The following is a 121,896-nucleotide window of genomic DNA, read 5'->3' on the forward strand; positions in this document are numbered from 1 at the left end:
TGCGAATGTTGGCACGCTTGAAGTTGTCCCAGAGGCTCCTTACACTATCCTCATTTTTTTGATTATTTTTTTGTTTTACTGTTCTGCTTGGGCGTTTTTTTTTTTTTTTTTGCTTCCTTATATTCCAAATTGATGGTTTGCTTCTTGGATTTACGTACTCTACTAATGAATCCGTGTAAATTATTCTTTCTTTCAGTTAATGCCTCCTTCATTTCTGGCTGTGCATCCATAATTTCTGAGTGGTCCTTTTTTATCTTCTTGAGGCCTTTACTAAGTTCACTGAGGTTCTAAGTTCATTGAGCATCCTTAGAAGCAGTATTTTGAACTCAGCATCTGTTAGGTTGCTTATCTCCATTTCCCTTAGTTCTTTTCTTGGGGTTTTGTTCTGTTCTTTCATTTGGGACCTGTTTCTTTGTCTCCTCATTTTGGCTGCCCCCCTGTGTTTGTTTCTGTGTATTACTTAACGAGCGGTATGGGGCTAGCTGAGACCAGATGCTGCTCGTTTGAAAAAATTTAGGAAAACCTGAAGCAGGATCCAAGACAGGCCAATCCTATGGTTAAGCAACTGGCAAAAGCTTGGGTGGGCCTGAAAGTTGGGTGGGGTGGGACCTCAGGGAATCACCAGGGTGGGACAAACAGTGTGAGCCAGGTTGCTGGAGTCCCAGATATGGTGGCTGTCTGCCACCCCAGGGAAGGGCTTACCAAAGAAACAAAGGCCTGTGACAGCACGTTTGTCCTGGAGAAAGCCCCTTCTCCAGCCCTCGCTCCAGTGCCAAACAGCCCAGTTTTTCCCTGTATGTCTCTGGTGTCCCTCGAGCTGCCTCCCCTCTGAGCTTAGAGGGAGAGCGTCCAATAAGTCCATGCATGGGCCCTTTAAGAAGCTGCCGGGGACTCCAGCCGCGTCAGCTTCCCTGAGCCTCAGTTCCTGCTGGTTTTTCCAGCCAAAAGTTATGGGGACTTCTCTTCCTGGCACTGGTACCCTGAGCGGGGCACCTGGTGTGGGACGGGACCCCTCTATCCTCAGGGAGGACCTTCCCTGCTGAGGTGTCCTCCTGATTTATATCTGCCACATGTGGATGTGGGATCAGCCTGTCACTCCTCCACCCCTCGCACCTCCGCCCCTTCGCCCCTCTTACCAGTCTGGATGTGGCTGCTGCTTTAATTTTGTAGTTGTGGGACTTCCATTCAGCTTGATTTCAGGTGGTTTTGAATGATGGTTGTTCTGTAGTTTAGTTGTAACTTTGATTTGGTTGTGGGAGGATGAATACCGCGTTTACCTAAGCCGCCATCTTGACCGGAAGTCTCTCTGATATACTTTTATTTATAATTGATTGTTACTCTGTAATGTGTCTTGCAGAAAGAACAGCGTTTGGTGTCAATTTGTGTGTGTGTGAGAGAGAGAGAGAAAGAGAGAGAGAGAGAGAGATTTAGAGATAGTATTCTAATACATTCCTATAGATCCATGGAAAGGACTCTGATTTACTTTAAATTACCTATCTCTGAGAATAAAATTTCAGATCATCGCCTTGAACTGGATGAAGATTACTAGAACTCTGGAAAACATGTAAATTTATGGAAGTACTGGCAAGAAAGATCAGAAGAAACAAAGATTGATTATAGGACTTAATGAACTCAAGATGACTGTCATTTTTGAAACTTTTTGTTGAAAGTATTGCTGATTTTTAGAAAAATCTGTTTTCCAGATATAAGGAAACAAATTTTAAAGTTTAGTGAATTATACCTTAATAATCAATATTAAAACATTTATATTTTCTTCCCTACCTGTTTCCTCTAGAATTTGAAAAGTTTTTTCCCCCCTTTCTTTTATTGATTCCTTAGAGAGAAAAAGAGAGGGAGAGAGATAGAAACATCGAGAACATTGATTGGCTGCCTCCTGCATGCCCCCCACTGGAGATCTGGCCCACAACCTGGGCATGTGTCCTGACTGGGAATTGAACCGGCGACCTTTTGGTGAATAGTCAACGCTCAACCACTGAGCCAAACCAGCCAGGCTAGAATTTGAAAACTCTTAATAAGTATTATTTCATTTTCATGACAGTATGGTTATTTGCATAAATTCAATGAGAATCTGTTTTCTTAATAATAGGACAACATGCCTGGCTGATGTGGCTCAATGGCTTAGGTTGCCAGTTCAAGTCCTAGTCAGGAAACATGCCCAGGTTGCAGGCTGATCCCCATTGGGGGTCTGCAAGAGGCAGCTGACCGATGTTCTCTCTCATCGATGTTTCTATCTGTCTCCCCCTAAAAAATCAATAAAAGCATTAAAAAAAAACAAAAACCTAAAATCAATAAAGGGAAAAAAAAAAAAAAACACAAAACAGGACAGTAGTGGGATTGGCAGGAAAAGCAGGTTTATGAGACAACAGCAGTCAAACTTAGTATCTATGACCCAGCCCTACCTGGGGAATTGGATGTACATGCAACCCAGGGGAGGATGTCCTGGGAGTCACTGGCAGCAACAAGGGAGACTTCACATCCCCAAATGGGTTTGGTCCCAGGTATGGAAAGGAGCTGAAGATACAGCCTATTGGATCACCTACTACACCCTGCAAGAAACAGAGCCTATAACTTGAAGCTCTGCTGTAACAGTGTGGACCACCTATCTCACTATAGGGTGGCTGCATGACATGTCTTACACCCCAAAATCTGGTGTAATACAAACACAAACTATAATGAGATAGTGTTTGCCTGCAGCAGAGGAATGTCCATTCAACAGCCCCTCTTAGCCAGGAATTGCAGACGCTGTTAGGTCCAGTAACCTTTGTATCAGAAGGAGATGCTGAAAAGGCACTCAAGGAAGAGCCTATTGGCCCTCCACCAGTGAAAGCAGGTACAGTTCCAGCGCCATCTGAAGCATGATATACTGATGGCCCATGCAAAAGACAGCCCCCTAAACATGTTCAGGACTGGACTATCAACAACCCCTGTGGAGACAAACCCTGTGGGCTGACATATGGATAGTTGTACAAGGGAGGTGACCCTATAGCATGTCACAGAACATCAACTGTTACAATGTCCAGGGACTGATGCAGTGAATGTGCTTGCTTGCATTCAATGGCTAGAAGAGACCCCAGCAGACCTAGCTGCACAGGACCTGGCTACATACAGAATAGAAAGCCCTGTAAGAAACAGCTAAGGCCTGGTGCCTCCCACTGAAAATGACTGACATTACTACATCTTGTCAACCATGTTCTGTATGTATAGAGCGGCATCCACATCTTTTCCTGGTGATGATAGGACATTACATGCAAGACTGGTCTGAGAGCCACAACACTAAACTGCAATTGCACCTCCCCTATAATCTAACAGGAGCTTGGCTGATAGAATGTTATAACCCACTGTTGAAAAATGCCCTGAAAACTGAGGAATGGTCATTACAAGGATGGACCACATGACTTTCTGACACACTACTATGAATGTAAAGCCCTGACCAGATCAACCTGCAGTGTTCCACCTGCAGCAGCAGACATAGGCATCCCCACTGAGAGTGCAGATTCAAAGACCTTGTTGGGAGGCAAAGAATAAGCTGTTGTTGCCAGCACCCCAGGACATAAACCCTGGAGCTAATGTATTAACCTGGCCCTCTGAAACTCAAACTGGTACCCACTGGTGCACTCTCCTAGCCCCTGGGGGGCATGGTCTTTCCCTGGGCTTGTTTATACAACCTACAATTGGTAAGTGGCCAGATACTATTCCATCTGGAAGATTTATATTCCTCCTCTCACAGCTAGTATTCTAGCCTGGAGGGGACATCACCAGTCAAAAGGTATGGTATAGAGCCCAGCAAGTTTGGCTCAGGGGTTGAACATCAACCCATGCACTAAGAGGTTGCCGGTTTGATTACCGGCCAGGGCACATGCCCAGGTTGTGGGCCTGATCCCCAGTGGGGGGAGGGGTATACAGCAGGTGACCAGTGTTCTCTCTCATCAATGTTTCTGTCTCTCTCTCCCTCTCGCTAAAAATCAATTATAAAAAATAATTTTTTTAAAAAAAGGTATGGTATAGAAGGCCAGGGAAACCACCAGAACAAGCCACTATTCTTACACAGAATAGAGCAATGGTCTGTATATCATCCACTGGTGCTGATTTGCCTCTGTTGGTACCTACTAAACATTTATCTTATTCTTAGTTCAGTGCAGGCTAACAGTTTTGTGAGACAGGCTGATGAAATGGCTCTCCATTTGTTTCAGACTGTTGGATATGTTTGAAGGTGCCACTCTCTGCCACTGCTGGGCTGCCTTGGAAAATAGATCCAGTCAACCTGACAGAATGGTCCAATCTCAACATGAACTGGAAATTTTCTTGGGCCTGGCAATCTGCTTTATATACTGATACGAATATGTATAAGCTTGTTATTCTTTTACTGTATATTATTGCTGTAAAATACAAATACAACGTCTCATACATTCTCCTCTCTCCCCAGGATATATGCAGAAGACATAATGGGCAGATTGTATGGGAGTGGAAAGAAAAGGTACCCAAGTTAGAATGGAATATAAGGTAAATAGGAATATAAACCCCATCCCATGTTCCAACTCTCACTCCAACCCTGTGGGAAATATAGTGAAGACCATCTATAAGCAGAATGTGATACCTTGGGATAGTCAGAACTCAGCCCCCATCATCAGCAAAATGGTTTCCATATTAAACTAATCTCATAGATATGAAACAGGAGAAAATGATAGGGGAGGGGCATGTAATAGAAATAGAATCAGTTGTTTAACAGCTACTCACTATAAAGAACACCTTTTTTTACAAACCCTGGCAAACTGAAGGACACATCACAAGAACAAGCCTTGGAAAATAAGGCAGCCCAGAGCCCAGATCAAGGACAGAATCAATCTGATGGAAGGCAGTGTTCCAGGGATAATTTTTACAAGGACAATGAAAGAAGGCAGAGCCTGGGAACTCACTAACTTTAGATTTTTCCCACCACTAAACCTATATGAGAGTTTGTTTAAAATAAAATGTCAGAGCTGTTTTTCAAGATGCTATACCTTCTGCTCTTTCCTGTTGCCAGCAACTTTTCTTTCTTTCTATCCTCACCTGAGGACATTTTTGCATTTATCTTCAGATACAGGGAGGGGGGGGGCACATTGATGTGAGAGAGATACATCAACTAGTTGCCACCCACACAACCCCAAGCAGGCCAGGGACAAACTGCAACCAAGGTACGTGCCCTTGGCAGGAACCAAATCTGGGTCTCTCTGGTCCATGGCCCTATGCTCTAACCACTGAGCCAAACCAGCCAGCGCTCTTATTATTATTATTATTTTTTTTTTGAGAGAGGGAGATAGAAACATTGATGAGAGAGAACATCGATTGGCTGCCTCCTGCATGCCCCCCACTGGGGATTTGGCCCACAACCCAGGCATGTGCCCTGACCGGGAATCAAACCAGTGACCTCTTGGTGTGTGGCTGGAGGCTCAACCACTGAGCCACACCAACCCGGACTGTTGCCAGCAATTCTAATAAAATGCTTTTAAAAGATTGAACTTTGCCCTGGCCGGTTTGGCTCAGCGGTTAGAGCATCAGCCTGTGGTCCAGAGAGACCTGGATTGAGTTCCCGCCAAGGGCGCGTGCCTTGGTTGCGGTTTGTCCCTGGCCCTGGATGGGTTGTGCTGGTGGCAAATACTCGATGTGTTCCTTTCACGTCGATGTTTCTCTCTCCCTCTCTCTCTCCCTCCCACTCTATCTGAACAAAAAATGGAAAAGTATCCTCCGGTGAGGATTAAAAAAAAAAAAAAGATTGAACTTTGTCTCTGCTTATTGGCTTAGTGGCAACAGGTAGTAATGGACTCGTTGTGTACACTATCATGGACACCAGTTAGAGGACATTTAACAGCTAACTTCTATTCAAATCCTCTAACTTCTATTGTTACCCTGTTCATTTTTTAGTTAATTATCTTGTACCCACCTCCATACAAAACATGTCTATCATTTTACTTTTTATCTAATCCCAGAGGTTTCCCCACTTCGCTTTTTCCTAGCTCCCTAATCTATCACCAATGGATTTCATGCAACCCACTTGCACCTCCTCTTTTTATTGTAATGTATACAATAAGATGAAAACTGCCATTCTTTGAAGCATTTTTTCCCATCTGTTGAGATTTTGCTTCCAGGCAGTTGTCATCAGTTTGGCTCTAAAAAACTCAGAAACATTCTCCATAGGTTTGACTGTTTCTTATGTTGACACAGAGAAAAGAGGTGAGCGCCCCCACTAAATAGTCAGGCATTGAATATTTTGAACATTCTTGCTGCACACCATTGTTATCTTTGCAGGAAACCAGTTGAAAATCACTACCTTCGCCACGTCGCTTTCCTTTGGAAGCTTGGGTGGGCGTCTGCAAACCAGGCTGTTGCATTTCAGGAGGTTGCCTCCAGCCAGCAATTATCACAGTATTTATGGAGCCAGGATTCAGTTAGCCATTTCCTACATCGTCACCGCGGAACGGATGCTGCCGACCCTGGTTTTCAGATGGGGTTCCTGACTGAGCAGCTAGCTCACCCCCCTGGTCAGCGCGCAGATCTGCGGCGCGTGGGCCTCCTGAGGTCCCGCACGCCCCACAGCCGGTAACCCCGCCCTCACTCTCTCTAGGTCTGAAAATTACCGCGGTCGTCCAGCACGAACACTTCGCCAGGCCGCGCGCGGCGGGCGGCTCTCTTCCCCACTCAGACGGTGCCCACCTCCCGCTCCCTCCGCGAACGGCCCACCCAGGCCGCGGGCCGTCACTACCAAACCCTGCACGGACCGGATCGCCACGCTCGGCTCTGCCTCGGGAAAGTGAAAGTAGGGCGGCCCTGAGAGATGACGCACTTCCGGCGCCGAGCAGCCGAGGGGCGGGGCCAGAGGTGGGCGCAGCGCGAACCTGGACCTCGAGCGGGAGCGGCGCGGGAGGCGACCCCTGACCTCGGGGGCGGGCCCTGAGGCTCCGCAGCCGCTCTGCCTTGCTCCCGCCTCCCGCCTCCCGCCTCCCGCCTCTTGCCTCCCGCCTCCCGCCTCGGCCGCCACACCCGGGCTTCCCGGCGGAGCCCATGAGGACGCGGGATTCAGCGCCGTCGCGGCGTCGCAGTCGTCCCCGAGCGCGGGCTGGCATGGCGTGAACTTGGCGCGGAGCGGGCGGCGTCGGAGCCCGGCGGGAGCCATGTCGGAGGCGCGCGCCGGCGCACAGGCCGCAGGCAGCAGCTGGGTGAGCGTGGGGCGGCGCGCGGCTCCGTGCGAGGCCGGTCCGGCTCCGGAGAGCCCGGCGGTTCGGCAAGCCCGGACTCAGCACGGCGTTCCCGGCCCTGCTCCGCGCTGCACAGAGCGGTGTTCTGGTCACCGCGCCACAGGCCAGACGGGGCCGGGAACGGAAGTGCTTCTGTTCTTTCTGAACTTTCCGTTCGTGAGATCGTGGGTCCGGTTTTGCGGCACAGTTCTGCCCGGCCCACGTAGACGGGTGGGAAGCCGTCAGAACCGGCCTTCCGCCCCGCGGGGAGTCGGCGCGGAGGCTGCCCCCCGGGTGCCGCTGGGGAACCGGGTCTGGGGGAGGCGGGGGTCCAAGGGCCCGCTGGGAAGCCGGGTCTGGAGGAGGCAGGGGTGCCAGGGCCGCTCCGCGTGTGCCCGAGGTGCCCCCTGGATGCGGCAGGACACTTTGGTCCGTGGTACTGTGGTTTCTCGTGGTGGAATACTAAGCCTAGAGTTTCATTTTTTCAAGACCTTCTTTTCATGTTTTATTTTTGTCTCTTTAGGACAGGAAATACAGAAACGTTACAATGAATAGAAACTCCTAACACAAAGGAAACGTTTTGCCAGAGAAAAATAGAAATGTTAGGAAAAGTAAATATAGGTATCCGGCTGCAGATTCTTAACTTACATATCCAAATTGTGCTTAAAGAATTTACACAACTATATTTGGTGATATGAGGCCCCACTAGTAGAACTGGGAGGACAGGTGAAGTAGGAGGAGTCCTCAGTATAATGGAGCCAGCTGAGCTGGTTTCTAGTCCCGGTTCCGCCAGAACCAGTGTGTACCCGGCAGGGTACTGACACAGCCTTGCCACCCAATGCCTAATCTGTAAAAACAAGCCTAGATAATGCAAAATCCCCTCCCTGCCAAAGTGACTTCTTATTTTTGAAAAGGCATGGGGGCGGGCAGGGGAGAAATCCTCATTCAAATATTTCTGGAATGAGGGAAATTTTATATGATGGGTTTTTCTCATTTTGTTTCTGATCGTGTAAAAAGCAAACTGGTTATCTTCCTGCTCCCTGAACAGAACCAAACTGCCAGCTCCCCCTGTCCTTTTTGAATTGCTAGCCAGTAATTACGGACTAGTGGCCAACTAATAACCTAAGTAACCTTTATTCCTTCACATACCTACAAACATTCAGTACATTACTAAGTCTAAGTTTACCAGGTCAAGATTTTAGGTTTTATCCTCCTCTGTATTCCTGTGGTTCAGTTCCTCAGCATTTTTGAGCTGGATTTGGATGGTCTCTTGAGACTCTTCTTACCTCACCACCAGTCTGCCTTCCCCAATGTGTATTAGTGTAATCTAACATGTAAATATGGTCACTACTGCTCCTTAATTTTTTTTCATTGGCTCCCCTTGGCTTAAAGGATGGCAAAATAACCTGGCATGTTGAAGCATTTAGCATGGTGATTATATGAGTATGCTTGGAATCCCAGTTCCCACCTTAATTAACTATAACTTTGGCCAAGTTACATAACCTCTATGAATTAATAGTAATGTTTACCTCAAAGGATTGATTGTAAGGGTTACCACAACCTGGCACCTAGTAAGTCCTCAATAAATACTAGGTGTTATTTTTCTTATTTCTCAACATTTTTGGCATGAATGATTGGTCAGAATGTATAGGGGTTCCCTGACTAATAAAGGTATTCCGTTCTCTCTCATTTACCAACCTGTACAGGAGTTAGAACCTACTAAAAATTAAAATGAATAATTATGTGTTTAGAGCAGGAACTTTTCTTTTTAATCCTCACCCAAGGACATTTTTTTTCCATTTTTTGTTCAGCTAGAGTGGGAGGGAGAGAGGGAGAGAGAGAAACATCGATGTGAAAGGGACACATCGAGTGGCTGCCACCTGCACGACCAACCACGACCAAACTGCAACTGAGGTACGTGCCCTTAGCGGGAACTGAACCCGGGTCTCTCTGGACCGCAGGCCAGTGCTCTAACCACTGAGCAAACCGGCCAGGGCTAGAGCAGGGACTTTTGAGGAATGTTTACTTAAAGAAACTTAGACAATTTATTCTCACATTCCTTCTGTGAGTCCTGGTGGTAACTTGGGCACAAGTAGATTTTCTGTCCAGTCTTTCCTTATGTCTGAAGGTGCATAAAGTCAGTACGTATTAATAAATTTCAATGAAATCTGAAAATGGGTTTCTTGGTGCTTGATGTACTCGGTTAGATAACTAGCATGCATGGGCATGTGACAGAATTCAGACACTGGTGCTCTTTGGAATGTGTGGTGGCTGTGAAAGCAGTGAATGCCTTTAATCACGTATGTTCATGTCATATGCCAGTACCTCCAAATTATGCTTCTTTCCTGCTTGCAGTTTCTGTTTAGTATCACTTTCAGGTGCTATTTCTACAGCTCCCGGGACTTGATTTTATTTTAATATAGTAGAATTTCCTTCTAGCTTGATTTCATGGTTTCAGGTTCTTAGGTGTTACTAATAATTTACGGAAAGACTGCTTATGTACAAGGAATTGGCTAACAACATTTTTCTACCTTGTTTAGCAAAGAGATGTATTGACCTTAATAGTAGAAGGGAATCAGTGTTTACTCCAAGGGATTGTTGCCTTCTATAAAAGAGTGTGAATTAATTTTTTATATGGTGCAGCATGTGGATGGATGGAAGTTTTTCTTGCATGTGGATAACCAATTATATCATTTGTTGAAAAGACTTTTATTCACTGAATTGTCCTTCTAGCTTTGTTAAAATTTAGTTGTCCATATATGTGTCAGTCTATTCTGGATTCTCTGTTTCATTGATTTTATCTTTACATCAATACCATTTAATATCTGTTACTGGAAGTTCATAATAAGATAAAAAATAGAGTTCTACAAACTTGTTTTCTTTTCAAATTGTTTTGGTTATTATGGCTTCTTTGCATTTTAGAATTTTTCAATCACCTTATGAATTTCTACCAAAAAAATAAAAAAATCCTGCTGGTGTTTTCATTGGGATCGTGTTGACCCTGAAGATAAGGTTGGGGAGAATTGAAAACAATATTGAGTGTTCTGATCCGTGAATGCGCTATCTCTCGATTTATTTAGATTTTCTTTAATTTCTCTCAGCTGTATTTTGTAGTTTTCAGTGTATAATTCTTCCACAACAGTTGTCAGATTATTCCCTATTTCATATTTTTGATGCTATTGTACATGGAATGTAAATGTAATATAAATGTAAATTCTTAAATTTAAATTCACAATTGTTGCCAACTTATGGAAATAGAGTTGATTTAAGAAATATTTTTAATTGCTATATAATACATGTAACAGAACGTACCATTTTAAGTAGTTCATTAGTGTTAATTATGTTCACATTGTTATACAACCAATCTCCAGAACTTTTTCATCTTGTAAAACTGAAACTTTATATCCATCAAACAGTAACTTTTATTTACTCCATCACAGATCCTCTAGTAACCACCATTCTGCTTTGTTTCTGAGTTTGACTACGCTAGATACCTCATATAAGTGAAATCATATACTGTTTGTCCTTTTGTGATTAGCTTATTTTACTTACACATGATGTCCTCAAGGTTGTTGTTGGCACATGTTGTCGTCAACACTGTTGAAGGGATGTGTGGCAAGTGTTATAACTTTCTTCCCCTAAGACTGAATAATATTTCATTTTATTTATATGCCACTTTTGATTTCTCTTTTTTTTTGTTGTTAATCCTCACCTGAGGATATTTTTCTATTGGTTTTATTCGATAGAGTGGAAGGGGCGGGGTGAGAGAGAGAGGGAGAGAGAGAAACATTGATGTAAGATGGACACATCGATTGGTTGCTTCCTGCATGACCCCGACCAGGGCCTGGGATCAAACGTGCTACCTAGGTACATGCCCTTGACCGGGAATCGAACCTGAGACCCTTCAGTCCACGGGCTGATGCTCTAACTGCTGAGCCAAACCAGCCAGGGCTCATTTCTCCTTTTATCTGTTGATTCTGTCTTTTTGCTATTGTGAATAATAATGCTAGAACATGAGTGTACAAATATCTTTTGGAGATTCTGCTTTCAGTTCTTCTGGATATCTACCCAGAAATGGAATTGTGGGATAACTGGGTAATTTCTGTTTTTAATTATTTGAGGAGTTGCCATACTGTTTCCCATATGGCTACACCATTTTGCTTTCCCAGCAACAGAGCACCAAGTTTCTAATTTCCTCACATCCTCACCACCTTGTTATTTTCTGTTGCTTTGTTTTTGTTTTTGATAGTAGCCATCCTGATGGCTGTGAGGTGATATTTCATGTTTTTAATTTTTGCATTCATGTAATAATGATGTGGGGCATCTTTTCAAATGCTTATTGGCCATTTGTATATCTTCTTTGGAGAAATATCTATTCAAGTCCTTTGCCCATTTTTACTTATTTATTTTAATATATTTTTTTTAAATATGTTTTTATTTTTAGAGCGAGAGGGGGAGAGAGATAGAAACATCAACTGGCTGCCTCCTGCATGCCCCCTACTGGGGATCGAGCCCACAACCCAGGCATGTGCCCTGACGGGGAATAGAACCAGGACCTCAGTCCCTTGTACAATGCTCAATCCACTGAGCCACATCGGCCAGGTGTTTGCCCATTTTTAAATTGTTGTTTGTTTTTTTGTTGAGTTGTAGAAGTCTCTTACATATTCTGGATATCAGCTCCCCAGATATATGCTTTACAGATATTTTCTCCACAGGTTGCCTTTTCACTCTGTTGATTATGCCCTTTGATTTACAGAAATTTTAAATTTTGGTAAAGTCTAATTGAAAGCTTGTAATGTTGATGAAGCCCATATAGGCTTTTTCTTTTGTAGCTTATAGTTTGGAGTCATAAGAATCCATTACTAAATCCAAGATTTACCTCTGTGTTTCCTTCTAGGAGTTTTATGGTTATAGCTGAGGTCATTCATTCATTTTGAGTTACTTTTTTTTTTTTAATCCTCACCCAAGGATATTTTGCCATTGATTTTTTTTTTTTTTTTAGATAGAGTGGAAAGGAGGAAGAGAGATACATCAATTGTAGTGCTCTTGACTAGGAATGGAATCCACGAACCTTCGGTTCATGGGCTGATGCTCTAACTGCTGAGCTAAACTGGCCAGGGCTTGAGTTACTTCTTATATATGGTGTGAGGTAGGGTCTAGCTTTACTCTTTTTTCCTTTTTTTAAAAATGTTTTTATTGATTTTTTGTTTAGATAGAGAAAGGGAGAGAGAGATAGAAACATCAATATGAGAGAGGATACATTGATTATTAGATGCCTTCTCTATGACCCCTACTGGGGATTGAGCCCACAACCCCAGCATGTTCCCTGACCTGAATGGAACTGGGGCCTTTCAGTCCATGGGACAATGCTCAGTCCACCGAGCCACACTGACTGGGCAGGTTTTTTTGTTTTTCTTTAAATCCTCCATGAGGACATTTTTAAATTTTTTGTTCAGATAGACTGGGGAGGGAGAGAGAGAGAGAGAGAAACATCAACGTGAAAGGGACACATCGAGTGGCTGCCACCCGCATGACCAACCAGGGCCAGGGACAAACTGCAACCGAGGTACGCGCCCTTATACGTGCCCTTAGCGGGAACCGAACCCGGGTCTCTCTGGACCGCAGGTCGACGCTCTAACTGCTGAGCCAAACCAGCCAGGGCTGACTGGGCAGTTTTATTTTTTATAAGTGGGAATTCAGTGGTCTCAGCACTCTTTGTTGAAGCAACTGTTCTTTCCCCAAAGAATGGATTTGGTACTGTTGCCAGAAATCAGCTAGACATACATATATGGGTTTTCCGTGGACTCTCAATTTTATTCAGTTGTATATGACAGCCTCTCTGTCTTTTGCTTCCATGTTGGCATGTCACTAATGTTTACTGAGATCATGTGTGAAACAAGTGGGAGTAACTTTCAACCTTATCTCTTTCCAATTGAGAACAGATGACCTGACTGACAAAAGCCACACGACCTAGTTTATCTGAACTGTTGAGGTCCTGTTGAGAAAGCAGGTGAGGGGAATAATAGAGATTGTCCTTTTGTTCAGTTACACACTAGCCAGGCCAGACTCCTTAGTGTGGGAAAGGAGTAGGTGGGTAAGTAAAGGTCTGCACTGGGCTTTGCTTAAGGAGCTATCTACATTTGACTCCTGTTACCTCTTACTCAGGTTGTTGCAGTCCAGGCTACCTGCCATATATCTGTGCTAATTCCGTTTGTGGAGAAATTTGGGCTAAGAAAAAGGCAGTGTAAGTAATACAGTGACTAGTAGCACACATTCTGGAGGTGTGTGGCTCTCTGGATAGAATACAAGCTTAGGCAATGACGAACCATTTGAGTTTGGCAAATTACTTAAATTCACCTCAACTGAATTGTGTCATCTATGAAATGGGGATAATAATAATTCCTATCTCAAAAGACTGTAGTACGGATAAAATGATAATGTGTGTGATTTGTTTGATCAGTGCTTGACACAGTGTCTGTTGCTGCTGTTATAGGATCTTTTTTTGCCTGGGTATAGTTCAAGGTTCTTTGTAGTAGACTGTCCTTGTCCTTCAGAGTGTTTATTCCCATTTTTATTTTATATCTATGAATTGGGAGCAGGGATAGTTTCTTTTGTTTCTCCCATTGTCCTCAGCATCTAGCTGACATATAGTAGAGTTCAGCAAATACATGTTGAATGAATTAATCAGTTGGAGTTAGTACTTTTATTCTTAAAGAATGTTGATAGAGCCCTGGCCGGTTTGGCTTAGCGGTTGGAGTGTCCGCCTGCGGTCTGGAGAGACCCGGGTTCGGTTCCCGCTAAGGGCATGTACCTCGGTTGCAGTTTGTCCCCGGCCCTGGCTGGTCGTGCGGGTGGCAGCCACTCGATGTGTCCCTTTCACATCGATGTTTCTCTCTCTCTTCCTCTCTCTCCCTCCCACTCTACTTGAACAAAAAATCGAAAAATGTCCTCAGGTGAGGATAAAAAATAAATAAATAAAGAATGTTGATAGAGCCCTGGCTGGTTTGGCTTAGCGGTTGGCTCTTCAGCCTGCGGACCAGAGAGTCCCGCTAGGTTCGGTTCCCGCTAGGGACACGTACCAAAAAAAAAAAAGAATGTTGATAGAGCCCTGGACAGTTTGTTCAGTGGTAAGAGCATCGGCCCTCAGACCAAAGGGCTTTGGGTTCAATTTCTGGTCAAGGGCACGTACCTGGGTTGCAGGTTTGATCCCTGGCCCCGGTTGGGGTCATGTGGGAGGCAACCAGTTGATGTGTCTCTCTCATATCTATGTTTCTCTCTCTCTTTCCCCCCTCCCTCCCTTCCACTCTATCTAAAAATCAATGGACAAATATCAATGGATAAGGATTTTTAAAAAAACAATGTTGATAGAGATAAGGTATTTAAAACACAGTTCCTACCGTCTTGGTTTGCTTGCAGTTGGGTGGTGGTTGGTAAATTAAGAATTTGAAAAGTTGAGTGAAAGCAGTTATTTTACAAATATTTAAAGAGTGCTTTGTGTGTGCACCGTGATAGCCATCTCCTTTATCCAACTATTTAATGTTACACTGAGAAAATGTTTATAATTTTTGTGGACAAGTTATTTATCTGAAGAAATAAGCAATAAAATTGTTTTCCTATTTTTATTTCAATATTATTACAAGGAAGAAAAGCAAAGCCTTCAAGTATAGTCATTTACTGGTTTTTAAAACCATTTATGTTCTTCATTCTTGTGTGTATATTTAAAAAGCTTTCTGAAAGCTTTATTTATTTTAAATTTTTTTCCTTTATTGATTCTAGAGAGAGAGGAAGTGAGAGGGAGAGTGAGATAGAAACATCGATGAGAGAGAACATTGATTGGCCGCCTTCTGCACGTCCCCCACTGGGGATCAGGCCCAGGACCTGGGCATGTGTCCTGACCGGGAATCGAACTGGCGACCTCTTGGTGCATGGGTCAATGCTCAACCACTGAGCCACACTGGTAGGACTGAAAGTTTTATATTTGATGGCGCATTTTACTAATTGAATAGATATGATGTAGGTTAAAAGTAGCAAATGTATGAATTACTAAAATAGTTTATAGCAAAACATACTTTTCATATACGTCTTTGTAGTAATATAGAGATGACTGAATCTTGTGACAGCACTTTTCTGCTGTGGAGTACTTGTTTTCAGTCAGAATATATTTTAAAATAATTTGTTTTCTTCTTAGAAGTACAATAGAGCCATCAGCTTATACAATTATTGTCTTGGTTCCTTAGCTTACCCATATAATTCAGACTAAGGTATTTCATTTTCAGTAGGTTAACATTGTGCATGATGTCATGATGTACTTGATAATAAGGGGTTTATTATTGCACATAATAGAAAGACCAGGAATAGTTTAGCAGCTTAGTTTAGCAGCTTAATATCACTAAGGACCTGGTAGACGCACTACATTCATTTTCTCTGCTCTTCCCAGTATACTACTGGCTTTTGGTCTTTAGGATTGACCCCCTCTGGTCTTAAGATGGTTGACAACACTCAGATCTTATCCTTACACAACAATGCCCCTAAACTGGAAATAATAGTGTTGTTTTATATGTCCCTAGAAGAATGAAGAAAGGTCCATAAGCATTCCCACTTATTTTTACTCATATTACATTGGCCATATTTGGGTCCTGTGGCTTATTCCTAACTTAGATCATCAAATTATCCTCATCAGTTTGGCTAGTCAAGATTCAACTCCCGGGCCTGAAGAGCTCTCTAGCCAGCAGTCTTAAGGACTTGTCTACTCCTAGCTCAAGCTGAAACATGACACAAGTGGGAATTTGTTAGCAAACATCTCTCGGGCAATATAGGAAGTCAGCCTTTTCTGCCACAAAACCTATTATCTGCTGAATTCAGGATATATTTAGAGAAATACTGTGTGATACCTGCTTTTGAGAGGTGTTGTGTAGTGTAAGAGGAAGACATGTTAGATGGAAACGGAGGCTGCCAGGGATGTGGAAGGGGAGCCCCTCTGCTCAGGGAAGACAAGAAATGTCAGCAGCTTCTCAGATGTTATTGTATCGAGTTATTGGTATTTATGAACACTTTGTGTACCACTTTTATTGGGGTCACCAGACTGTTTTCTGTAAGGAGCCTGATAATAAATACAGGCTTTGCAGGCATATAGTCTCTGTTGCAGTTACTCAACTCTGCTCGTGCCACACAGAAGCAGCTCTAGACACACATGAATGAGTAAGTGTTACGTTTCAGTGAAACAGTTTGTTGCCTAGCCGGTGTGGCTCAGTGATTAAGCGTCGACCCATGCACCAAGAGGTCGCCAGTTCAATTCCTGGTCAGGGCACATGCCCATGTTTTGGACCAAATCCCCAGTGGTGGGCATGCAGGAGGTGGCCAGTCGATGTTCTCTCTCATCAATGTTTCTATCTCTCTCCTTCTGCCTTCCTCTCTCTCTAAAATCAATAAAGAAAGGGGGAAAAAAAAAACGGTTTGCAAAATTCACTGGCTGTGAATTTGGGCTGTGGGCTGTGGTTTGCCAGCCCTGTGTGATAACTTGCCTTTGAGATTGCTTAACATGTCTTCCTCTACACTACACAACACCTCTGAAAGGCAGGGGAGGTCCCAGGGGAGGATCTCTAGCTTATTCCTCAGCTTTCCAGGTGTGTCCTTTCAGGGTCCAGGTCTCCATTGGTTGGTCAGTGACAGAACAGGTGGTCATTAGTCTGTGCAGCTGGACCTCATGTCAGCCATGGCATCACTTGTCTGGTTTTGCTGTTTTTCTGGGCCTGGAGCTGAAACACAACTGAGGCCAAGATGTTATCCCTAGGAGTTAATGCTTAAGGGATGGTCCTGCAAGGGCCCGCAAGGGAGTGACATGCGGCCACTCTTTGGCACCTGCTCCTCCTCCAAGGTCTACCATGTGGCTAGTGGTATGCCAGGGGAGGGTCTGAGCTGCATGACCAGCGATATGAAAGATCAGGGAGTTTAAACCTCATGACCAGCAATATGCTAGGGGAGGAAAGGTTACCCTGGGGGTGGGGTCCTTGTTTTCCCAGTTTGCCTGTTGCTAGGCACCCTCGGCTTTCCACCTCTGTAACCTTCCGTACCTGGTCCATCATCCTTGCTCTATTCATGCCTAACTGCCTACCACACTTTTATTAAAAAAAAAAAAAAATAGTTTGTTGATTTTTGAGAGGGAGAGAGAGAAACATCAATGTGAGAATGCAACGTCAATTGGCTGCCCTCCCGCAGCCTACCAAGGATTGAGCCCAAAACCTGAGCATGTGCCTTGACTGGGAATAGAACTGGCAACCCCTCAGTGCCTGGGACAACGCCCAACCAACTGAGCCACACCAGCCAGGGCTACCACACTTTTTATACTGTAGTCTTTGGAAGGAAGTTACTGTGTGAGCTCAATTTAAGAAATGGGAGGCTATGCTCCAGCTCCTTGAGGGCAGAGTATTTATATAAATTATAATTTCTCTGTCCAGATCTGTCTGTTTTCCCACAGTTGTTTATTAAACCATTTTATTAGCATAGATTCATAGATATTTACTTTACTATTACTATTGGTGTGATAATCCAATGCTACTTTATTTATTTCATTGCTCAAATTTTTCCAGCCTTGGCATTGGGAGCTCTTTATATAATACTCTCCCCTCCCCGCTTTTTTTGAGCACTGACTATTCTGTCATTTCAAAATGTTTGGGCTCCTCTTGTATGTTCCCTATTCCCAGTTCTAGAGTTGGCCATTTCTCCATGGAGCCCTGGTTCCTTTTATTGGAGAATGGTATTTGAAACCAAGGTCTAGACACTAGATGCTTACTGCTTTTTGGGCTACTGGGGTGTCATTCTTTTATTTATTTATTTATTTTAAATATAGTCTTTATTGATTTTTAGAGAGCAAAGAAGGGAGAGAGAGAGAAAAAGAGAAACATCAGTTGGCTACCTCCCATATGTACCCTGACACCCTGACCAGGGACTAACTCACAACCTGGGCATGTGTCCTAACTGGGAATCAAACTGGCGACATTTCCGTGCACAGGACTGTTACTGGAAAGGGGACCTGGCCTTTGCCAGGTCTGCCTCGGGCCCGCCAGTAGTGTGTGGGTTCTTGACTTTGTGTAGGAAAAATTTCACAGCATAAGTCCAGGTGAATTTTAAAGGGTATTTTATTACATTGGGGACAGTGAAACAAGAATGGACTGGGGGAATGAACCTAAGCTGGTCTGCTTTGGCTCACTAAGAGGTCAGAGAAAAGAGGGCCTTGGGGCCAGGTTTGTGGATTTGCAGGGGATGAACTGCCACTGCTCATTGCTGCCCTGGTTGCAAGTCTCATGGGGTTCCTTAGAGTCTAGAGGTGCGTGCCTGTGGGGGAAGTTAAGAGGGAGCGGGAAAGAAAAGGCATGTTGTGCTTTGAGGGGGTTTAAAGGTTAGTTGTTTAGTGGAGGATTTCAATAGAATATTTTTTTTTTATCCTCACCCGAGGACATTTTTCCATCCTTTGTACAGACAGAGTGGGAGGGAGAGAAAGAGAGAGAGAGGGAAACATCCATGTGAAAGGGACACATCGAGTGGCTGCCACCCACACAACCAACCAGGGCCGGGGACAAACTGCAACCAAGGTACATGCCCTTAGCGGGAACTGAACCCCGGTCTCTCCGGACCGCAGGCGGACGCTCTAACCGCTGAGCCAAACTGGTTAGAATAGAATAACTGGCTCAATAGAATATTTATCAGCTTTATGCTGATGTCCTGAAATGAGATTTATTCTCTTAACTTCATCTGTCCTTGGGTGTGGTTGGCAAATGGCACTAATTGAATTTCTGCTGTCTCCCTGAGTAGTGTGGTTTAAGCTATTTACCCCCTACTTGGGGAGGAGAAGTGCAAACCCTTTACTCTTTTAAGTGTCCTTGGTTTAGGGAAGACAGGCTTGACTAGATGGCTGCACACTGCTGTTTAACTGTCTCTATTTCCCTATTCCGCTTGTCCTGGGTCACTAGCCTGTCTCGGAACCACGCTCTGAGCCACACTGACCAGGGTTGGGGTGTCATTTTTTTAGGCTTTCTTAGCTGACAGAGCAAGGAAATATATGTATGTATTAAGCCCATGTATATAAATATATCTATAAATAGTTCTATATATGACCATCTATATTTGTGTGAAGCTATATTTGTGTGGAGTTTATAAGGACATCTCCAACTCTAACCAGTTGTGATGTGGTTTCCTTCCCATTGTTTATTTGTAACCTTCCACTCCAGCAGTGAAAAAACAACTCTCCCACCATTTACTACCATTTACTTAATTGTTCAATTCCAGTATATATGTATAGTGGTTTCAGAATTGTTATTTGTACCCCTGTGGGGAAGAACCTTATCAATTAGAGGACAGTGCTTACAGATTCCACTAATTTCTTGTGTTACTTAGAATGCCAACTTTTTTCTGCTCTTGTCAGTGAAGTTGATTCATTCATTTGTAATATAGGTAGCTTCTCTGTTATATTCTGTATTCCATGCTAAGATTCCCTGACCTCCTAAATATATATATTTTTAAATAAGCATGTACTAAGGTTTGTTCACTCTGTCTCTGAAGGTCTGTGGGGTTGGCAGATGCATTTATCTATTGTTATAGTTTCACTGCCTGAAAAAGTCCCTTATGCTTTACCTGTTTAACCATACCCCCTCAACTTCTAGCAATCACTGATCTATTTACCATCTCTCTAGATTTGCCTTTTCAAGAATGTATATAAATGGAATTATATACTAGATAGCCTTCCAGACTTGCTTCTTTCACTTAGCAATATGCATTTAAGATCCATCATCCAACAATCTCTTTGTTTTAATTTGCATTTTAAAATATTTTCATTGATTTTTAGAGAGAGGAAGGGAGAGAAATATGGAAACATCTAGTTGGCTGCCTTCAGTATTTTTAATGACATGTCGAGCATCTTTTCATATGCTTATTTGCAGTCTGTATATCATCTTTGCTTAGGAGTCTGTTCAGATCCCCCCACCCATTGTTTTACAGTGAGGGAGTTTATTTAACAAGAAATTGGGAGGAAAGACAGTTCTAAGATTGGTTCCTTTAGCAGTTAAACAGTGTCATCAAGAACCAAGGTGCAGGACCTAAATAGACACCTCTCCAAAAAGGACATACGAATGGCCAAGAGACATATGAAGAAAATGCTCAACATCACTCATCATCAGAGAGATGCAAATTAAAACAACTATGAGGTATCACCTCACACCTGTCAGAATGGCTGCCATCAACAAATCATCAAACAACAAGTGTTGGCAAGGGTGTGGAGAAAAGAGGACTCTAGTACACTGCTGATGGGAATGCAGACTGGTGCAGCCACTATGGAAAACACTATGGTGTTACCTCAAAAAATTAAAAATGAACTGCCGTTTGACCCAGTGATCCCACTTCTAGGAATATACCCTAAGAAACCTGAAACACCAATCAGAATATATGTACCCCTATCTTCATAGCAGTACTATTTACAATAGCTAAGATCTGGAAACAGCCCAAGTGTCCATTAGTAGATGAGTGGATAAAAAAGCTGTCGTACATGTACACAATGGAATACTATGCAGCTGTAAGAAAGAAAGATCTCTTATCCTTTGAGATGGCATGGAAGGACCTGGAGAGTATTATGCTAAGTGAAACAAGCCAAGCAGAGAAAGACAAGTATCACATTATCTCACTTATTTGTGGAATATAATGAATTAAACAAACTGCTGAACAAAATTAACCCAGAGATATGGAGGTGGGGTACAAGCTGACAAGCTTCAGAGGAGGGGAGCTTGTGGGGGAAGAGATAAAACCACAGAACTTACATGCATATATGCATGACCAATGAACGTAGACAACAAAGCTGGGGATGGGGCGGGGGCGGGGGAGGAGGGTGTCAGTGGGGGAAGAATGAGAAACATCTGTAACAAAACCAAATTAATAAAAAGTAATAAAAAACTCAAGGTGCTTTCTTAATTAATTTTTTATTTTAATCCTCACTCGAGGATATTTTTTCACTTATCTTCAGATAGAGTGGGAGGGAGGGGGAGAGAGAGAGAGAAACATCCATGTGAGAGACACGTGGATTGGTTGCCTCCCGCACAATCCTGACTGGGGCTGGGGACCTAACTGCAACTGAGATACGTTTCCTTGACCTGAATCAAACTCTGAGGTCTGTGGGCTGACGCTCTAACCGCTAAGCCAAACCAGCCAGGGCCCAAGGTGCTTTTTTAAAAAGTTAAATTTATTGGGGTGACTTTGGTTAATAGCATTATATGTTTCAAGTATACAATTGTACAATGCATCATCTGTATGTCACACTGTGTGCTTACCACCCACAGTTGGGTCTTTCTTTACCATCTGTCTGTTAGAGACTGCTGTACCCTCTTCATTCTCTTCCTGCTCCCTGTCCTCTGGCAACCACCATGCTGTCTGTGTCTATAAGCGCATTTGTCGTGTTTGTTCATTTGTTGTTTTCTGTTTTATAATCCACATATGAGTGAAATCATGTGGTTCTTTCCTTTTCTGTCTGACTTACTTCCCTTAGGATGATAGTCTCAGGATCCATCTATGTTGTCACAAATGGCAATATTTCATCTTACGGGGAGGGTGTGTGTGTGTGTGTGTGTGTGTGTGTGTGTGTGTGTAAATCCTTTAGGGTTTTTTTTAATATATATAGTCAGTTTGGATGCATTTTATTTATTTTTCTTTCTTAATTACTCTGGCTAAAACTTTCAATACTGTGTTGTATAGAAGTGGTGAAAGCAAGTATTTTCTTGTTCCAAATCTTAGAGAAAAATTTTTTCAGCCTTTTACTTTTAAGTGTAATGCTAGGTGCGGATTTTTCATATGTGGCCTTTATTATATTGAGATATATGGTTTCCTTATATTCTAGTTTTTGCATTTTTTAAATCATGAAAGGGTGTTAATTTTGTCAAATGCTTTTTCTGCATAAATTGAGTTGATCATATGTTTTCCCCCCTTCATTTGAACATGGTGTTCCATTGATTGATTTTAATATGTGAACTATGCTTATATTCCAGGAATAAATCTCACTTGATCATAGTGTATAACCCTTTTAATATGCTGCTGAATTTGGTTTGCTAGTATTTTGTTAAGGATTTTTGCATCAGTTGCATAAAGGAAAATTAGTTTGTAGTTCTTTTAGTGCCTTTGTGTGGCTGTGGTGCAGGTAATGATTCCTTCATAGAATGTCTTAGAAATAATTTCCTCCACTTTGTTTTTGAAAAGAGTTTGAGAGAGATTGGTGTTAGTTCTTTAAATATTTGGTGGGATTGATCAGTGAAGCCATCAGGTTCAGGGCTTTTTTTCTTGCTGGGAGGTTTTTTGGTCATTGATTCAATCTCCTTACTACTACTGGGACTGTTCAGATGTTCTGTTTCTTTATGATTCAGTCTTAGTAGATTGTTTCTAGGAATTTGTCCATTTAATTTAGTTTATCTAATCTGTTGGTTACAGTTGCCCACAGTTGCTCTTATAACCACTCTTTCATTTCCAGTTTTAGTAATTTAAGTCTTCTCTACTTTTCTTGGTCAGTTTCACTAAACACTTGTCAATTTTTTTGGCAACTTTTAATTTTGTTGTTTTTCTGTGTTGCATTTATTTCTGCCCTAGTTTTTATCATTTCTCCCTGCATCGCTTTGTGTTCAGTTTGCCCTTTTCTAGTTTCTTATGATGAAAAGTTAGGTTATTGATTTCAGATCTTTTATAATCAGACATTCAGAGATACAATTTTACCTCTAAGCACTATTCTAGCTGTATTCAACAGCTAAATTGTGTGTTTTCATTTTTGTTCATCTGAGAGTTTTGTGACTTTCCTTGTGATTTCTTCTTTGGCCCCTGGTTATTTAGGAGTGTGTTGTTTGTTAATTTTCTAACTATATTGTGGTTAAGAACATAGTTTATGTGATTTCAGTTCTTTTAAATTAATTCAGACTTGTCTTATGGTCTTTCCATGTGCACATAAGAATATGTGTTCTGCTGTAGTTGTGTAGAGTGTTCAATAAATGTCTGTTAAGTCTAGTTAGTTTACAGTGTTACTGAAATCTTCTGTTTCCTATTGATCATTTGTGTAATTGTTCTATCCATTATTATAAATGGCTATTGAAGTCTCCAGCTATTGCTGAGTTGTCTTTTTGCTCCTCTTTTTTTTTTTAATCCTCACCCGAGGACATTTTTCCATTTTTTGTTCAGATAGAGTGGGAGGGAGGGGGGGAGAGAGAGAAAGAAACATCTACGGGAAAGGGACACAAGTGGCTGCCACCTGGCTGCCACCTACATCAAGTGGCTGCCACCTGGCTGCCACCTGCATGACCAACCAGGGCCGGGGACAAACTGCAACCGAGGCACGCGCCCTTAGCGGGAACCAAACCTGGGTTTCCCTGGACCACAGGCTGATTGATGCTCCAACCGCTGAGCCAAACCAGCCAGGGCTGCTCCTCTATTTTTAAAGGGTATGGGTGCCAGTGGGTGAGGGAAAATATGCTGCATAATATAAATATCTTTGATATTGACTCTAAGGAGGCCCTGTAATCACTGTGCAAGATTATACTTTCCAATAAAAAATGTGCAAAAGATGAGCAAACAGATCATATAAATATATAACAGATCATAAAAACATAAATTCCTGATAACCTTGGGAAAGAAGCTGAGCTTCTCTTGTAATTGGGGAAATGCAAAGTAAAATGAGATAACTGTTAAAAAAATCTATTTAGCGAGGGGTATTTTCAAACACTGTTAATAAGACTACAAGTTGCTCTTTTTAATATTTTTGACAACCCTTTTATTATTTTTTTAATCCTCACCTGAGGATATGTTCATTGATTTTTAGAGAGAGAGAGAGAAACACCGATGTGAGAGAAACCTCTATCGATTGCCCCCAGAATGCACCCTGACTGGGGATCGAACCCACAACCTTTTATTTGTGGTGTATAGGACGACATTCCAACCAACTCATCCACCTGGCCAGGGTTTGACAACCTTTTTAAAGCTTCTTATTTGTTTGTTTGTTTGTTTGTTTGTTTGTTTTTTTACTTACATTGTGTTAGGAGTATACCTCCATATTTATCACCCTACTTCAACAATTAGGAACACACAAGGCCAATTTTATTTCACCTACATATTTTGTAAGGTGGTCATAAGAATCGGCTGAATTGAATCCAAGCTTTTTGTTTGTTTGGGGCAAGAATACTTTATGAGGTGCTATTTCTTGTGTCACGTTTTGCAGCAAAGACTCTGACTTTCTTTGTGATGTTCTGATTGATGAGGGTTCAGGTTTTGTCAGTTCGATTATTCCCTTATAAAATGCCTCATCAGTTTTTATGTAATGGTTTTTATAGCCATTAGTGGTTATAGTGTAGATTTACTGTTTCAGTGAGGTTGCAAAGTGGCAGGCGTATAACTTAATCATTCCTTCTTTATTCGTTATTGAAATTCTTATTTTTGGTTGTCAAATAATCTTTAACTGAAATATTTTCTTTTGTAGTTCTTAACTAGTCAAGCAGTTCACTTGCACCACTGTTGATGTCATCTATGATACCATGAGGGTGGCAGCAGTCGGCATTGCAGACCACAGACTGGTCAGTCCTCAGGATCTCAAATGATTCCAGCAAGTTCTCTAGCTAAAGATTGGTGGTGCTGTATCTGTCGGGCAGTGTTGACAATCTCATCAAAAGTGATATTTCCACTGTATTTAATTTTTTTGCTTCTTCCTGTCTCTGGCAGTTCTTTGAGGGCTTGATGATCAGGGCAGAGGCAGAAAAGGCTCTTCCTCAGTCTGGGCCTGTTTGTTCTGAATGGACAGTTTCTCTGGAATCCTCAAACCCTTCCAGTCACCTGTTGCTTTGGCAGTGCCATCACCAAACTGTTTTGGAGACAGACCCAGGGGGCTGATCTTGGGGACCAGGGCAGTCATGGTACTTAATGACTTCCCCACCAATGCACTTCAGGTATATGACTTTAATCTAATTGGGGTTGAACTTTATGAAGCATGGGATCTGGGAGGCAGCTGGTATTGGATACACCCAGATTAGGGACAAACAAAGAAAGTTATACCTAAGCTTCCTCCAAGCTGAAAGCCCAAAGTCATTGAAGTTCTTAAACTTTCCCTAATCAGGTATTTGGTTACCTTGAAATATAGAACAAAATAAATGCTTTCTTTTTTCCCTCCTCATTTAATAATGACTTAGTTTTCCTCCAAAGATTAATGGATTTACAAATTTGACCAGTCTTTGCTCAGTGGGAGTGAGTTCCTTCAGGTTGGCTCCCAAATCCTTTTGATACAACTGTAGTTTTTGATAGCATTTTTGCTTTTGGCAAGTTATGTTTCAGGAGCATGTATATATATATTTTTTGCCCTGGATTTATTTGTCCCAAAAGTCCCGTGTTTTTTTTAATCCCCACGCGAGGACATTTTTCCATTTTTTTTGTTCAGATAGAGTGGGAGGGAGAGAGGAGAGAGAGAGAGAGAAACAGAAACATCAACGTGAAAGGGACACATCAAGTGGCTGCCACCTGCATGACCCAACCAGGGCCGGGGACAAACTGCAACCGAGGTACCTGCCCTTAGTGGGAACCGAACCCAGGTCTCTCTGGACCGCAGGCCGATGCTCTAACCATTTAGCCAAAACGGCCAGGGCAAAGTTCCGTTTTCTTTTAGTGGGAAAGATATTTCAAGACCACAGTCTGGGCCCTGTATGTGCTCACATCTTTTGGGTTGCTTCTATTTTCTAGATCTTTTTAGTGGGTAGGACTAGGAAACCATGTTTATTTAAGGTAATTGATAATCATAATCTGTATTGATATTTATAGACCAAATTTAGGACTTCAAATTTTTACTTTGATTTTATGTTTGTGTCTTTTTCTCTTAAAATGAAAATATTGGTTCGTAGTGACAATAGCATAGTAACTTATTTACTGTATTCTACTACAGTAGTCCCCCTTTATTAATGGGGAATGCTTTGCAAGACCCTCAGTAGATGCCTGTAACTGCAGATAGTACTGTACCTATCTACACGGATATTTTTCATTTTATGTAATAAAGTTTAATTTATTAGGCACAGAAAAAGATTAACAGCAATAACTTGTAACCAAAATGCGGGTTCAGCTGCTTGGTGCAAGGAAGGCCAAACTCATGAGACAGGTGCTAGTGCAAAAGGAAAGAGGTTGTTATTCAGCTGCTGCCACCTGGGAGAATGGTAGTCTTCAGTCTCAAAGACCATCCCTCCTTCCTGCTCATGCCGGATTCTTATAGGGATAGGGAGGAGAGGGCTTTCTATTTTATTTTTTGAGGGCTCTTTTTCTATGCAATTATCTTGCTAGCTTTTGGTGTGCTCAAGTCCTATCCATTAATCTTTCTAGCTTTTGGATGGTCAATGTAAGAACCTCCTCCTCTGCTATCTTGGTCAATAGGTGGGGGGAGATTCTTGGTGCTCCATGACTGTCTGCAGTATCAGGGTCAGTGGCAGGACACTGCAGGACCCTCCATCAGGAAGCCTAGAAATGCCACAATCCTCAGCCAGCTTCCTGATGTGGTGCAAGGTGACTGCTGGTTGGAGTTCATGGGGCACACCTGAATCCCCTCTCACAGCCTACCCCTTGAAGTGGCCAGCTGTGCTCACTCTGCTGCTGCTGCCTACACCCTGACAGACTGTTTACACAACAACAAACTGATAATAAAAGAACAATTATAACAGTATACTGTAATAAAAGTTATGTAATGTGGTCTCTCTTTTTCTGATAACTGAGATGGCTACTAAGTGATTAATGGACAGGTAGTGTCTACATCCTGGATGCCCTGGACAAAGGGATGATTTAGCTCTGGGTTTAGCTCCCATCTCTGTTGCTTTCACTCTGTTTCCTTCGTCTTCTGTATGTAACTAGTGTTCACTGGATGCTTATTTTATTCTTCCAATTTATGTTTTGTTTTTCTTTTTTTTTTTTTTTGGTATGTGACCCTAGCGGGAACCAAACCCAGGACTCTCTGGTTCGCAGGCCAACACTCCAACCTCTGAGTCAAATCGGCCAGGGCTGTTTCTTTTTCTGTACAAGCAAATATATGTGTGTGATAGGTATTCATATTTTGTCCCCTTTTTTTAATCCTCACTGGAGGATATTTTTCTATTTATCTTCAGAGAGAATAGGAAGGAGGGAGGGAGGGAGGGAGGGAGAGAGAGAGACATTGATGTGAGAGAGACACATCGACTGGTTTTCTTCCACACAACCCTGATGAGGGCCAGGGACAAACTGCAACCAAGGTACATATCCTTGACTGGAATCAAACCTGTGACTCATTGGTCCACGGGCTGATGCTCTAACTGCTGAGCCAAACTGGCCAGGGCTTATCCTTTCTTAAATAAAAAGTACTATGCATTTCACAGTATTTTGTATCTTTTTTTTTTTTTTAATAACTTGGCATCATATTTTGGGCATTGTTCCAAGGCAATATTTAGAGATCTCCTTTTTACAACTGTATAATATGCCACTATGTGGATTTATTGTACTTTACTAAATGAACAGAGTCCCTTCCGAACCCTTCTTTTTGGCTAGTATGGTGTTGCCATAGCCTTGTGCATATGACACATCATGTTTTTGCCATTTTGTCTTTGGGACAAATTCCTAAAGTAGGATTGTTGTTTCAGAGAATAAATATGTAAGTAATCTTGCTACATGTTGCCTCATTGTACCATTTTTTTTTAATTCCCATTAGCAGTGTAAAAGCATATTGTCAAACTTTTGAATATTTGCCATTCTGATAGTGAGAAATTGTATATGAATATAGCTTAATTTTGCATTTTTCTTATTATGAATGTGTTGAAGACCTGTTTGCTGTCTTATTCTATGAACTGTTCATATCTTTTGCCTGTCTTTCTATAGGTTTGTTAGTGTTTTTTTATTCTTTTAAGAAACATTTTATGTTAGAGATTAGTTGATTAGCTGACATGATTTGAAGTATTTTTTTCACCCAGTTACACAGCTTTTTAAAAAATAATTATACATGTATGCATGACCAATGGACATGGACAACAAAGCTGGGAATGAGGAGGAGAGTGTCAATGGGGTAAAAAGGAGAATCATCTGTAACAAAAACAAATTAATAAAAAAAAATAATTGGTTTTTATTTATTATAATTTAAAATATGATAATTTATGGTCCTTCAATTCCACTTCTGGAAATTTATCCTAGAATGCTGTGCAGTTGTAACCAAATTCATTTGTTTGTTTATTTTTTATTCTCACTCGAGGACATTCTTTTGCATTTATCTTCAGATAGAGCAGGAGGGAGAGAGGGAGGAAGAGAGAGAGAGAGAAACATGGATGTGAGAGAGACACATCAAGTGGTTGCCACCCACACGACCCCAGCCGGGGCCGGGGACAAACTGCAACCTAGGTACGTGCCCTTAGCGGGAACTGAACCCAGATCTCTCTGGTCCACCGGCTGACACTCTAACTGCTGAGCCAAACTGACCAGGACAGTATTTACATTGTTGTGCAACCAACCTCTAGACATTTTTCATCTTGCAAACGAATTCTATATCCATCAAACAACAATTTCCTATTTTCCCTCCCCCCCCACGTGTTTGACCACTCTAAATATTTCACGAGTGGAATAATACAATATTTGTCTTTTGGGGACTGGCTTATGTTACTTAGCATTGTGTCCGCAAGGCTCATCCATGCTGTAACATGCTTCACCTGCTTACATTTTAAGTCAGATGACACTCTCCCCTTTATCCCCCCCCCCCACTAATACTGTTAATTATTTTTATTTTACTCTGGTTTTCAAAAAGTAATATTTCAGAATTTCTTGTTGCCCTTTCTAACCACAAAATGTCTATAAAAGCTAACTAGTAAATCTTTAAAATATCAAAAAATGGTGTTTGTATGAATATTTTTCTTTAATCTCACAAATATTTTGAATTATGTTTGGAGAGTTACAAAAAGAACCTCAAAGCAGTCTTAAGAATTTAAACTTCATCATGAGGGCAAAGGGGGCGGGGTTGTATCACTTAATAATTGCTACATAAGAAACTATCCCGAAAATTAGTAGTTTAAAACAACCGTTCATGACCATTTTGAGGTTAGCAGTTTGGGCCATGCTCAGCTGGAGGCTCTTCACTATGTTGATTGCGGTTTTGTTTCTGCAGTCTTCTGCACACCTGATTGCAGTTGGGTGCTTTAAGGTGGCCTTGTTTCTGTGTCTGGCAGTTGGCGATAGCTCTTCACTGATTGGTCTAAGGGGCATCAGTTGGGAGGGCTTCAAATGCTCTCATCCTCCTGTCCTAGAAAGGATTTCTCCATTTGGTCTAGAAGGCCTCTGAAAGTCTAGGTTCAGAAGTCCATGTTGTCACTTCACCTGACATCTGTTGGTAAAGCCAGCCCCAATCCAGGAAAGTGGAGAAGTAGACTGCCCCTGTCAGTGGGATTGGCAGCTCAGTTATGTTGTGAAACTGTGTGTCCTGGAATAGGAGGAATCTGTGGGTTGTTTTTTGTGGCCTTGTGCAGGAGGGGTAGGATGAGGTTTGTATTTTAGACTGATCATTCTGGTTGTAGTGTCAAGAAGGATTTGGAGGGGGCAGGGAAGAGGCGTCAAGGCAGGATTCAGAGGCTGTCCTAGTCATCTGTGGGAGAGAAGGTAACATGAGTAAGTAAGGACATCAAGACACACTTTTCATCATCTGCTTTTAAATGTTTCAAAATATTCCATACTGATTTATAAGAGGGTAACAAAATGAAGAGGGGTAACATTGAACTAATCAAGAGAGGCTGTACTAGATCAGGCTCCACTAGAAATAATTGGTTTAATTTTTTTAATCCTCATCTAAGGATATGTTTATTGTTTTTTGTTTGTTTGGTTGGTTTTAGAGAGAGAGAAACATCAAGTGGTTTCCTCTCAAATGCACCCCAACCGGGGACCAGTCCTGCAACCTACGTATGTGCCCTGACAGGGAATCAGACCCGTGACTCTTTGGTGTACAGGCTGACATTCCAACCAACTGAGCCACACCAGCCAGGGCAATAATTGGTTAAGTTTTTATAAAGCCTTTCTAATTAGCTCAGATAATTTAAAGGAGAAACCTATGGCACTTTTTTCCTCAGCATACTGGCCACCAAGAATTTAGAAATAACTGAAAGTAAGAAGATTTATTTTTGTTACCTTGTGTCTGTCTGATCGCCCACACAAAGTTTCCACCCTGCCAAGGCCTGCTTGTTGCATTTTTCTCATATATCACTGTTATTGGCTAGGAACGAATGATAGTTCAATTAAAGTAATTTATATAGAAAGGAGAGTAATAATGTAATGTTTGCATTTTAGAAGAGATGGTTATTTCTTTTTGATTTTTACTTTGATAAAAAATAAAATGTGTGAGCCCTGGCCAGTGTGGCTCAGTGGTGAGAGCATCTGTGTGCACACTGAAAGATCACAGGTTCGATTCCTGATCAAGGGCATGTACCTGGGTTGCAGGTTTGATCCCCATCCGGGCGCTAGTAGGAAACAACCAATTGATGTTTTTCTATCTCCCTTCCTCCCTCCCTTCTACTCTCTAAAAAAGCAGTGGAGAAAATATCCTAGAGTGAGGATTAACAAAAAAAATACATACATGCACACAGTGGTGGGTTGTCTGGTTTGCAGGGTGTTAAAAATAATAGCATGAAGATATATATGCACACAGAATAAAGTGTGTGTGTGTGTGTGTGTGTGTGTGTGTGTGTGTTTATTTATTTATTTTTTATCCTCATTCGAGGACATTTTTCCATTTTTTTGTACAGACAGAGTGGGAGGGAGAGAGAGGAAGAGAGAGAGAGGGAAACATCGATGTGAAAGGGACACATCGAGTGGCTGCCACCCGCACGACCAACCAGGGCCGGGGACAAACTGCAACCGAGGTACATGCCCTTAGCGGGAACCAAACGCGGGTCTCTCCGGACCGCAGGTGGACTCTCTAACCGCTGAGCCAAACCGGCCAGGGCTGTGTGTTTTTAATTTAATCAGCATTGCAGCCATATGGGTCTCTATCCCAATGTCCATAAATAAAGCTTCATTGCCAGGCAAAGAGTACCAAACCATAGACACTGCAAATGAAAAATAGGGTAGTCTGTGCTTCCTACTTGTAGCTGTTTTTCAGTTTTTTGAGATCTTGTATGCATGATACTTGATAAATAAAACCAGTAATTTCAGAGGAATGGGCTCTTTATTGACATTCACTCTATTTGTCGACTGTTTGAAAGCAGTAGCTTTGCAGTATAGAATGAGTGACTAGCAGAATTTTGTACGAAATGATCAGTAAGAGCATACAGGTTAGTTATTTTCTGCCAGCCCTTCTCCTACTTCTGTTATGATCTAACATCCAGTACATTTTCAGATTTTCATGATTGACTCAAAATTGTCTTTTTTTCAGATTATTTGAGTCAAAACCCAAAGTCCACATATTTCTTAAATGTCTTTTAATCTATGTACTAAAATAATTCTCCCTCTTTTTTTTTTTTCTTTTTTTCCTTTTGCCCTTTCTTTGTTGAAGGAACTGGTCAGTTTGTCTCAAAATGTTTTCTATATTCTGGGTTTTGCTGGGTTTTTTTTGTTTGTTTGTTTGTTTTGTTTTGTTTTTTTTCATCCTCACCTGAGGACATTTTTCCATTTTTTGTACAGATGGGGTGGAAGGGAGAGAGAGGAAGAGAGAGAGAGAGAGAGAAACATCGATGTGAAAGGGACACATCGAGTGGCTGCCACCCGCACGACCAACCAGGGCCGGGGACAAACTGCAACCGAGGTACCTGCCCTTAGTGGGAACCGAACCCGGGTCTCTCCGGACCGCAGGCCGACGCTCTAACCGCTGAGCCAAACCGGCCAGGGCTGGGTTTTGCTGTTTAAAAGACCACAGAGCCCAGCTAGTGTGGCTCACTGGTTGAGCATTGACCCATGCATCAAGAGGTCACCAGTTTGATTCCTGGTCAGGGATCATGCCCAGGTTGTGGGCCCAGTTCCCAGTGGGGGACATGCAGGAGGCAGCCAGTCGATGCTCTCTCTCATTGATGTTTCTATCTCTCTCTCCTCCCTTCCTCTCTCTCTCAAATCAATAACGAAAATTTTTTTAAATAAATAAAAGACCAGAGAAAAGACAATTACTTTGGGTCTTGATGACTCTTTCTACATTTACTTATATCTTTTATAACATTGAGATTTTTAAGGAGAGTAGGCCATTTTTCTTGTCAAATGCCCCATAGTCTGGATTTGTCTGATCTTTTGTCATGATTAGATTCTAGTTAAATCATGGAAATGTAATTTTATTTATTTATTGGCAATTTTTACTTTATTTTTTAAAACTTATCTTTATTGTTGAATGTATTACAGTTGTTCCCCCTTCATTCCCTATTGACCCCCCCATCTCCCCACTCCTGTACCCCTCCTGCCTTCCCCACACTACTGTTTGTGTCCATTGGTTATGCATAGAAGTTCTTTGGTTTATCTCTTTCCGCCCTCCCTCCCCCCTTCCCTTTGAGGTTCATCAGTCTAACAACTAATTTGTATTTCTTAATTTTTTCACCTTTTTCACCCATCCCTCCAACCCGTTCCCATCTGACAAGCAACAAAAAGTTCTCTGTATCTGTGAGTCTGTTTCTGTTCTGCTTGCTCATTTTGTTTGTAGATTCAGTTGTTGATACATATGATTTTATTGTTCATATTTTTTGTTGTTTTTCTCCTTCAAGAAGACCCTTCAACATTTTATATAATACTGATTTGGTGATGATGAACTTCTTTAGCTTTTTCTTTTCTGGGAAATTCTTTATATGTCCATTGATTCTAAATGATAGCTTTGCAGGATAGAGTAATCTTGGTTGTAGGTCCTTGCTTTTCATCACTTTGAATATCTCTTGCCACTCTTTTTTGGCCTGTAAGATTTCTTTTGCGAAATCAGCTGAGAGTCTTTTATTAAAATTTTTTTAATCCTCATTCTAGGAGATTTTTCTGTTTATCTTCAGATAGAGTGGGAGGTAGGGAGGAAGAGACAGAGAGAAATATTGACGACTGCCTTCCTCACGACCCCAACCAGGGCTGGGACAAACCACTGCCAAGGTATGTTCCCTTGACTAGAATCGAACCCGAAACTCTTTGGTCCGCGGGCTGATGCTCGAACCATTGAGGCAAACCGGCCAGGGCTCAGCTGACACTCTTACGGGAGTTTCCTGTAGGTAACTAACTGCTTTTCTCTTGCTGCTTTTAAGATTCGCTGTTTTTAACCTTTGGCATTTTGATGATGATGTGTCTTGGTGTGGGCCTCTTTGGGTTCATCTTATTTGGGGCTCTTTGTTGTTCCAGGACTTGTATGTCTGTTTCCTTCACCAAGTTAGAGAAGTTTTCTGTCATTATTGTTTCAAATAGGTTTTCAGTTTCTTGCTCTGTCTCTTCTCTTTTTGGCACACCCATGAGGCAAATGTTGGGTACCCTTGAAGTTGTCCCAGAGGCTCTTTACACTATCCTCATTTTTAAAAAATTCTTTTTTCATTTTGCTGTTCTGATTGGGTGTGTTTTGCTTCCTTATATTCCAAATCGATGGTTTGCTTCTTGGCTTCACCTACTCTAATATTGATTCCCTATAAATTATTATTATTATTATTATTATCCTCACTTGAGGATATTTTTCCATTTTTGTTCAGATAGAGTGGGATGGAGAGAGAGGAAGAGAGAGACAGAGAGAAACATCGACGTGAAAGGGACACATCGAATGGCTGCCTCCTGCACAAGCCCAACCGGGGCCAGGGACAAACTGCAACCGAGGTATGCGCCCCCAGCGGGAACCAAACCCAGGTCTCTCTGGACCACGGGCTGACGTTCTAACCACTGAGAAACTGGCCAGGGCCTATAAATTATTCTTTATTTCAGTTAGTGCATCCTTCATTTCTGGCTGGTCCTTTTTTATGTTGATGTTCTCACTAAGTTCTGTGAGCATCCTTATAACCAGTGTTTTGAACTCTGCTTCTGCTAGATTGCTTATCTCCATTTTATTTCATTCTTTTCCTGGAGTTTTGTTCTGGGACTTGTTTCTTTGTCTCCTCATTTTGGCTGCCTCCCTGTGTTTGTTTCTATATCTCTTAGGCTTCGTAGGGTGGCCTATTGTAGGTGTTCTGTAGGTGTCCAGTGGCACAGACTCCCTGATTACCCCAGCTGAGCCCTTGAGGTGTACCCCTAGTGTGGACTGTACACCCTTTGTTTTAATTGAGTCTGGATTGCTGTTGGCCCGTCAGTGAGAGGGATTTACTCGGGCTGATCAGCTGCAAGGACTGGCTGTGTCCACTGACCACTGGCCTCTGACTACTTTGGAGGATCAGCTGTGCAGGGGCCCACCACACAGAGCAAGACTTACTTCATCAGGGCTCTGGTACCCACTGAATACACTCCTTTAGTGTGTCACTTGTGGAGGTGGTTGGGTGGTAATGCTTCAGTGTGATCCGAAGCTGTCCACTGGGTGTGCTGGCTCTTGGGCAAGGTCAGCCACTGCCTGTGTTCTACTGGGGGCCACCAGGCATAAGCTACAAAGTGATCTGCCGATGACTGCTTCTTCTGCTAGGGTTGGAGGTGCCCAGCCAAAGCCCAGCTGTGAACCAAGGCTAGTGCCAGGCTTGGTGCCATTTAGTGAGAGGTATGGGGCTTGTGGAGACCAGAAGCTGCTTGTTTGAGAGAATTTAGGAAACTCTGAAGCAGGATCCAAAACAGGCCAATCCTATGGTAAAGTTTTTGGAAACAGCTTGAGTGGGCTTGAAAGTTGGGTGGGGCGGGGCCTCAGCGAATCAGCAGGGCCAGGCAAACAGTGTGAGCCAGGTTGTAGGAGTCCCAGATAAGGGGGCAGACAGCAGGGGGAAGGACTCACCAGAGGAACAACAGCCTCTGACAGCAAGTCTGTTCAGGAGAAAGCTGACTCTCCAGCTCTCGCCCCAGTGCCAAACAACTCAGTTTTTCCCCATTTGACTCTGGTGCCTTTCTTTTTTTTTTTTTATCCTCACCCGAGGATATTTTTCCATTTTTTGTACAGATAGAGTGGGAGGGAGAGAGAGGAAGGGAGAGACAGACAGAAACATCGACGTGAAGGGACACATCGAGTGGCTGCCACCCGCACGACCAACCAGGGCCGGGGACAAACTGCAACCGAAGTACGTGCCATTAGCAGGAACCGAACCCGGGTCTCTCCGGACCGCAGGCCGACGCTCTAACCGCTGAGCCAAACCGGCCAGGGCGACTCTGGTGCCTTTCAAGCTGCCTTCCCCACACTGGCTCCCAGAAGGAGCAAGTCCGAGTAAATCTGTGTGTGTGGGCCCTTTAAGAGGAACTGCCTGGGACTCTAGCAGCCTCAGCCTCAGTTCCCACTGGTTTTTAGTGGGGATTCTCTTCCTGGCATTGGAACCCCAAGCTGAATGCCTGGTGTGGGACAGGGACCCCTTACTCCTCATGGAGGACCTTCCCAGCCAAGGTATCCCTCCTGATTTTTATCCACCACAGGTGGGTGTGGGACCATCCCATCTGTGCCTCCACCCCGCCTGCCAGTCTCCATGTGGCTGCTTTAATTTCATAGTTGCAGGACTTCCATTCAGCTCGATTTCAGGAGGTTCTGAATGATGATTGTTCTTTAGTTTAGTTGTAATTTTGATGTCCAAATTTATTTTTACCTTTTGAAGACTAGAAAATATAAGCATAGGAATAGTGTGGGTTTTACAGAGTCTTTTGTAAGTTCACATCCAAGTCTACCAAGTGCTCGCAAAATACCTATCTTATAATGAGCATTGTCAGAGTTAGAGAGCATTAAATTCAGAGGAATATTAGATTTCATCTCCAGAAGTCACAAACTGCATAAAACTAGAAGAATAGGCACAGTCTTAAAACAAAACAGAAAGCTGGATTTTGACACTTTTAGGTATGGAGTATGTGTCTTCCTCCAGCCACTTAATTTAAATTCGCTGTGCTTCCCTGAAGTTTTTGAGCACATGACTCCAATGCCTACCTACCACACCTTATGTAGCTAGGGAGACTTCAGACCTAGAGGACAAGTTACTGAGAAACACATGAGTAAGAGACAGAATAGTTGGGTCCTGGAACCTCAGTTTTCTGAAGACTCATTTGATTTTTTACCAAAGCTTCCGTGATCTGTATTGATGAGATGAGTAGGAAATGTGTAATCTTGGTACCTTATATAATTAGGGAAAATGAAAGAATCAGGGATGCTGCAGGATGAAGTTTTATCTTAAATATTAAAGATAGGTTCTAAATATATACTGTGTGTGTATGTGAAAGAGAGAGAGAGAAAGATCATTTTATGGTAACACATTTTAAAACTCTTCGCTCTTTTTTATAGTAACATTCTTTCTTTTTCAGCTACAGGGCTTTGGCCGACCCAGTGTGTACCATGCTGCTACTGTGATCTTCCTTGAATTCTTTGCTTGGGGCCTATTGACAACTCCGTTGTTAACTGTAAGTATTGCTGAACTGGGTCTTAATTTATACAAGCAAAAGAGTAGTGCTTCAGCACTTGTTCCTAAGACCACATGTCTGAATACTTGTTTGAGAGTAGTTCTTGACAGCAGTTTAAGACTGCTTATTCCATTGGACTGTCTCTACTGTGTTAGATGAACCACCTGCAACAAAACACCTGGGCCGCTCATTCAGTATTTCTGGGTAGCAAGACACTTACACTGAACCAGACTCTTGGTTAATAATAAGTAAACTATATATATTTTAAAAGATTATTAAGATGCCTTAGAGCAGTGGTTCTCAACCTTCCTAATGACGTGACCCTTTAATACAGTTCCTCATGTTGTGGTGACCCCCCCAACCATAAAATTATTTTTGTTGCTACTTCATAACTGTAATTTTGCTACTGTTATGAATCACCATTGGAAATATGTGTTTTCCAACACCTGTGAAAGGGTTGTTTGACCCCCAAAGGGATCGTGACCCACAGGTGGAGAACTACTCCTTAGAGGAAATTAACACAAAGCTTTGTTGAAGTTTATAAAATACTTCATGTGGATGTGATGGCCTTTGACTTAAAAACATAATAAAGTCCATCCGGTGTGGCTCAGTACCAAGAGGTTGCTGGTTTGATTCCTGATCAGGGCACATGCAGAGGTTGTGGGCCAAATCTCCAGTGAGGGGCATGCAGGAGGCGGCCAATGGATGGTCTCTCTCATCGATGTTTCTCTCTCTCTCTCCCTGTTCTTTCCTCTTTCTCTAAAAATTAATAAAGGAAAAAAAATTTTAAGAAAAGATTGGGGTACAGGTTTTAGGTGCCTAGTACTATTTAACACTTCATTTTAATAAAGCTAATTAGAAATTGGCCTTAAATTTCAGTTGTCTTAAATTCCGGTCAAGATGGTGGCGTAGGTAAACGTGGTATCGTGTCCTCCCAAAACCACATCAAAGTTAGAACTAAACTACAGAACAACCATCATTCAAAACCGCCTGAAATCAAGCTGAATGGAAGTCCTACAACTACGGAATTAAAGCAGCAGCAGCATCGAGACTGGTAGGGGGGACAGAGGCGCGACAGGATGGTCCCACATCCATGTGTGGCGGATGAAAATCAGGAGGACACCTCAGCTGTGAAGTTCCTCCCTGAGGACTGAGGGGTCCCCCCGTCCCACACCAGGTGCCCCGCTCAGGGTTGCAGTGACAGGAAGAGAATCCCCATAACTTCTGGCTGTAAAAACCAACGGGAACTGAGGCTCAGGGAGGCTGAGGTGGCTGGACTCCCAGGCAGCTCCTTGAAGGGCCCGCGCACGGACTGGTTGGACTCACTCCCTCTAAGCTTGGAGGGGAGGCAGCTCGAGGGGCACCAGAGACATATAGGAAAGAACTGAGCTGTTTGGCACCGGAGTGAGGGCTGGAGAGGGGGCTTTCTCCGGGACAGGCATACTGTCAGAGGCCTTTGTTCCTTTGGTGAGCCTTTCCCTGGGGCAGCAGACAGCCGCCATATCTGGGGCTCCGGCAACCTGGCTCACACTGGTAGCCCCGCCCTGGTAATTCCCGGAGGCCCCGCCCCACCCCACCCCACCCCACCCAACTTTCAGGCCCACCCAAGCTGTTGCTAGTTGCTTAACCACAGGATTGGCCTGTCTTGGATCCTGCTTCAGATTTTCCTAAATTCTTTCAAACAAGCAGCATCTGGTCTGAGCTAGCCCCATACCTCTGGTTAAGTAATACACAGAAACAAACACAGGGAGCCAGCCAAAATGAGGAGACAAAGAAGCAGGTCCCAAATGAAAGAACAGAACAAAACCCCAATAAAAGAACTAAGCGAAATGGAGATAAGCCACCTAACAGATGCTGAGTTCAGAATACTGCTTATAAGGATGCTCAGTGAATTTAGTGAGGGCCTCAAGAGCATCATAAAGGACCAGTCAGAAATGACGGATGCAGTCAGAAATGAAGGAGGCATTAACTGAGATAAAGAATAATTTACACAGAAGTTATGGGGATTCTCTTCCTGATACTGGAACTCTGAGTGGGGTGTCTGGTGTGGGACGGGGACCCCTCAGTCCTCAGGAAGGACCTTCCCAGCCGCGGGAGCCTCCTGATTTTTATCTGCCACACGTGGGTGTGGGGCAGCTCGTCCACCTCCACCCCTCCTAGTGTAAGGAATCGGGGCGCCACCGAAAAGATGAGAAGAGACTGGAGAGCCAAACAGCCGAATAACCAGATCAGGCTTTATTGGGTACACTCCGTGAGGGTTCACAGACTCCGGGGGTCGAGTCCTAGAAGCCGCGCCCGATGCTGGGGTCTGTGATTTTTATATCTGCCTGATGCGTAATAGGATGTGTGTCTATAAGCCCTGGGCAAATAGTTCCTGAATCAGGGCGGGGGTTAAGGTTGGGTAAGCGTGGTAATGGTCGAGCAAGTTGTCTGGCGCCACTTCCCAGGCTGTTGGACACCTACCAGTCTCCATGTGGCTGCTGCTTTAATTCCGTGGTTGTAGGACTTCCATTCAGCTTGATTTCAGGTGGTTTTGAATGATGGTTGTTCTGTAGTTTAGTTGTAACTTTGATGTGGTTGTGGGAGGATGCGATACCGCATTTACCTACGCCGCCATCTTGACCAAAAGTCCTCATGAGATTTTTTATTCCTCACCCGAGGGTATTTTTCTATTTATCTTCAGATAGAGTGGGAGGGAGAGAGAGAGAAACATTGAGGTGAGAGGGACACATTGACTAGTTGCCTCCTGCATGACCCCAACCAGGGCCAGGGACGAACCACAACAGAGGTACGTGCCCTTCATAAGGATCGAACCCAAGACCTTTTTGTTCGTGGGCCAATGCTCTAACCTCTGAACCAAACTGGCCAGGGCAACACTTCAATTCTGTAGATATGAAAATGAAACCTATGGAACACATTACTTTTTTTGTAGCATCAGCTTTACATTTATACTGTTGTTGTTGTTTTTTTTATTTTGCTCTTTTATTTTGCCTCTTGGATGTTACAGCTGAATTATTTTCTTTTCAAAGTGTGTGTTTTAATATTTAATAGTTGGAGTCTATCAGGTAGTAAAACTTTTTACTATATGTTAGCAAATTCGTTTTTGCTAGGTTAAAAGATGTGAATATTTACCTTTGTCTTCAAAGGACATTTAACTAGATATAGAATTTTACATTGGATTTTGTTTTATGTTCTCATTACATGATAGAATAATAGCATGCTTTTTGTCTGGGTTCCTTTGTTGCAGTTATGAAACCATCTGTTATTTCTTTGACTGTTTTTAAACATTTCTCTTTGACATTCTGCAGTTTTCATGTTATTGTGAGTGTGGATTTCTTCTTATACTGCTTAGAATGTGTTGGCTACCTTAATTCCTACATTGATGTATGTCATTGGTTCTTTTACATTTTCAGCCATTGGCACCTGAAATATTGTTTCTGCCTCATTCTCATTATAGGACATGTTTAATTGAACTTGTGTCAGACTTTCTTATTGGATGCTCCTTGTTTCTTTTAAAATTTTCTATCATTTTGCTTTACTGTGGATGAATATTTTTAACCTGCTTTTTTGTTCAGTAATTCTTTATTCAGCTTTCTCTAATCTTTTAAAAGATATCCATTGAGTTCCTAACTTAATACATTCTTCCCATTTTGAAATTTCATTTTCTTTTTACAATCTGCTATGTTCTGCCCTGGCTGATTTGGCTCAGTGGTAGAGCATCAGTCAGCCTGCGGTCCAGAGAGACCCGGGTTCAGTTCCCGCTAAGGGCATATATCTCGGTTGCAGTCTGTCCCCGGCCCTGGTTGGGTCGTGCGGTTGGCAACCACTCGATGTGTCCCTTTCACGTCGATGTTTCTCTCTCTCTCTCTCTCTCTCTCTCTCTCTCTCTCTCTCTTCCCCCACTCTATCTGAACAAAAAAATGGAAAAATGTCCTCAGGTGAGGATAAAAAATAAAATCTACTATGTTCTCTTATACAATTTCAAGTTCAAAAGTTTTAAGATTATTTTCTGTATCTTGGAACATGGAAAGCATATTTATTTTAAAGTCTGTGTTTAATAGTTCCAAAATGTGAAGTCTTTGAAAGTCTGTGTTTTCTGTTTGTTATTTTTTGTGCATGGTGTCTTACTTCCTTTTGTATTTGATTTTCTTTGATCATGTGATGCTCATTATATTAAAAAATATATATACATGGGTTGATTTGAAGCCTGCATGACCTCAGTATATACATGGGTGATGTTTTCAGCAGTGATTTTAGTTTTGTTTTAAAAAACACATGTTTTGCCCGGTTGTTGTGGCTCAGTGGATTGAACATTGTCCCATGGACTGAGAGGTCCCCCTATTCCATTCCTAGTCAGGGCACATGTGCCAGTTGCAGTCTCCATCCTCAGTAGGGGGCATGCAGGAGGCAGCTGATTAATGTTTCTCATATCCATGTTTCTATCTCTCTACCAAAAAAAATCAATAAAAAAGATATTTAAAAAACACATATTTTTATTGATTTTTTTTTTTTTTTTTAAGAGGGAGAGGGAGAGAGCTAGAAACATTGATGAGAGAGAAACATCCATTGGCTGCCTCCTGCACATCCCCTACTGGGGTTGGAGCCTGCAACTGGGCATGTGCTCTGACCAGGAATCCAACTGGTGACCTCTTTGTGCATGGGATGACATTTAATCCACTGAGCCACACTGGCTGGGCTAGATTTTATTCAATTAGACATATGGAGGTGCTACCAGTCTGGAATCCAAATGTAAGGCTTGTTGTGTCCTGGATTACCTCGGTGACATAAAACTGGGCTGCAGGTTTATACCTGGGTTTGTATAACCCTTTATGATACCTGCTTAAAATTGTTATGATTGAGAGGGTAGCTAATTAATGACTTATTTTTGCTGCAAATGCTTTTGTAACAAGAGCAACTGAGGGACTAGAGTACCTTTTTAGGTTCTTTTTTAGATTTCTGCCTCACTGTCTTGTTAACTTTCCATGCTTTTAGATATTATTCATATTTCATTTATAGATAAAAAATTTTATTATGTGGTTGTATCTTACTTACCTAACCTGCCATTAATAGAAGCAGAAATCTTTTCCTTTAATTTGCTTTTGAATTTGTCTTGTTGTTTGTTTGCTTTTTGTAGGTTCTACATGAAACATTTCCTCAACACACATTCCTCATGAATGGTCTCATTCAGGGTGTAAAGGTAAGAATAATTTTTGCATGGGTCCTTGTAATTCAAGCCTGGAATCCTTAGCAGTTTAACTCTGAAAGTTTAAATGGGATTTAGGAAAACAATTACTCTTTGTTTTAGAGACATAAATTTAATTTTTAGCTGGATTATCAAAGTAAAAGTAAAATACAATCCTAATCAATAAAGCATAAAATGATTTATTGGAAAAAGAAATCCTTTATTTTTATTAACATGTACACTATAGTTTATAAAGGGTTTAGTTTTGTGAACTTCTGATTTCTCCACCTATCAACAGCATAAAATGGGCAAGTGTTACTGTCTTCTTCTGAGATATACTTTTAGATTGAGGAAGAAGAAAGCATCAAGTAGGTGGGCATATAGACTTTTGGCAATGCTGGTAGTCTAGCCACAACTTTTGTTGTTGTTGTTGACAGTATTACAGATGTTCCCCCATTTCTCTCCACTTTGCCTACCCCTGCCTCACCCCGGGCCTTCCCCACATTATTGTCTGTGTCTATGGGTTATTCATATATGAATATATGTTCCTTTGTTAATGTCTTCCCATGCCCTTCACCCTCCTCCCCTCTGACAGCTGTCAGTCTGTTCTATGCATCCATGCCTCTGGACCTATTTTGTTCGTCATTATATTTTGTTCATTAAATTCCACATATAAGTGAGATCTTGTGATACTTATCTTTCTTTAACTGGCTTATTTCACTTAGCACAGTAACCTCCAGGTCCTAGCTACAACTTCCTGAGTTCTCGATCTCTTAACTTAATTAGCCTGAATTTGTTGTTTAAATTTTAATGTGATATTTATCAGAAAAGTTTTTAAATACATATTTTTTCATTGAAATGCAATGGTAAAATATAATGTTCCACCTTATAGTAAAGTATATGGATATAGCATCTAATTTGTCCTACCCAGCTGAGATCATATAAAGCTGTGCATAATTTTACTTTGTGCTGAACAGCACACTTAAAGTTATGCCCTAATAATTTGCTGATTTCACACCTTTGAGCAGCATTAATTGTAATGAATACTGCTTATTATTTGTGTATTTTCAAAAAGAATTTGAGGATGTTTATGAAAACTTTAAGTAAAACAAGGCAATTTAAAAGTTGAAACAAGAAGTTTTTAATACTCACTGAAAGCAACAGGAATGTTATCAAGAATTTAGCATGTGGCTATTTAAGCACCAGTGTAGATAAAAAGGGAAAATTAAGTACATGAGCGAGAGCATTCTTTAAAATTATAAGGTAAGTTTATCCTTGCTGTAGATTCTTGGGGAAGTTACTCTATAAATCTTTTGTCTTGTGGACTAACTAATAACATGTTTTAGTCTTATTCTGCAAAACAAAACCAGCTGTGTTACGCCCTAAAGCCAAGTGGCATACTACACTTTCACTTGGAGACATTCACAATGTTATTCTGAAAAACAAACATAAAACAGAAGGTTTTTGATTTGATTTAAGAACTTGGACAGACTTATTCAACTTCAATAACTGTTGAACTTCAACTTGTTAAACTTACATACTTTAATAATTGGTTACTGTTCAGAGGTGGGGGTATAATGACAGAGCCCTGCAGCAAAGCACAGCTCTATTATGATCACTGAGTATGCGTGTGAGCACGGTGAATGAATATGGCTTCATATTGTTGTGTGATAGTGGCCTTACAATATGAGACCTAAAGGAAGCACAAAGGATGGTCTGAAATTAAAACTTAACTAAAAGCAGTTTATGGTGGGTAGTCATGTCCCAGGCTAGAATCTTCCTTGACAAAAGTCAGTCTTTACCTTAACTGAGCCTGTTTATTGTCTTTTTGCATCTACGTTACCATACCTTTAGAATGTCTAACTAGTTTCCTTTTTCCAGACTCCTCAAAGCACAGGCACCACACCAGAGTGGAGACCACAGATCCCCTCATTGTTACTGCGTTAATTGTTGGCTTTCACTCTCCTGTACCACCTATATAAAAGATGTGTCTATCATTTTACTTTTTATCCAGTCCCAGAGGTTTCCCCGCTTTACTTTCTCCCACCTCCCTAATCTATCACCAATGAATTTCATATGGCCCACTTATGTCTTCTCTATTATATATTATATAAAATAAGTTGCAAAACTGCCATTGTCTGGAGCATTATCTCAATCCATCCAGGTTTTGCTTCCTGGCAGTTGTTGACAGTTTGGTTCAAATAAACTCACAGAAATTCTTCACAGGTTTGAATGCTGCTTACATTGACATTAACTTGGCATAGTAGGCAGGATTCCAAAGAATCTCACCCAGGACCACTCCGAGGACCTGGACCTGGTTCTGGAATCCTATAAAGGGCTCAGTGAGTCTGCCGGCTCCACACCACATGGGGTGAACTTGGGTGAATTGTCTCTTAGATCCAGGACCTTCCCTTGCTTGTGGTAGAGGCTCTGACTTTATTTAAGCTGTACTTTTAAATCTTCAAAAGAAAACTAAGGTTAAGGGTTGACAGAACCCAGGCTAAGGCGAGACAGGAGGAAAAAATAGGTGGCTGGTTTTTAACTTTGGCTTTTCAATTGGAATTGCTTCCTGAGAGTCTGAGCAAAAACCTTCACTATATAAATGAGAGCTGAACTCCTTCAACTCTGAAGATATGGGGCAAGACCTCCCTTCAGCCCAAATCTCAGGTGTTCTTATGTGACTAAGAATCTTTGTGGAGGTGTCAGAGGTCATTCCTCATGACATGCAGGGGCCCCGTAGGGAAATTCCAACTCAACTGTAATTAAATAAATGACTCGTCCAGGGACATGCCTGTAAAGGTTGGTCACCTAGAGCTCCCAAGTTCTCACGGCTGTGTTAGACAGCCCGGGAGAGAAACTGAGGCATGTAAAAGGGTTGAATGCATCTCAAGGTGTGAGAGCCTCTTGGAGCTCAAGCCATAAGCAACACACTTCGACCCACTATATAACATCACTGAAAAATTTACTCAGACTCTACAAATATCCCTGAAGATACTAAGATTAACATGAAAAATTATGCCTGCAAGGCTGGAAACTCCCAGACCGTAGCACTCATGAATACTCCTGGTAAGTGCTTTACAAAAATGGGAAGATTTAACAGGGAAATATCAACTTAAAATGACCAAAATACAGTTATGTTGGGGTGTTTATGTTAATTATTTGCATGCAAAACAAATAGAAAACCCAGTTTGGTTCAGTGGTTAGAGTGTCAGCTTGCAGACCAGAGAGACATGGTTTCAGTTCCCGCTAAGGGCACGTACCTCAGTTGCGGTTTGTCCCCCGCCCCAGTTGTGGTCGTGTGGGTAGCGGCCACTCGACATGTCTCTCTCACATCAGTGTTTCTCTCTCTCTTCCTCCTTCTCTCCCTCCTGCTCTATCTGAAGATAAATGCAAGAAAAGTGTCTTCAAGTGAAGATAATAAAAGAAAAATAGAAAAATGCCAACTCTAAAATTAAACTGCAGAAATGGAAAGCATATCTTAATTTGAAAATTAGAAGCTTCTAGGAGAAGCACAGATAACATTATTTTTAAAAAATGAAGTTAGCCTTGGCTGGTGTAGCTCAGCAGTTAGAGCATTGGCCATGGACCAGAGTCCCAGGTTCAATTCCGGTCAAAGTCATTTACCTCAGTTGTGGTTCTGTGTCCAGCTGTGGTTGGGGTCGTGCGGGAGGCAACCAGTCAATGTGTCTCTCTCATGTCGATGTTTCTCTCTCCACCCCTCCCCCCTATCCTCCCACTCTGAAAATAAATAGAAAAATATCCTTGGGTGAGGATTTAAGGAAAAAAATGAAATTCAGAAAAAATTTTAAAGACGGTCTCTAAATTCTTCTAAAACTAATAAATGCCTGCACTCCACTTTCCTTTCCATAATTCCTCCTCTATACCCTTTGCTCTTTGAACTTTTTATGTCCGGACATGCCCTTCCCCTGCTTTCTTCCGTCTGATACAGGGTCCTTTCTCAGACATCAGAGAGGAGTTATCAGACAGCCCCCTGAGTCGGGGGAAAATTCTGTCCCCAACCTCAATCCTTGTCCTCTCATATAACGAATTTATACGGGAAGGCTCCATTGTGGAGAGAAAACACACACACACACACACACAATTTATGAAAACAAGCAGAATTTATTAAAGAAACAGGCAAATCTATGTATCTGGCTTATGAAGTGCTCACAGGTGCTCAGCTAATCTGAAGAGCCAGTTGTGTGGGGGTCTGAGGTGTTATATACCCTCCTGTCTAGAGGTTTCAACATTCCTCTGCTGAATATTTTCGTACAGAGATTAATTCTCAAGGTCCCTTTGTACTTTGTTGTGGCCTTCCCAGAACTCATGAGAAGCACCTGGCAATGTTATCTTGTCAAGCCTTGAGACTGCTGGCTTTTGTCCTGGGGAGTTAAAAATGAAATTGCCCTTTTTTTCCTTTACCCTTCCCCAAAATGGCTGATTTCTTTGTTTAGTGGGTAAAAAGACTCTTCCTTCTCTCCCCCTTTCCAGTATTCTTTCATTAGGGAAACTTTTTTTTCTTCATTGATTTCTAGGGAGAGTAAGGGAGAGGGAGAGAGAGAGAAACATCAATAAGTGAGAACATCGATGAGCGAGAAGAGAATGGCCATTGGCCACCTCCTGCATGCCCCCACTAGGGATTGATCCCACAACCTGGGCATGTGCCCTGACCGGGAATTGAACCAGCAGTGTCTTGGTGCATGGGTCTACTGAGCCACACTGACCGTGCTCCTTAGGGAGACTTTTAACCATGTGCTCTCAAGTGTTCTTGGCTGGGAAAGTAATGGCTTGTTATTTGCAGGTCAGCTGCAAGTTGCCCATGCTGTTTGTCCTTGTTTTTTGGGTTTTTTTGTTTGTTTGTTTTTTTAATCTTTATTGTTGAATGTAGAATGTATTACAGATATTCCATATTCTTCCCCCATTGACTCCCGCCCCCCTCCTGTCTTTTCCCACAATATTGTCTGTGTCCATCGGTTATGCATATAAGTTCTTTGGTTTATTTCTTCCCACCCCCCCAACCTCTTTCCCTTTGAGGTTTGTCAGTCTAGCAATGAATTTGTACTTCTTAATCCCTTCACCTTTTTCACCCATTTCCCCAAACCCCCTCTCATCTGGCAACCAACAAAATGTTCTCTGTATCTATGAGAATGTTTCTGTTCTACCTGTTCATTTTGTTTGTAGATTCCATTGTCAATAGATGTGTATTCATTGCCATTTTGTTTGTTCATATATTTTATCTTTTTCTTCAAAAAGACCTTTCATCCTTTATATAATAACGGTTTGGTGCTGATGAACGCCTTTAACTTTTTCTTGACTAGGAAAGTCTTTATATGGCCATCGATTCTAAATGACTGCTTTGCAGAATAGCATAATCTTGGATGTAAGTTATTGCTTTTCATCACTCTGAATATTTCTTGCCACTCCCTTCTGGCCTGCAAAGTTTCTTTTGAGAAATCAGCTGACAGCCTAATGGGAACTCCCTTGTAGGTAACTAGCTGCCTTTCTCTTGCTACTTTTAAGATTCTCTCCTTGTCTTGCTTGAACCTTTTGCATTTTGATGATGATGTGTCTTGGTGTGGGCCTCTTGGGGTTCCTCTTGTTTGGGACTCTCTGTGCTTCCTGGACTTGTATGTCTGTTTCCTTCACCAAGTTAGGAAAGTTTTCTGCCGTGATGGTCTCAAACAGGTTTTCAATTTCTTGTTCTCTCTCTTCTTCTGGCACCCCCAAGATGCAAATGTTGGCACGCTTGAAGTTGTCCCAGAGGCTCCTTACACTATCCTCATTTTTTTTGGATTATTTTTTCTTTTTGCTGTTCTGTTTGGGCATTTTTTGCTTCCTTATATTCCAAATCGATGGTTTGCTTCTTGGATTTACGTACTCTGCTATTGAGTCTGTGTAAATTATTCTTTATCTCAGTTAATGCCCCCTTCATTTCTGACTGTGCATCCTTCATTTCTGACTGGTCCTTTTTGATGCTCTTGAGGCCCTCACTAAATTCACTGAGCATCCTTATAAGCAGTATTCTGAACTCAGCATCTGTTAGGTGGCTTATCTCCATTTCGCTTAGTTCTTTTATTGGGATTTTGTTCTGTTCTTTCATTTGGGACTTGCTTCTTTGTATCCTCATTTTGGCTGCCTCTCTGTGTTTGTTTCTGTGTATTACTTAAGGAGAGGTCTGGGGCTATCTGAGACCAGATGCTGCTTGTTTGAAAGAATGTAGGAAAACCGAAGCAGGATCCAAGACAGGCCAATCCTATGGTTAAGCAACTGGCGACAGCTTGGGTGGGCCTGAAAGTTGTGTGGGGCGGGGCGGGGCCTCAGGGAGTCAGCAGGGTGGGGCCACCAGTGTGAGCCAGGTTGCTGGAGTCCCAGATATGGCGGCTGTCTGCTGCCCCAGGGAAGGGCTCACCAAAGGAACTAAGGCCTCTGACAGCACGTTTGTCCCCAAGGAAGCCCCCTCTCCAGCCCTCGCTCCAGTGCCAAACAGCTCAGTTCTTCCCTGTATGTCTCTGGTGCCCCTCGAGCTGTCTCCCCTCCAAGCTTAGAGGGAGTGAGTCCGATAAGTCCGTGCGCGGGCCCTTTAAGGAGCTGCCTGGGGTTCCAGCCACCTCAGCCTCCCTGAGCCTCAGTTCCCGCTGGTTTTTCCAGCCAGAAGTTATGGGGATTCTCTTCCTGGCACTGGAACCCTGAGCGGGACACCTGGTGTGGGACGGGGGCCCCTCAGTCCTCAGGAAGGACCTTCCCAGCCGAGGTGTCCTCCTGATTTTTATCCGCCACACGTGGGTGTGGGACCAGCCCGTCTCACCGCCATCTTGCCGCTGCCCCTCGTGCCTCCGCCCTTCCGCCCCTCCTACTAGTCTTGATGCAGCTTCTTTAATTCCGTAGTTGTAGGACATCCATTCAGGATGATTTCAGGCTGTTTTAAATGATGGTTGTTCTGTAGTTTAGTTATAACTTGGATGTGGTTGTGGGAGGATGCGATACTGCATTTACCTATGCCGCCATCTTGACCGGAAGTCTTCTTTTGTTTTTTTAATTAATTTATTTTTGTTACAGATGTTTCTCCTTTTCCCACAACTGATTCCCCCTCCCCCTCCCTCCTCGCCCTGTCTCTAGCTTTGTTGTCCATGTCCATTGTTCATGCATACATGCATATAAGTTCTGTAGTTTATCTCTCCCCTACCACCCCCTCTTCTGTGGATTGTCAGTCTGTACCCCACTTCTACGTCTCTGGGACTACCCCATTCCTCAGACTGTTATGTTCACTATATTCTGTATATAAGTGAGATCATGTGGTATATGTCTTTTTCTGCTTGGCTTATTTCACTCAGGATAATACTTTCCAGGTCCTTCCATGTCGTCTCAAAGGATAAGAGATCTTTCTTTCTTACAGCTGCGTAGTACCCCATTGTGTATATGTACCACTGCTTTTTTATCCATTCGTCCACTGATGGACATTTGGGCTGTTTCCAGATCTTAGCTATTGTAAATAGTGCTGCTACAAACACGGGGGTACATATATTCTTTCTAATTGGTGTTTCAGGCTTCTTAGGGTATATTCCTAGAAGTGGCATCATTGGGTCAAATGGCAGTTCAATTTTTAATTTTTTGAGGTAACACCATATTGTTTTCCATAGTGGCTGCACCAGTCTGCATTCCCAGCAGCAGTAATACCCCAGAAATATACAAAAAGTCCCATCCTATTGTCTTAGATGCTAAAAGCTGATTTAAATGATGTTAAATTTTTTATATATTCTACTATAATCCTACATGTGGTTGACCTTGAATGCCCTCTAAGGTTGTAGTCCTGCCCATCCCCAGTGGTCCACCCTGTTCTATAAGACAAACACTGACTCTGAAACTCCCTAAAAATAAGTCGTCCTGCCTGGCCATTGTGGCTCACTGGTTGAGTGTCATTTCATGCACCAAGAGGTCGCTAGTTCGATTCCTGGTCAGGGCACATGTCCAGGTTGTGGGCCAGATCCCCAGTGGGGGACATGCAGGTGGCAGCCAGTTGATGTTTTCTCTTATCGATGTTTCCATTTCTCTCTCCTACTCCCTTCCTCTCTCTAAAATCAATAAAGAAGAGAAATAAAGTAATTGTTGATAGATACGTAGTTATGTATGGTTTTTAAAAAAATGAAAGTAAGCCTTCCTAACACTCATAAGACCTCATTACCCAACTGAAAGTTTGGTCTTTGGATTGATTTATGACCAAAAGGGGAATGTGTGGATGTAGAAAACCTGGCTAGCTTAGGGGAAGCCTGTGTGACTGCCTTACAGTCTCAGAGACCTGGAGTAACTACAAAGGATGGTCTGAAATGAAACCTTTTTAACTAAAAGTAATTCATGGCAGGTAGTATGTCCTAGGCTAGAATAACAGTTCTGTGAATTCTTCAGTTTTAGTTTGGGATGTTTTGTTTTGTTCTTCTTTTTTTTATTGAGATATAATTCATATACTATACCATGCAAGTCGCCCATTTGTATAGTCATAAGTACACAATTTTAGAACCTTTCATCACCCCCAAAAAAATCCTGGTTCTTCTTTAGCAGTCACTACTCATTTCTCCCTAATCTCTTTAGCCTGAGGCAAGTACAAACCTACCTTTTTCTCTATAAATTTGCCTATTCTGGACATTTCATATAAATGAAGTAATTCTGATTCATGGTCCTTTTTGACTGGCTTCTTTCACTTACCATAAAGTTTTCAAGGTTCACCTGTATTGGGGTACATATTAATACTTCCTTTTTAAAAAATATGTTTTACCCTGGCCGGTTTGGCTTAGCGGTTAAAGCGTCGGCCTACGGATCGAAGAGTCCTGGGTTCAGTTCCTGCCCATGGCATGTACCTTGGTTGTGGTTCGTCCCTGGCCCTGGTTGGGTCATGCAGGAGGCAACCAATCAATGTGTCTCTCTCACATAAATGTTTCTCTCTGTCTCTTCCTTCCTCTCTCCCTCCCATTCTATCTGAAGATAAATGGAGGAATCTCCTTGGGTGAGAATTATATATCTATACATATACATATATGTATGTATGTATATGTGTTTTTATTGATTTTAGAGAGAGGGGAACATAGATTAGCTGCCTCCTGCACACCCCTACTGGGATGGAGCGCACAACCCAGGCATGTGTGCCCTGACCTGGAACCCAACCCATGACCTCTCAGTGCATGGGACGAAGCTCAACCAAATGAGCCACACCAGCCAGGGCAGTACTTCATTCTTTTTATAGCCACATACTATTCCATTGTATGGATATACCATAGTTTATCTATTCATCAGTTGATGGACATGTGGGTTGTTTTTTGACTACTGTGAATAATGTTGCTGTGAACATTTGTGTATGGGTTTTCATGTGGACATGTTTTCACTTATCCTTAGATACCCAGGACTGCAATTGCTGGGTTATATAATAACTTGATTATTTGGTAACTCTGTTTCTGACAAGTAATATGTGTTCCTTATCTCCTAGATTTCTGAAAAGTAGGTGGCTCAAGCCTTGAACAAAAAATTATTTTATCTCTGTATTCACTCTCTTGGTAATGTCAAACATACCATTTTCAGCTCTCTAATAAATCCATCAGCAAATTCTGTGTTTCTGCCTTCAGAATACATCTGTAATAAAAATATTACCTGGTTTGCCTTGGCTAGTTTGACTCAGCGGTTAGAGCATCAGCCCGTGGACCAATGAGTTTTGGGTTAGAGTCTGGTCAAGGGCATGTACCTCGGTTGCAGTTTGTTCCCCACCTTGGTCAGGTCATGTGGGAGGCAACTGGTCGATGTGGCTCTATCACATCAGTGTTTCTCTCTGTCTCTCTCCCTCTTCCTCCCTCCCACTCTGTCTGATGATAAATGGAAAAATATCCTCAGGTGAGGAATTAAAAAATATATATATATTATTATTATTATTATTACCCGGTTCCTTCTCAGTAGAGATCCTGATAAAACATAAGCCAGTTTTTGGCTTTCTTTGTAACCATCCCCACCTTCTCTGGCAGTCTTCCTGTTCCCTATTCCTTGCTGGGTCTTGCTCCAGCCACAGCTGTCTCAGCCTGAGGGCTTTGCAGGTACTGTTTTTCTGCTTGGATTGCTTTCCCCAGATACTGGCAGGACTCATTAACTCTCAGCTCCTCACCCAGATATCAATTTCAGTGATGCTTTCACTGACTACCTCCCATCTTGAATAATGCATCCTCTTCTTATTGCTCCCCATCCTTCCATTCTCTGCTTTATTTTTCTCTCTTATTTTTTGTTCTTCCTTTAATTTATTGAATTTGTTAGGGTGACATTAGTTAACAAAACCATATAGGTTTTAACTGTACAACTCAATAAAACATCATTTGCATACTACACTGTGTGCTCATCACCCAAATTCAGTCTCTTTCCACTGGCATATATACCGTCTTTGCCCACTTCCACCTCCCCCCCCCCCTTCCCTCTGGCTATCATAATACTGTTGTCTGTGTCTTGGCTATTGTAAACAATGCTTTAATGAACATAAGGGTGCATATATTTTTTTGAATTAGTGTTTCAGTTTTTCTTCAGATATATTCCCAGAAGTGGAATTGCAGGGTTAAAAGGCAGTTCCATTTTTTTTTTTTTTTTGAGGAAACCCCATACATACTGTTTTCCACAGTGGCTGCACCAGTCTGCATTCCCACCAGCAGTGTATTAGGGTTCCCTTTTCTTCACATCCTCACCAGCACTTGTTGTTTGTTGGTTTATTGATGACAGCCATTCTGACAGGCGTGAGGTGATACATCGTTGTGTTTTAATTTTCATCTCTCTGATGATTAGTGACATTGAGCATCTTTTTATATGTCTGTTGGCCATCTGTAGGTCCTCTTTGGAGACATATCTGTTCAGATCCTTTGCCCATTTTTTAATTGGGTTGTTTTGTCTTTTTGGCGTTGTATAAGTTCTTTATATTTATTAAAATTATTGCCTTACCAGAAGTATCATCGGCAAATATGCTCTCCCATGCAGTGGGTTGCCATTTCATTTTGTTGATGGTTTCTTTTGCTGTGCAAAAGCTTTTTAGTTTGATGTAGTTCATTTGTTTGTTTTTGTAAGTTTCCTGTGCCCAAGGAGATATATTGGCAAACATATTGCTACGAGAAATATCTGAGATTTTACTGCCTCTTCTTCTAGGATTTTTATGGTTTTGTGATTTTTATTTAATTATTTTACCCATTTCGAGTTTATTCTTCTGTATGGCATAAGTTGGTGGTCTAGTTTCATTTTTTTGCATGCGCCTGTCCAATTTTCCCAGCACCGTTTATTGAAGAGACTGTTTTTACTCCATTGTATGCTCTTACATTCTTTGTCAAATATTAATTGATCATAAAGGTGTGGGTTTATTTCTGGGCTGTCTGTTCTCATTGATCTTTATGTTTGTTCTTATGCCAGTACCAGGCTGTGGCTTTGTAGTATAGACTGATATCAGGTACTCTGAAACATCCAACTTTGTTCTTTTTTTTTCTTCAAGATTGCTGAGGCTATTTGGGGTCTTTTTGGGTTCCATATTAATTTTTTGGAATATTTGTTTTAGATGTGAGAAATATCCTATTGGCATTTTAATAAGAATTGTGTTAAATCAATAGATTGCTATGGCTATTAGGGACATTTTATTTTATTTTTATCCTCATCCGGGGACATTTTTGCATTCATCTTCAGTTAGAGCGGGAGGAAGAGAGGGGGGAAGAGAGAGAGAAACATTGATGTGAGAGAGACAAATCAAGTGGTTGTCACCCACACGACCCCAACTGGGGCCAGGGATAAACCACAACCAATGTGTGTGCCCTTAGCAGAAACCGAACCTGGGACTCTCTGGTCCACAGGCCGACGCTCCAACCGCTGAGCCAAACCGGCCAAGGCTATTATGGGCATTTTACTTATGTTAATTCTCCCAGTCCATGAACATGGTCTATGATTCACTTATTTCTATCTTCCTCAATTTCTTTGTTCAGCGTCCTGTAATTTTCTGAATACAAGTCTTTTACCTCTTTGGTTAAATTTATTCCTAATACCTTATTTGGTTTTGTTTGTTTGTTTGTTTGTTTGTTTGTTTCCTGCATTAAAAAATGGGATTGTTTCCTGGCCGGTTTGGCTCAGCAGTTGGAGTGTCGACCTGCGATCCTGAGAGACCCGGGTTCGGTTCCCGCTAAGGGCGCGTGCCTCGGTTGCAGTTTGTCCCCGGCCCTGGTCGGTCGTGCGGGTGGCGGCCACTCGATGTGTTCCTTTCACATCGATGTTTCTTTCTCTCTCTGTTCCTCTCTCTCCCTCCCACTCTACCTGAACAAAAAAATGGGAAAATGTCCTCGGATGAGGATTAAAAAAAAAAAAGGGATTGTTTTATTAATTTCTCTTTCTGATAGTTTATTACTGTTGTATAAAAATGCCACTGATTTCTGAATATTAATTTTGTATCCTGCTACTTTACCAAATTTCCCATGACATTAAAAACTGCATGAAATACAGGCAGCCCTCTCTTTGCACATTCTACTATGCACCAGTTTCAGTTACCACAGTTCAGTTAAATAACACCAGTTTCCCCAGTAGCACAGTTTAAATTTTCATTACCATGGTGTATCAGCTGCATGAAACTGAATGAGAGACAAACTGCTGCCAGCTCCTCAGTCCATAAATACTATGCCAGTAACAGGTGACGACATGATTAGTGACTAGTCACCAACTAACTACACATCTCTCAGTTCATGCACAGACAGCAAAGCATGCAGTTGTGCTGCCACCTTGTGATGAACCTACATCATCAAAAGATGATGACCAACAAGGAAAAAAATGCAGTAAGAAATAGTGATAATGCTGGAAGTGAGGTTCACGGGGAATCTCAGTGGAATTATAGAAGATACAGCTGATTAGGGCATGTTGGAGAGACTCTAGATGTTCAGCCAAGGGAACTTAGTGAAGATAAATTTATCAGCGGAAATGAGGAGAATGGTTGCAATGAAAAGGATGAAGATGTCCCAGAGGAAGTGATGCCAGCAAAAAGCTTCACATTATAGGAACTCTCAGATGATATTTCATGACATTGAAAGCACGAAGAAAAATGTCAAAATCTGATCTGAACTTGGAAAGGCATATGACAGTTTTCCAATGCATAGAATTACGCACTGCACATTCTGCATTATATGACTTTTAAAGAAGGCAAGCAGTGCTCGCTTCGGCAGCACATATACTAAAATTGGAATGATACAGAGAAGATTAGCATGGCCCCTGGGCAAGGATGACATGCAAATTCATGAAGCGTTACATATTTTTAGAGGCAATCAAGGAAAACCAATAAATGTGTTTTTTAAAAAAAGGCAAGCATTGTTTAGATGACTCATGATAAGTTTTTTTTTTAACAAAGAAAACACTTAAGTTCTTAATGTTTTAAATTATAGTGTACTAAATAAATATTAGTTTTACTTTTTTTATTTTACTAAACATAACAAACGGTAAAAGAGTTTTCAGTGTTCTGATAAAAATTTCTAATAGGATTCAATGATTCATAGAATAAATCACAATATTTCTTATTGATTAAAATCACTTTACTGATTTCAGCTTGTAATATTATTTTTACAGTCCTGCACTACCAAGCAAAGCAAGAACTGCCTGTATTTTTGGAATGGTTATGTACTATTCCATTGTATGAATATGCCATAATTTGTTTACCTATATTCCTATATAAATTGTTTCTAAATTCACACTATTGATAATTATGTAAAAAAAATTTTAAATAGATCTTTGTATTTTTTATCGATTTTTGAAAATGGAGGACTTTTAAAGGTCTTTCATGATAGTACTACATTATCTCCCAAAGAAGTTGTACCATTTCATACCCACACCAGCAAGTGTGTGTGTCTGTCTCAGCATGCTCTCACAGAAGTGTTGTTACTTTTCAGATCATCACCTGTCTCACTGTTAATTTTATTAGTTTTTGTTTGTTTGTTTGTTTTACAAGTAAGGTTGGTTATTTTTACATACATTTGCTGGCTACTTTTGTGAAGTACCTTTAAGTTTTTTTGTTTATTTTCCTAATGAGGATTGTGTGATTATTTCTAAACAGTGTACTTTATTTTATGATAATCCCCTTATCTTTTAATGATGAGTAATTTAGTACTTGTTTATCTTAGCAATTATAAAGGAAAAAGACCAATTCAGACTTGATTCCACCTCTCAGATTCCCAAAGTCTTAACCTTTCAACCACTTTTTTTTTTTATCCTCACCCGAGGACATTTTTGGGTTCAGAGTGGGAGGGAGAGAGAGAGAGCGAGAGCGAGAAACATCGACGTGAAAGGGACACATTGAGTGGCTGCCACCCGCACAACCAACTAGGGCCAGGGACAAACTGCAACTGAGGTACATGCCCTTAGCGGGAACCGAACCCGGGTCTCTGTGGACCGCAGGCCGACACTCTAACCACTGAGCCAAACTGGCCAGGGCTAAAGAAATTTATTTTCTGGAGTTGGTTCACATGATTGCAGGGCTGTCAGATCTGAAATCTGTAGGTCAGGCCCGTAGACTGGCTGGAACTCTGTTCCAGACCTGAAGCAGAATTATTTCCTCTCCTGGAAACCTCAGGTTTGTTTGTTTGTTTGTTTGTTTGTTTGTTTGTTTGTTTTAGAGAAAGAGGAAGGGAGAGAGAGAGATAGAAACATTGATGTGCCCTGGGCATGTGCCCTGATGGAGATTGAAATGGGACCTCAGTCCATGGGACACAGCTCAATACACTGAGCCACACTGGCTGGGCAAGGAAACCTCAGATTTTTCTTCTAAGAAATGATTGGATGAGACTTCCCATACTATTGAGGGTGATATCCCTCATAGCCAACAGTTGCCATGTTAACCACATCCACAGAAAACCTTAACAGCAACACCCACACTAGTGTTTGATTAAATATCGGGGTATTGTAGCCTGGTCAAGCTGACACACACAACTACCCATCATAGACGTTTTGGCTACACTTTGTTAGAACTACAACATCAAATTGAGAAGCTGTGGTTTGACCACTGGTTAGCAGCAGGCAGAGTGATTATAATCATTTTCTTCATTAAGACCAGCTGGTCTGATTGCCCAGTGTCTACCTTGAAACTTCTGGAAGCTTCTTTCTTTAGCATGTTTTATATTTATTATAAAATTAGATATCTTCATTGGTGTTCCAAACTAACTAAAACTGTGACAGGTGCCTCTCACAGACACCAGAGAGGTGTTACTGGACAGACCCCAGAGTCAGCGGGAGCGAGCTGCCCCCAACCTCAATCCTTGTCTTCTCATATAAATGAATGTAACTGAGAGCCTCTAGATGATATTTGCATTGTGTTTAGTGAATTTATTAAAACATTAACTTATGCACATTTAGTAAAGAGTCAAGGCAAGCAAACCTATGCATCTGGTTTATGAAGCACAGATGGGCTCTCAGGTCATCTGAAGAGCAAGTGGGATGGGGGCTTTCTGCCCCATACACCCTTCTGTCTATAAATTTTTTTTAAAAATTCCTCTGCTAGATATTATGGCACAGATTAACTCTGAACGTCTCCTTTTTTTCTTTGTTTTGGCTTTCCCATAATTTATGGGAAATACCTAGCTTTTAAATCCCTACTGCTGGCTTTGTATTTATACCCTTCTTTCCCCTCCTGTCTGCTGTTTTCACAACTTCAGAGTGTTTTGTGCTAAGTGGTCTCTGATTCTTCCTCCTCCTTTCTTCTTCCCTCCCCCCTTCTCTCCTGCATTCTGCTGTGAGAAGAGGTTGTAACCCTTTGTTCTCAAGATAAGGTCTTGCTACAAGCAGCCTGCAAAGCTTTTGGCTTTGTTTAATTTTCATGCCTCAGTTTCACTATTCGACTTGTCCCAGAATTTCCCTAGCTTTTCATTGTCCTACAACAAAACTAAGTGAGGCAGATGTCCAGGGTTGATTTATGCCTGGAGTGATCAACATAAAGGAGGACAGTCGTAATCTTGTCTAGTGTTGCCCTCACTGGGAAAGAGGAGAAAGTTGAAGCCCCAGTGAGCCAGCTGAGGCCTGGCCACAGAGTTTCTTTCACATGAGGATGCGCTTCACAGTCTGGATTTGACTGGGAAGTCTGCCCAGGAAAATGGCCACAGAGTTCTCGGCCATGATGCTCTTCCAGGACATTTGATGTGCCAAGAGTTTCTGTAGTCCTAGGAGTTGCTATTTAAGTGAATTCAATCACTAAACAGTGTTTAGCACTGTAGCTTAGCATAAACAGACACAGAAAATATTGATTAATGTTTTCAAGATTAAAACAGACAAAACAACCAGGATGCCTTTAAAGTGCCCTCATAGCTGCTCTTTGGGATTAGTAAGTACAAAAATGCTTTTCCTACACACACACACACATGCATGCACACACACAATAAATTCTTAATTTGGACAGAAACTTGAATAAAGACTATCTTTTTTGCCCTGGCCGGTTTCGCTCAGCGTTTAGAGCGTCGGCCTGCGGTCCAAAGAAACCCAGATTTGGTTCCTGCTGAGGGCCACATACCTTGGTTGCTGTTTGTCCCCGGCCCTGGTTGGGTTGTGCGGAAGGCAGCCATTCGATGTGTTCCTTTCACATCGATGTTTCTCTCTCTCTCTTCCTCTCAGTCTATCTGAACAAAAAATGGAAAAATGTCCTTGGATGAGGATAAAAGAGAGAGAGAGAGAGAGAGAGAGAAAACCACGATAGAGTGAAGCTGCGAAAGTTGAAGCATGAAGTGGCGAGGGACGACTGTATATAAAGAATCCTACTTTGCAGAAATTCATTTATCACGGTAGAGTATGGAAGTGATTAACCGCGATAAACGAGAGCTGACTGTACTTCATACATTTAAATTTTTGTTCTCATTTGCAAAATGTGGTCAGCATCGTTAGAAGTGAGGAAGTAGGTGCACAAATCAAGGCACAACTGTCCTTCAGTCTACCGCTTCAATAGTGTGGCTCCAGGGACACGGCCAGGCTGAGCACTACACAAACAGCTCAGATAGAAGAACATCTTTGATTTTTAGGAAATCACAGTTATCCAAAGAGGCAAGTATATTATTACATTGTAGTCTAGTATGTTCATATAAGAGTAGGTCCTCCCTGTTAAGGTTTTGTTGGGCTGCTGATGCAAGCTTGTGAAAGAATTCACAACTGAGATAAGAGAGGAGCCCTGGCCAGTTTGCTCAGTGGTTAGAGCGTCGGCTTGCGGTCTGGAGATAAGAGAGGAAAGGGAGGGAATTTATTTTTCTTTCCTCACAGACAGGGAGGGGCCCGTGCACAAGGGCAGGGAAGAAAAAGTGAGTTTTTCTTTTATTTTGGGGGTTTTGGGGAATGAAGGGCAATTGGGGCTGGGAGGAGATCCTATTTCAAGTTAAACTGATTGGGGAGTGGGGGGAGGTTGCCTTGAGGAATTGCAGTTTGTTTGTTCTTCAGGAGACAGGGCAGTCTATCTTGTCTTCTTGTTTTTTAAATTTTTTTTGTCTTTATTGATTTTAGAGAAGAAGGGAGAGGGAGAGATAGAAACATTGATGAGAGGGAACATTGATTGGCCGCCTCCTGCATGCCCCCCACTTGGGATCAGGCCCTAGCATGTGCCCTGACTGGGAATTGAACCGGCGACCTCTTGGTGCAGGGTTGACGCTCATACCACTGACCCACACTGCTGGGCATTATTCTGTCTTCTTTAGCCTGTAAAATATGCTTTAGAGGAAAGTGTGTTAGGGAGAGTATCAAAAAGAGTTACAAAGAATTTGGAAGAGGGAGATTTTGTTGGAAGGGGAAGGGGGAAGGGATAAGAGAAGTTTCTATTCTAAAAATGTTGGGAAAGGCACAGCCATTATCGATTTTACTGTTGGGTAGGAAGGCTGTTTGGAGTTGCAGACACTAGCAATCGCCACGTTTAAGTACCAGGTGCTTCTCATAAATTGTGCAAAAAAATAAAAAAACAGAAAAACCTATTTTCTGTTTTTACACTCCCAGAGGATATTATTAGTATCTATTATTGTTACTGAGAATTAGATTTAAATATTATTTAATGAATGGATTAAATTATAATTTAAATCTTTAATCTAGAAGACTATCTTTTTTCTGTAAAAAAGTATATTATTTTAAATAGAACTTTAATGTTTGGCCTTTTTATATTATTTGTTTGAAAATGGCATACCCGCCATATTTTAAAGCATTGTATGAATTCTGGAATCAGCTCTGGCCAGTTTGGCTCAGCAGTTGTCAGTTCCCTGTCAGTTGTAGGTCTGATCCCCAGCCCTGTCGGAGGCAACCAATCTCTCTCTCTCCCTCCCACTCTCCCCCCCTCCCTCCCACTCTGTGTAAAAAGCAATGGAAAAATATCCTCAGGTGAGAATTAAAAAAATTAAAAAGTCTGAAACCAGAACTATGTAAAACTTTCCCAGGGTTCTTTGTGCTTAAAGAATTTTTGATCCTGGATGGTTTGTCTGAGCGGTTGGAGTGTCAGCTCGAGGACCAAAGAGTCTTGGGTTTGATTTTAGTCAAGGGCATGTACCTCAGTTGCGCTTAGGCCCCTGGCCCTGGTCAGCGTCATGCGGGAGGCAACCAATCGATGTTTCTCTCTCACATCGATGTTTCTCTCTCACATTGATGTTTCTCTATCTCTTCCTTCAACTCTGTCTGAAGATAAATGGAAAAGTATCCTCCGGTGAGGATTTAAAAAAAAAAAAAAAAGAATTTTGTTATTGTTTTAGTAGTAGTGATTCTTTCTACAGCCTTGTTCTAAATTTCTTTACAATTTTTACTTCGCCAGTTTTATACTTTACAGGTGCTCGATTATTTGATGTTTTTAGAGAACTTTGAAGTAGCATAAAATAGTTTCTTTTCTAAATTTTACTAAATTGATAGTCACAGGTTCTGAATTTGAGCCCTGCTTCTGTGGGCATTTGCTCTTTTTTTTTTTTTTTTTGCATTTATCTTCAGATAGAGTGGGAGGGAGAAAGGGGGGGAAGAGAGAAAGATCAGTGTGAGAGAGACACATACACTGGCTGCCACCCACATGACCCCAATCAGGGCCGGAGACAGACTGCAACTGAGTCACGTGCCCCTAGCGGGAACCGAACCCAGGACTCTGGTCTGTGGGCCAACGCTCTAATCGCTGAGCAAAACTGACCAGGGCTGTAGTCATTTGCTCTTAAAGAAAATCATTTAATACTTGATCTGTCCTCTTTTGACACAAGAACACATGAAATGCCTTGTGGCTTAGGAAAGGTAAAAGTCAATGGTTCGAGGTGTGAGGGCATGCCAAGTAGCAATCTCAGACAGTGAATGTAGAAAAATTGGGTTTATTTAAAGAAAAGGGGTGGGGGAGGGGATACCCAAGGGGAAAGGCTACACATCCCTGAACCTTGGGGTGTTGGGTCCATCATGGCAGACCCTGGGAGCTGGAGTTTCATCCTTATGTGTGTCCACTGGTGGGAAGATTTTGTCACTAGTGGATTTTGGGGTCTTGGTTGGTGGTTTGGGGAGGGGGTTGGGTCTACAGGAATGCAGATGTGCAGTTGGGTGCTTCCTGGGTTCCTGGTGTCCAGTTGCATTTCTTGTCCTGCCAGTTCTCCTGTAGTGGGAAGTTTGGTCTTCGTTCTTCTGGGGTGGGGAGGTTTGCAAAATGGCTGTTCAGAATTATATTGCCTTGTGAGTCCTAACAGCTTAAAAATTACAAGGATTAATCTTTTATTTCAGAGAGGCCAAAAAGCTTTTCTCTTCAGCTTGCCTGCCTTCCATTGAGTCTTTTACCACCCCTTCAGTTTACCTGCCTCTTGGCCTTGGGTTCTGGGTTTATTGGTAGCTGGGAAACTGGGCTCTGAGACTTGGAAACTACTGTGAAATATGATTTTCTCTTAAAGGTTCTGTTCATTTCACCAAACCTCTTTGAAAGCTCTTACTTTCCAGGCTGTGTGATAGGCCCCAAGGGTACAAAGTTGAAATGAAAGGAAACCATTCCTCTGACCTTAATCTCAATTTCTAATCCAATAGAGAAGATAGACAAATAACAAGTAATTTTAATAGTGTTACAATAACGATAGAACTGATATTACCACGTTAATTCTGATTTAAGTAGCCAAGAGAATCGAGGAGGAGGTACTCGTCACCCAGAGCTGAGAAGAGTGAATGACTAGTAGTTCCAGGCCCAAGGTTGGGGTGCATGCAGGCACAGCAAGGGCCGTGTGAAGGCACATTGGCCGAAACAGCATGGTATATTCAGAAAGCTAACAAAGTGTTGCATATTGCACGACATCGGGGTTGTGTTAGGTGCCAGATTTTGGATGGTTTGATTTATATACTATGAGGAATTTTTAAAACACACTGAAAATTCAAATGCACAGAAATAGAAAATGATATATGAAATATATGCTCATCATTCAGTTTCATTATTTATCAACATTTTCTCTTGTCTCATCTATCCTGGTTTTCCCCCTTCAGTATTTAAAAGCAAAGTTCAGACACATTATTTCCATCATAAATACATGCTGGAGATTTTAAACTGCACAGTGGAGACCATAGCAAGGTTTTAAAGAAGAGATGAAAGAGCTGAGGTTCGCAGCCCATCCCTGCTCTTGAGGTGTGTGGAAGGCATATCAGGGAGGTCGGACCAGGGTCAGGGGCAGTTAGAAAATGGCTTTATTTTCATTCAGGTAGCAGTACTACTGGGTTACTACAGAGGATGGATGTAGAGAGGTCCTTAAGAGAATGGTCTAAGAAACAGCCTTAGGGAGTGGAGAGACGAAGGAAAAGGCTTTGCAGGGCTTCCTAGCAAGGCAGGAAGTATGTGTGTGTGGTCAGATTTCCAGTTGTCCAGCCTTATATCTTGAGGTTTCTTTCCTCAGTTTCAGTTATCTGTGGTTAACTGCAGTCTGAAGATATTAAAGAAAAACTCCAGAAGCAGACAATTCATAAATTTTAAATTGCACACCATTCTGAGTACCATGATGGATCTCCCACGCTCCCACCTGGCACATGCATTATCCCTTTGTCCAGAGTAACCACACTGTACGTGCAGTATGATAAGATATTTTGACAAAGAGAGATCACATTCACATAAGTTTTATTACAGTATATGTTATTATTGTTCTTAGTCTCTTATTGTCACTAATTTATAAATTAAACTTGATCATGGGTATGTGGTATAGGAAAAGACTTACTCTATACAGGATTTGGTACAACCTGTGGTTTCAGGCATCCACTGGGGGTCTTGGAATGTCTCCTGTATGGATAAAGGAGGGATTGCTGTCGAGGGAACAGTATGCATCTTAAATATCCTACTAGAAAAGTCCACTTGGCTGTAAGCATGGAGCTCAGAGAGACTGGAGATCTATTTGCAATGTGCAGACGGAGCATGTGGGTGAGGGCTCTGGCACCAGCCAGGTCTGAGGGTCAGGCCTGTGGCCACCTCAGAGGACCATGAGGTCAAACAGGAATTCGATATGAAAGTAGCCGGCAAGTAGGTGACTAGCAAATAGTAAATGTGAATTTCTTTACTTCCTTTGCTTATGTCTGGTGTTCTTGTTTCTTGATTCTCCTTAGCCTTTACTCTGTTGTCAAGTTGCATGATCTCCTTCCTAAGTTCAACAGAAAGACAGAACTTGAATTTTTCTTATGGGCATTTGGAATATGCATACTTGTTCTATTTATCCCTATTAGCTAACAGGTGGTTTGAGAGTAGAAGGTGTGTATTTGTTGGGTGTCTTTATTGTACCAGTTAATTCACAGCTTTGTACATGATAAATATGCTGTACATGTCTATTTAAATGAATTAAGTTTCTGGCTTCTTCTCATCTGCTTGGTATGTGTTCATTTTAAGTACCAACTGTGGGTATATATTTTTATATTACCTTTTCCAACTTTTCCCAGAAAATAAGCTCTTACCCCTTTCTTCCCTTTCTCACTGTGTTTAGAAATTTTGTTAGAATTTTTTTAAATGACAGTTTCAAATTACTCTGTTTGGGGGGCCAACAAAATGAACTGCCGCATTTAGAAATTCATTTAGAAAATAGGAACTACAAGTAGTTGGAGGATTGCATTATACATCTGACCTTTGCTTCTGTTTTCTTCTCCAGGGTCTGCTCTCTTTTCTGAGTGCCCCCCTCATAGGCGCTCTGTCCGATGTGTGGGGAAGGAAGCCCTTTCTTCTGGGCACCGTCTTCTTTACCTGCTTTCCAATTCCGCTGATGAGGATCAGCCCGTGGTGAGTGGCTCAGCCTTTCATCATCATGACAGTTTGGGGTCACATGTAAAAAATACATTTACAGAGCACTTCTTAACCACTTCAAAGCAGTTGTATCTGTGTTTTCATTTTATCTCTTTGGTACTACTGAAAGCCAGTTTTGGCAGTTGCCATTTTGCCCATATTATAATGGGGAAGTGAAGAGATTACCCAATTAAGTATGAGGTGAAGAAACAGAAATAAAAGTTGTAGTTGCCATGGTCAGTTATAGGATTTGGGTCTTGGGAGGGGCTGAGGATTCCACTCCCTGCTGTGGCTCAGTTGACTTTGCAAATGTAACTGTTTTTGTCAACTCCATTGGTCTAGGGCACTAATATGAACATAATTTATGTCAAAGGCAGGGGTCACTTTTGTATATAATGTAGTAATACCGATGGCCTATTCTAAATTATAATGTGAATTTTTAAACTTTTATTTATTGATTTTGAGAGAGAAAAGAAAGGGAAGAGAGAGACAGAGAGACATGGATTTGTTGTTCCATTTATTCATACAGTCATTGGTTGATTCTTGTATGTGTCCTGACTGGGGATTGAACCCACAACCTTGGTGTATCGGGACAGTGCTCTAACCAACTGAGTACCCAGCCAGGACTATAATATGAATTTTAATTTGCTCTCAGTTTTTTCATGATAAGTAGAGAATATTTAGCATGTGAGCAAGTCTATTTAGTTACCAAAGAATTTGCACCTGAGCTTTGTAACATGGTTTTTTTTCTGGAGCTCAGAAGATGGTATTTTGGCCAAAATTCCTGTTGTTAATCTCAGCAATGTGAAGGACACACATTAGAATAGAAGGTTTTTATTTTTTGTTTTTAATATAACATATGATTTTCTTTTTTCTTTTTGGCTCATGTGAAAATATCCTCATTTTATTATTTGATAGGGATTTTATGTCAGCACTGTCATGTTCTAAATTTGTGCCCATACTAAAACATTTTATTTTCTACCAGATGAAGAATATTTTTTTAAAATTATGTTACTGATTTTTTTTTAGAGAGAGAGGAAGGGAGAGAGATATAGAAACATCAAAGTGAGAAACATTGATTGGCTGCCTCGTGCACACCCCCTACTGGGGATCAAACCCGAAACCTGTTTGTGTGCCCTGACTGGGAATCAAACCGGGACCTCTCAGTCCATGGGACTATGCTCAGTCCACTGAGCCACACCAGCCGGGCCAGATGAAGAATTTTTTAAACTACTTTTTGATATTGAGTCTTTCTGTACAAGAACATGTCATGCTTTTCCAATGAATTAGGGCTATTTTTTTTTTTAAGTCCTCTGAATACCTTAGAAATATTCTTTAGATGTTTAAATGATTTTACCTCTTCTCTTCCAGTTTTCATGATACTGCTTTTGCTACTTGTACTGACTAATGAGTAATGTTAAATAAAAGTGATGATTGTGGACTTACCTTCCTCATATAGAAACATTGTAATGTTTTATTATTGAGTGTTACACTGGCTTTTATGAATTCGCTTTTAGATTGAAAAATACTCATTTCTATTTTATCCAGAGAGTTTCTTTTTTAAAACCAAGATGGGGTGTCAGTTTTATTAGATGCCTTTTTTGCATCAATGGGAGATCATTTGATTTATCTCCTTAGATCTGTTACCATAATGAATTATACTTTCTAATATTGGAACATTATTATTTCTGGAATAAACCCTACTTTTTGTTCTGTTTGCTAGAATTTTGACTAGATTTTTTTAAAGCGTCTACGCATGTGATAAACATTTTTGGTCTTAATTACATTAATATTTTTTGTTACCCTTTCTGCTTTTGTGTAGCTCTTGTAAAGTCATCTGCTATATTTAGAAAGTTTTTTTTTCTCTTGTTTTAGCTTCCTTTAAAACTATAACTTTACTGCCCTGGCCAGTTTGGCTTAGCGGTTAGAGTGTCGGCCTGCGGTCCGGAGAGACCCGGGTTCGGTTCCCGCTAAGGGCACGTATTTCGGTTGCAGTTTGTCCCCGGCCCTGGTTGGTCGTGCGGGTGGCAGCCACTCGATGTGTCCCTTCACGTCGATGTTTCTCACTCTCTCTCCCTTCCTCTCTCTCCCTTTCTCTCTCTCCCTCCCACTCTATCTGTACAAAAAAAATGGAAAAATATCCTCGGGTGAGGATAAAAAACAAAACAAAACAAAACTATAACTTTACTTATTTAAACTACATGTACTGACACCTTTTGAGCAGCGACAGAATTAGTATGTTTCTACTTTTTTTCTCTCCATCTTGTTTTTTTTAAATCCTCACCTGTGGATATTTTTCCATTTATCTTCAGATAGAGTGGGAGGGAGGGAGAGAGAGAGAAACATTGATGTGAGAGAGACACATTGATTGGTTGCTTGCCTCCCACACAATCCCAACCAGGTCTGGGGACCAAACCACAACTGAGGTACGTGCCCTTGACCAGAATTGAACCTGTGGCTCTTTGGTCTGCAAGCCGACGCTCTAACTGCTGAGCCAAACTGGCCAGGGCATCTCTCCATCTTGATTGTGATTTTATTAGTTGTCCTTTATATCTTATACATGCATAAAAATAAAATGTATTTCTTGGTTTATAATCTACATGATATCTTTGTCTCTGGTTATAAAAATGTACATACACTACCTCTCTCCTGGGTAATGAAATGATCTTTTTATAGGTGTTATTTTGCAATGATTTCTGTGTCTGGAGTCTTCTCGGTCACGTTCTCTGTGATATTTGCCTATGTAGCTGATGTCACTCAGGAGCACGAGCGAAGTACTGCTTATGGATGGGTAAGATGATAGATTTTATTTTATTTTTTTTTATTTTATTTTATTTTTTTTATCCTCACCCGAGGACACCTTTGTACAGATAGAGTGGGAGGGAGAGAGAGAGAGAAATATCGACGTGAAAGGGACACATCGAGTGGCTGCCACCCGCACGACCAACCAGGGCCGGGGACAAACTGCAACCGAAGTACATGCCCTTAGCGGGAACCGAACCCGGGTCTCTCCGGACCGCAGGCCGACGCTCTAACCGCTGAGCCAAACCGGCCAGGGCAAGATTTTATTTTTTAACTAGAGAAATAACATTCCATTAAAAGTTCGTTGAAAAATGAGATTTAAAACAATGAGTAAATATTGACATATAAAAGAAAAACTATTGAAATTTCAAAAGAGACTTTAAAAAGTTAAAAATAGGAAGATAGAAATTACTAATAATTTCTTCTCTGGTTTTAGGGTTAGCCGATTATCAGGAATATCTGAGTTGCCACTTGTAAAGTTTTTTAAAAGTTAACTTGATTTGTTTCTTGTTAGCTGATCTCTTAACAAGTCATAAATAACAAACAGATTAGAAGTCTCTGTGCACCCAATTCGAATTGGAGAGGTGTTAGAACCTTAGCCATGTTAATCCATTGTTGTTATATTATTGGTTGTGTGGCTCAGTCACTTATTTGGGACAAAGTGCTGCAGAAAAGGACTATACTCATTCACTTAGCAAATAATTGTTTAATGCATTGCAAAATTTATAGACCTTTACTTTTTGGATAAGTGAGTATTAGACAATCATTTTTAATTATCCTAGGCATGATAATGGCATTGTAGTCGTGTAGGTGAAGAAGACCTGTAGGAGATGACAGGCTGAAACTACTTATGTCAGAGTGTCACATCTCTGAGAGCTACTCAACTGGTTCAGGGGAAAGAGGGCGTGTGGGCATATGTTTAGTGCTCGAACTTGTTTGGACGCATGGGTGTTGTGGGAGAGGAAAAATTTTCCTGTCCTACCTTCTAGGTTCTTTGACTGACCTAATAATGAAATTGAGATAGGAGAGAAGAACAAATTTAATTTTATATGTACAGTAGCCCCAAAAAGACAAGAGCAACTCAAACAAAGGCAGTCAGGCAGTTAAGTCGTATATGCCATCCTGAGCTAAGGAGAAAGGGGGTAGAGGGCAATTCACAGAAAGATGAAAGGAGCAAATAGTGGGTGAGCATATGTTTGTCCTGCCATGCAGATAAGTTTTTCTGATAAAAAACGTTGTCTTTGGGCCCTGGCCAGTTTGGCTCAGTGGTTAGAGCATCAGCCCAAGGACCAAAGGGTCACAGGTTTGATTCCCAGTCAAAGGCATGTAGCTGGGTTGCAAATTCAATCCCTAGCCCTAGTTGGTTGTGTGGGAGGCAACATTGATGTCATTGATGTTTTTCTCTATCTCCCTCTCTCCCTCCCTCTCAACTCTATCTAAAAAAATGAATGGATCCTGACTGGTGTGGCTCAGTGGATTGAGTGTCTTCCCATGGATGGAGAGGTCCTGGCTCAGTTCCCAGTCAGGGCACATGCCCGGGTTGTGGCCTCGATTCTTAGTAGGGGGCGCATGCAGGAGGCAGCCAATCGATGTTTCTCCATCACATCAGTGTTTCTATCTCTCCCCTCTTCTCCCTCTAAAAAATCATTCAATAAAAAATATATATATAAAAAAAAAATTTTTTTTTAATCAATGAAAAAATATCCTTGGGTGAGGATTTTTTTTGTTTGTTTTTTGCTTTTTTTTTAATCCTCACCCGAGGACATTTTCGCATTTATCTTCAGATAGAGCAGGAGGGAGAGAAGGAGGAAGAGAGAGAGAGAGAAACATCGATGTGAGATTGTCACATCGACTGGCTGCCACTCACACAACCCCAACCAGGGATGGAGACAATTGCAACTGAGGTACGTGCCCTTAGCAGGAATTGAACCTGGGACTCTCTGGTCGGCGGGTGATGCTCTAACCACTGAGTCAAACTGGCCAGGGCCTCTGGTGAGGATTTAAAAAAAAAAAAGTTATCTTTGGTAAAAGCTCTTTCTGGTACACATTCCCTATTTAAAAAAATTTTACGTTGTTAAGGGAGAAGTAAACAGCTTTTCCTGAGTCTTTTGGGTCTTAATTACCTTCAGCTCAAAACAGTCTACATGACAAAGTGACACATTTTCGGATGCTACATTCTGCTTCCCCATAAAGTGCACTGTGCTGTCTCCTCTTTCCTGTGTTGAAATGTTTACAGTAAGAAGGTGGAAGAAGAAACTTTATCTGGCTGGATTGTTGATGAGTTTGGAGGGGGATTGAATGCTAGAAACTAGGTCACTTTCTTTTCCAAAGTCTTACTCTTTCTTTTAAATTCCACTTCCTGGGAGATAGTAAGTAGTCAGTCAGTCATTGTTGGCTGGTTGAATGAATAATTGCACAAATCAGTGATGGACATATAAATCAGCTACTGCTGTCCCATAAAACACAATAGCAGTTTTTACTTTGTAGCATTAGACATCAGTAGTTTAAAAACTTCCCTTTCAACCCCACATCCCCTCTAGTTACCACCTGCTCTCTCTTTCCTTCCTTTTTCCCTACTTTCCGGAATTTCTCATGCCATGTCCTAAAACCAGGGCATCTCCAGAGTGCTGTGGAAGAGGACAGAGGAAGCTGATTGGAAGGCTTCAAAGAAGGCAGGGTGTTCAAGACAGCCCTCAGGTTGCTCAACAGAAATTTAGAGGTGCCAAAGACTCTTATCACACTTGTGCAGATTGTCTCTACATTGCAGGAAGCGCCTGTTAAGATACTCATTTCCCTCCAATTTTACTAGATTTTTGTTTCTTGCTTTCATAAGAAAAACTATTCACAAAGCTGTTGTGCTGAGCATTAGGGCTTTACGGAAAGATTTCAGAGAGAAAGAATTCTGGAACCAGTGACTTAGCTCCTCTCACTAGCTCAGTTCTTCATCTGTAATATAATAAATAACCTGTTCATATGGCGTGTTGAGAGAAGTCAGTGAGAGAAGCACCCGGCAGAAGTGTACGGCTTACTTCTCTAATAATGGAGGGAGGAAGATTAAGATACGTGGGCCGTAGTAGAGGGAGAGATGACAGTGGGAGTGCTGAACACAGAACAACCTAACTGAACTGGGCTGTCAGCAGTAAGGGTGGGCCTGCCCCTCTGTGTCTGAGAGCATCTGCCTTGCTGTGATATCTGTGCCACAGGAGGCGTTGGGTCTCAGAGATATGGACTAGTAAATAATAATGCTTGCTTCTTCCCCTGTTTTGCAAGACTTAAAAAGTCTCATCAGGATTTCTGCCTTTATAATTTCCAGTGTTCTCCAAGGCAGTTTACAAATACTTAAATTACAATAATACCAGACAGTAGTCAGAGCACTTCCTCAGAGCACTGTTGCGCCACTGGGATGGGAGTTGGATCTCACAGTCAGAGCATACCATTTAATAGTGCGCATCAATCAGTATTCCTTTCTCCTTTACACCTGAAGTGGCTCCTCTGTCCCCTCCAGATTGAGGGGCAGGGAGGTGCTTTTAAAAGGCAGTCATTTTCACCCTGGCCGGTTTGGCTCAGCGGTTAGAGCGTAGGCCTGCGGTCCAGAGAGACCCGGGTTCGGTTCCCACTAAGGGCACGTACCTCAGTTGCAGTTTGTCCCCGGCCCTGGTTGGTCGTGTGGGTGGCAGCCATTCGATGTGTCCCTTTCACGTGGATGTTTTTCTCTCTCTCTCCCACTCCTCCCCACCCCCCACTCTATCTGAACAAAAAATGGAAAAATGTCCTCGGGTGAGGATTTAAAAAAGGCAGTCATTTTCTATTCATGTATTATACTCATGTATCATATGTACTCTTACATATTAAGTCATTGTTATATAGATAATAATTTAATTCCATTGCTCTTAACGACTATATCTTAAGTTACTGACCAGTTGTTATTTTAAAAATTGTCCAAACTGACTAGAAGATAGTTATGATAGTGGGTTTAGAAATGCCTTTTTGGCAAATAATGATATAAATGATTGCGTGTTTTCTTCTGTATACTCTATAATCTTTAAATTCTCTACACTTGGAATGCTGTGGAATTATAAAAAGCTGTTTCCGCTGAAATTTGGCAGCTGTAAATCTGACTGTACATCTTAGTGGGAAGAATTAATTTGAGAGATTGGAAAATGGCTTCTAGTACTTGCTTATCTATTTGAATTTAATATACTTATTTAACATTTTTATTGCTATTTATTTGTACATTGTGTGATAGAGTATCTTTGCAATTTACATACAAAATCAGAAAGGATTAAAATAATGGAAAACTGCCCTGGCCGTTTTGCCCCCGGTTGGGGTCGTGCGGGAGGCAACCAATCAATGTCTCTCTCTCGCTCTCTCTCTCTCTCTCTCGCTCTCTCTCTCTCACTCGCTCTCTCTCCCCCTCCCGCTTTATCTGAAGATAAATGCAAAAATGTTCTCAGGTGAGGATAAAAAAATAAAATAATAGAAAACTTATGAGTAACTGAATGATGGACCCATTTTGTGCACCTGAGGGCACTGCAGCAATGCTCCCTCGGCTGTTTACACGTCATCGCAATTTATAACACAGCTATATTGCTGACTCTACCTCTTGAATAACATTGAGGAAACTGAAGGACAGGAGCCCTGTCTTCTTATTTATCTGGTACACAGTAGATATTCAATAAATATTGAAACAAGAAGTTTCTGTTCCCCAAACTGGAATTCTTTACACCTATTTTTCCCCCAGAAATTATTTTATTTGACTTTTGGCTTTTATATTATTTTTAGTATAATACCAATTTCAGATACATTGTAATTTTACAGTCATTTCGGGGGTGATGAAGGAACATCATGCCAACCAGGAGTCATAATTTTAATCATAGATAATGATTTCTATTAAAATCCATTAAAAGTTTAGGTGACCCACTTATAAATAGGCTTTGGCACTCAATCTGGCTCTAATTTGGAGGCTGCTACTTAAGCTTCTGTACAGATTACCTTCCAAACTAAAGGGAGCATTCTCCATACTTACAAAGAGGGCCAACTTGGATTCCAGTTGCACATATAGTCAGTTGGTTCTGTGGTCTTTGGTATTACTAGATGGAGGTTCAGGTTACAGCATGACAGATATCCACAGTTCAGGGATCTTGCTAGTTAAAAAGTGTGGACTTCTCTCTCAAAAAATGTTGGGGTGGTGTTTTTATAACCTTTTTGTAAGATTGTAAGGGATTTTTAAAAAAATATTTTTTCATTATTGATTTGAGAGGGAGAGAGAGATAGAAACATCGATGATGGAGAACATCGATGGGCCGCCTCCTGCATGCCCCCCACTAGGGACTGGGCCCACAACTTGGGCATGTGCCCTGACCGGGAATCAATCTGGCGACCCCTTGGTGCATGGGTTCACGCTCAACCACGGAGTCACACCAGCTGGGCGACTTTATTTCTTTTGATATCTCCCTTTATGTCCTCAATATTTGCTTCATGTATTTAGGTACTCCTATATTGGGTGTACATATCAAGGTTTATATCTTCTTGTTGGAATGATTGCTTTGTCATGAAATAATAGCCTTTGTTTTTTGTTACAGTCTTTGTTTAAGACTGATATAAGTATTGCTACCCCACTTTTTTTTTTTTTTTTTTAATTTTCATTTGCATGAAATATCTTTTTCCTACCTTTTACTTCTAGTCTTTGTGTGTCTTTTGATCTGAAGTGAATATCTTGTAGTTGGCATATGTATGGGGCTTGTTTTCTTTTTAGTCACCCTATGTCATTTGATTGAAGCATTTAATTCCTGTGCATTTATTTGTTTGTTTATCCTCACCCAAGGACATTTTTCCATTTTTTTGTTCAGATAGAGTGGGAGGGAGAGAGCGAGAGAGAGAAACATAGACGTGAAAGGGTCACATCGAGTGTTTGCCACCCATGCAACCCAACCAGGGACAGGGACAAACTACATCTGAGGTATGTGCCCTTAGTGGGAACCGAACCCAGGTCTCTCTGGACCGCAGGCTGATGCTCTAACCGCTGAGCCAAACCGGCCAGGGCTAATTCCTGTGCATTTAAAGTAATTACTGCTAGGAATGTAGTTACTACCATTTTATTATTTATATTGTTGATATTCTTCTTTTTCTTAAAGAAGTTCCTTTAACATTTCTTGTAATACTGGGTTGGTGATGATTATAGTTTTTTCTGGTCTGGGAAGTTTTTTTCCTGTCTTTTGATTCTAAATGATAGCCTTGCTGGGTAGAGTAATCTTCATTTTAAGTCCTTGTTATTCATCACTTGAAATATTTTGTGCCAGTCTCTTCTGGCCTGCAGTGTTTCTGTTGAGAAATCAGCTGACAGTCTTATGGAAGCTCCCCTGTAGGTAACTAACTGCTTTTCTCTTGCTGATTTTAAGATTCTCTTTGTCTTTAATCTTTCTCATTTTAATTATGATGTGTCTTGGTGTGGGCCTTTTTGGGACTCTCCATGCTTCTTGGACTTGTTTCCTTTGTCAGGTTAGGGACATTTCCTGTCATTAGTCTTGAAATAGATTTTCAATTTCTTGCTCTGTCTTTTCTCCTTCAAGTTCCCCGTGATGCAAATGTTGGTACACTTGATGTTGTCCTGGAGGCTATCCACATTTTGTTTTTAATATATTTTTTTCTTTTGCTATGTTGATTGGGTGTTTTCTGATACATTGTCTTACAAATCACTGATTTGATCCTCTCTTCTTCATCTACTGTTGATTTCCTGTACTGTATTCTTTTTTTTTATTGAAAGTTTTAATGTTGACTTTACTGCAGGTGTCCCACTTTTGTCTGCCCCCCCCATTTGCCCACCTGCACCCCTCCCCCATCTCCCCACCTCCCCATCTCTTGGCCTGCACCAAACTATTGTCCATGTCCATGGGGTATGCATTTATGTTCTTTTTTTTTTTTATCCTCACCTGAGGATATTTTTCCATTTTTTGTACAGATAGAGTGGGAGGGAGAGAGAGGAAGGGAGAGAGAGAGAGAGAAACATCGACGTGAAGGGACACATCGAGTGGCTGCCACCCGCACGACCAACCAGGGCCGGGGACAAACTGCAACCGAAGTACGTGCCCTTAACGGGAACCGAACCCGGGTCTCTCCAGACCGCAGGCCGACGCTCTAACCGCTGAGCCAAACTGGCCAGGGCTGCATTTATGTTCTTTAGCTATTTCCTTCACCTTCATCCAGTCACCACCACCACCCCTCCCCTCAGATACTGGCCAGTATGTTCCATGTGTCCATGCCTCTGGTTCCATTTTGGTTAATCAATTTATTTTGTTCATTGGATCCCATATATTAGTGAGATCATATGGTATTTGTCTTTCTCTGACTGGTTTTATTTTACTTAGAATAATACTCTCCAGGTCCATCCATGCTGTTGCAAAGGGTAAAAGTTCCTTCTCTTTTACAGCTGCATAGTATTCCATTGTGTAAATATACCACAGCTTTTTTATGCACTCATCTACTGGTGGGAAATTGGGCTGTTTTCACATCTTGGCTATTGTAAATAGTGCTGATATAAACATATGGGTGCATGTATTCTTTCTGATTGGTGTTTTAAGATTCTTAGGATATATTCCTAGATGTGAGATTACTAGGTCAGAGGGCAGTTCCATTTTTAATTTTTTTAAGAAATTTCATACTGTTTTCTTTTTTTATCCTCACCCAAGGACATTTTCCCATTTTTTGTTCAGATACAGTGGGATGGGGAGAGAGGAAGAGAGAGAGAGAGAGAAACATCAACGTGAAAGGGACACATCGAGTGGCTGCCACCTGCATGACCAACCAGGGCCAGGGACAAACTGCAACTGAGGTACGCGCCCTTAACAGGAACCAAACCCAGGTCTCTCTGGACCACAGGCCAACACTCTAACCACTGAGCCAAACTGGCCAGGGCTCATACTATTTTCTATAGTGGCTGCACCAATCTGCATTCCCTCCAACAGTGTACAAGGGTTCCCTTTTCTCCACATTCTTGCCAGCATTTGTTGTTTGTGTGTTTGTTTGTTGATTTATTGATGGTAGCCATTCTGGCAGGTATGAGGTGATACTTCATTGAAGTTTTAATTTGCATCTCTAGGATGTTTAGTGAGTTTGAGCATTTTTCATATGTCTGTTGGCTATCTGTATGCCCTCTTCAGAGAACTGTCTATTCATGTTTTTTGCCCATTTTTAAAAAAAATGTTTTTATTGATTGTTTAAAGAGAGAGGGACATAGGTAGGTTATCTCCTACATGCTCACTACTGGGGATTGAGCTCACAACCTGGGCATGTGCCCTGACCACGAATCGAACCGGTGACCTCTTACTGCAAGGAATGACACTCAGTCCACTGAGCCATATAGGCCAGGCCTTTGCCTATTTTTTAATTGGATTGTTTGTCTTCGTGGTATTAAGTAGTATCGCTTCTTTATATATTTTGGATATTAACCCCTTATCAGATGTGTCATTCCTGTACAATGGGCTCTCTGTTCATTTTGTTAATAGTTTCTTTTGCTGCGCAGTAGCTTTTAGCTTGATGTAGTCCTGTTTGTTTATCTTTTCCTGGGTTTCCTTTTTCCTTAGACACATATTGGCAAAGATATTGTGGTGAGAGATGTCTGAGATTTTACTGCCTATGTTCTCTTCCAGGGTTTTTATGGTTTTGTGACTTACATTTAAGTCTTTCATCTGTTTTGAGTTCAGTCTAGTGTATGGTGTAAGTTGGTGATCTAGTTTCATTTTTTTGCATATGCCTGTCCAATTTTCCCAGTACCATTTATTGAAGAAACAAACGGTCTTTGTCTTTACTCCATTGTATGTATGCTCTTGCCTCCTTTTCAGATATTAATTGACCATGATCTCAGCTCTGTTTCATTGGTCTATATGCCTGTACTTGTGCCAGTACCAGACTGTTTTGATTACAGTGGTTTTGTGGTATAGTTTCTTACCTGATATTATAATACCTCTAACTTTGTTCATCTTTCTCAAGATTGCTGTCACTATTTGGGGTCTTTTGTGTTTCCATATAAATTTTGGAATATTATTTCTAGTGTGGTGAAATATGCCATTGGTATTTTAATAGGAATTGCGTTGAATCTATATAGATTGTTGTAGGTAGTATGGACTTTTTAATGATGTTAATTCTTCCAGTTCACGAACATGGTATGTGCTTTCATTTATTCATGTCTTCCTTAATCTTTCTTCAATGTCATATAGTTCTCTGAGTGCAGGTCTTTTGTCTCCTTGGTTAAATGTCTTCTTAGTTTCTCTTTCTTATAGTTCATTATTGGTGTATTAAAATGCCATTGATTTCTCGATGTTGACTTTGTATCTTGCAATTGTGCTAAATTCGTTTATTAGATCTAGTATTGGTGGAGTCTTTAGGGTTTTCTATGTACAATAATATGCCACTTGCAAATAATGATCGTTTTACTTCCTCCTTTCCAATTTGAATACTTTTTATTTTTTATTTTTGTCTGATCTCTATGGCTAAGACTTTCAGTACAATATTAAATGAGATGGTGAAAGAAGACATTGCTATCTTGGCCCTGATCTCATAGGAAACACTTAGTTTTTGCCTGTTGAGTATGATGTTGGCTGTCAGTTTTTCATATATGGCCTTGATTATGTTGAGGTATGATCCTTTTCTGAGAGTTTTTATCATCAACAGGTGCTGGATTTTATGAAATGCTTTTTCTGCATCTATTGGTATGACCGTGTCATTTTATCCTTCATTTTTTTAATGCTATGTTTCACATTTATTGAATTGCAAATATTATACCCACCTTACATCCCTGGAATACATCCCAGTTGGTTGTAGGTTCTTGCTGTTCATCACTCTGAATATCTCTTGCCACTCCCCTCTGGCCTGCAGAGTTTCTTTTGAGAAATCAGCTAACAATCTTATGGGAGCTCCCTAGTAGTTAACTAACTGCTTTTCTCTTGCTGCTTTTAAGATTCTCTCTTTGTCTTTAACCTTTTGCATTTTGATGATGATGTGTCTTGGTGTGGGCCTTTTGGGGTTCATCTTGTTTGGGACTCTCTGTGCTTCCTGGACTTGTATGTCTGTTTCCTTCACCAAGTTAGGGAAGTTTTCTGTCCTTATTGTTTCAAATAGGTTTTTAATTTCTTGTTCTCTCTCTCTTCTCCTTCTGGCACCCCCAAGATGCGAATGTTGATACACTTGAAGTTGTCGCAGAGGCTCCTTTCACTATCCTCATTTTTTTGGATTCTTTTTTCTTTTCTTGGGGTGGTATGTGCCCCTAGCGGGAACCAAACCCAGGACTCTCTGGTCCGCAGGCCAGCGCTCCGACTGCTGAGCCAAACCGGCCAGGGCTGGATTCTTTTTTCTTTTCACTGTTCTGATTGGGTGTTTTTTGCTTCCTTATATTCCAAATCAATAGTTTGCTTCTTGACTTTACCTACTCTACTATTGAATCTCCGTAAATTATTGGTTTTTTTTTTCCCTCACCCGAGGACAGTTTTCCACTTTTTGTTCAGATAGAGTGGGAGGGAGAGAAAGGGAGGGAGAGAGAGAGAGAGAGAGAGAGAGACATTGACGTGAAAGGGACACATTGAGTGGCCGCCACCCACATGACCAACCAGGGCCAGGGACAAACTGTAAACGAGGCACGCGCCCTTAGTGGGAATTGAACCCAGGTTTCCCTGGCCCGCAGGCCGACGCTGCAACCGCTGAGCCAAATTGGCCAGGGCTGTAAATTATTCTTTATTTCAGTTAATGCCTCTTTCATTTCTGACTGCTCCTTTTTTATGCTCTTGAGGCCTCACTAAGTTTACTGAAGTTCTCACTAAGTTCATTGAGCATCCTTATAAGCAGTGTTTTGAACTCTGCATCTGTTAGATTGCTTATCTCCATTTTGTTTAGTTATTTTCCTGGAGTTTTGTTCTGTTCTTTCATTTGTAGCATGTTTCTTTGTCTCCTCGTTTTGGCTATGTATTAAGTAGAGTTGCTAGTTCCTAGGGTGGCCTATTGTAGTAGGTGTCCTGTAGGGTCCAGTGGCACATCCTCCCTGGTCTCCCAACTGGACCTGTAAGGTACACCTCTTGTGTGGACTTTACATCCTTCTGTTGTAATTGAGCCTTGATTGCTGTTGGCACATCAATGGGAGGGATTTACTCAGGCTGATCAGCTGCAAGGACTGGCTGTGCCCACTGACCACCGACCTCTGATTACCTTGTATGATCAGCTGTACAGGCTCACCAGAGCAAGACTTACTTTATCAGGGCTCTGGTACCCACTGAGTCCATTCCTTGAGTGTGTCACTTGTGCAGGTGGTTGTGTGGTGGTGCTCTGATGTGGTCTGAAGCTGTCCACTGGATATGTTGGCTCTGAGGCAAGGTCAGCCACTGCCTGTGTTCTACCCGGGGCCACCAGGCATAAGCTACAGAGCGGTCTGCAGATGGCTGCTTCTAGTGCCAGGGCTGGGGCCACTTAATAAGAAGTATAGGGCTCACTGAGACCAAATGCTGATCTTTTTTCGGAGTTTTGTTCTGTTCTTTTATTTGAAGCCTGTTTGTTTGTCTCCTCATTTTGGCTGCCTCCCTCTTTGTTTCTGTGTTATCGTGAAGAGCTGCTACATCTCCTGGGCATGTCAGAGTGACTTATGTAGTAGGTGTCCTGTAGAGCACAGTGGTGCAGCCTCCCCAGCCACCTGAGCAGGGTGCTCCAGGCGCTGCCCTACCCCAGTGTGGGCTGTGTGCACTCTCCTGTTGTGGTTGATCCTTGATTGCTTTTGGCATGTCAGTAGGAGGGATTTAATGCATGCTGATTGACTGTAAGGACTGGCCACAACCATCATAAAGGATGTGCTGGGGAGGGGCCCACCCAACCAGCAGGATTCACTTCAGTCGGGCTCTGGTGCCTGCTGAGTTTGCCCCTTGAGTGTGTCACTCGTGGAGGTTTTGGATTGTGCTTTGGTGTGGTCTGAAGCTGTCCACTGGATGAGCAGACTCTGGGGCTCCTGGGTGGTGCAGAACTCCTGCGTCCTACCTGGCACCAGCTACAAAGTGTTTTCCAGGTAGTTGCCACTTGTACTAGGCTCAGACATGCTCAGGAGAGGCCAAGCTGTGAACTGAGGATACAGCCACTAGTGTCGTGCCTGGGGTCACTTAGCAGGAGGCCTGGGGGACACACTAAGGCCAGATGCTGCATGTTTGGGGTTTGTGATCTTTCGAGAGAATTTAGGAAAGTCTCCAGCATGGGCCTAGTTAGGCCATTTATATGGAAACAACACTGGAAGTGGCTTGGGTGGTCCCTCAGGTTGTGTGGGGCTGGGTCTCAGGGAATCACCAGGGCTGGGTGAGCAGTGTTAGCCAGGGTGATGGAGACTCAGATATGGTGCTCTTCTGCATCTGAAGGGGGTGGTCTCAGCAAAGGAACATATCTCTCTGCCAGCACTTTTGCCTATGAGGAAGTTGCCTCTCAAGCCTTCACCCTGATGCCTGACAATGTGGTTCCTCCCCATATGTTTCCAGAACCTTTCAGGCTGCTGCCCTAGCGCTGGAGCTCAGAGAGTGAGTCCACCATGAGTAAGTTCATGCACAGGCCTTCGAAGCAGGACTCGGGCCTCCAGTAGCCCTTTACCTCCCTCAGCCACAATCCCTGCAGGTTTCACAGAAGTTATGGGGACTTCTTTTCCCAGCTCTGGTACCATGATCTGGGGGCCTGGTTTGGGGCTGTGACCCCTTGCTCCTCTGAGAGAACCTCCACAGCTGAGATAGCACTCCTAATTTTAACTTACCATAGTGGCCTGGGCCAGTCCATTTTGTATGTCAGCCCCTGGTACCAGTCTTGATGTGACCTTTTCTTTATGTCCTTAGGTATTGGACTTCTGTTTAGCCAGTCTTTAGTAGGTCCTCAATGATGATTACTTTGTGATTCAGAGTAATTTTTATGTGGTTGTGGGAGGAGGTAAGGACAGTGTTTTCCTACTCTGCCATTTTGACCAGAAGCTCAAACAGTGTATATTTTTGAGAGATAAAATCCAGCACAGTCCCTGAGTAAATTGTAGATTTTTATCATAAACCCTATAGGCATTATTTTATACTTTTCTTCCCACATCCCTATTTCGCAATAAAAGAAGACTAAAGCATGTATGTTTTATTTATGGGGAAGGTTTTTACAATTTTTTTTTCCAATTCTCACCTGAGGATATTTTTTCATTGATTTGAGCGGTGAGGGGAAAGAAACATCTGTTGGTTACCTCCTACATGCACCCCAACTGGGGGTCCAACTTGCAACCTTTCAATGTACATGATGACCTCTAACCCACTGAGCCACACTAGCCAAGGCCAAAATTTTTATTTTCAATAACATTATTATTTTTTTACTCTTGTAGCTCTCCAGGATATCTTCAATTAGTTAATAGTGGGTGAAAAAATTCTTAAAACAAAATGACTTTAATTCTCTTTCTTAAAATTTGTTTGCAGCACATTCTTTTGTCTTGTTTTAAACCAAGGGAAGGATAGTTGTAGGTGTGCACTTGTGGGAACGTAGATAGGCAGCTTCTGCAGACGGGACCACAGTGAGAGTGTGCTTTTCCCCCAGGTCTCAGCCACCTTCGCAGCCAGTCTGGTCAGCAGCCCGGCCATTGGAGCATACCTCTCAGCCAGCTATGGAGACAGCCTTGTTGTGCTGGTGGCCACGGTGGTGGCTCTTCTAGACATCTGCTTCATCTTACTGGCTGTTCCAGAATCTTCCCCAGAGAAAATGAGACCACTCTCCTGGGGAGCTCACATTTCTTGGAAACAAGCAGACCCTTTTGCGGTAAATAAAAATATGAAAACATTTACTTTTCTAAGAATCTTTCTAAACCATGCAAATAAAAGAACATTTCTGCCTGCTCAAGTAACCCAGCAGTTGTTAATCCACTTTTCTCCAGTAAAAATAGAAAAACATTAATTTCAAAGAAAGGACAAACTGTGTACCAAGGAATATATTAAAAGTTGATATTTCTTAAGTCATGCATATAGTTACTACAACGGAAGGAGAAAACAATGTCTAGTTAATTCCTAAGAAAATGAAATTTGTTTTTTCTTTTCTTTTTGCAAGGTGGTTTTCATTCACTGAAATTAAAAAAGGATAAAAATTTAGTCTGACTAAGGAGCTATCTTCTAACTTGTTGAAATACATCCATTTAGACCAGAGGCTTTAAATCTGTGACTTGTACTTTACAGATTGAGTGGACTCCCTGTTATATATATTGGCATAGGGGACCCCATTAACAACTCAGAAAGTACTTGGAAGAAGAATCTTAGCTCCCCCTCTTGATTTAAATTTGTTCTTGAAGAAAATATGTGCAGGAAAAAAATTAACCAGAGATTTGATACTTGCTTTTTATCCCCCAAGTTTGCCTTTTAGGAAAAATACAGGTAATAAATAAACGAATTCATGAGAAATTCTTTTCAAAACAGCCCCCTTGGGGCATGACCTGGGGACTTTGATCGTTCTGTGTGTGCCTCATCCATCTGTGTCACATGGAGAAAGAAGGAAACAGGTGTACACCCAGGATCCGGTCCCGCCTCCCACCTAATTTTTCAACCACTTTACAAGCAAATTGAGTACTAGCATTTTAAAGAGTAGAGTGAATTTATGTGTAATGAAATGTCTATCCAGTTTATAGCTTTAAAGAAGTTATGTTTGAATGAAAAAGAGAGACATTTTCTTAAAAGATTCTAGAGCAGTGTATTTTCAGGGTGTGTTTATAGGATATTCGGGGTCTGCTTCAGGATGTGAACCAGTACTGTTAATAAAAGATGAGCAAATGTGTCTGCACGCTTACGCTGTAATGTTTGAAACACATACCTTGGAAATTAGGACCTGTAGCCTCCATAGAGAGACAGTGATAGATCTAATGTCAATGTCACTTCCTTTTATAATCCATTCAACTGTTATCCACCTTAATAGATGAAAACAATGAAGCCAATATTGCAGAATATCAGACATTAGTTCCTATTTGCTTTTATATTTTTCTATTACAGTTGTCATACAGTATTATATTAGTTTCAGGTGTATGCCCCAGTGATTAGACATTATAGAAATTCCAAAGTGATCATCCTGGTAAATCTTCTACCCATCTGACACCATACAGTTACTAGAATATTTTTGACTGTTTTCCTTATGATGTTTATTTCCTCTATCTCTTTCTGCTTTTTCCTAGTCACTGAAGAAAGTTGGAAAAGATTCTACCGTGTTACTAATCTGCATCACCGTGTTTCTTTCTTACCTTCCTGAAGCTGGACAGTATTCAAGTTTTTTTCTCTATCTCAGACAGGTGGGTAGTGGGTGCCTAGTAGATTTTGAACATAAGGAAAATGAAAGAGTGGCATCTGTCTAAAGGTATTTTGGGGAAAACAGTGTAGAGGGAGGGAAAATGTGTGAACTTGCTTCAAGTTATAAATGTAGGTGCTAACATAATTAGTAGGCGGGAAACCATAATATAATGATGTCTTAAAATATAGTGAAGACCTGGCCAATTTGGCTCAGCAGTTAGAGCGTCGGCCCATGGACCAGAGAGACCCGGGTTCAGTTCCCACTAAGGGCACGTACCTTGGATGCAGTTTGTTCCCGGCCCTGGTTGGGGTTATGTGGGTGGCAACCAGTCAATGTGTTTCTCTCTCTCTTCCTCCCGCTCTTTCCGAAGTTAAATGCAAAAATGTCCTTGGGTGAGGATAAAAATATATATATATATATATAGAGAGAGAGAGAGAGAGAGAGAGAGAGATGTTTAGTTTACTATGGAAAAGTTTTCTTGAGAATTATACAGAAAGAAAATTAGCAGAGACAGAATTTATCATAATATTTTACATCTTTAATAATATCCATTAAATTTTGCAGAGAGAAGTTGACTTCAGGGGGCCATAGCTCAGTGTTGCTGTGGGCTCCAAGGTGACGTGCAAGCAGTAACCAAAATATATTTTTTCTTCTCTGATTTTTTTAAGTTCTTTTTTTCCAGATGTTGTTCCATGTCTCTGGGATCGCTGAGATCCGAGTTGTTCCATGTGTCTGGGATCTCTGAGATCCGAGATGTTCCATGTGTCTGGGATCGCTGAGATCCGAGATGTTCCATGTGTCTGGGATCGCTGAGATCCGAGTTGTTCCATGTGTCTGGGATCGCTGAGATCCGAGTTGTTCCATGTGTCTGGGATCGCTGAGATCCGAGTTGTTCCATGTGTCTGGGATCGCTGAGATCCGAGATGTTCCATGTCTCTGAGATCCGAGTTGTTCCACATGTCTGGGATCGCTGAGATCCGAGTTGTTCCATGTGTCTGGGATCGCTGAGATCCGAGTTGTTCCATGTGTCTGGGATCGCTGAGATCTGAGTTGTTCCACGTGTCTGGGATCGCTGAGATCCGAGATGTTCCATGTCTCTGGGATCGCTGAGATCCGAGTTGTTCCACGTGTCTGGGATCGCTGAGATCCGAGATGTTCCATGTCTCTGGGATCGCTGAGATCCGAGTTGTTCCACGTGTCTGGGATCGCTGAGATCCGAGATGTTCCATGTGTCTGGGATCGCTGAGATCTGAGTTGTTCCACGTGTCTGGGATCGCTGAGATCCGAGTTGTTCCATGTGTCTGGGATCGCTGAGATCCGAGATGTTTCATGTGTCTGGGATCGCTGAGATCTGAGTTGTTCCACGTGTCTGGGATCGCTGAGATCCGAGATGTTCCATGTCCCTGGGATCGCTGAGATCCGAGTTGTTCCACGTGTCTGGGATCGCTGAGATCCGAGATGTTCCATGTGTCTGGGATCGCTGAGATCCGAGTTGTTCCACGTGTCTGGGATCGCTGAGATACGAGATGTTCCATATCTCTGAGATCTGAGTTGTTCCATGTGTCTGGGATCGCTGAGATCCGAGATTTTCCATGTCTCTGAGATCTGAGTTGTTCCACGTGTCTGGGATCGCTGAGATCCGAGTTGTTCCATGTCTCTGAGATCCAAGTTGCACTGCTGTCCTGCCTCAGTCTGTTACTGCTTTCACTTTCACTGGAGGTCCTAATGGTTTACTCAGCTTTGACAGAGCAGTCCTTCTTAGATACGATCGGCTTTTGGAGATATTTTTAAGTGAAATTTGTTCGATTTACCATTCTCATAGTTTTCCTGAGATTGTGACACTAATATTTTACATGGTAGCATATAAGTAAAACTTTTTTCAAACAGTTCTATTTTGTTTTGCTTATTTTTGGTGGGTGTATGCTAGAGATTTAGAGGGAAGAGTGGTGGTAATTAAATTAAATATGCATTTAATGTAGGAAAAATGGGAAAGCCCAAAGAAGGTGAAAAATCATATCTCATCCCTTCATACATATAGTAAACAACTGAGAATAATTTCCTTTTCTCTCCTTTTTTCCTATACATATGCTTATGTTGCCACCACCACCACCAATAATTACAACAGATCAGAGTCATTCTGTTATTTTGTATTTTTGCTTACTTTAAAGATTTAACACACACACACATTTTAATTAAAATTGCATTTAATACTTGTAAATCATATAAGGAACTATGTCCAATATACATGTAGAACTCAGAACTTTGATCAGCTGCCTCCCATACACACCTGACCAGGGATTCAACTTGTGACTTTTTGGTGTCTGGGATGACACTCCATCTGACTGAGCCACTCAGCCAGGGCTATATGTAAAACTCTTATAACTCAATAATGAAGAGACAAATAATTCAACTGAAAAAATAGGCAAAGGATTGTATATATATTTTTTTATCCTCACCTGAAGACATTTTTCCATTTTTTGTACAGATAGAGTGGGAGGGAGTGAGAGGAAGAGAGAGAGAGAGAGAGAAACATCGACGTGAAAGGGACACATGGAGTGGCTGCCACCCGTACCACCAACCAGGGCCGGGGAGAAATGCAACCGAGGTATGTACCCTTAGCAGGAACCGAACCTGAATCTCTCTGGACTGCAGGCCGACGCTATAACCAGTCAGGGCAAAGGATTATATTTTCATGTTGTTTTTTGTTTGTTTTTTAATAATCCTCACCTGAGCCCTGGCCAGTTTGGCTCAGCGGTTAGAGCGTCGGCCTGTGGTCCAGAGAGACCCAGGTTCGGTTCCCGCTAAGGGCCCATACCTCGGTTGCATTTGTCCCCGGCCCTGGTTGGTCGTGCGGGTGGCAGCCACTCCATGTGTCCCTTTCACGTGGATGTTTCTCTCTCTCTCCCACTCTACCTGAAAAAAAAAATGGAAAAATGTCCTCAGGGCTGGGGATGAATCGCAACTGAGGTATGTGCCCTTGGCCAGAATTGAACCCACAACTCTTTGGTCCGCAGGCCGAAGCGCTAACTGTTGAGCCAAACCAGCCAGAGTGGTTTCTAATTGTTTTTTAATTGCATTTGATTAGCAACTAAGAAAATATTGTTAATGTCAGCAACACTGATTTGGGACACAGGGTCTAGCCCTAGTTCTTTTTCAGCTAGTTGTGTGACTCAAGAGAAACAGTCATTTATGAAATGAGAAGCATGTATAATGTACACAATGATTGCTTTTTCTTTTTGTCTCATGCATTCTGTTTTGTCTGTTTATATTTGCTTCTTTGCTTTTCCAGTAATTTTGTTAAACTATGAAGGAACGAATTTTGTTCCTCCCATTAGCTCATTCACTGCACATTTCTTTGCCTACCCTGGAGGTTTCCACTTGCCTCTAGTGAAATAGCGCTGTTGACATTCCCTACTTTACTGAAGGACCTTTGACTCCATTACTCATCCTGAATTATGCAGGGGTTAGCAGAAGTAGGTTTACAATTGTGCAAACAAATAGTACAATAATTAATAATACAAGAATCAGCTATTCTGTGTACTCAACCACTGTAAACCTAGTGTTTGCCCCTCCCTGTGTAATTATTTTATAGAATCAATGTTCTTTTAGATTCATTTACACCTTTATCATTTCTATAGCTCTTCATTATCAGAAGTCATTGAGACTGTTTTCATTTTATCTGAAGAACATCTTTTTTAAAAATTTCCTTTGAGTCCTTTTCTTTCTTCATTTATTGTTGCCAGTATTACAGATGCCCTCCACTTCCCCAGCACAGGCCTTCCCTTCAGTACTGCTTGTGTCCGTGGGTTACGCATGGATGTTTTTTGGCTTAACTGTTCCCGTCCCCGCCACTCCCCTTCCCTCTGAGATCTGTCAGTCTGTTCTGTGTATCCATGCCTCTGGACCTGTTTAGTTCGTCAGTTTATTTTGTTCATTAGAACATCTTTTCTTTAATGGAGATCTGCCCTTTGTCAACGTAAGAAACATTCACACCTATAGAGAATTTTTGTGAGTTATTTTAGCCAAACTATTGACAGCTGCTGGGAAGCAAAGTCTCAATGGACTGAGGTAGTGCTCCAGAGAAAGTCAGTTTAGCACCTTATTTTATACATTATGATCAAAAGAGCTGACATAAGTGGGTTACATGAAATCCATTGGTGATAGATTAGGGAGGTGGGAGAAAGCAAAGTGGGGAAACCTCTAGGATTGGATAAAAAGTAAAATGATAGACATGTACATCTGTTACATAGGTGGATACAGGATAGTTAATAGTCAGTAACTCAGTAACAGTGAGGGGTCCGGAAAAAGGAAGATTACTTTGCCATTCCAAAGATGTTATTGTAGATGCAAAAAGACAGACAGCCTTGGTTAAGGTAAAGACTGACCTTTGTCAGGGACTATGTCAGCCCAGGACATGGCTACTTGCCATAACCTGCTTTTAGTTAAAAAGTTTTCATCTCAAACTATCCTTTGTGGTTACTTTAGGTCTCTGAATTTGCAAGGCTGCCACACAGGCCTTCCCTGAGCTAGTTAAGTTAGCATGTGGCCCTTTCCTCCACACATTGATAAAATCAGTCTGCTTCCTGTCATCCTTCCCTCCTGCCCACCCCACTTTTTCTTGTCTGAAAATGCTTTATTGCTCTTGCATTCTAGCCCTTGACCTTTTTATCTCCAGGTGTTTTCTGTTTGTTTGTTTGTTTAAACTAAAAAAAAAGTTTGCCCATTTTTTATTGCTCACCCCAGCCAACTCTGGCAGCCACCAATAAGTTCTCTGTATTTATGAGCTTTTATTTAAATTTTAAATTTTTTTTAAATTTCAGATTCCACATGTAAGTGGAATCATGTGCTATTTGCCTCTGTGTGACTGACTTATTTCACTTAACATAATGCCCTGGAGATCCATCCATGTTTTTGCAGATGGCAAGACTTGATTCTGTTTTACTGATGAATATTTAATATTTCTGTGTGTATGTATGTATATATCACATCTTTGTCCATTCATCCATCAATAGACACTCCTTTATGGATGAATGATATTCCATTTTATATATACCACATTTTTTTATCCATTTGTCTATTAGTAGACACTTAGATTGTTCATTATCTTGGCTATAGTAAATAACACTGCAACGAATATAGGGGTACATATATTGTTTCAAATTAGTTTTTTTTTGTTTTTGTTTTTCAAATAAATGCCCAGAAGTGGAATTTCTGTATCATACGGTAGTTCTATTTTTAGTTGTTTTGTTGGAGACATGGGAAGGCACCAGGTGTTAGATTGGTGGGGTCAGACTGGATCTGATTTCAGCAACCTCGGTACTTGAGTTCTGGCAAGGAAAGAATTCAGAGCCAAGACTTAAAAAGAATCTTTATTTGGAAAATCACAGAGATAGGAGAAGTAATTCATAGAAGAAATGGGCTTAAGAAATAAGGTATAGAGGTAAAGGAAGGGCCCTTGGAGCTCAGGTGTGAGGAAGGTAAAGGTGACGTGCATGGGGGGAGAGGAGGGAAAAGGCTTGGCAGGCTCCCAGGGAAGAGCTGGCTGGGTCCTGTCCTAAGGGTTTTAAGGGTGGAGATTGTAGGGGAGGTTCCAGGGGAAGATCTCAATACAATATTCATCAGCTCTCCAGATGTGTCCTTTTAGGGTCTGGGTCTCCACTGATTGATTGGTCAGTGCCAGGGCAGGGGGTCATTAGTCATTGCAGCTGGTCCTGAGGTCAGCCTTGGTGTCGTTTGTCTGGTTTTGCTGCTTTTCTGGGCCTGGAGTTGAAACACAACTGAGGCCAAGATGTCATCTCTATGGGGAAAGGTCATGGGGTCCAAACACATGACCAGTGAAATGCTAGGGAAGGAAAGGTCACCCTGGGGGTGACGTCCCACCCTACAATTGTCGTTTGCTACGTATCTGGCGTTTTTTCACCCAGGTGACCTTCTATACCTAGCCCATCTCCTTACTCTACTCATGTCTGTCTGACTACCACAGTTTGAGGAACCTCCATACTGTTTTCTATAGTGGTTGTACCAATTTATATTCCTATCAACAATGCATGAGGGTTCCCTTTTTGCCACATCCCCACCAACACTTGTAATTTCTTGTCTTTTTGATAATAGCCATTTTAACTGGTGTGAGGTCATGTCATTGCATTTTTTACTTGCATTTCTTTGATGATTAGTGATTTCAGCATCTTCACAAGTACCTGTTGTCCATCTCTATGTCTTTGGAAAAATATCTGTTCAGTTTTATGCACATTTTTAATTGGATTGCTTGTTTTTTGCTACTGAGTTTCATAAATTATATGTATACATATTAGTCTCTTATCAGATATATGATAGGCAGTTATTTCTTTCCATTCAATAGGTTGCTTTTCATTTTGTTGATGATTTCCTTTTTAGTTTGATATCATACCACTTGTTTATTTTTGCTTTTGATTTTAGTGTTCGATTCACAAAATCATCACCAAGACCTATGTCAGAAAGCTTACTGCCTTTGTTTTTTTCTAGGGGTTTTATGGTTTCAGGTCCTATGTTTAAGTCCTTAATCCATTTTTAGTTAATTTTGGGGTATGGTTGAGAAGGTGGTCTAGTTTCATTCTTCTGCATGGCTGTCCAATTTTTCCAACACTATTTATTGAAGAGACTGTCTTTTTTTTTTTTTATCCTCACCCGAGGACATTTTTCCATTTTTTGTTCAGATAGAGCAGGAGGGAGAGAGAGGAAGAGAGAGAGAGAGAGAGAAACATCGATGTGAAGGGACACATCGAGTGGCTGCCACCCACACGACCAACCAGGGCCGGGGACAAACTGCAACCGAGGTACATGCCCTTAGCGGGAACCGAACCCGGGTCTCTCTGTACCGCAGGCCGATGCTCTAACCGCTGAGCACAACCGGCCAGGGCTGAAGAGACTGTCTTTTCCCCATTGTATATAGTCTTGGCTCCTTTATCATAAATTAATTGGCCATATATGCATGGGTTTATTTCTGGGCTCTCTAATTGGTTCCATTATTCTGTGTGTCTGTTTTTATACCCGTATTACTTTGTTTTTTTGTGTGTTTTTGTGTGTGTTTTTTTCCAGATCTTTATTGTTGGATGTAAAATGTATTACATATGTTCCACATTTTTCCCCCATTGACCCCCTCCTCCTCACTCCCGCCCACCTCCCACCTTTTCCCACACTATTGTCTGTGTCCATTGGTTATGCATATAAGTTCTTTGGTTTATTTCTTCCCACCCCCCAACCCCTTTCCCTTTGAGGTTTGTCAGTCTAGCAATGAATTTGTGCTTCTTAATCCCTTCACCTTTTTCACCCATTCCCCCAATCCCCTTCCCATCTGGCAACCAACAAAATGTTCTCTGTATCTATGAGAATGTTTCTGTTCTGCCTGTTCATTTTGTTTGTAGATTCCGTTGTTGATAGATATGTATTCATTGCCATTTTGTTTGTTCATACATTTTATCTTTTTCTTCAAAAAGACCCTTCATCATTTCATATAATAACAGTTTGGTAGTGATGAACTCCTTTAACTTTTTCTTGTCTGGGAAAGTTTTTATATGTCCATCGATTCTAAATGACAGCTTTGCAGGATAGAGTAATTTTGGTTGTAGGTCATCACTCTGAATATTTCTTGGCACTCCCTTCTGGCCTGCAAAGTTTCTTTTGAGAAATCAGCTGACAGCCTAATGGGAACTCCCTTGTAGGTAACTAGCTGCCTTTCTCTTGCTGCTTTTAAGATTCTCTCTTTGTCCTGAACCTTTTGCATTTTGATGATGATGTGTCTTGGTGTGTGCCTCTTGGGGTTCATCTTGTTTGGAACTCTCTGTGCTTCCTGGACTTGTATGTCTGTTTCCTTCACCAAGTTAGGAAAGTTTTCTGCCAATATTGTTTCAAACAGGTTTTCAATTTCTTGTTCTCGCTCTTCTCCTTCTGGCACCCCCAAGATGCGAATGTTGGCACGCTTGAAGTTGTCCCAGAGGCTCCTTACACTATCCTCATTTTTTTGGATTCTTTTCTCTTTTTGCTGTTCTGATTGGGGATTTTTTGCTTCCTTATATTCCAAATTGATGGTTTGCTCCTTGGATTTACATACTCTATTATTGAAGCTGTGTAAATTATTCTTTATTTCAGTTAATGCCTCCTTCAATTCTAACTGTGTATCCATGATTTCTAACTGGTCCTTTTTTATGCTCTTGAGGCCCTCCCTAAGTTCACTGAGGTTTTCACTAAGTTCATTGAGCATCCTTATAAGCAGTATTTTGAACTCAGTATCTGTTAGGTTGCTTATCTCCATTTCGTTTAGTTCTTTTATTGGGGTTTTGTTCTGTTCTTTCATTTGGGACCTGCTTCTTTGTCTCCTCATTTTGGCTGCCTCCCTGTGTTTGTTTCTGTGTATTACTTAACAAGAGGTATGGGGCTCGCTGAGACCTGATGGTGCTCGTTTGAAAGAATTTAGGAAAAACCTGAAGCAGGATCTGAGACCGGCCAATCCTATGGTTAAGCAAGTGGCAACAGCTTGGGTGGGCTTGAAAGTTGTGTGGGGCGGGGCGGGGCCTCAGGGAGTCAGCAGGGCGGGGCTACCAGTGTGAGCCAGGTTGCTGGAGTCCCAGATATGGAGACTGTCTGCCGCCCCGGGAAGGGCTCACCAAAGGAACAAAGGCCTCTTACAGCACGTTTGTCCCCAAGAAAGCCCCCTCTCCAGCCCTCGCTCCAGTGCCAAACAGCTCAGTTCTTCCCTGTATGTCTCTGGCGCCCGTGGAGCTGCCTCCCCTCCCAGCTTAGAGGGAGAGAGTCCAGTAAGTCCGTGTGCGGGCCCTTTAAAGAGCTGCCTGGGGCTCCAGCCACCTCAGCCTCCCTGAGCCTCAGTTCCTGCTGGTTTTTCCAGCCATAATTTATGGGGACTTCTCTTCCTGGCACTGGAACCCTGAGCGGGGCATCTGGTGTGGGACGGGGACCCCTCAGTCCTCAGGAAGGACCTTCCCAGCCGCGGGAGCCTCCTGATTTTTATCCGCCACACTTGGGTGTGGGACCAGCCCGACACACCGCCGCCTCCACCGCAGCCGCCGCCCCTCCTACCAGTCTGGATGTGGCTGCTGCTTTAATTCCATAGTTGTAGGACTTCCATTCAGCTTGATTTGCGGCGGTTTTGAATGATGGTTGTTCTGTAGTTTAGTTGTAACTTTGATGTGGTTGTGGGAGGACGCGATACCGCGGTTACCTACGCTGCCATCTTGACCGGAAGCCTACTTTGTTTTAATTACTCTAACTTTGTAATATAATTTGAAAATTAGGGAGTATGGTGCTTCCAGCTTTGTTCTTCTTTCTCAAGGTTGCTTTGTCTATTCAGGTTCTTTTGTGATTCCTTACAGATTTTAGGATTGTTTCTTCTGTTTCTGGGAAAATATAACTGGAATTTTTATAGGGATGTATTGATTTTTATATATTTCTTTGAGTAGAGAATGGGAATTTTAACATATTTATTATTTCAATCCATAAGCATGGAATATCTTTTGTGTTTGTTTGTATCATTTTTAATTTTGTTCATTAATATCTTATAATTTTAAATATACATGTCTTTCTCTTCCTTGGTTCAGTTTCTTATGTAATTTATTTTTTTTTGATGTACTTGAAAATGGAATTAATTTATCTTTCTGATAATTCATTATTAGTGCAAAGAAATGCAACTGATTTTTTTCCCCTTAGGTATTTGATTTTATTTACTTTTTTATTAAATCTATTAGAGGAACATTGGTTAATAACGTCATATAAATTTCAGATGTACAACTTTATTGTGCTCACCACCCAAAGCCTAGTCTCCTTTTATCACCATGTATTTGACCCCCTTTACCCTCTTTCTTGTCCCCAATCTATATTCCCCTCTGGTAACCACCATTCTGTTGTCTATATCAGTGAGATGTTTTCTTTTTTTATTATTTTTGTTTGTCCATCTGTTGCTTTTTGTCTTATATCCCACATATGAGTGACATCATACAATTCTTATCCTTTTATGTCTGACTTATTTCACTTACACATAGTACTCTCAAGATCCATTCATACTGTCCCAAATGACAATATTTTATCTTTTTTATGGCTGAGTAGTATTCCATTTTTTCATATGTACCACATCTTTTTTATTCAGTCATTTGTCAAAGAACACTTAGTTTGTTCCATTCTTGGCTATTGTGAATAATGCTGCAATGAATATGGGGTTCATACATTTTTATGAATAAGTGTTTTTAAATTTTTCAGGTAGATACTGCTGGGGTGTAGTTCTATTTTTAATTTTTTGAGGAACCATCACACTGCAACAATTTACATTCCCACTAATAGTACACAAGTCTTCTGTTTTGGGGGGTTTTTTTGTTTGTTTTTTTTTCCTCTTGAGGACATTTTTGCATTCATCTTCAGATAGAGCGGGAGGGAGAGAGAGAGAGAAGCATCGATGTGAGAGGGACACATCGAGTGGTTGCCACCCACACAACCCCAACCAGAGCTGGGGACAAACTGCAAGCGAGATACGTGCCCTTAACCGGAACCGAACCCAGGACTCTCCGGTCCGTGGGCCAACATTCTAATCTCTGAGCCAGACCGGCCAGGGCCTGTTTTGGTTTTTTATCATCCTCCCTATGCTTGTTAATTTCCTTTTTTTTTTTTTTTTTTTTAATTTTCACCCAAGGATATGCTTATTGATTTGGGGGGGGGGGGTGTGAGAGAGAGAAAGAGAGCATCAATTGGTTACCTTTCATACATTCCCCAACTGGGAATTGATCCTGCAACCTAGATATCGAACCCGTAACCTAGGTATGTGCCCTGACCAGGAATCAAACCCACAACCTTTTGGTGTATGGGATGACACTCCAGTCACTGACCCACACCTGCCAAGGCATAATTCTTTCCTTTTTGATAATAGCCATTCTGACAGTATTGAGGTGGTATCTCGTTGTGGTTTTGTTACTCATTTTTCTTGTAATTGATCATTTTTTCACGTACCTGTTAGCTATCTGTGTTTTCCGTGGAAAGGTGTCTATTCATATCCTCCTCTCATTTTTTAATTGCATTGTTTTTTTATGTTTTTGAGTTGTATTTATGAGTTCTTTATATATTTTTAGATACTAGCACCTCATTAAAGGTATCATTTGCAAATATCTGCTTTCATTCGGTTGCTTGCCTTTTTGTTTTGTTGATGGTTTCTTTTGCAGTACAGAAGCTTTTTAGTTTGAAATGGTCCCATTCATTTATTCTTTTGGTGTGTTTTTTTAGCTTCCCTTGCCTTTAGGGTCAGGTTCACAAAAATCCATCTGAGATCAAAGGTCCATAAGTTTAGTGCCTGTGTTTGTTTTCTATCACACGTTTAATTATTTCAAGTCTTATATTCAAGTCTTGAATCCCATTTTGAGTTAACTTTTGTGTATGATGGCAGATAGCAATCTAGTTTCATTCTATTGCATGTGGTGTTCCAATTTTCCCAACACCTTTTATTGAAGAGACTGACTCTCCTTTCTCCATTGTATATTTTTGGCTCCTTTGTTAAAAAGTAGTTGCCAATATAGGTATGAGTGTACTTCTAGGCTTTCAGTTCTGTCCATTAGTCTGTGTGTGTGTTTTTCTGCAGTGTTATAATTTGAAGTCAGGGAGCGTGGTACCTTGGGCTTTTTCCTCAGGATTACTTTGGCTATCCCAGGTCTTTTATGGTTCCATACAAATTTGAGGATTTTTTTTGTTGTTGTTCTATTTCTGTGAAAAGATGCCATTGGAACTTTGATAAAAATGGCATTAAATCTGTATATTGCTTCAGGTTATAGGGCCATTTTAACAATGTTAATTCTTCCAATCCACAAGCACAGAATATCTTTCCATTTATTTTGTCTTCAATTTCCTTCAATAATGTCTTGTAGTTTTCAGAGTACACAGTACAATTTTCACCTCCTTTGTTAAGACTGTTCCTAGGTATTATATTCTTTTGTTGTGGTTATAAATGGGATTATTTTCTTCATCTCTTTCTGTTACTTTGTTGTTAGTATATAACAGATTTTTAGTAGGCAACAGATTTTTGTATATTGGTTTTGTATTCTGCAACTTTACTGAATTTGTGTATGTGTTCTAACAGTTTTTTTAATGGAGTCTTGAGTGTTTTCTAAATATGCTATCATGCCTTCTACAGATAGTGACAGTTTTACTTCTTCATTTTTTATGTGGATGCATTTTATGTCTTTTTCTTGTCTCTTTGCTGCTGCTAAGTCTTCCAATACTATATTGAATACAAGTGGCAAAAGTGAACATCCTTGACTTGTTCCTGGAAAAGGTGTGTGTGTGTGTGTGTGTGTGGTCTTGTTACACAGTGTCTTTATTATGTTGGGGTACTTTTCCTCTATACCCGCTTTATTGTGTTTTCATCATAAATGGATGTTGAGTTTTGTCCAGATGCTTTGCATCTATTGAGATGATCATATGATTTTTATCCTTCATTTTATTAATGTGATATGTCATATTGACTGATTTGCAGATGTTGACCTATCCTTGCCTCTCTGATATAAATCTTGTTTGATCATAGTGTATGGTGTTTTTTTCAATGTACCATTGAATTCAGTTTGCTGCTACTTTTGTGAACATTTCTGCATCTGTGTTCTTCACAAATATTAGCCTGTAATTTTCTTTTTTTGTGGCGTTGTGTCTGGTTTTGGTATCAGGATAATGCTGGTCCTGTAAAATGTATTTGGAAGAGTTCTTCACTGTACTGTTTTTTCAAAGAGAGTTTAAAGATTGGTATTAATTCCTCTTTCAATGTTTGATTGAATTCACCATTGGTCCCATCTGGTCCTAGACTTGTTTATTGGGAGATTTTTTTATTACTGGTTGAAACTCCTTGCTAGTAATCAGTCTGTTTAGATTTTTTATTTCATTGTTATTCTGTTTTGGTATAAAGTCCTTTTCTGAATCCCATAGAATTTTAATAGAGGGGGAAATAATTTAACTTTTTAACTAATAGTTTTAGGCATTTCAGAGCTGTTAAGGTTAAGAGGCTTAGAAATTATTGGCTATTGATTGGAATCACCATGGAAGCTTTCTGAAGCATACCCGTGTCTAGTCCAGAGGCTCTGACTCAGCTGGTCTCCAGTGGGCTGCAGTGTCTCCTTGTTCCCCACCCTCTCCTTCCCTCCCTCCTTCCTTCTCTATGTCCCACCTGAATTCAATTTGCACCCAAATTTGAGAGCCATGGAATTTGCCAGTGAGTCAGTTCCGGATTATATATCAAAGGTCAAGTTATTTTCTTTACATTTTCTCTAATGTTTGATGACACATTTATTTTTTGGTAGGTTGGGGATGGGAAGGAATATGAAATAATAGATAGGCCTGTAATCGAAAGCAATCTTTAAAGTATTTGTCAAATTAAGTTATGTGCATGCTTGTATTGTTTTGTGTTTTGATTTTGAAATCAGATGTAGATATAAATTACTGGTTAAATAGGTTCAACTTTCAGCACTGCCTTAATTTGCCATTTTCAAGGTTTTATGAACTTTTCCCAGCTGTTTTGTCCTATAGCTTTACTAGAACATAACATTTCTTATTTTTATAATATCTATATTAACAATAGTGCCCCCCCCCCCCCCTTCCACAGGTCATAGGTTTTGGATCTGTTAAAATTGCAGCATTCATAGCTGTGGTAGGAATTCTATCTATTGTGGCTCAGGTGAGTGTCATTTTACTCATCTCTCTTTTTAACATTTTTATTCTGAAATAACTGTAGGTTCACAGGAAGCTGCGAAGAAGTGTTCTCAAATATCTACTCACCCTACTTGAGTCTCCTTCTTCCCTATGGCAACATCTTGTGCATTTATGGTACCATAGCAAGCCCAATAAACTGACATGTGTATGGTCTTCAGAACCATTCCATTTACAATAGAATGTTCAGATTGGGATTTAGGGGGAATTTAATACCTCCTTTCAGTACTTTTTAGAATATTTGTTGTTACCTCTACTGGGTCTATCAGCAAATAAAAATTTGCTTTCCTAGCCATCAACTATAATTTAACTAACTCCTGATATCAAAAAATTTACTTAACCAGGAAAATGTTACGATATTATTTTAATGTTGAAAAGTAAGTAGAAGTGAACAGTAGAAATGAAAATCAACTGTTCCAACCTCTGCTGTCCCCAGGACTGAAGAAATGTGGCAAATCAGTGTATTAGAATACGTGTAATGAGTAAAGAGCTTCAAGCATTTCATCATCTGTTAAAAATACAGGATCACAAAAGACAGGGTGCACTTTAAATTAATTCACGGACATGCATCCACTGTCATATGGGACTTCTAGAGGCTGTTTCCCTAAAACAACTACTTACTGCTGTACAGCATGCTAGGCCAAGTGCAGTGCTCTGCTGTGACAGCTCGGGAGAGCTGAGAAAACTGCAGGGCTGTCGGCCCAGATGTTGGAACTGACAAGGGGCACAGGAATGCATCAAGGCCAAGCAAGTTGTATCATAAATGTGAATATGTTACACTTTCTTTTTTATCCTCACCCGAAGACATTTTTTCATTTTTTGTTCAGATAGTGTGGGAGGGAGAGAAAGGAAGAGAGAGAGAGAGAGAGAGACATCAACGTGAAAGGGACACATCAAGTGGTTGCCACCCGCACGACCAACCAGGGCCGGGGACAAACTGCAACTGAAATACGCGCCCTTAGCAGGAACTGAACCCGGGTCTCTCTGGACTGCAGGCCGGCGCTCTAACCGCTGAGCCAAACTGGCCAGGACTAAATATGTTACACTTTTAAGTTGCTCATGACTTGGTTTTTTATGTTAACTCTAGTTAGTCTGTTAACCCCGGACTCACCTTTTATTCTGTGCCTTTTCAGACTATCTCAACTAGTTCTTAGAGTATATATTTGTTAAAATCAAATTTACATCAGTCTAATTTTGTGAAACTGCTCACCTCCAGCAAAGTCCCACATACTCTGCAGATACTCAGTGGGATTTGCTGATCACTGGTTGTGAAGTAATTGTGTTTCTCAGAAGAGACTGAGTCCATGTGCCTCTCAACCATGACAGCTAATAAATGGCTGTGATAACTTTTCTGGGGGAGGAGATCGTAGGCCCTGAGCCCTAGGTCAGTTCAAGAGCTGCTGAAGCTCCATCCCTTTAGAGCTACATCAGTGCCACATGGTCTCCAGGGTCTCAGCTCAGGCAGCCCCTGGCTCTCATTACTGGGCTTCTCACAGAGCTTGTATCAAATCTGTGTGTTTCTCAGGATTTTCTCCTTTGCTTTGCAGACAGTCTTTCTTACCATCTTGATGAGATCATTAGGGAATAAGAACACCGTCCTCCTTGGCTTGGGTTTCCAGATGTTCCAGTTAGCCTGGTATGGTTTTGGATCTCAGGCCTGGTAAGCCTTTCTCATAAATTCTCACGAACTAGCAGAAAGATGAATCTTTTAGAGGAGCTTGAGTTGACTGACTGTGATGTGAAAGAAGCAGGGTTATTTTACTGGTGAGGTGTATTCAACATTCCAACAACTCTTTAAACTTCACTTGGGGAAGGCTGGAGCTAGGTAAAGATGGTCTTCACCTCCATGGCTTTCAGTGGGTTGTTATTAATTAAATATGTGTGCTTCTTCCTCCAGCACCTCCAAAAACTTTATGTCTACCTTTTAAATACATTTGTCAGTTTTTAGGGACATCACATATACTAAAAGGCAAGAAAAATGATAGCAGAGTTCCTTGCTGTGATTAGTTGAGTGACCTTGGGCAGTGACATGACCTTTGTGACAGCATTTGAGTTAGATTGACTCTACAATCCCCTCCAGCAGCATGTGTATCCTGAGGTAGTTATTATTGCTAACATGTTATGCTCCCATACACTGGAATGTCAGAATGAGCCCTGGAATCAGAAGAAATAAAAGAATCCCGAGTGCTATTTTGTTGTGTTGAGTTTCCCCATGTGCCTGGTTGCCAAATACCAGAGTTCATATCTCTTTCAAATATTAGAGTTAGTCTTCACTTTACATACATGACATAATTTACAGACACTAGAAATGCTTTAGTGGTCAGTAGATAATTTTTGTTCTTTAAGATTTGAGTCCTATGAGCTTTTTTCGGTCACTGAGTCAGTCAAGTTCATGCTGTTAAAAAGATTCTGGCAACCTGAAGGGCTTTTCCTTTTAAGAATGTGCTTGTCAGCATCCCCAAGGAAGTCTGGCCAGGCAGGGTTTAAGCCCAGTTGGGGCCTCACCTTCCTCACACTTACACTTAAGGAAGCAGGTTTGGGAGTCTGCAGGATGTCATCATGCACTTCAGGGCTTGTTTTTTTTCATTGGCAGCAAAATGAGCAACTCAAGGGCATGTGAAGGTGAGCCTTTGAGAATGACAAAGGAAAAGTGGAAAATGGATGGGAGAATGTATTTATAGAAACAGGAAATCCTGATTGAGTTTACATCTGAAGGTGGTAATAGGGAAGTCAAAAAGAAAAACAGATTTTGAAAGAGGTGAAATAAAATAAATGAATGAAAGTTTCTCAGCCTGTGAAATGACATATAACTCTCCAGGTTTAAGAAAAAAACTGTTAGTAAAGAGGAAAAAGTAGATACAACTTAACATGAGAAAACAGCATTTTATACTTTCACCACTGGTTGTACTCTGAGCAGCGAGCTCCTTGGGGCTGGCCCGACACTGACTGAAGCCTGGCCTGTCGTTGCAGGATGATGTGGGCAGCAGGTATTGTGGCCGCCATGTCCAGCATCACGTTTCCGGCAGTCAGTGCCCTCGTCTCTCAGAATGCAGAGTCAGATCAGCAAGGTAAGATCACTGGCCCCTTTCTGTGTCCTCCTCCAGCTGAGACATGCCTGCCGGAAACATGAGCAGCTCTGGGCCTCTCTCCACGTCTGTGTGGTCCCTTTTCTATGATCACACCTGCTTGCTTTCCTTCCCGCTCTGAAATTATACTCATGTTTTTAACATGTGGACTCATCAGTTCTGATACCATCAGAATTAACTAGATATAATCACATTTTAACTGATGTCTGTTAAATAATGACAGACTAGTTAGTAAAACAATGAGCTTTTTATTTAATTACTAAAATTTCTTTCATTTGGAATTGCTCTAAGACCATTGGCTGAATTTAGGAAATGATTCTCTGAGAGGGTAAAGAATAAATCTGTGCAGTGCAGAATATGGGGCAATGTTAGAATGACTGTGTGGGAAGTGCTTGCAGACTGACTTGATCCTTCCTGTGCCTCTGGCTTCACCATTAGGCATTTCCCACTGCCAGAAGTAATCCTTTTCCTTCTTCATCTTTTAATGACTCACCTTACTATAGTCAGGAAGTAGTAAATTTTAGAAGGAAAAAATTTAAATGCCTTAGAGCCCTTTAAAACTTTTTGATAAAAAATTATATTGGAAAAGATAGTTTATTTATTGCATTTATTTTTCCACATCAGAAGTTAGCCATCTTATTCATATCCACATTTTAAAACAGTGTCACTTGTCTGGCCAGCGTGGCTCAGTGAATTGAGCATCATCCCATGGACTGAGAGGTCCCAGTTCAATTCCCAGTCAGGGCACATGCCTGGGTTGCAAGCTTGATCCCCAGTAGGGGGCGAGCATGAGGCAGCTGATCTATTTTTCTGTCTCTTTCTTTCTTTCTTCCATTCTCTCTAAACAACAATAAAAAAAAAAAAGGAATAAAAACGTATTTAAAATGGTTTCATTTGACCACAAATTCTGTGTCCCCTGCTATGGAAACCCAGCTGGCTGCACACCCTTGGAGAGGGCTTGTGATGAGCAAGGGTGTGCCGTCTGGAGATGGGCACTGCTTGGTGTCTGACAGACACTGGCCTGTCTTTCATAAATTCTCCTTGGCTCTTTTTATGCTGATATGTATTAGTACAGATGTTTCTAGAGGTCAACCTACAAGATTATTATAACGCATTGTATTAGGCTGAATTATCTTTGACCATTTTTGACCTACAGAAACATGCATTTCATACAATTCAGGCTAATTTTTATCTGTCTTGTTAGAAACAAGAGATATCTAGCCCGGCTGGTGTGGCTTAGGGGATTAAGCGTAGTCCCATGCACCAAGAGGTCACCAGTTCGATTCCTGGTCAGGCACATGCTCAGGTTGCAGACTTGATCCCCAGTAGGGGGTGTGCAGGAGGCAGTTGATTAATGTTTCTCACATTGATGTTTCTATGTCTCCCTTCCCCTCTTTCTAAAAATAAACCAGAGATATCTAGAAATTGGCACTTATGGGATATTTCAATGCAGGTCTGCGGGAGGCTGTATCAGAAATGTGAAAGTCACCTTAAAGAACAGAGTCTGCCTAGGCAAGGGGTAGGGAGGGGCTGGGACCACACAGCACCAGGACTGTGGTGGGTTCACATGGACAGGGCTGCAGAAGCAAAGGGCAGATTTTTATTTACTTTTATTTTTATTTTTATTTTTTATCCTTACCTAAGGACATTTTTGCATTTATCTTCAGATAGAGCGGGAAGGAAAAGGGGTGGGTGGGAGAGAAACATCAATGTGAGAGAGACCCATCGAGTGGTTGCCACCCACACAACCCCAACCTGGGCCGGGGACACACTGCAACTGAGGTACCTGCCCTTAGCGGGAATCAAACCCGGGACTCTCCGGTCCACGGGTCGACGCTTTAACCACTGAGCAAAACTGGCCAGGGCGGCAGATTTTTATTGTAAAATCACCATTAAATGAGTAGAGCAGGAAAATCTTAATTCATAGAAAAATTAAAATTGTCTATAAATGGAGAATATTAAAGTTTTTTATTGTAGTATTTCCTATTTTTAGAAAGATCCAGCTGTTATGGGGGAAATTCATCTCTAAAGGATTTCAGAAACCTCAGTGTCATTTTTTCTCCTTATGGATGGCAGGGCACAGAATGTCAACATTGAAAGGATATAGTAAAATCAAGAATACATTTGTGCAGTAAATGAAAATATGATGGTTAAGCTACCCGACCCACTCTCCTCAGCATGGACTACCTAGTCCCCTTGAGTCAGCACATCATAGTTTGTAAGAAAGTTCTGTTAGGTCCCCAGTCTTGACATGCTTTCCAGAGAAAACTGGCTTCCTTCTTTGTTCTGATGTAGGATTTGCCCAGGGGATCATAACTGGGATAAGAGGACTCTGTAATGGCCTGGGGCCAGCACTGTATGGCTTCATATTCTACATGTTCCATGTGGAGCTCGCTGAGTTGGGACCGGAATTGAATTCTAACAATGCTGCTTTGCAGGTAATTTGGTAATAAGCCTAGTTTTTAAACAGTGATTATGTCTGACTATAGCAAAATCCCCTGACATTAAATTTGGAGAGTATCCTTATTTATATGATAAGACTACAGTCGACCCTCGTTTATCATGGTTAATCAGTTCCAGACTCTACTGTGATAAATGAATTTCCGTGAAATAGGATTCTTTATACAGTCGTCCCTCGCCACTTTGTGCTTCGGCGTTTGCGGCTTCACTCTTACGGTTTTTTCAAATACCATACCATACCCTACCCTACCCTATACCCTATACACTATACCCTATACCCTATTTGAAAAAACCGTGATAGAGTGAAGCCATGAACATCAAAGTGCGAAGTGGCGAGGGACAACTGTATAGGATTTGACAGTGGTGAGTGCTATGTTCATTGCTTCCTGGGGAGGTATTATTTCGGTGTTTTAATATATAAAAGATTTGTCTTAATTCTGTTCAGATTCTGTTCTCACTTACACAATAACTCTGATCAGAATTCATTCTTCTGGTAAAGCCCATGCCAAATAAACTAACCTACAGTTCCACCTAGAAATTGAACTAGAGTTTTTTTTTTTTTCATTTAATATATATGTCTGTACAAAATTGGAATTAATGTTCATGTACAGAATGGATGATCTGAGCTCATAGGGTAAGATTAGAGATAAACACCTGTTACTCATAGGTTTGGGTTCAACTCCTGAGAAGTGGATGGAAAAGCAGTGAGTAGTTGCCCTCTGTCATATTCTAGACTCCGGGAGCTGGGAGAGTTTGCCTGGGCACTTAGTGAGGCATTTGCTCAGGAGGAAATGATTCACTTGGAGGTGCTGTGGGTGTTGTGAGGTCATCCAGCACTAATGCTGCATTGAAAAGACTAACCAAATTCTTCATCTCCACTTGTTTCCTACACCCATCAGGGCGCGCTCATCCCAGGCCCACCGTTTTTATTTGGGGCATGTATAGTTTTTATGTCTTTTCTGGTTGCCTTATTCATCCCTGAATACAATAATGGAATTAAAAAATACAGCAACAGCATCAGCGGCAACGTGACCAACACTCCAGAAAGAGGCAACGATGAAGACATTGAGCCACTGCTGCAAGACAGCAGCATCTGGGAGCTCTCTTCCTTCGAGGAGCCTGGGAGTCAGTGCACTGAGCTATAAACTGCAGAAAGGGAGATTCTGCAGACGCCGTCTGTCTGCAGTTGTTGGGAGCCACCCCACATGGAGACTTTATGGTGCTGGAGCGGAGATGCTAGTGGCATCCTTTAGGGCCAAGTTTGATAAGTAACCCTCTGCCTCCCTTCTCTTCCTCCTCCTGTTCCTTTTCTTCCATTCCTTTTCTTCTGTTTGTACATTAAAACAAGTTAAGATTTGAAATACGTTGCTGCACATAGTATGCAATTGTCAAAGTTATCTGAAGTCCAGACTTTGAAATTCAAATAGAAAAAGTCACATCTGTGAGAAAGGATGGCTTTCCTTTATTACCTCTGGAATAAGAGTGACAGCAGTTCCCCATGTCCTTTTCAGTAGAAGATGCAGGATTGTGGTGCAACTGCCATCTCTGGCCAGATTTAAGGTAAAGAATCCCTTGTTATATTCCTCCTTCCTGTTTCTCTGAAAAGTGCCCGCTTAGCCCATAGTGTTTATGAGTGGCTGCTCCAAGAGTCACTCAGTATCAGGGATCTATTGCCTTTGTTCAAGGACAAACAAAACCTAGTCTTACTCTCCTTTCCTTGTCTTTTACTTAATATTCTCAGCTAGAATGAAATTCAGCAGATACACCTCTGAATAGTAATAATACTGATCAGTGATATCCTTTACCAGTGAAGAAAATTTTTCTTATAAATTTATATCATGAAGAAATAGCAATTCATATTCCTCAACCTAGTATATTGGTCAGATCCAAAGTGATTTTACAGAAGAAAACATCAAACATTTTGGTAGCAATAGAAATTAGAGGGTGCTTCTACGAAAGTGTTCAACATTGTAAACATTCCCAAGTAAGGATGCGAGTTAGTAACTGGATGCCAGTGGAGTTTGTATCCAAGTTCAGACTCAAGTAGAGCATTACTGTCTGCTCTTCCCACATCTGTGTCCTCCTCAGTTTTTCTCATTCATCACACTCCTGCCGTGACTGCTCTGTGTAGCATGCATTTGTTTGCATTAGGCCTCTATTTCCACATCTTTGTCTGATTCTTAAATCTCGTGGGAATATGCACATCAAATTCCTTTCTAAAATATAGTGTTTTAGAAAGCTCAGTTTCACATAAGTGTCTTGCTGATTTTTCGAGATGTTTTGCAGACAAGGAAAACTTGACAGATTTACATGCACGTTGCTGCACCAGGAAATGAACCATTCACTAGGGCCTACTTTTAACAAAGCACTCCTTTGAAAGTTTTATAGGTATGAAATATATGTAGATATTTTTAAGGGATTTTAATTTCTTTTTGATGGAGTACTGTGTAAATCTTGTATTTATAAATGTAATGAAGGTGTTGACAGAAAAAATATATATAACTTTTGTAAAGGATTATGTACTGACTGAATACATGTAAAAGAAAATATATTTTGAAACTTGTTCTGCTATGAACAGAAATGACATATCTTTTTACTATGCTGTTGGTTTATAAGTTAAGCTTCCTAATGCATAATAAATTTGCAATGGATACTTTTATGTCTTTTGTATTTCTTTTAAAGTAAATAATGTCTCAGCGGTTAGAACGTGGACCCTCAGACCGGAGAGTCCCAGATTCAGTTCCCACTAAGGGCTTGTACCTCATTTGCAGTTTGTCTCCGGCCCTGGTTGAGGTCATGTGAGTGGCAACCACTCAATGTGTCTCTCTCACATTGATATTTCTCCCCCCCCCCTTTCTCCCTCTCTCCCTCCCTGAAGATAAATGCAAAAATAAATAAATAAAATTAATTAATTAAAAAATAATAATAAGGTAAATAATGCCATTGCTTTATCTGAAAATAAATAATTAAAAATGATAATAAAGTAAATAATGTCATTGATCTTTCAGTTCTCTTTTGGGTAGCTTTCAACTAAAATAAATAGCCAATTTTTAAGCTAATGCAAAATGTGTGTGTGTTTTCAAAAAGTTTAATTTTTAACAAACTTCCTTCAAAACCTCCCTGCAGTAACAGATTGCAACTGTTTTATTTGTAAGCAGGGACACCGCTGTCTGCAAGCCCAGGTCGGCAGCTGCATCGTTCACAGCCACCGGAGGGGGGAGCAGCCCGAGTGTCCGCTGGTGGGTGAATGGGTAAAGAAAGTCTGCAGCGGGGATTGTTACTCAGCCTTAGAAAGGAGGAGAATCCTGCCCAGGCCACAGCACGTGACCCTCGAGGACATTGTGCTGGTGAAGGAAGCCGGTCACAAGCACAGGCATTGTGTGGTTCCACTGGGACCAGGTGTCTGGTCAGACTCGTGGGGACAAAGAGCAGTGCTTGCCAGGACCAGGGAGGGGCAGTGAGACATTATTTAATGGGTAGTTTCAGTTTTGTGAGGTGAGAAAAGTTCTGAAAATGGATGGTGAGGATGGTTGCACATCAATATGAATGTATTTAATGCCACAGAACTACCTAAAAATAATTAAAATGGCCCTGGCCAGTTTCGCTCAGTGGTTAGAGTGTCAGCCCACAGACCAAAGGGTCACAGGTGTGATTCTCGGTCAGGGGCACGAACCTGGGTTGTAGGTTTGATCCTCCACCCTGGTGGGAGTCATGCAGGAGGCAACCAGTTGATGTGTTTCTCTCACATTGATGTTTCTCTCTCTCCCCTCTCCCTCTTCCTCTCTCCCTTCCACTTTATATAAAAAGCAATGGAAAAATACCCTTGAGTGAGGATTAAAAAAAAAAGAAAGAAAAATAATTAAAATGTATAGTTTGCCAGTCCTCACCCAAGGATATTTTTCCATTGATTTTCAGACTGAGTTGGAGGGAGGGAGGGAGGGAGGGAGGGAGAGAAACATCTATGTGAGAGAGACACACTGATTGGTTGCCTCCTGGAGCACCTCAGCCAGGGCTGGGGATCAAACCACAACCAAGGTACATGCCCTTGACCGGAATCCAACCCGCGACTCGTAGATCCATGGGCCTACAATCTAACCACTGAGCGAAACTGGCCAGGGCAGTTTGCCAGTCTTTTTAAAATGCTCTCATAGCATCTTTGCTCTCTACCACTGTTTATTGAAATAGTTGTTTCTTTTTTTGTTTGTTTGTTTGTTTTGTTTTGTTTTTTATCCTCACCCGAGGACATTTTTCCATTTTTTACTCAGCGGGAAGGAGAGAGAGGAAGAGAGAGAAACATCAATGTGAAAGGGACACATCGAGTGGCCACCACCCACACGACCCAACCAGGGCCGGGGACAAACTGCAGCCAAGGTACATGCCCTTAGCGGGAACCGAACCCAGGTCTCTGTGGACCGCAGGCTGACGCTCTAACCGCTGAGCCAAACCGGCCAGGGCGAAATTGTTGTTTCTTTACCCAGTATAATAAACCGCGCTTTTTCTTGTAATTAGGTTTTTTCAATTGAGATAAAATTCACCATTTTAACCATTTCAAAGTGTCCTGCCCACTTGTTTGTGCACCTAATAGCACTGATTCCAGAACATTTCTGTTGCTTCAGAAAAGGAAGCCCAAGCCATTAGCAGTCAGTATCAGTTCCCCTGTCCCTATCCCCTGGCAGTCAGTACTACACTTTCTGTCTGTGGACTTGCCTGTTTTGGATATTTCATATAAATGGAATCATACAGTATGTGACCTTTGTGTCTGGCTTCTTTCACAGAGCATGTTTTCAAGGTTCATCTACATTGTAGCATGTGTCAAATATTACTCCTCTTTAAAGTTGAGTAATATTCTATTGTATGTATACACCCCACTTTCTTTACTCATTTATCTATTGATAATTTATTCTTCAAATGTAAGTGAATGTTTGGGTTGTTTCCACTTTTAATCTGTCATTAATAATGCTGCTATGAACTTTCTCCTAAGTTTCTGTGTGAACGAACATGTTTCTAATTCCCCCAAGGTGTGTGCCTGGGGGCGTGAGTGATTGGTTGTGTGTGAACTCCGTGCTGAACCATCTGAGGAGTGCTCAGACTTCCTTCCAGCAGCCACATGTGCCCCAGTCAGCACTGGAGGAGGCCGCAGCTGCTTCATGTCCTCGCCAATACTTCATTTCCTGCTGTGTTGTTTACAGACAGGTAGGTTTGAAGTGGTATCTCGTTGTGGTTTTGACTTGCATTTTCCTAATGACAAATGATGTTGAGTATTTACTCATGTGTTTTTTGGCCATTTGTATGTTTTCTTTGAAGAAATATCCATTCACGACTTCCAGTCAAGATGGCAATGTAGGTAAACACAGTATTGCATCCTCCCACAACCACATTAAAGTTACAACTAAACTACAGAATAATCATCATTTAGAACCACCTAAAATCAACCTGAATGGAAGTCCTACAATTATGGAATTAAAGAAGCCGCATTGAGACTGGTAGGAGGATGGGCTGATCTCACACCCATGTGTTGTGGATAAAAATCAGGAGGGATACTTCGGCTGGAAAGGACCTCCCTGAGGACTGAGGGGTTCCAGTGCCAGGAAGATAATCTCCATCACTTCTGGCTGTAAAACTAGTGGGGACTGAGTCTGAGGGAGGCTGCAGCTGCGGGAGTCCCCAGGCAGCTCCTCTTAAAGGGCCCGCACATGGCTCCAGCATGGGGGAGGCAGCTTGAAAGGCACCAGAGACATGGGGAAGAACTGAGTTGTTTGGCACTGGAACAAGGGCTGGAGAGGCAGGTTTCTCCTAGACACATGTGCTGCCGGAGGTCTTGGTTCCTTTGGTAAGCCCTTCCCTGGGGCGGCAGACAGCCGCCATATCTGGGATTCCAGCAACCTGGCCCACCCATCTTTCAGGCCCACCCAAGCTGTTGCCAGTTGCTTTACCATAGGATTGGCCTGTCTTGGATCCTGCTTCAGGTTTTCCTAAATTCTTTCAAATAAGCAGCGTCTGGTCTCAGCTAGCCCCATACTTTTCATTAAGTAATACACAGAAACAAACACAGGAGGCAGCCAAAATGAGGAGACAAAGAAACAGGTCCCAAATGAAAGAACAGAACAAAACTCCAGGAAAAGAACTAAATTAAATGGAGATAAGAAACCTAACAAATGCAGAGTTCAAAACACTGCCTATAAGGATGCTCAATGAACTTAGAACTTAAATGAACTTACTGAGGGCCTCAGGAGCATACAAAAGGAGCAGTCAGAAATGGAGGAGGCATTAACTAAAATAGAATAATTTACACAGATTAAATGATAGAGTAGATAAAGCCAAGAAGCAAACCATCAATTTGCAATATAAGGAAACAAAAAACACCCGGTCAGAACAATAAAAAGAAAACAGAAGCCAAAAGAATGAGGATAGTGTAAGAAACCTCTGGGACAACTTCAAGCGTGCCATTAGCATCATGGGGCTGCCAGAGGGAGAAGAGAGGGAGCAAGACATTGAAAACCTATTTGAAAAAATAACAGAAAACTTTCCTTACCTGATGAAAGAAATAGACACAAGTCCAGGAAGCACAGATGAACCCAAGGAGGCCCACATCAAGACACATCATCATTAAAATGCCAAAGTTTAAAAACAAGGAGAGAGCCCGGTCAGGTGACTCAGTAGTTTAGCATTGACCCATGCACCAAGAGGTTGCCAGTTTGATTCCTGGTCAGGGCGAATGCCCAGGTGTGGGCCTGATCCCAAGTGGGGGGCATTCAGAAGGTGGCCAGTCGATATTCTCTCTCATCAACGTTTCTCTTTCTCTCCCTCTATTCCTCTCTCTTTCTCTAAAACAATAAAGAAAAAAAAATTTTTTTTTTTTAATCCTCACCCGAGGACATTTTTCCATGTTTTGTTCAGATAGAGCGGGAGAGAGAGAGAGAAACATTGATGTGAAGGGACGCATCGAGGGGCTGCCACCCGCACAACCAACCAGGGCCGGGGACAAACTGCAACCGAGGCACGTGCCCTTAGCGGGAACCGAACCTGGGTATTAAAGAAAATTTTTTTAAAAAAATAAAGACAGCCCTGGCCGGTTTAGCTCAGCGGTTGGAGTGTCGGCCTGTGGTCCAGAGAGACCTGGGTTCGGTTCCTGCTGGGGGCACATTCCTCGGTTGCAATTTGTCTCCAGCCCTGGTTGGTCGTGCGGGTGGCAGCCACTCGATGTGTTCCTTTCACATCGATGTTTCTCTCTCTCTCTCTCTGTTCCTCTCTCTCCCTCCCACTCTACCCGAACAAAAAATGGAAAAATGTCCTCGGGTGAGGATAAAAATAAATAAAAATAAAAAAAAAAGAAAGACAAGGAGAGAATCTTAAAATCAGCAAGAGAAAAGCAGTTAGTTACCTACAAGGGAGCTCCCATAAGACTCTCAGCTGATTTCTCAACAGAAACTCTGCAGGCCAGAAGGGAGTGGCAAGAAATATTGAAAGTGGTGAAAAGCAATGACCTACAACCAAGATTACTGTACCCAGCAAGACTATCATTTAGAGTCATTGGACATATAAAGACCTTCCCAGCCCTGGCCCATATGACTCAGCAGTAAGAGTGTCGCCTGCAGACCAAAGAGTCTCTCATTTGATTCCAGCCAAGGGCACATACTTTGGTTGCAGTTCGTCCCCAACCCCGGTTGGGATTGTGTAGGTGGCGCCAATCGATGTGCTTCTCTCACATCGATGTTTCTCTCTCTCCCTTCAGCTCCATCTGAAGATTAATGTAAAAAATATTCTCACATGAGGATTTTAAACAAAAGAGCTTCCCAGACAAGAAAAAGCTAAAGGAGTTCATCACCACCACACCAGTATTGCATAAAATGTTAAAGGGTCTTTCTTAACAATTAAAAGTATGAACAATAAAAGGGCAGTAAATACATATCTATCAACAATTGAATGTAAAAATCAAAACCAACAGGCAGAGCAGAAACACTCAAATACAGAGAACATTATGATGGGAGGGGATTGAGGGAATGGGTGGAAAAGGTGAATGGATTTAGAAGTACAAATTAGCTGTAGTCATGGGTGTGTAAAGTACAGCATATAGGATATATTTGATTAATACCCATACATAGTAATATAAATTTTAATAATAGTAATACATTAGAATGTTTCTATATTCTAATACATATTCTATAATATAATATTCTAGTAAATATGTATAGTGTCAGGTGGGTATAAGATTTTGGGGCATGATCTCATAGTAAGTTTGCTAATATTTAATCACTGGGGTGTACACATGAAATTAATATAATATTGTATGTCTACTGTAATTGAAAAATAAAAAGTAATTTCAAAAAAAGAAATACTCTGGCCCAGCCGGTGTGGCTCAGTGGTTGAGCGTCGACCCATGCACCAAGAGGTCGCCAGTTCAATTCCCAGTCAGGGCACATGCCCAGGTTGTGGGCCCCATCCCCACTGGGAGGCATGCAGGAGGCAGTCAGTCGGTGTTCTCATTGACGTTTCTATCTCTCTCTCCCTCTTCCCTCCTCTCTCTCTAAAATCAATAAAGAAAAAAAAATGTTTTAAATATTATGTCAAACATTGTTCATCATAGGCCCAATACCTCCAGCTCCTCGCATTGGCAGAGACTCCGCGTGTGCCCCCCATTCTGCTGCCCCCTACACTCAATCCCCCAGCCTAGCTTCTGCCTCAGGGCATTCTCATATTCTCCTTTCTTCAGATTCCTTATGTTTCTTTACTTTACCTTCAGCAGAGTTTTGTTCATCTTCCCCGACCATCCCGTTGAAAATCACCATCATTCAGTTTCAGCACCTCTCCTGCTTAGAGCTTTACTCGCTTTCTGCACACAAGGCTGTGCTGTTCTGAGGGAGACTGGCTCGTGGAAGTGCATCTGCTCTGCCAGAGGGAAGGCTCACGTTTCCTTTCTGCTGCAGAACAGGAATGACCGTCAAACTGTCTGTGAAGAGTTCACCCTGCAAAGGGCTGATTGGTCTCCATTTTATTTTGTGTCTTCCCACTTCCCAATGAGACTGGGTGGTTTGACCTCTGCCTTCTTAGCATCTGCCCTGGAGGGGCTTAAAGTGCACTCCTGGATTGAAAGCCAGGAGCAGCCAAAAGTCTGGGCTCTGGTCTGAGAGCATTTATAGCAATAACATGGAGGACAGACAGGCCCAGGAGAGAGTCACAGCACAAGACACCGAAGAGGGCAGAGGTCTCTTTCCCTTGTCAGTAAGGAGAATCCTGTTTGGGCAGGAAACAGTGAGGAGTGCTGGTGGACCCTTGCCCTGGACAGCCTGGTGCTCTTTTTGTCTCTGACTGAATTTCCCACAATGCAGTTTCAGGCCACTGTCCCGTAGCTGGGACTCCTGGCCTCTGATTCTTTTTAAATGAGATAACATGCCTTCTGTCCCTTAGCATATACCTTTTTAGACTATCTTAATTGAATACACGGCTGTTGTATTTACCACTGAATTCTTGTCATATATTTCTGTCATTTTTGTCTGTATCCCTAAGTGATTTGTAGAGTGTCTGCTGTCCTTCAGTCTTATGGTCTCAGGTCCTCCCCTCAGTGCACTGTTCATATTATAGGTCCAGGAGCAGAGCTGGTTGGGGTTCCTGAGTCAGAAACCCCAACAGGTGGCTGTGGCCTGGGGAGAACCCACCCTGAGTCTTTTCTGCAGGGCAGGTGCCTTCTTTGAGACCCAGCACCCAACAGGCTTTAAGCCTCAGCCTCTTCTGTTCTATTCTATGTCTTACGTCCAGGGTGGTGGTTTACTTGTTTCAACCTCGCTATGGAGTATGGATTTTATTCTCCTTTTGCTTTTTTCTTTCTCAGTTCTGTAATTGATGATAGGGTTGTGTTTGGGCCAGTGACACGGGCTTATGAAAGAATTCACAGCTGAACCAGTGTGGTTCAGTGGATTGGCCGTCCTCCCATGGACTGAGAGGCCCAGGTTCAATTCCTGGTCAGGGCACATGCCCGGGTTGCGGGCTCGATCCCCAGTGGGGGGCATGCAGGAGGCAGCTGATCAGTGTTTCTCTCTCACATTGATATTTCTCCCTTTCTAAAAAATTAATAAAAGCATATAAATAAAAGAGTTCACAACTGAGAAAAGAGAGGAAGTTTATTTTGTCTTTCCCTATAAACAGGGAAAGGACCCATGCACTGACTGGCAATACAAGGGAAGAGCAGAAAGAGTGAGTTGCTCTTTTATTGGGGTATTTGGGAGTAAAGAGCAGATATAGCGAGGAGCGGGGGGATTCTTATCTCTTCGGCCTATAAAATATGCCTGGAAAAAGGAGAGAAGAGATGTGGGCAGGGACTGCAAGGGCTCATTGTCAGTGAGTCAGTCACAGGTCCAGGGTCCAGTGTTCCAACAGTCAGGTTCATCTTTCCATGATGTCAGGTAGCCCCTCTGTCCTCACAGTGTCCACAGATGGACTGCATTCCCAAGGCAAGCTCCCTAGGCACGCACCTCCCAGCCAGGGCAGAGTGGGCTTTTTTTTTTTTTTAATTTATTTTTTTGTTACAGATGTTTCTCCTTTTTTACCCCATTGGCACCCCCCTCCCCACCCCCGCCCCACCCCCAGCCTTGTTGTCCATGTCCATTGGTCATGCATACATGCATACAAGTTCTGTGGTTTATCTCTTCAGAGTGGGCTTTTCTTTAATCAGAACAAAGCCATCATGATTAACATGGCAAAGGATGATTAACAATTTTTCTAACTATAGCTAGTGCCCCACTATGATTACTTGTCTTACTCTTCTAACATTTTCTATTAATTCTAATAGTCTTTCGTGCCCCTTTCAGTTGCATAGAAAGGCTTTTTGAAGTTGCAGACAACAGCCGTCTCTGTTTAATTACCAGGTGCTTCTCATAAATTGTGGAAAAAATTATTAAAAACACAACTCCTGTCTTCTGTCCTTACAATTGGTGCAAAGGGAGTGGGCATCTTGACTAGGTCTCCCTGTCTCTCTACACTGGTTATGTTCAATAGCTTCCTTTTTTACTTCTTTTTAAATTTTTTAAAAAGTTGTTATGTGTTTGCCTGATCATCTTAGATGTCGAGCCCAGAAATCTTCTACCATACAATTCACTCCTGTTATCAGTGTGGCTTGGCTGCAGTGGCTGCCACAGGGCCCCAGGTGCCCGCTGGGAATAACTGCACACATAATGCTAAACTACATGGATCGCTAGTGCTGACTTGTCATTTTAGTTCTGACAACACAGTTGTATTTATTTTATTTTATTTTAAATATGTTTATTGATTTTTTTAGTGAGAAAGGAAGGAAGTGAGAGAGAGAAATATCAATATGAGAAATATGGATCGACTGCCTCCTGCACGCCCCCTACTGGGGATCGAGCATACAACCGGGGCATGTGCCCTGACCGGGACCTCTCAGTCCATGGGACGACGCTCAATCCACTGAGCCACACCTGCCGGGTGGGCAACACAATTTTATATCTTGGTCATTTGGGATAAGAAGAATAAAAAGTCTTGCATTTCCTAAAGTCTGTAAAAAGGAACATAACTTCAAAAAATGCTATGAAACACCCCATGAGATTTGGGTGAAGAGTGATGTGGAGATTATTGGTCCCTTCATTTTTTTTATTCCTCACCCAAGGATATTTTTCTACTTATCAGAGAGAGTGGGAGGAAGGAAGAGAGAGAGAGAAACATCGATGTGAGAGAGACACATTGACTGGTTGCCTCCCACACGACCTGACCAGGACCGGGGATCAACCACAACCAAGGTATGTGCCCTTGACCAGAATCGAACCCACAACTCATTGGTCTGCAGGCCAACACTCCAACTGCTGAACCAAAACCAGCCAGGGCAGTCCCTTTATTTTTAAGTATATATTGTTTTCAACTCTGCCAGAAATTAGCTTCATAAAATTTAATCATTTAGTATGCTCAACAGTGCCAAGCATGTGAAAATAAATATATTGCAAAATATTAACATGCATTAGGTGTATTATAATATGTAGGTATTTTAGTGATTTTGCTTTTGTTTATGCGTGATACATTTATAGTTTCTTTAATGATCACCATTACCATTTTTTTTTAAAGCTGTTGCAGTGATTAGTCATTGTGTTTTAAAGTACACTGACCACTAGATGGCAGTGTTAGCCGTTTTCAAAGTTAGGCCCAATGCAGAGCATTGCTAGGTTCTATTAGAACCTTTATTGTTTTTTATTTTTTATTAATTTATTTTTGTTGCAGATGTCTCTCCTTTTCCCGCCATTGACACCCTCCTCCCAATCCCGCCCTCCCACCCCCAGCATTATTGTCTATGTCCATTGGTCATGCATATAAGTTCTATGATTTATCTCTTCCCTTTTTGTTTTTTAATAGAAAAATAAAAGGAATTTTGTGAACATGGGCATTTTTTAGTATCTTCATGTTACAACCCTTGAGAAGTAAAATCAAGACATTGAAAAGTCAAAATTGTACTTCCAAATGTTCGTTGTTCTCTCCTGTTTAGTGTCAGTCAGAATTCCACATTAAATGTACATAGAACATAAAAAGAGTATAAGAGGAAAAGTACTACTTACCATGAGTGTATATTCATCCATTTTCTGTTCTGATCACCATAATTCTAGAAGAAAGTGGTGTTCTTTTCTGTCATGACAGAGCACTTGAGTCTTCTTTGTTCTCAGCAGGCCACCGAAGTTCACCTCGGGGAGTCCACTTAGGGGATCACACTGAGAGTTTAGGATATCAGCAAATTAATCATATACCAAAATTGCTTGTGAATGTTCTGTTATATGGCTATTGCTTTGCAATTATTTAAGATTCAAAAAGTCTTTTGTCTGAGTAGATTTAGAATTTGTTTTTCTGTATTATTAGTTAAAAACAAGAAAAGAAACACCCCTTCACTGAGTTTTTTAATTTGATTAAAAAAATTTTTTTTCTTCATTGATTTTTGAGAGAGAGGAAGGGAGACGGAGAGAGAAACATCGATGAGAGAGAACACTGATTGGCTGCTTCCTGCATACCCCGCATTGGGGATTGGGCCCACAACCTGGGCATGTGCCTTGACTAGAAATTGAACCGGCGACCTCTTGGTGCGTGGGTCAATGCTCAACCACTGAGCCACACCAGCCAGGCTGATTTTTATTTTATTTTATTTTATTTTTTTATCCTCACCCGAGGACATTTTCCCCTGCTTTGTTTAGATAGAGTGGGGAGGGAGAGAGACAGAGAGGGACAGACACATTGAGTGGTTGCCACCTGCACGACCCAACCAGGGCTGGGGACAAACTGCAACCAAGGTACATGCTCTAAGTGGGAACCAAACCCAGGTCTTTCTGGACCACAGGCTGACTACTGCTGAGCCGAACCAGCCAGGGCTGATTTTTATTTTTAACAGGGTAACATCAGCAAATCGTTTTAACATTTTTCATTTATTTTTTATTTTATTTTTTATTTTGTTTATCCTCACTGAGGACATGTTTGCATTCATCTTCAGATAGAGCCGGAGGGAGAGAGGGAGGAAGAGAGAAAGAAACATCAATGTGAGAGAGACACATCGACTGGCTGCCACCCACACAACACCAACTGGGGCCAGGGACAAACTGCAACCAAGGCAAAAGCCCTTAGCGGGAACCAAACTCGGGCCTCTTTGGTCCGCGGGTCGATGCTCTTACCGCTGTGCCAAACTGTCCAGGGCTGTTTAACATTTTTAAAATAGTTCTGCAACATTTATTTAAGTCTCCTGCTTCCCCTCACCCCACCCTCAAGCACTGCTCTCCAGAAGCGATTATTTTCACCTCTTTTAGCACCTTCCAGATAACAAGTTTATACTTCTGAATTTTGAGTTTTCATTCTCGGATGTAATATATTCACTTTCATGGAAAATAAAAGCAGTATCTGGCTGTGGAGGACAGCACTGGAATTTCATGGATTTGGACCCCCATTTTCCTGCAGAATTGGTTCCTTGGGACCAGGGCGACAGGATCACAAGAGAGGCACCCATCTTCCCAGGGAACACAGGCCATCACCCCATAGAGATCTGAAAAGCTACAGAAATGCTAGAGAGCTTAAAAACAAAGAAACAAAAAAACAAAGACATGATTTGGTGCCACCTACTGGAAAACAATAGAAACATTGCTTATCAATCCACTAGAGAGAGGCCACTCATACGTAGATGCCTAGACAGAGAAGGAGCCCATTAACTATCAGGATAACCAAGGTAACAAGGCAGCTCAGAAAGAAAATGGAAAATAAACTTAAAGACATGGATGTATGTGCTTTAAATGACAGATAATTCAAGATTGCAGTTCTAAGAAAGCACTAACATACAAGAAAACAGATAGGCAATTTAATGAGCTCAAAAACAATATCCATGAACAAAACAAGTACCTAATCAAAGAGATTGAAACTTTAAAAAAGCAGTGGTACATATACACAATGGAGTACTATGCAGCTATAAGAAAGAAAGATCTCTCATCCTTTGAGACGACATGGAGGGACCTGGAAAGTATTATCCTAAGCGAAACAAGCCAAGCAGAAAAAGACAAATATCACATGATCTCACTTATTTGTGGAATATAATGAACATAACAGTCTGAGGAACGGGGTAGTCCCAGAGATGTGGATTAGGGTACAGACTGACAATCCCCAGAAAAGGGGGTGGGGAGGAGAGATAAACCACAGAACTTATATGCATGTATATATGAACAATGGACATGGACAACAAAGGTGGGAACAGGGTGGGGAGAGAGGGAGAGGGAGGAATCAGTGGGGGGAAAAGGAGAAACATCGGTAACAAAAATAAATTAATTAAAAAATAAATAAAATTTTAAGAACCAAATGGAAATATTTGAGATGAAAAACTCAATAAAAGAGTTCAAGAATGAAATACCAAGCTTAGGAAATAGAGCTAACCATGTAGAGGAAGTCATTGATTATATGAAAGATAGGAATCTAGGAATGATGCAGATGGAAAAAAAGACAACTGAACATAAAAAAGTGAAAGGACTCTGCAAGAGCACTCTAACTCCACCGTAAAGAGCAATAGAAGAATAATAGCTCTACAGAAGAAGAGAGGGAGAAGGGAATGGAGAACCTCTTCAAACAAATAGTTGATGAAAACTTCCCAAACCTATGGAAGAGCTAGATCCTCAAATTGAAGGAGGCAAACAGAACACCTAAGTTACCTCAATCCAAAATTCCCTTCTCCAAGCCCTGGACAGTTTGGCTCAGGGGTTAGAGCATCGGCCCACAGAATGAAGGGTTGCAAGTTTGATTCCAAGTCAAGGGCATGTACCTGGGTTGCAGGTTCAATCCCTGGCCCCGGACGGGGTTGTGCAGGAGGCAACCAGTTGATGTGTCTCTCTCACATTTTCTCCCTCTCTCTCTTCCCCTTCTTCCCATCCACTCTATCTGAAAATCAATGGAAAAATATCTTCTGGTGAGGATTAACAACACAAAAACCTTCTCCAAGATGCCCATTAGGTTATCATCAGACTTCTCAGCAGAAACTCTTCAAGCTAGAAGAGAACCAAATACTCAAACTACTGAAAGAGAGAAATTACCAGCCAAAAATAATATATGCAGTAAAGTTATCCTTTAGATATGAAGGATAAATAAAGACTTTTACAGACATGCAGGAGCTGAGTGAATTTATCACCAGAAGACCTTCAGTACAGAACATGCTCAAGAGGGTTATTCTGCCTGAAACAAAGAACAATGGGTCACAAAACTAGGAGTAAGATCACCAACAAACTCAAAGTGTAAATAGGGATAATTTTTAACAACAACAACAACAACAAAAAACATAAAAGGGGAGGAGGTAAAGTTCTGAATTTGAAAAGGGGAATGAGAATTAGATTCAATAAAAAGAAAAAGGACGACTGTAGACCTGCCTGGTTTTCCTCAACAGTTAAAGCATCAGCCTGCAGACCAAGGGGTCATGGGTTTGATTTCTGGCCAAGGGCACATACCTGGGTTGCAGGTTCAATCCCCAGCCCTTGTCGGGGTCATGTGGGAGGCAACCATTTGATGTGTCTTTCACATTGATGTTTCTCTCTCTCTCTCTCTCTCTCTCTCTCTCTCTCTCTCTCTCTCCCCCCTCTCACTCACTCACTCACCCTCCCTTCCACTCTATCTAAAAATCAATGGAAAAATATCCTAGGGTAAGGATTAAAACAAACAAAAATTAATACAACAAAGAGGTGGTTCTTTGAAAGGATTAATAACATTGACAGCCCTCTGGCTAGACTCACTAAGGAAAAAAAGAAAAGAAAAGACTGAAATGGACAAGACCAGAAACAATAAATTACACAGAAGAAAACATAGGTACTAAAGGTATGGACCTTGGTCTTAGAGAGGACTTTACGAATTTGACCCCAAAGGCAAGGGAAGTAAAAGTAAAATAAATGAATGGGACTATATCCAACTTTTACTTCTGCTCAGGAAAAGAAACTGCCAACAAACAGAAGAGCAATTGGGTGAATGGGAGAGGGGACTTGCAAACAACAGGTCCAACAAGGGGCTAATCTCCAAAATATATAAAGAACTCATACAACTCAAAACCAAACAGAAACCAATTAAAAAATGGGCAGAGGACCTAAATAGACACCTCTCCCAAGAAGATATACAAATGGCCAACAGATATATGAAAAAAATGCTCCATCTTCACTAGTTATTAGGGAAACGTAAGTAAACTACAGATACCACCTGACACCTGTTAGAATGGCTATTACCAACAAGACAGGTAATGACGTGTTGGAGAGCTTGTGGAGAAAAGAACACTCATTCACTGCTGATGGAAACATAAACTGGTACAGCCACTTTGGAAAACACTATGAAGGTTCCTTTAAAAATTAAGACTAGAGTTATCATATAACCCAGCAACTCCTCTTACGGGTATCTACTAGAAAAATTTGAAAATACTTATTCACAAAGATATATGCACCACTATGTTCACTACAGCCTTATTCATGGTGGCCAAGACCTGGAGACCACCAACGTGACCTACAATAGAGGACTGGATGAAGATGTGGTACATGTACACAAAGGGACACTACACATCCTTCAGAAAAGATGAAACACCTTCATTTGCAACAAAGACATTTCTTGAGAGTATCACACTAAGTGAAATATGTCAGACAGAAGAAGTCAAGAACCATATGATTTCATTCATATGTAGAGTATAAAATGGAAACATATAGACACAGGCAGCAGTGTGGTGGTTACTGGAAGGAAGGAGAGAGGGGAGTAGTGCAAGGTAAAGGGGCCCCATGCATGGTGACAGGTGATTCATCTTTGGGTGGTTGGACATGCAATGCAATACACAGATCATAGAAATGTGCACTTTAAAGCTATATCATCTTATTAATGTTACTCCAATAAATTTAATTTTAAAAAGAAAATATATAAAAAGGACACTCAGTTAACCACCCAGGTCAAGACACAGATTATTGCAAGCATTTCAGTAAAACCCAAGCAAAATAATTCTTCCCACACATGCCTAACTTCTATGATAATCAATTATATTGTAGTTTTACCTACATAAGTATGCCTCAATAAATTATAGTTTTTTTAAATTTAATAGCTTCATGTAACTTTCTGTCCTTTTGTTTGTTTGTTTTGTTTTGTTTTTCTTTTTTTTTATTAATTTATTTTTGTTGCAAATGTTTCTCCTTTTTTTCCCCATTCACACCCTCCTCCCCATCCCTTCACCCCGTCCCCAGCTTTGATGTTCGTGTCCATTGGTTATGTGTACATGCATATAAGTTTTGTGGTTTATCTCTTCCCTCCCCCCACCATCCCCTCTTCTGAGTGTTGTCAGTCTGTATCCTACTTCTTCATCTCTGTGTCTACCCCCTTCCTCACACTGTTATGTTCATTATATTCCACAAATAAGTGAGATACTTGTCTTTCTCTGTTTGGCTTGTTTCACTTAGGATAATACTTTTCAGGTCCCTCCATGTAGTCTCAAAGGATAAGAGATCTTTCTTTCTTACAGCTGCATAGTACTCCATTGTGTACATGTACCACTGCTTTTTTATCCATTTGTCTACTGATGGACACTTGGGCTGTTTCCAGATCTTAGCTATTGTAAATAATGCTGCTATGAACATGGGGGTACATATATTCTTTCTGGTTGGTGTTTCAGGCTTATGGTATATTCCTAGAGGTGGGATCACTGGGTCAAATGGCAATTCAATTTTTAATTTTTTGAGGTAACGTCATAGTGTTTTTCATAATGGCTGCACCAGTCTGCATTCCCACCAGCAGTGTACTAGAGTCACCTTTTCTCCACACCAACACTTGTTGTTTGGTGATTTGTTGATGGCGGCCATTCTGACAGGTGTGAGGTGATACCTCATTGTTGTTTTAATTTGCATCTCTCTGATGATTAGTGATGTTGAGCATTTCTTATATGTCTCTTGGCCATTTGTATGTCCTGTTTGGAGAGGTGTCTATTTAGCTCCTCTACCCATTTTTTAATTGGGTTCTTTGTCTTCCTTTTGTTGAGCTGTATGAGCACTCTATATATATTGGAAATTAACCCCTTATCTGATATATCATTGGCAGTTATGCTCTCCCATACAGTGGGCTGCCTTTCCATTTTGATGGTTGTTTCTTTTCCTGTGTAGAAGCTTTTGAGTTTGATGTAGTCCCATATGTTCATTTTTTTCCTTTGTTTCTGTTGCCTTAGGGGATGTATCAGTGAAAATTCTGCTGTGTATGATGTACGAAATTTTGTTGCCAACATTTTCTTCTAGAATTTTTATGGATTCACGGGTCACATTTAAGTCTTTTATCCACTTTGAGTTTATTCTTGTGTATGGTGTAAGTTGGTGGTCGTTTCATATTTTGCATGTAGCTGTCCAATTTTCCCAACACCATTTATTAAAAAGGCTGTCTTCACTCCATTGTATGTTCTTGCCTCCTTTGTCAAATATTAATTGAGCATATTGCCTTGGGTCCATTTCTTTGTTCTCTGTTCTGTTCCACTGGTCTATCTGCCTGTTCTTGTGCCAGTACCAGGCTGTTTTGATTACAGTAGCTTTGTAGTATAACCTGATATCTGGTATTGTGATCCCACCTACTTTGTCCTTCTTTTTCAACATTGCTGTGGCTATTCAGGGTCTTTTTTTTTTTTTATCCTCACCCAAGGAGACTTTTCCATATTTTGTTCAGATAGAGTGGGAGGGAGGGAGGGAGGGGGGAAAGAGAGAGAGAGAGAGAAAGAGAGAGAGAGAGATCGACGTGAAAGGGACACATCGAGCGGCCGCCACTCACACAACCCAACTAGGGCCAGGGAGAAATCGCAACCGAGGCACATGCCCCCAGTGGGAACCGAACCTGGGTCTCTCCAGACCGCAGGTTGATGCTCTAACCACTGAGCCAAGCTGGCCTGGGATCTTTTTGGTTCCATATGAACTTTTTGGTTCCATATGAACTTTTGAAGTATTTGTTCTAGTTCTGTGAAATATGTCATTGTTATTTTGATAAGTATTGCATTGAATCTATCGATTGCTTTGGGTAATATGGACATTTTAATGATGTTAAAACTTCCAATCCATGAACAAGGTGTGTGCTTCCACTTTTTTATATCTTCCTCTATTTCTTTTTTCAATGTTTTGTAGTTTTCTGCAAATAGGTCCTTTACTTCTTTGGTTAAGTTTATTCCTAGGTATCGTAATTTTTTTTGCTGCGATGGCAAATGGGATTGGTTTTTTCAGTTTCTCTTTCTGTGAGTTCATCATTGGTGTATAAGAATGCCATTGATCAAAAAAAAAAAAAAAAAAAAAGAATGCCGTTGATTTCTTGACATTAATTTTGTATCCTGCTACTTTGGCAAATTCATTTATGAAGTCTAGTAGATTTTTGATGGAGTCTTTAAGGTTTTCCATGTATAATATCATGTCATCTGCAAATAATGACAGTTTCACTTCCTCCTTTCCAATTTGGATCCCTTTTATTTTTTCTTCATGTCTGATTGCTGTGGCTAAGGCTTCTAGTACTATGTTAAATAAGAGTGCTAAAAGTGGGCATCCCTATCTTGTTCCTGTTCTTAAGGGAAATGCTTTTAGTTTTTGCCCATAGAGTATGATGTTGGCTGTAGGTCTTTCATATATGACCTTTATTATGTCGAGATGTGATCCCTTTATTCGCACATTACGGAGCGTTTTTATCAGAAATGAGTGCTGGATTTTGTTGAATGCGTTTTCAGCATCTATTGATATGATCATGTGCTTTTTATCCTTCATTTTGTTTATGTGGTGTATCACATTTATTAATTTGCGAATATTGTACCAACCTTGATGAATCCCATTTGGTCATGGTGAATCATTTTTTTTGTATTGCTGGATCTGATTTGCTAGTATTTTGTTCAGGATTTTGGCATCTGTGTTCATCAGGGATATTGGCCTGTAGTTTTCTTTCTTTGTAGTGTCTTTTTCTGTTTTTGGAATTAGAATTATGCTGGCCTCATAAAACGAGTTTAGAAGTCTTCCTTCTTGAATT

General features: G+C 41.5%; 1 protein-coding gene and 1 non-coding gene across 9 annotated transcripts; both read left to right on the forward strand.

Moving 5' to 3' along the window:
• The first annotated feature begins 24,705 nt into the window (after positions 1–24,705).
• On the forward strand, positions 24,706–106,474 carry MFSD14B (major facilitator superfamily domain containing 14B). 8 transcript variants are annotated; one of them, XM_036281555.1, is made up of 14 exons: positions 24,706–24,805; positions 24,951–25,174; positions 36,585–36,680; positions 41,815–41,877; positions 63,936–64,063; positions 66,743–66,857; positions 80,432–80,650; positions 82,044–82,157; positions 95,766–95,837; positions 97,417–97,529; positions 98,840–98,937; positions 101,251–101,393; positions 104,571–104,654; positions 106,434–106,472. In XM_036281555.1, the coding sequence occupies exons 2-14, from the start codon at positions 25,022–25,024 to the stop codon at positions 106,455–106,457; spliced, it is 1,422 nt and encodes a 473-aa protein (XP_036137448.1). In that variant the 5' UTR covers positions 24,706–24,805; positions 24,951–25,021; the 3' UTR covers positions 106,458–106,472. The 8 variants fall into 8 exon arrangements, with proteins under 8 accessions (XP_036137448.1, XP_036137449.1, XP_036137452.1 ...); XM_036281556.1 differs by lacking the exons at positions 104,571–104,654; positions 106,434–106,472 and adding exons at positions 102,315–102,350; positions 102,930–102,989; XM_036281559.1 differs by lacking the exon at positions 101,251–101,393 and having other exon boundaries at positions 106,434–106,474.
• On the forward strand, positions 55,037–55,143 carry LOC118643474. The gene has a single exon (XR_004961998.1). It is a non-coding gene; the product is annotated as a U6 spliceosomal RNA (small nuclear RNA).
• Positions 106,475–121,896: the final 15,422 nt, after the last annotated feature.

Source organism: Molossus molossus, unplaced genomic scaffold (genome assembly GCF_014108415.1).
Source record: "Molossus molossus isolate mMolMol1 unplaced genomic scaffold, mMolMol1.p scaffold_m16_p_39, whole genome shotgun sequence".
NCBI lineage: Eukaryota > Metazoa > Chordata > Mammalia > Chiroptera > Molossidae > Molossus > Molossus molossus.

Bases quoted from the DNA above. Each gene is read 5' to 3' on its own strand.
- MFSD14B (XM_036281553.1), top strand. From the start codon at position 25,022: ATGGACAGTTTCTCTGGAATCCTCAAACCCTTCCAGTCACCTGTTGCT. The intron at 36,681-41,814 runs GTAAGTATTGCT...TGCTTTTTGTAG, and splicing joins TGACAACTCCGTTGTTAACT to GTTCTACATGAAACATTTCC. The intron at 80,651-82,043 runs GTAAATAAAAAT...GCTTTTTCCTAG, and splicing joins AACAAGCAGACCCTTTTGCG to TCACTGAAGAAAGTTGGAAA.